Source organism: Cricetulus griseus, chromosome 3, assembly GCF_003668045.3.
Source record: "Cricetulus griseus strain 17A/GY chromosome 3, alternate assembly CriGri-PICRH-1.0, whole genome shotgun sequence".
NCBI lineage: Eukaryota > Metazoa > Chordata > Mammalia > Rodentia > Cricetidae > Cricetulus > Cricetulus griseus.
In genome coordinates this window covers 47711808-47855986 of record NC_048596.1, presented here as the reverse complement: position 1 = coordinate 47855986, position 144179 = coordinate 47711808, and the positions used below count along the sequence as shown (strand labels likewise).

Below are 144179 nucleotides of genomic sequence, written 5' to 3'. Positions count from 1 at the left end.
CTGACCCACATTCAGAGGGTCTAGTTTGGTGCCATGCAAATTCCCCAACTGCCAGTCCATAGTCCATAAGCTCCCACTAGCTTGGGTCAGCTGTCTCTGTGGTTTTCCCCATCATGCCTTTGACCACCTTGTTTATATGATCCCTCCTCCCTCTCTTCACGAGAACTCCAGGAGTTCAGGCCAGGGCTTGGCTGTGGGTCACTGCACCTGCTTCCATCAGTTACTGGATGTAGATTCTATGATGACAATTGGGTTACTCATTAATCTTTTTAAAGGGGAAGGCCCATTTAGACACCCTTTCCACTATTTCTAGGAGTCTCTTTTATCTTATTTTTTAAATTTTAAAACAATCTTTTCTCATTTTACATACCAAACCCAATTCCCACTCCCTCCCCTCCGACTGCTCTCCCCACCTTCCCCCTACCCCATCCAGATCCACTCCTCAGAGAGGGTAAGGCTTCCAGTGAGGAGTCAACAAAGTCTGGCACATTACTTTGAGGCAGTACCAAGGCCCTTCTCCCTATATCTAGGCTGAGCAAGGTATCCCTCCAAAAAGAATGGGCCCCAAAAAGCCCGTTCAAGCACTAGGAATAAATCCTGGTCCCACTGCCGGTGGCTCCACAGACTGCCCAAGCCACACAATTATAACCTACATTCAGAGGGCCGAGTTTGGTTCTATGCAGGTTTTCCCACTGTCAGTCCAGATCAGTGAGCTCCCACTACCTCAGGTCAGATGTTTCTGTGGGTATTCCCAAAATGGTCTTCACCTCTTTGCTCATATTATCACTCCTCCCTTTCTTCACCTGGACTCTGGGAGCTCAGTCCAGTGCTTAGTGGATCTCTGGATCTGCTTCCATCAATTGCTGGATAAAGGTTCTATGATGATAATTCAGGTAGTCATCGATCAAATTAAAAGGGAAGATCAGTTCAGGAACCCTCTCCATTAATGTTTAGAGTCTTAGCTGGGGTCATCCTTGTGGATACCTGGGAATTTCCTTAGTGCCAGGATTCTCACGAGCCCCATCATGACTCCCTCAATCAAGATATCTCTTTCCTGCTCTCCCTCTCTGTCCTTCCTGTATCTTGACCATCCCATTCCCTCATGAGGTCCTCCACACTCCACTTCCTCTTTCTGTTTTCCCTTCTCCACTGCCCATGCTCTCACTTTTTTTTCAGGAGATCTTGTCTATTTCCCCCTCACAGGGGGAACCAGGTGCATCTCTCTAAGAGTTTTCCTTGTTACATACCTTCTCTGGGGTTGTGGACTATAGACTGGTTATTCTTTGCTTTATACCTAATATCCACTAATGAGTGAGTACATACTGTGTCCTTATGAGACTCAGTTACCTCACTCAGGATGGTTTTTTCTAGTTCCATCCATTTGCCTGAAATTTTCATGATGTCATTGTTTTTCACCAGTGAGTAGTACTCCATTGTATAACTGTATCACATTTTCTTTATCCATTCTTTGGTTGAGGTGTATCTAGATTGTTTCCAGGTTCTGACTATTATGAGTAATGCTACTATGAACACAGTGAGCAAATGTCCTTGTGATGTAAGTGTGTACCCCTTGGGTATATGCCTAAGAGTGGTATTGCTGGGTCTTGAGGTATATTGAGTTCCAATTTTCTGAGAAACTGCCATACTGATTTCCAAAGTGACTGTACAAGTTTGCAAGCCCACCAGTAATACAGGTGTGTTCCCCTTATTCAACTTCCTCTCCAGTATAAGCAGTCATTAGAGATTTTGATCTTCACCATTCTGATAGGTGTGAGATAGTATCTCAGAGTCATGTTGATTTGCATTCCTCTAATGACTAAGGACGGTGAGCATTTACTTAAATGTCTTTTGGCCATTTGAGATTACACTGTTGAGAGTTTTCTGTTTAGATTTGTATCTCATTTTTTAATTGAATTATTTGGTATTTTGGTGTCTAGTTTCTTGAATTCTTTTTGTACGTTGGAGAGTAACCCTCTGTCAGATGTGGGGTTGGTGAAAATCTTTTCCCATTCTGTTGGATGCTATTTGTCTTATTGATTGTTTCCCGTGCCTTACAGAAGCTTCTCAGTTTCAGGAAGTTCCGTTTATTGATTGTTTCTCTCAGAATCAGTGCTACTGGTGTTATATTTAGGAAGTGGTCTTCTATGTCTATTCTTTCAGGGCTACTTCCCCCCTTTCTCTTTTATCGGGTTCAGTGTAATTATGTCTTTGATTCATTTGGACTTGAGTTTTGTGCATGGGGATAAATATGGATCTATTTGCATTTTCTACATGTTGATGTTCACTTTTTCATCACCATTTGTTGTTTTCCATTGTACAATTTTGGCTTCTTTGTTAAGAATCAGGTGTTCATAGGTTTGTAGACTAATATCAGGATCTTCAATTTGATTCCTTTGTTCCACCAGACTGCTTTTATGCCCATACTAAGCTGTTTTTATTGCTGTGGCTTTATAGTAGAGCTTGAAATCAGGGATGGTAATGCATCCAGAAGTGCGTTTATTATATAGAATTGTTTTATCTATTCTGGGTTCTGTGCTTTTCCATATGAAGTTGAGTATTGTTCTTTTGAGGTCTGTGAAGAGTTGTGTTGGGATTTCGATGGGGATTGGACTGAATCTGTAGATTGCTTTTGGTAAGATTGCCATTTTACTATGTTTATCCTGTCTATCCAAGAGCATGGGAGATCTTTTTATTTTCTGATAACTTCTTTAATTTCTTTCTTCAAAAACTTAAAGTTCTTGTTGTACAGGTATTTCATTTGTTTGGTTAGAGTTACCCCAAGATGTTTTTATGCTATTTTTGGTTATTATAAAGGGTGATGTTTCTCTGATTTCTTTCTGAGCCCATTCATCATTTGTATATAGAAGGGCTACTGAATTTTTGAATTAATCTCATACAATGTATTTTGAACTTAACCATTTCCTACTGCCTTCTTCCAATTTACTGGGGAAGAACCCCCCTGTCTATCGCCTGACTTTCTGTCCAGTTTAAAATTATTACTGATCCACTCTTGAGTCCAATTATTGCTGAATGGGTGTGTGGACATCCACTGAAGCATGAGATACTATCAGTTTCCACATTTCCAAACAGAAACTATTCCTGTCCCTTAGTAGCCTTTAAATGCCAATAGCTCATCAGTCAGGATTCGTCCCCAAGAGACCATTCCCCCATCCATGTTAAAATGTTAAAAAGATTTTAAACTTTTCAAATTCACAGCTGTTCTTGCCATGAACAAAATAGAGTTTAGTAAATAAAGCCAGAAATAAAGTATGAGCATCACATCTGCTATGCTTTCTATGCAGTTCAGTGGGACAAGAGAAAGAAATAAACAGAAACGGACAAAGGGAAATAACTTACACACACACACACACACACACACACACACACACACACACACTTGTCATTGATCATAAAGAAGACAAGTAATACTCTTCAAATTAATAGTAGTAGTAGCAACTACTGGACCTAGTATGTTAGAACACTAAATTCATAACATGTAGGGCCAATTATCTAAGAATGAATAGTATTTGATTAGACAAGAAATGTTTTAAATCTTTTAATATAATTTATTCACAATATCACCCAAAGAATGAAATAAGTATAAATGTAAGAAAATATAAAATTGGGAGACCCTATGCCTAAACAAAGTCCACACTGGCTGCCAGAATGCAGGTAGGCTGCCTGCCCACAGACCCCATGCTCACACCACAGGCCTAGTCAACCTTCACCCCAGTCCCCTATTAGAATTACACATGATTTCTTAATGGAGTCCCTAAAAGCCAGAAGGGCCTGGAGAGATGTCCTGCAGACTCGAAGTGACAACAGATGCCAGCCCAGACTACAATACCTCACAAAACTTTCAACCATCATAAAGGAGGGAGAAAATAAGGTATCAAAAGATAAAGCCAAATTTAAACAGTATCTTTACACAAATCCAGACCTGCAGAAGGCATCAGAAGGAAAACTCAAACTCAAGGAGATTAACTACACCCATGAAAACACAGGAAATTAGTAATCTAATACCAGCAAAAGCAAAATAAGAGAAACACACACACACACACACACACACACACACACACACACACACACACACACACTGCCACCACCACCACTAACAATTAAAAACAGCAATAAATCATTGATACTTCTCAATATCAATAAATTCAATTTCCCAATAAAAAGTCACAGCCTAAGAGAATAAATGCAAAACTGGATCCATTCTTCAGCTGCATACAAGAAACACACCTCAAGGTCAAAGATAGACAAGACCTCAGAGTAAATAGTGAGAAAAAAGATTTTCCAGGCAAAAGAACCTAAGAAACAAGCTGGTGTATCCATTTTAATTTCCAATAATAATAACTTCAAACGAAAACTAATCAAAAGAGACAGGGAAGATACTTCATACTCATCAAAGAAGAAATCCAACAAGACCATGTTTCAACTCTTAAAGTCTATGCTCCAAAATGCAAGGACACCTGTGTTTGTGAATGAAGCATTACTAAAGCTTAAATCACACATTGAAACTCACAAACTGATAGTGGGAGACTTTCATACCCCACTTTTACCAAAGGATAGTCAAAAACTAAGCAGAGAAATACTGGAGCTAACAGACGTAATAAACTAAATGAAAAGAATACACCTTTTCAACACCACAGGGAACCTTCTCCAAAACTAACCACATACTCGGTCACAAAGCAAGTCTCAAAAGATGCAAGAAAATTGAAATAACCCCTGCGTCTGATGGATTTCATCAATAACAGAAACAACAGAAATCCTACAAAACTGTGGAAACTCTCTTATAAACAACTCTCTACTAAAGGAAAACTGCATCAAGACACAAACGAGGAAATTAAAAACTTTCTAGAACTCAGTGAAAATGAGTACAAAACATTCCCAAATGTATGGAGGACAATGAAAATTGCCAAAGGAGGAAATTTCATAGCATTAAGTGCCTACATTTAAAAAATAGGAGAGATCTAGAAATGTAACAGCACACCTGAAACCTTTAGAATAAAAGAAATAACCAAATCCAAGTGAAATAGATGGCAGAAAATAATCAAGGCTGCAATCCATAAAGGAGAAACAAAGAGAATAATGCAAAGAATCAATGAAACTATGAGTTGTATCTTTGAGAATATAAACAATACAAAAAATTCTGATCCAAAGTAACCTAAACCCACACATAGAATATCAGAATTAACAAAATCAGAAATAAAATGGGAGACATAACAACAGACACCAAGGAAAACCAGAGAATAATTAGATCACTTTTAAAAACTGTACTCCACAAAATTGAAAAATCTAAAAGAAGTGTAAAATTTTCTCCATAGATACCACTTAGCAAAATTAAATAAAGATCAGATAAACAATTTAAATAGACCTATAACTCCCAAGGAAATAAAAGTTATTTAAAGTCTCCCAACCAAAGAAAAGAAAAGCCCAGGGTGAGATGGTTTTTAGCACAGAATATAGCAAGAAGAGCTAATGCCCATACTCCTCAAATTATTTTCACACAATATAAACAAAAGGAACATTGGCAAGTGCATTTTATGAGGCCACCATCACCCTAATATCCAAACCACACAAAGATCCAAAAGAAAGAGAATTACAGACTAATTTTTTATGAACATAGATGCAAAAATACTTTTAAAAATACAAACAAAATCTAAGAACACAACAAAAAGATCATCCATCATGTCCAATAAGGTTCATCCCAGAGATGCATGGTCCATTCTACATATGAAAACTAATCAATGTAATCCACAATATAAACAAAATGACAGTATAAAATAATCACATGATCATTTCATTAGATGCCCCCCTAGAAAAAAAGCCTTTGAAAAAATTCAACACCACTTCATAATGAAAGTTTTGAAGAGAGTAGGGAAATGAGAAATATACCCTAACATAATAAAGGCAATTTACAACAAGCTTATAGCTAATGTCAAATTAAATGGAGAGAAACTCAAAGCAATTCCAGTAAAATCAGGAACAAGATGAGGTTGTCCATACTCTCTATATACATTCAATATAATACTTGAATTTCTAGCTAGAGCAATAGATAACAGATGGAGATTAAGGGGAATACAAATTGGAACGGAAGAAGTCAAAGTATCATTATTCACAGATAATATGATTGTATACATAAGCAACCCAAAAATTCTACAAGAGAACTTCTACAGCTGATACATACCTTCAGCAGCAAAGTGGCTGAATATGACCATAAAATCATATTACCTAAAAAGAAGATATGAGGAAAAGCTTGTGTAGAGTCAGATCCTACTGCTTAGCATTGCTGTTGTCTGAATGTTTGTGTCTCCACAAAGGTCCTATGTTTGAGGCCTCACCAATATGATACATAATAGAAGGAGCTGAGGTCCCATGGGAGGTGATTGTGTCTCCTTTTCAGATGTTATGAATGCTTTCATAGGTTAAGCTCCAGAAAGCAAGCCTACTCTTTCATCCCAAGAAGGCACAGCTAGAGGGTTATTTAACAAATAAAAAGCAGAGTTGCAAAGGATAAAAAACATACCAGTGTCTTCATCATAAACTTCCCAGACCTGAGAGAAATAAATTCCTGAAGATTATCAACCTGTGACTCCTGATTCTTAGAGGCTTTCTGGATATGCTGTGTAAAGTATCTTCCCACTCCTGACTTGCTATTGTTGTTACTCTTTTTCATCTAAGGTATCAGAAGAGATGCTCTACTTACAGGGTTCTCAGATGCTTCAGCTTCTGGAGAACTCCCTGAGGAAGCACCTTCCTGAGTCCTTAAAGGTGAGAGTAGAACATTGTCTAACTGAGGACCACACCTTGCTGTGACTGAGGGAGGATGGAGGTCAAGACTCACTAAGCACTGACATCATGCATTTCTCTTACCCTATGCTTATGCTACCAGAGTAGAAATAAATCTTTTTACTTATTTTAAATATTTGCCCAATATTTAAAAAGCAAATTGCTGCTCCCTCTGATTAAACCCATGTCCCTGTTTACTTCAAAAGGTACTTCACAAATTTGGTGAGAACCAAATAAGAACTTGAAAGTTGGAGATATAGGTCAATAATAGTCTTTATCTAGCCCATGAAAGGCCCTAGTTTTAATTGTCAGTATGGAAAAAAGACTTTTCCTGATTCTTAAATAACAAATCACTGTTTAGTTGAAATCATGTTAGATATTAAGTTATATAGATTCTTACTTATTTAAAATTTGCTTTAGTTGTGTCCCTGACATGGCTTCATCAGGGGAAGGTTTTTTAAAGTATAAAATAAATTAAAATGTGTATAATCAGATTCCTTTTGTAACATATATTATTTCAATGGAATAAGATTTAATGTACAAGAATTACCAGTTTTCTTTTTAAGTATCACATAACTTATTATGGGATTTTCTGTGAACTATGATTTGACCTATAACATTTTCTCAGAAGAGATGAAGTAAAGTTGTCTGTCATAAAACATACAAATGATGCAGAAACCAAATTTTAATAAATTGGTGTGGAACTCACTGCATAATCCCAGGCAGCCCTTGAATTTTCAACCTGACTGCCTCAGCCTGTTAGCTGAGATATCAGACATGTATCACTAAGCCTGACTAAATCTTAGAGGAGAAACAATGGTCCACACATATCAACAGCCAGATGATGCAGATCTAAGAATGGCATAGTGTAGATCTTAAAGCAGCAATCACAAACATGCTCCCAGGAATAGTAAAGAAAGCATTTGCAATGAATGGGAAAACATTCTGGAATGTCTCAGCTTCATAAGATTTGTTCAGTGCATGAAAAGACAGAAATTCATGAAAAAATTCTATTAGATTCTACATCAGGGGAGGTCATGAGTTTACTCATAAATTGCATCATTCTTTACATTTTGTTTTATTAATGTTTAAAAGATATTGTTGTTAGAATAAGCAACTAGACACAAAGAACCATTTTAAAGATTCATTTATTACATCTTTCCAACAAAATTTTGTAATTACATAATAATTCGTAGTGTTCTAGTCAAATATGTTGTAGTCTTTATCTCTTTGTAATGTGATGACATTCCTATTGTTTTGAAATATTTAGGCTTATGGCACTGTCTTCCACATGAATAAGGGAAACCCATTCAAGGTCAAGGCTCTGGTGGACAAGTGGCCTGATTTTAATACTGTTGTTATTCGACCCCAGGAGGAGGTAAGTTGCAATACAAAGTAAATATACCTGTATCTCCACATATGTTGCATTCCTAGCATATGTCTGGCTGTATGCTAGATGCCACAGCCTACTCCCTTCCTAAGAAATAGAAATGAAGTGTAATAGTTTCAACCAATGCACTGCCTGAAGGATAACATATAAAAGTCCATAAAATTACAGAGTGAGCAAGAAAGGAACTACACAAAAGTATAGTAATAACCCAAGGAGAATGTTAACTAAAGGTGCAGATCATACACTTTTATCCTCATCCATGCCTTTATTTTGCTTGGCAGCACTGGCTGATTTCAATTCCAAGCATACTTTATCACTTCATTATTTCTTATATCTTGTTTGTTGGATTTAGAGGCAAGTGGTGGAAAGTCGTATCAATTTAAGATTATGTGGAGACATAAAGCATAGCTTGATCTTTTGTTATAAACATTAAAACATTTTCTGAGGGCTGGAGAGATGGCTCAGTGGTTAAGAGCAGTTGCTGTTCTTGCAGAGGACCAGGATTTAGTTCCAGGCACCCATGTGGTGGCCACCAACTGTCAGTATCCCCAGTTATATGAAATCTGACATCTTCCTCTAATGTCTGAAGGCATTGCACACATGTGTGACACATACGTATATGCAAGCAAAATATTCATGCACATAAAATAAGAATAAGTAATTCTTTATAGAAAAAGACATTTCCTAAGCTAGGTTTGTATTTGTAACAAGTTAGTTCTTAGTTCCATTGTCAACTATTATCTGAGGGCAAAACAAATTTCTTGTCTTAAAAATCATTGAACTTGAAATAATCCAATTGATCTCACTCTATCACAACTTTTCATTGTAATATTGGCTTCCCATTGAGGGGGCCTCTGCCTTTATATCAGTTATCTACAGCAAAGTCAACAAAGGAGGTAGACAAAAAAATGAAGGCCTATAGGTAGTTGATGAAACAGGCAGAGAATTGGAGTTTAGTCATGATTCCAAGTGGAAAAATTTTGCCAACATGAACTTTGAAGTTGTCTTAAATATTGTATAAGGCATAGCAAGAAAATCAATAGTTGGATCTATAATATCATTATGCATTATACAATATATTAGTTAATATTTCATTAAAATTAGAGGAATAAATGTATTCAGATTATAAATTAATGGCTGTCATATTTCTGTAAACATGTGTGTGTGTGTGTGTGTGTGTGTGTGTGTGTGTGTGTGTGCTCATTGTTTGCTTCTGGAGGTTGCCATTTAGTTAATAATAATAAATGACTTTTGAAGGACTGTCTAGTTCATTAGATTTATCATTGGCTCCCTATGTGTATATTCTGATTCTGTTTTCATTATAGACTTTAACACCAGGGCATTCATAGCCCAGAGGAAGGAGTATTCTTTTAGCTAAATATTTTGCTTTTAGTTTGTTATTTTGAGTCTTCTAAATGGATTTTATAATGCTGTGCTTACTCTTGAGTTGGGGTAATGTCTTTCAGGGTGCTTTTACATTGAATTGTGTCATGGCTTTTTCCCTTGATTTCACATTGTAAATAATTACAAGATAAATGCACAAGAAGCATTACTTCTAATATTGTAAAATCTCACAATGTAACTGGATACCAATATAATCAAATACCACAACACCCACACTCTTGTTTATTCTTTCTTTCTAAAACAGGACATGACAGATGACCTTGACCACTACACCAACACTTATCTAATATATTCCAAGGATCCTGTGAACTGTCAGAAGTTCCTTGGCTCATCAGAAGTCATTAACTGGAAACAGCATTTACAGATTCAAAGTAAGAGAACTGGGAAGTGTTGGGGGGCTGTTGTTACACAAGGTGGAAGTCACTGTTCCTTTTGAACAAGTACTTTACATCCCACACAAAATGACAATTATTTTTTTATGGGTAGGAAATTTGGCTCAGCTAGGTGGCTCTGCTGGTCGCAACTAGTTTCACACATATGGGCTCAGTCACCTGGAGGGTTGCAGGTGGGCTAGCAGGAATAGGTTCATCATGATCCCAAGTCTGGTATTTCAGAATAACACTGTGCCAACTCTGAACTACAGGAATGGAAGTAGATTGGGTGACATGTGAATGTCACAGGATCAGGAACAGTAAGTGAAAGTCAACTTCAGTGCATTCTTTGAAACAAGTTTACTAGATCACCCTCTTTCCCATGAGCCTAAACAAGGTTTACCAGCAAACCAAATCCAAGTCATGATGAAGGAAGTCATTTTAGTGAAATAGAAAGAAACTGAGAACCTAATGGTAACAATTTAATGGATCAAGTACATAGAAATTGTCCATTCAATGTCAGTTACCATGCTTCTAACTCATCTTCTTTGTTAGCTATAACTACTCCAAAGTAATCTGGCTTTGTGATACTATCCAAACTTAGATTTAAAAAACATGGAAGGGATATAATCTCTATCATATTAATCCTGTCATGACTCAATACAATACTTGATGATTCTATGTTCATATTTCCTTTGATTCCACTGGACAGCTTTTCCTAAATGCTAAGATAAAAATTGGTATATCATTTGCTTCCTCATTTTCTCCATCAAGGTTCACAGTCAAGCCTGGACAAAGTGATAGAACATCTTGCAGACATTAATTTGGGCAACGTCAAGCATACACAATGCTTTCTCTATATGGTATTTGACACAGCAAAGAAACTGCTTCCTTCTTTGGTGGATTCCAAGAACTTAGTACAGAGCAGTGACAAGCCCAAACCTATGTAAGTGTTTGAGAAGAGATTCTGCACCTTTTACTCTCTTACTAATGACTTACCTCCTGTGTTAGATTTCCAAAGTGGTCACTAAATGCCACCTTAAAACACAGAGCTAAAATCAAAGCACATGTGGTCTATCATTGGCTTGGAGTCTAGGTAAAAATCAAGATTTGATCAGGGCTGTATTGAATTGGAATCCACAGTCCAGAATTCCTTCTGATGTCTTCCAACACCCAGTGCCATTCCAGGATGACCTTGGCTTTGGGATACATTACCTACTCACAGAAACACTTTCACATGACCTTCTTTGTCATCTGTGTCTTTTCCTCTTTTGTTTGTTGTGAGGACACTTATCAACAGATTTGGGACCCACCAAATAATTGGGATGAGTTTATATTGAAGTCCTAAATTTGTATATTCAAAGATTCCTTTTCTAAGCAAGATGATCTGCATAAAGGGCTGGCAAGTTGGCTCCGCAGCTAAAGGTGCTTGCTGGCAACTCTGATTACCTGACTTAAACCCTGCGACCTACCTGATGAAGAAGAGAACCAACTCCAAAAACTTGTTCTCTTATTTTCACACAAGACCATATAACATCCAAATACATAAATGAGTAAATAAATAAATAAATAAATAAATAAGTAAATAAATAAATAAATTTGGTTGTGAGCCTAGCCTTTAACGGCTGATCCATAAGCTAGTAAACAAGGAAGACCCTCAGAGAGACATACATGGTCCCCTAAGAAAGGGAAAGGGTCAAGATTCCCTGAGCAAATTGGGAGCAAGGGAAGGGGTGGAGGGAGCTACAAGAATGAGAAGGGAAGAAGAGGAAGGATGCAGAGGTCATGAGGGAGCAGAAAGTTTGAGCCAGGGGAAGAATAGAAGAAAGGATATGTGATAGGTAGGGTTTTAGTTGGAGGGGGTGGTGGGGGAGGATAGGAGGGAGAAGGTAACTGGGATTGTCATGTAAAATAATCTTGTTTCTAATTCAAATAATAAAAGTATTTCAAAAATAAATAAGTGCAATTAAAATTTCATTGTTTATACCAGTTGAATGTGGGTTACTGATAAACTGCCATGCCCCCACTGCCTCTGCTAGCATTTGCTCTGGTAACTGTACCACAACAAATATTCTGCAGAGTAGCTGTCTAACCACAATAAACGTTAAGTAAGGATCATGTCTCTCTCCCACTCCCAAAATTTCAGTACTTCCTGAAGTACATTTAAATATTTCTGAACTTCACAATCCTCTAGGAGGAATTTTCATCTACTCTCATGCCTTATTTTTTATCTTGTTTATTCCCTCCTAAACTTCTAGTCTTTGTTAAAAAGCATTACAAGTTCATATTAGAAACATGAACTGTCTTGTAGACATGAGCCTAAAATCAGAGGTTGAGTCATTCTTTCAAACAAAGTTCTCTAATGGAGGTAACTAAAGAGCAACAAAGTTGATTCTATAGGCTGAGAAAAGCTAAAATAACACAAAAAAAATTTTCAATGTTATTTCCTATGTAAAATAAGAAATGAAGATAACATTGGAATTTGACAGACTGGTTCACTTCAGGTTACTTCAAGTTAATTATTTTGGTAGGGCTTAAAGCAAAGAGAACCTCATTCATATTCTCTGTTTTGATAGCTCTCTCTTGCTCTCTCCTCTGTCTCTCAGAATGTCAATTAACAATCTATTATTTCTTTGGTGACATGAAGCATCTATGTGAATTATTTCAAGATGTTTCTTGTGTTGAAGCTAAATGCAGAGGTTAATGTACAATGATGCTATGCCATGGCTTTACTACCATTTCTATTTGACCTTCATGAGATCAGGCCTTTATATTATCTCCTCTCTGTCAAAGCATCTCTCTCTTAAGCAGACCAGTCTTTACACTGACAACTTTCCTTGTTATCCAGATCTGCTCACAAGTTGCCTCATCAGAGTCCTAGGGAAAACACCTCAATAAAAGTCACCCCTGCACAGCACTCAGGTTTATTTTACTCAGAGTACTCCTGAGTATTTGAAACTAAGTAATTTATGATACAGACTTGATGTTTGACTCAAGGAAATAAGGAAAACCCTGCATGAGCTCGGATTGTCAGTAGCTGTCATACAGTGGGTTTTAAACAAATTCGTATTCTGTGAATCCTCCCCATAAAACAACGGGAATAATAAAAATATTCTAATAAAAGCATTTTAATAAGTCTCACATTGTTCCCATTTTTGTTTAATGTAATGCTGAGTAGAACCAAAGGCTGGCAGTCACTATGTGATTTGAGGATGTTCAATCTTACAACCCTCTGTGAAGTATTCTACCTGGAAGAATTCTGTTCTCTATGTATACTACACGACAACCTGGAGAGCACTCTTATCTAGAAGCTCCTCAGAAGTTTGTCCTGCTATGAGCTAGAGGACAGCCTACTCTCTTGACAGAAATCAGAATCCAGAATAGTTTGCTCAACACATGGATGACAGAACCTGTAACTGGAGTTGAAGTAGAGTGCTTAGCTCCTCCTCCATAGGCCTTTCCAAAATGACCATTGAAGCCTCCTCACACCACTGCATGTGTCTTCAGAAATCAGGACCCTGTGACACGGTCCAACTTCCTTCCACATCACTGCCCTTGTTTGCATTTGACTTTATCTTTTGTGCACCACAGTGCCTAACCCCCACAAGATACGAAATTCTACGATTCTGAACTGTGGCTTTTCTGCTTGTACATTTGTTTTAGAAAGCTTGCTAATGTCGGCAAAACTGTTTACTTTCTCATAAAATAAGACTGATAATATTTGAACTGACTGAAAGATCATATTTGAGCTCTCTAACTGCAAAGATAATGGTCACAGGCAAATAAACTGGAAATGTTACCTGGAGCGTTTTTTCCTGTTAGGCACTGAATCTGAGCCCCCATCACACTGCCTTGTTACACTACAGGGCAAGTTGCTTTTTAGCCCTGCTCACTAGATGGGGAAATACAAAAGGTGAGAGTAATTACTCAGACTCATGCACACCTTGTTGATAGGAACACAGGTAGTCTAGCTACAGAGAATACAATCTTAGATATTCTACTTTTTGCCTCTTAGGGCAATGTAGGGGTAAGAAATAAAATTGTTCATAGCCTATGTGATTAAGGACTGAACTTTCCTGTTTTTCTCCACAGTAACAAAGAGGTGTTCAAATTCACCTCCCTGGATGTCACCCACGCTGCATTGGTGAACAGCGTCTGGCATTTTGGTGGCAACGAGAGAAGTCAGAAGTTCATTGAGCGCTGTATCCACACCTTCCCCAGCTTCTGTATTGTGGGGCCTGAGGGGATCCCCGTGTCCTGGTGCCTGATGGACCACACTGGAGAACTGAGAATGGGAGGCACCTTGCCTCAGTACCGGCGCCAGGGTCTCATTTACCATATTTCTCACCACCAGATTCACACTCTAGGAAATCTTGACATCCCCCTGTATGTACATGTGGATAAATCTAACTTGACCATGCAGAGAGTAGCCGCCATGCTGGCTCATGTCCGCATGCCCTGTAACTGGAACCAGTGGAACTATGTGCCTCTATAAGGCTGGGAAAGAGTGATGAGGGGACCATGTTTGTAGATGGAGACATGACTGAGTGAACAGAGAGAAGTACCAATTGTCATTAGGTGAGTGGGTGTTTCTAGAATGCAGGGGTACATCATGAACTCTACACAGTTTCTCTGTCCTCCGCATTGCTCATGTATGTAACTCCATTTCCTCTTCACGCAAAAGGTCACCTTCTCCTGTTCCAATTCTGTTAAGACACCTCCTTCTCAGGATCCCTCTAACACAGTGACCCTTAACCTTTCTAATTCTGTGACCCTTTAATACACTTCCTCATGTAGTGGAGACCCACAACAGTAAAATTATTTTGTTGCTACTTCAAAACTGTAATTTTTCTACTGTTATGAATCATAATGTATATTTCTGAGTTTTCTGATGGTCTTAAGTGGCTTTTGTGAAAGGGTCTTTCAACTCCAAAATGAGTCACAATCCACAGGTTGAGAACATCTCTCTAACACATTTAGCTGAATTATATTCTTTTCCATTGTGCTTTGCTGGCTTTTGATCCATGCCCATTAGCCAGTAGGCTTGCTTTGTGCCCTGCCCTGCTACACACACACACACACACACACACACACACACACCTACCTACCTCTTCTGCCTACCTACCTCTTCTGGCTTTCTGTAGTTTTTTTTTTTTTCTTTTATTGGCTGGAGAAGTAGCTTGTCCTCTAAAATGGTTTATTCAAAATCATTCTCCTCCAGGTCACTCCCTCATTGTTATGTAAAAACTACTACACATTCACACATAGATATACAATGTGTGTGGTGTAATTGTAAAATTATTAGGAAAGAAACTAGGGATCACCAAGTGCAGGCCCTAGCAACCAAGCCTGGTAACCTGAGTTGGGTTCCTAGGACCCACATTGTGGAAGGAGAGCACCAATTCCATCAAGTTGTCCTTCAACCACCATAACTATGCTGTGACATGTACACTCACAAATAAACAAATGTGATTTTTAAAAAGGAATAGTTTTGTGTATTTTTCATTGATTCTTTTAAATATTAGTTCCCACACCAGGAAAGAGAAATTAGCATTGTTGGCTGAGTTTTGTTCCTTCATTCTAATATTTATATTTAATGAACCTATTCTTTATTTGTGAAAGCTTAAATGCACTGTAGGGAGAGGAGGCAACAACAACACTCAAATCCGGAAAATGGATGTCTATTATGTAGGAGAGAGGAAGAAGGAGAAGGTGGGTGAGGAATGGGAAGAGAAGAAGACTGGAGTCTGAGGAAAGGGGAGGAGAGAGAGATCTTAGGTTTTAGAAAGACCATCTCTTCAGTTGAGAGGATAAATGTTGTATTTGCAATATTATTGGCTTATTCAAACAAAATTTCCTGAACATGTTGCCAGCAACAACCATCTAAAGCTCCCACAGCAGACAACCCTCTCTCAGGTTCTCCAACCCAGCCCTCAAAGCCTTCAGTTGCTAGTCATGTGTCTCCAAGCAGTTGTTAGAGTTGTTTTCCCCACCTCAAGTTTCCTGGAAATGATAGAATATTTACTCTCTTTTTCTTTTGATTCAATATAGATTATTATTCTTTTTAAATTATTTTTTTATTTAAATTAAAACCAGTCTTATTTTACATACCAATCCCAGTTCCCTTTCCCTCCCTTCCTTCCATTTCCCCTCCCATACCCCCATCCCACCCCACATCCACTCCCATAGGGGATCACCAAAGTCTGTCACATCATTTGGGGCAGGACCTAGGCCCTCCCCTGTGTGTCTAGGCTGAGAGAGTATCCCTCCACAGAGAAAGGGCTCCAAAAGCCCATTCATGCACTAGGGATGAATACTGGTTCCACTGCCAGTGGCCCCATAGACTACCCAAGCCCTACAACTGACACCCACATTCAGGGGCCTGGTTCAGTCTTATGGTGGTTCCTCAGCTGTCAGGTTGGGGCCTTGAGCTCACACTTGCTCAGGTCAGCTGTTTCTGTGGGTTTTTCTCACCATGATCTTGATCCCTTTGCTCATCACTCCTCCCTCTCTACAACTGGATTCCGGGAGTTCAGTTCAGTGCTTAGCTGTGGATCTCTGCTTCTGCTTCCATCAGCTACTAGATGAAGGCTCCATGGTGGCATTTAAGGTAGTCATCAGTCTCATTATAGGGGAAGAGCATAGTAGCCTCTCCACTATTGCTTAGATTCTTATTTGGGGTCATCCTTGTGGATTTCTGGAGATTTCCTTAGTGCCAGGTTTCTAGTTAAGCCCACAAAGGCTCCCTCTATTAAGGTAGCTCTTTCCTTGCTCACCTTATCTGTTCTTCTCCCAACTCGACCCAGATTTCATACCTAAAATCCAAATGATGGCTCACAAACATCTATGACTTCAACTACATGTAGTCTGATGCCCTCTTCTAGGCTGTGCAGATACCTGCATGTGTATTGCACACACACACACACACACACACACACACACACACACACACTATAAACTTAAAGAAATAAAATTTAAATGTAAACATAATCAATTCAGAGAATCTAAAGACAGAGAAGGTCTTCCAAACTTTTTAAATTTTAATTAATTTATTTTACATCCTGACCACAGATGTAAAATCAATTTGCAATCTTAGTTTCTTAAATACTTAAATATACACCAAACTATATTTGTGAACTTTATTTTCACTTTAATTTTAAAAAGTCTCTCTTAGTAATAGAATCATCCAAAATAGCAAATTCTAAATTGCAAATGTAGATCTAGAGAAAGCGTCACCCACTCCCTCACCTTCTTTCCATCTGAACCCCCAATCCACTCCTCCTCATTAGCTCAGAAAGGGGCAGCCCTCTTCTGTGTGTCAGCAAAGCACAAGCAAAGCCTATCAAGCAGCCATAAGACCAACCACCTACCCTTGTATTTATGCTGGGCAAGGCCATACAAAATGAGGAATGGGTTCCCAAGAGCCAGTCAAAGCACACGGGACAGATCCTGCTCTCATTACCAGGAGTCCCACAAATAGATCAAGTTACACAACTGTCTCGTATATGCAGAGAGCTTAGGTCAGTCTTGTGCAGACTCCCTGGCTGTTGGTTCTGACTATGTGAGGTCCCATTAGTCAGACAAGCCATTTCTGTGAGTTTTCCTGATCCCCCTCCCCCTTGGCTCTTGCAATCCCTCCCCTCTCCTCAGGCATACTTCCCAAGGTCTGCCCAATGTTGGGCTGTGGGTCTCTGAATCTGCCTCCATCAGTCTCTGGATGAAGACTTTCCAGTGATAACTGGAGTAGTCACCAATCCGATCACAGAGGATGGCCAGTTCACGCTATGCATTCACTGCTACCAGGAGTCTTTAGAAATCAATACAGTGGTTGCTTAGGAAATTGGGGAAAGATCTACCTCAAGACCCAATGATACCACTCTTGGGCATGTACCCAAAGGATGCTCAATCATATAACAAGGGCATTTGCTCAACTATTTTTATAGCAGCTTTATTTGTTTTTTTTCTTAAAGTGATTTATTTTTCTTTTCTTTTCTCCATTTTGTTATTTATATTAGAAACAAGATTGTTTTACAAGTGAATCACAGTTCCCTTTCTCTCCCCTCCTCCCCTGTCCCCCAGTAACACCCTACCTGTCCCATACCAATTCGGCTCCCCAGGGAGAGTGAGGTCTTCCATGGGGAGTCTTCAGAGTTTGTCATATCCTTTGGGATAGGGCTTAGGCCCTCCCCTTGTGTATCTAGGCTCCCAAAGTCAATTACTATGCTAGGGATAAGTACTGATCTACTACGAGAGGCCCCATAGATTTCCGAGGCCTCCACAATGACATCCACATTTATGGGCTCTGGATCAGTTCCATGCTGATTTCCCAGTGATCAGTTTGGGGGCCAAAAGCTCCCCCTTGTTCAGGTCAGCTGTTCCTGTGGGTTTCACCAGCCTTGTCTTGACCCCTTTGCTCATCACTCCGCCTTCTCTGCAACTGGATTCCAGTTCAGTTCAGTGTTTAGCTGTGGCTGCCTGCTTCTACTTCCATCTTGCCTAGCAGCTTTGTTTGTAATAGCTAGTAGAACCAGGAAACATACTAGATGCCTCATAACCAAAGAATGGATAAAGAAAACATGGTACATTTTCTCAGCTGTCAAAAACATTAACATGAGGAAATTTGAAGGCAAATGGATGGAACTAGAAAAAAGTCATCCTGCGTGAGGGAACCCAGACCCAGAAAGACAAACATCATATGTACTCACTCAAAAGTGGATATTAGCTCTAAAATAAAGGATAACCAACCTACAATCCACAGCCCCAAATAGGCTAAGTATGAGGGCTCAAGGGTACACACATAGATTTACCTGAGGAAGGAAAATAGAGGAGATCTCTTGGGTAAGCTAGGGGGAGGTGGGGATGGGAACGTAAGGGATCAGGTGGGGGAAGGCAGAATGGGCAAGTACTGAGAGAGATGACTAGAAAATAGGGCTCTACAGGGTTGGGTAGAAGCCTGATGCAAGGGAAATACCCATGAGTCTACAATGATGCCTCATCTTAGACTCTTCCAAACTTTTATAAATATCTAGAAATAACATAAAGTTAAAAGTCTAAATCAGTTACCTCATTGTACATTACTAGTTAAATCTGAGAGAATCACCTTCTTTTTTACTATTCTTTTTTTATATTAGTTCAAATTAGGAACAAGCTTGTTTCACAAGTCAATCCCTTCTTCCTCTCCCTCCCTTTTCCCCTACCCCTTCCCCCATGCCCTCAACCTACATCCCACCCCATCCACCCTCCACTCCCCAGGCAGGGTAGGGCCCCTGAGGCCCCTGACAGGGGCTCCCCAAATTCCACCACATCATCCTGGGCCGTACCTAGGCCCTCCCCCATGTGTCCAGGCCGAGAGTGCATCCCTTCATGTGGGATGGGCTCTCAAAATCCCTTCTTACACCAGGGAAAAATACTAATCCACTACCAGGGGGCCCCTGGAGTGCAGAGGCCTCCTCATGACATCCATGTTCAGGGGTCTGGATCAGTCCTGTACTGGCCTCCCAAACAGCAGTCTGGGGTCCATGTGCTGCCCCTTGTACAGGCCAGCTGTTTCATGGGTTTCACCAGCCTGGTATCGGCCCATTTGATCTTCATTCCTCCCTCTCAGCAACTAAGTTCCAAAGTTCAGTTCAGTGTATATCTGTGGGTGTCTGCCTCTGCTTCCATCAGCCACTGGATGAGGGCTCTAGGATGGCATAAAAGGTAGTCATCAGTCTCATTATAGGGGAAGGGAATTTAGGTTCTCCTCTCCACAATTGCCTAGATTGTCAGTTCGTGTCATCCAGTAGGTCTCTGGAAATCTCCCTAGTACCAGATCTCTCCTTGGACCTATAATGGCTCACTCTAATATGGTATCTCTCCTCCTGCTCTCCTCTATTCTTCCCCCAACTCAATATTTCTGCTCCTCCATTTCCTCCTCTCCTCTCCTCTTCTCCTCCTCTCATTCTGACAGCTCCCTCTCCCCTACCCTCATGCTCCCAATTAGCTCAGGAGTTCCTGCCCCTTCCAATTTGTTGGGTCCATGCATTTTTTCCTTGGAGTCCTTGTTTCCTATTTTCATTGGTGAAGAGGATTGTAGGCTGGTAATCCTTTGCTCTATATCTAAAATTCATATATCAGTGAGTACATACCATGTTTGTCTTTTTGTGACTGGGTTACCTCACTCAGGATGGTTTCTTCTAGTCCCATCCATTTGCCTGCGAATTTCAAGATTCCATTGCTTTTTTCTGCTGAGTAGTACTCCATTGTATAATGTACCACATTTTCTCTATCCATTCTTTAGTTGAGGGGCATCTAGGTTGCTTCCAGGTTCTGGCTATTACAAACAATGCTGCTATGAACATGGTTGAACATATGTCCTTCTTGTATGAGCGTGCATTATTTGGGTATATACCCAAGAGAAGAATTGCTGGATCTTGAGGTATACTGATTCCCATTTTTCTGAGAAACTGCCATACTGATTTCCAAAGTGGTCTTACAAGTTTGCACTCCCACCAGCAATGGAGGAGTGTTCCTTTTTCTCCACATTCTCTCCAACATCGATTGTCATTTGTGATTTTGACTTTAGCCATTCTGACAGGTGTGAGGTGGTATCTCAGAGTTGTTTTGAGTTGCATTTCTCTGATGGGCAAGGATTTTGAGCACTTTCTTAAGTGTCTTTCAGCCATTTCCGATTCCTCTGTTGAGAACTCTCTAGTTCTGCACCCCACTTTTTAATTTCATTGTTTGATGTTTTGGTGGCTAGCTTCTTGAGTTCATTGTATATTTTGGAAATCATCCCTCTGTCAGATGTGGAGTTGGTGAAGATCTTTTCCCATTCTGTGGGCTGTCATTTTGTCTTGCTGACTGTGTCCTTTTCCTTGCAGAAGCTTCTCAGTTTCAGGAGATCCCATTTACTAATTGCAGATCTCAATGTCTGTGCTACTGGTGTAATGTTCAAGAAGTGGTCTCCTGTGCCAATTCGTTCAAGGGTATCTCCCACTTTCTCTTCTGCCCTTTTTGAGAACTGAGAAATGTTTATAGCAACATACAGGGCATCAGGGGTGAATGTGTGTTGAAGTCTGAAGTCTAAATCAGATACCTCATTGTACATTACTAGTTAAATCTGAGAGAATTAACTTCTAATAGTACAAATTACACCACAAGTTATAGACATATAGAACATCAAACATGCTGAACTTCCTTTATTAGAAAAATTTTACCATATATATTGATCCTTTAAATATATATTAGTTCTATTTTAATATATTTTTATTAATTCTTTGAGTATTTCATATAAGGGTATTTTAATCATATTCACCACTACTTTACCCTGTATCAGCTTCTGGATCTTCTCTTTTCTGTCTCACTCTCCTCAACTTCATATCTTCTTTTACCCTTTTAAAAATAAGTTACCAAGTCAAATTTGTGATGACCATATCCTCATAGGTGTGGGGCCATCCACTGGAGTATGGTCAAAACTAGATGTCCCTCCCCTAACTGTTAATGGATCCTCAGTTTAAAATGGAGGCTTGCAAATCCTTTCCTGTCCCCATGCTACAATGCTGACTGGTTTGATCTTACAAAGGTCTTGTCATGGCTGCTGTGAGTTCAAGAGAGCAGTTTATTTGTCATGTCCTGAAGATGCTGTTTTACTCCAGTATTTCCTGTTCTAACTACTTTTCCCTACATTCTGTGATTGCTTCTGGGTCTTTGTGTTGGGGGCATACTATAGATGTCCCATCTGTCTCTAGGCAGTAACTTTATTCTCTGCAGTTTGAATTGTTATGAACTGCTGCATTAACCATTGTTCAATGCACAAAGAAACTTCTCTGATAAGATCTGAGAGCTGTACTGATTCTATGTTTCATAAGAGACAAAGAAAGCATATTTGAGATAGATATTACCATCACCTGTTAGTTATCATGCTCTTGATATTAGATGTATAAAAAACAGACAAGACTTGAACTTGTAATTTTCAAAATACATAATTTTTATTTTCATTTGACTTTGTCTTACTTACTTTTCTATTGCTGTGATATTTCTTGCACCATAACCAAGGCAACTTATAATTGGCTTAGAGTTTTAGAGGGTTAGAGTTCATGATGGCAAAGCAAAGGCATAGAAGCAGAATAGCTAGAACAACAGCAGAAAGCTCATATCATTTTCTACAAATAGGAGGCATAGAGGAAGAAACACACTGGGAATGGCAGGTGTCTCCTGAAACAACCAAGCCTGCGCCCTTTGACACACCTCCTCCAAAAAGGCCACACCTTCTAATCTTTCTGAAACAGTTCCAATAACTGATAGCCAAGTATTCAATATATGAGCCTCTAGAGAACATTTTCATTCAGATCACAAAGTTGTGTATTCATGGTATATGGTCCTGGGCTATGAGGGCATTTTCACACAAACATATAATGTACTTTTGAGTGTATTCCACACCCTACTCTCCTCACATACCTTTCCCATCCTTCACCCCTTCTGTTAGCAAACCCTGTGTTACACGTGTGTGTGTGTGTGTGTGTGTGTGTGTGTGTGTGTGTGTGTGTGTGTCCAGAAATGAGAAGAAATATGTGGTATTTGTCTTGATTGGTTTACTATGATTATTTCAAGTTGCATCACTAACTTCACCTTTATGGCTTTATGGAAGTCCATTGTGTATTTAAACCACATTTCTTTAACCTTTCTTCCACTGTAACAAGCACCTACGTTTATTCCATAACTGTCTGCAAACAGCAACTACAGTAAACATTGGATGGCAGTTGTTTCTGTCCTGTGTTAACTTGAACTTCTTTGGGTAACTATATAGGAGTGGTAAAGCCTGGTTATAAGGCAGTTCTTTTTTGGTTTTTTGGGGAGCCTTCATGGTGGCTGGACTAGTTTATATTGAAGCCAGCAATATATGCACCCGAATTTGTAATTTGTTTTCTTGATGGTTGTCATTCTGAAAGCAATGGGAAAGAATTTTCAGATAGTTTTAATTTGTGATACTCTGATGATTAGGAGTTTGGTCATTTTTTCACAAGTGTACTATCCATATTCATTTCATTAGACCATGTGTTAATTGTGCCATTGATCTATTGTGATTTTACTAAGTTTTTCATGTATTTTAAGTGCTAATCTCCTTTCAGGTAGACAGCTAGCACAGCCTGTAGCTCACTCTTCACTTGACATTATTTCCTTTGGTGCATAAGTGCTTTTGAATTTACTAAAGTCTCAGTTGTCAATTTGTTTCTTTCCTTTCTCATTTAAATTTATCTTTCTGTGTGCATGTGGCGGGGCAGGGGCACATATGCCACAATGGAGATCGGAGGATGCCCTCCAGGTATTGGTCTTTGCAGAAGTTCTTGTTTCAGGCAGGTTCTCTTCGCTTTCCATTGAGTACATCGGCTAGCTGCCTCACAAGTTTCTGTGGACTCTTCTGCCTTCACTTCTTATCTTCTTGTAGTAGTACAGGGATTACAGAACCATGTCCTACCACATCTGGCTTTAGGTAGGTTCTGGATATTGAGTTCACACTTAACAGCAAATGCTTCATTCATCGAGCGTCTCACCGCCTGCCTTTTTCCTTTTCATGGACAGACAAATAACAGTATTTTTCTGTTACAAGTATTACATAGTGTTATCACACATTTAAAGTTACACCTGGCCCTCATCAAGGTCCTCCATAAATATCATCTGTTGCCACAGGTCTTTCCCCAAGCTAGAGGCAGAACTAATCCTGCCTCCAAACCCAAAGCTGATACTTTTAAGGGTGGAGATGGGTTAGGGTTAAACAACTGCAAGCTAATCAGCATGAACTTCAGAATCCACCTACTAGCTGCAGTCTGCTTGTGAGATACCCTGGCAAGCTCTGGGGTCGTGCAGAGCATCTTACTTGTGCCAGTTACTTAAAGAAGTGTTAATAAACCAGAGTTGCAGATTCTTCTGCAAGATGAAGTTCAGTGTCAGTATATGCATTTGTACGCGCATATACATGTGTGTATACATGTGAATGCTGCATGCATGTGTGTGCGTGTGGCAGAAAAGAAGAAGGGGGCTCACTGAGAGGAAAGAGAACCAACCAGAAGAAGGATAGAGAACAATAGAGGATATGGAGGTGTGAATAGGAGCAAACTACAATGATATACTTGGATGAAAATGACAGAGAAACCTATGATTCTTCCTAAACACATTAACATTTCCTTTAAAAAAAAGAATAAGACAGGAAAGGGAGATATCTCATTAGGCAAAGATCTTGCCAGTTGAGTATGAGAACCTGAGTTTGAGTCCACAGCACCCATTTAAAGCCAAATACTATAGCAGCCACCTCTGATTTCTGCCTTCCTATGGCAAGATAGAATGGAGACAGGAACATCCCTGGCATATACAGCAGTGAACAAGAGTCCATTTCAAACAAGATAAAAAGCAAGAACCAACATCCAAGGCTGTCTTCTGATCACACTCAAGCAGTGTTTATACAGATACTCATAAACACATATACATACACAACATAACACAACACAACACAACACAACACACACACTCACACACACTCACACACACATACAAAAAGTTAAATCAAGCCCTTTACATCTGGCCTATTGTCTGCTTGAGACTTGAGCAAAAATTAGAATGAAAGCACTTAACCTCCTGGTTCCTTGTTTTGAGAAACTCACCATGTTATCAGATCAGGAGAGAAAGGTTCCATGGAACTTTATCTCAAAAGCATCCCTTGACAGCCTTACAGAGCACACACTGTCATGACATAGAGCACACATCATGTGTTTGGAAGCAAGCTGATATAGAAGAAGGTCCAGAAATAGCCACAGCACACCATAGAGCTAATTCAAGGACTTTGTTAGGACTTCACCAGTGGTGAGAGGGAAACATTGCCCTTCATAAATATGTATTAAAGGGTCCTTGTGAGTGGAATTTACATAGGGATCCACAAAGAATCAGAACTATTAACAGAGCTATCTAAATGGCATCAAAGGGGAACAGCTCATAAGTTTAATTAAGAAGTTTCCTTTCTGCTCTCTCAACATGGACAAATGGGGGGAGGGCCTAGGCCCTGCCCTGGATGATATGACAGACTTTGAGGATTCCCCATGGAGGGCCTCACCCTCCCTGGGGCACAGAGTGGGGATGGGGTGGGGAACTGGTGGGGATGGGGAAGGAGGGGAGGGAGAAGGAGCTGGGATTGACATGTGAAGCATGCTTGTTTCTAATTTAAATAAAAATAATTATAAAAATAATAGCACAGGCTCGGGTTGTAAAAACCAAAAAAAAAAGAAGTTTCATTTCTTCTTTTATTAAGATGAAATGAGACAGAACCACAAGAACACACTAGTTCCATTCTTATCTAAAGAAAGCAAATACTTAAACACCATTTTTCATCCTGAGGTAAATTCCTGTAACCACTAAAATATCTCCAGTTTGCATCATCAAAGAGTAAATTTCATCGCTAAAGGAGGAGTTGCCTTCTGCAGAGACAGTTGCTATTTTACCTCAAAGTTTTCATTCATTCCTTCAGTCATTCTCTGCCAGTGAGTGTTGGGGGAGCTTATTCTGGGTAGGTTTTAATAAGTTGGAGTTAGTCATTGTCTTCAAGCATTGTACTAGATTGAATCTCCAGGCAATGCTGCTGCTGAACCAGTTTTTCTTTGAAATAAGGAAAATTGATAGGAAAGTTCTAACCAGAAACCAGTGATGGCATCAGACCTGCAGAGCCATTGAAGTGTCTGACTAAAGAGTATTAGAATTCACACATGTTTAGTATATGAGAACGTTCCAGACACCACAAAGAAGAACAGATGGAAACAAGCAAAGACAGAAGTAGGAATGTGTGGTATTTTCAGCTACATATTTATATGTTATGTATCCATCCATCCACCTATCTATTATTCATCTATATATGCTGTTTATTTTAAATTTATGCTGTGGAATCCTGAGGAACAGACAGGGAGGACAAAATGAAAGAAGAATAAAGGTGCTTTCTGGTAGAAAGACTTACACTACTAAAAGAAAAAAAAACTTTAAAATGCTTAATCTTCCTCAAACACTTATGTGGTAACCAGCAAAGTGAACATTATTCTACATGATAGAAACTGGAGCTCAGATGCAGGAACGTGCCCTCCGAGATCACACATGCACTAAGCCTTTGACTCAGTTTTGGGAGATGCAAATTTTGGTATTCTTTCATTACAGTTGCTCTTCCTGAGAATATTGGGTTTTTGTCCCATAGGCTTGCAGTACAATTCAAATGAAATTGTAAAATATGTTTCTACATCAAGTCAGTTGAAGTCAAGAACACACACTGTCTTGGCAATAGGATGGCAGAGACACTAAAGAATTTTCTTTCTCCATGTTAAAGTCAGAGAATTTAGCTTTCAGAAGTAGCTAATTTGCGAGTTGAATAACATACATGTCCAATCTTCTTTTTACAGTGTAGGCGACACGACACAGTTCCATCTGGCTATAAGGTAGAAAACTTTCTGTGAAGTGTATTATAAATTCTTATAGAGATGTGCATTTAAAAATGAGAAATTTGGACTGGGGATTCGGGTCACTTGCCTAGCATGCATTGGGTCTTCAATGCCAACTCTAGCAAAATATAATATAAATTAAAAGCTGAGAAATCTTCTATGAATGAATTAGGGGTAGGTAATTCAGTGACTTATTTGAATATCATTCTTTTTTTCTTATGAAGGAAAATGTTTAATTGTGGCTTGCTTACAGTCAGAGGGTCAGTCCATTATCATCACGGGATATGATGATGATACATGGCACACAGGATGACACCATGCTGGAAAAGTAGCTGAGAGTCCTACATCTTGCATTCTTGAGTTTTGAAAATTCAAAAATTCAAAAGCACTTTCTGTGGCTATGTTTTTTATGTTAAAATAAAGGTGGTTTTTTGTTGTTGTTGTTGCTTTTTTGTGAGACGGGGTTTCATTATGTTGACCTTGAGCTCTGAGAGATGCGGCTGTCTCTGCCTCTCAAGTGCTGGGATTAAAGCACTGGTCTACCATGCCTGTCTAAAACAGTTTGAAAATGAATAAACTAAAGAATATGAAGTTGTAGAGAGGAGAATGGCCATTTACCTAAGTTCAACACAAAGTGAAAATTTTTTCACCTGGCCAGATTACAAAAGTCCAAAAGTCCAAAAGTCCAAAAGGATGGGCAGATCCTTGCAAGCTGTACCAAGCCAGCAGAGGGCAGCAGTCGTAGCCAAGTCCTATAGCAGGAATGGATGTTTCCTGGGATAAATTCCCAGTGACTTTGTTGTATATTGCCTTTATTATGTTCAGGTATGTTCCTGCTATCCTTGATCTCTCCATGACCTTTATCATGAAAGGATGTTGGATTTTGTCAAAGGCTTTTTCAGCATCAAATGAGATGATCATGTGAGTTTTCTTTCTCACTTTGTTTATATGGTGGATTACATTGATGTATTTTCATATGTTGAACCATCCCTGCATCCCTGGGAGGATGCCTACTTGATCATGGTGGATGATTTCTCTGATGTGTTCCTGGATTCTATTCGTCAGTATTTTATTGACTATTTTTGCATCAATGTTCATGAGGGAGTTTGATCTGTAGTTCTCTATCTTAGTTGTTTCTTTGTGTGGTTTGGCTACCAAGGTAATTGTAGCCTCATAAAAAGAGTTTGGTATTGATCCTTCTGCTTCTATTGTATGGAAAAATTTGAGGAGTATTGATATTAGCTCTTCTTTGAATTTCTGGTAGAATTCTGCACTGAAACCATCTTGCCCTAGGCTTTTTTTGGTTGGGAGACTTTTCATGACTGCTTCTATTTCCTTTAAGGTTATAGGTCTGTTTAAGTTGCTTATCTGTTCTTGATTCAATTTTGGTAAGTGATATCTGTCCAGAATATTGTCCATTTCCTTTAAATTTTCCAACCTTGTGGAATACACGTTTTCGAAGTACAACCTGATGATTCTCTGGATTTCCCCAATGTCTGTTGTTAGGTCCCCCCTTCATTTCTGATTTTGTTAATATGAACACCTGATGTTTTACAAAGAAGCTAAAACTATATAATGGAAAAAAAGAAAGCATCTTCAAAATATGATGCTGGCATAACTGGATGTGGACATGTAGAAGATTGAAGATAGATATCTATAGCCATGCAAAAAACTTAAGTCCAAATGGATCAAGGCCCTCAACATAAATCCAGCCATACTGAACCTCTTAGAAGAGAAAGTGGGAGGTACCCTAGAATGAACTGGCATAAGAGACCACTTCTTGAACATAATGCTGATAGCACAAACACTGAGATTAACAATTAATAAATGGGACCTACTGAAACTGAGAAGCTTCCGTAAGGCAGAAGACACAGTCAACAAGACAAAATGGCAGCCCACAGAATGGGAAGAGATCTTTACCAACCCCACATTTGACAGAGGGCTGATCTCCAAAATTTGCAAAGAACTCAAGAAGCTAGTTACCAAAACACCAAATAATTTGATTAAAAAGTGGAGTACAGAACTAAACAGAAAATTCTCAATAGAGGAATCAAAATGGCTGAAAGACACTTAAGAAAGTGCTCAATATCCTTAGGCATTAGGGAAATGTAAATCAAAACAACTCTGAGATATCATCTTACACCAGTTAGAATGGCTAAAACCAATAACACCAAAGACAGTTCATGCTGGAGAGGATGATAAAGGGGAGTGCTTCTCCATTGCTGGTGGGAGGGCAAACTTATACAGCCACTTTGGAAATCAGTATGGCGTTTTCTCCGGAAAATGAAAACCAGTCTACCTCAAGATCCAGCAATTCTACTCTTAGGCATATACCCAAAAGATGCACATTCATACAATAGGGACATCTGTTCAACTATGTTCATAGGAGCATTATTTGTAGTAATATCCAGAACTTGGAAGCAACCTAGTTGCCCCTCAACTGAAGAATGGATAGAAAAAATGTGGTACATTTACACAATGGAGTATTAATCAGATGAAAAAACAATGGAATCTTGAAATTTTCAGGCAAATGGATAGAACTAGAAGAAACCATCCTGAGTGAGGTAACCCAGTCACAGAAAAACAGACATGGTATGTACTAACTCACATATGGGTAATAGGCATAGAGTAAAGGATTACCAGCCTACAGTCCACACCTCCAGAGAAGGAAACAAGGAGGACCATAAGAAAGACATGCATGATCCCCCAGTGAAACAAAAAAGACAAAAACCCCTTAACAAATTGGGAGCATGTGGGGAGGGGGGAGGGAGGAAGGAGTAAGAGGAGGCAGGGAAAAGTACATGAGGGATCAGGGATTGAGTGGGGAGAGGAATAGAGGAGAGCAAGAAATGAGACACATCAATAGAGGGAGCCACTACAGGTTTAAAGAGAAATCTGGCACTAGGGAAATGTACAGAGATCCACAAGGATGACCCCAACTAGGAATCTAAGCAATAGTGGAGAGGCTACCTTAAATGCTCTTCCCCTATAATGAGAATGATGAATATCTTAAATGCCATCCTAGAGCCTTCATCCAGTAGCTGATGGAAGCAGAAGCAGAGATCCACAGCTAAGCACTCAGCTCAACTCCTGGAATCCAGTTTCAGAGGAGGAGGAGTGACCAACAAAGGAGTCAAAACCACACTGGGAAAACCTGCAGAAACAGCTGACCTGTGAAAGTAGGAACTCCTGGACTGCAGTCTGACAGCTGGGGAACCAACATGGGACCAAACCAGGCCCCCTGAACAGCCTTCATTCAGTAGCTGATGGAAGCAGAAACAGGCACCCACAGCTAAGCACTGAGTCATACTCCTGGAATCCAGTTGTAGAGAGGGAGGAAGAATGAGCAAAGCAATCAAGACCTTGCCAGAGAAACTTACAGAACCAGCTGATCTGACCTAGTGAGAGCACATGGACCCCAGTCATAAAGCTGGGGAACCAGCATTGGACTGAACCAAATGTGGGTGCCAGTTAGGACTTGGCAGGCTATGGGACCTCTAACCCTGGAACCAATATTTATCCCTAGTGTACAAATGGACGTTGGGAGCCCATTCCCTATGGAGGGATACTATTTCAAACCCAGATACACGGAGGAGGGCCTAGGCCCTCCCCTAAATGATGACAGACTTTGATGATACCCCACGGATGGCCTCACCCTCCCTTGGTAGTGGATGAGGGGTGGATTGGGAGGTTTGTTAGGGGGCATTGGAGGATGGGAGGGAGAGGGGTGGGATTGATATGTAAAATGGTTGTTTCTAAATAAAAAAGAAAAGAAAAAAGTTCCAAGTGACTTTAGTATAAACATTGCCTATCTTCTATTATAACTCAACCTTTGGGAAACTATGACCTCAAGACATTGGTGGCTCCTTCACTTGAAAATGAGAAAATGGCCTTGAAGAGGGGACTACCTCCCCAAACAAGGGTCTTAAAGTGAAGTCTGTAAGAAATAAATCTATCTTTCCTTCCTTGTTTCAGGGATCGCTAGCAAGGACTGCAAACACACAAGGGATGCAAATGATAATTTTGATCATAAATCATTGTTTTTGGAGTAGAAAATAACAAGCAAAAATTCTAACTAGAAACTCCTAAAATTGTAATTCAGCATCACTGTTCCCCACTTGTGCCCACCAAACTTCCTTATTCTCAGTAAGAACTGAATAGAGATAATTACCAAACACACTAGGAAATGAATGGATCAAAATAAAGTAAAATAAGGGCTCTTACCCAGGTGGTGGTGGTGCATGTCTTTAATCATAGCACTCAGAAGGCAGAGGCAGGTGGATATCTGCGAGCTTAGGCCAACCTGGTTTACAACGCTACACAGGAAAACCCTGTCTCAAAAAATAAAGAAGGGGGGGTCTTTTAGCTCCATTTTACTTTTCACATACATAATTTTGCACAGCTAATATTCAGCTATTACATAAAAAATGTAAAATTCTTATGCCATATATATTATGAGAAAGATTTTATTGAACTAAAATGTTGAGAAACAGAGAGAATGTAAGTATTAGAGGATGTGACGTGTCTGCTGCACACATGAACTCACAACAACTGTGATTACCTGCAAAAAGACGTGCCCAAGACCAGCAGTTGAAATCCCAGCACTGACATGGCAGGGGTTCATGAAGCTCCATCCTAGCTAAGGATTTATTGGCAATTGACTGGCTGCTTGGGGAGGGAAGAGTCAGTTTTCCTTGGAGGGTGGCCACTGCAAGGTTGTCCATGATCCCAAAGGATGGCTCCACACTCTGTGCATCTGAAGGCAGTACTAGTTAGACTCAGTGAAACACGCATGCATAGTCTCCCTCTGTCTCTCTGTCTCTCTGTCTCTCTGTCTCTCTGTCTCTGTCTCTGTCTCTGTCTCTGTCTCTCTCTCTCTCTCTCTCTCTCTCTTTCTCTCCCTGTATCTCTCTGTCTCCCTCTCTCCCCCCTCCCATTTGCTTGCTCTCTTGCTCTAACTCTTTTTCTGCCACCTATTGCTTGTGGATAAGATATGAGATCTCAGATATGAGATACCTTACCTGCCTGTGCATCACCATGCTTCCTACCATGATGTTTGTCTTAGTTCGGTGTTTCTAGGGAAACCATGGTCATGGCAACTCTTGTAAAGGAAAACATTTAATTAGGATGGCTTACATTTTCAGAACTTTGAGTTCATTGTCATCATGGTGTAACATGGTGGTATGCAGGCAGACATGGTCCTGGAGAAGGAGCCCAGTGTCCTACATCTTGACCTGCAGGCAGCAGGAAGTGGTCTGAACTAGGCATAGCTTGAGCATAGGAAACTTTAAATGCCGCCCCCACAGTGACACACTTCTTCCAACAAGGCCACACCTCCTAATAGTGCCATTCTCTGTGAGCTTATGGGGGCCAATTACATTCAAACTGCCACAATGCTCATGGACTCATACCCTCTGATACTTGTAAGCAACCCCCACCAGTTAAATGCTTCCTTTTATTAATTGCCTTGGTCATGGTGTTGCTTCACCACAGTGCACTGTTTCTTTTTTTAGTTAATCTTTTTCCAAAGCTTCTGTCCTAGTTACTGTTCTATTGCTGTGATGAGATAGCATGACCAAGGAAACTCTAATAAAAGAAGATATGTAATTGTGACTTGTTACAGTTTTAGAGGTTTAGTACATGGTGATAGGCAGGCAGGAATGTGGCTGAGATCTTACATCCTGACCTGCAGACAGTAAGCAGAGAGAGACTGGGCCTGTCATGGGGTTTGAAATGTCACAGCCCAGCTTCAGTGCATACCTTCTCCAAGGTCATATCTACCCCAACAAGGCCACCCCTTCCTAACACTTCCCACTGTTCAACTAACTGGAGACTAACCCTTCAAGCATACGAGCCTGTTGAGGACATTCTCATTCAAACCCCCACAGCTTCCATCATTCTCTTTGGCCACCGAATCTTGATGACTCCAAAGTCTTTATACACATTTCATTCACATATTTTAGAAAGGTTCTAGTTTGTTTTTAAAAATTCAGTGTCAGACTTTAAACAGTGATCAGGTAAGCCACCTTCTTTTCTTGTCTCTTGCTCTGTGTGATAACAAAATGTCACTCTGCCTTGAATGTCTCATGAATAAACTGATTAGGAATAAGGTCAAGGATAAAGCAAGAACTCAGCTATATCCTTTACCCAGGCATGATTCAGCCCTTTGCACTCGCACCTGCCGACTGTTGTTGGCACCTATTGACTGGACTGCAGCACTGTGGAGTTTTGCCCAATTGAGGATGTAGGTCTCAATGGTTTCCTTAGTCTGTCTCCTTCTAAGTGCTAGAACACTCCCTTCATGCCTGACCCTCCAGTTGCCCATCTCTTTCAGAGTCACCACAGATTGTCATCCCGTGGTTGCTCTTGCAGTTTCAATACATGAAGTGTGAGAACTTTGTCTATAGATGTTACCAGGACAGGTTGCAGCTCTTGGAGCTCTAATCCTCAGTAAATCTTGCAGAAGGAAATACAACCAGAACAAAGAGTGAAGCAAGAGTGTTCTCAGGGCTCTGCCAAGGTCTCTGCTGAATTCTTGGAATATCCTGACTGAGAAGAATGTATTTATTTACTGAGAAGTTTGTCCATACCAGAGAGTTTGTGCCAACAATATGATTTCTGGTTGAGATGTGATTTCCATCACCTAAGACTTGAACATAGGGTGGAGCTGAAACTGGTGACTGAGGAACTTTTAGCAGTATGTTCCTCCTAAGTCTCTGTGAGTGACTCCAATAGAAACTCTTGGTCTAGTTTCCAGTGAGATTCTCTGCCCAAATACAGTTCCTATGTGTTGTCCAGGACTCACAGTAGGATAATGAAGCACTGGCTGTGTGACATCCCTGGGAGAACAGAACTGGCTCTTGTCTGTGTACCTTTGTTCTTTTGTTGATTTTAATTCCCTGTGTCCTTGCACTGTAATCACCATGGTTAAGACGTCTGTTCTGAGCTCTGTGAATTCTCACAGGGAACTCTCAAACCTGAGATTGTTACTGGGGATTCCTGACATAATACTTCTTTATAGTTTAGTTCAGATCCTCATCTGCTTTTGAATGTAGACTTTGGAATTTTGCCCTGTAGTTCAGAATCCCACTCCTGTCATTCACTGGCTGATCATGAAAAAACACCTTCATTGTGTGGTGGTGGTGCTGCAGTTAAATTGTCTATTTAGTGGGCATCATTGCTCTTATTCTCATAATTTAAAGTGTTTGGTATCTTACCCACAGCGCCTCAAACTTTTTTTTGCCTAATTACAATTATTGTCACAAATAAATACTCCTTTTACTTTCCTGGTTTTAAATATCTTTCAAACAATCTGAAATTGATGGTTACTTTTACTCTCATGAAAATTCTTTTCATATATATCTTCAATATATATTCAACTTTAAATATAATTTACTTTATTTATTCTTCAGTATTTTGCATCAGTTTCTAATTTCAAGATTGCCCTACATTATGTAATTATTATCTTGACTATCGATCTTTTATTTCTATGTTACTGACCTCTACAATAGTTAATAGTACTCTCCAGTAGGCTAGACCTGCTTGCCACAGCACCCAAGAATCAGCCTATTTCTGCCTCCCCTGTACTGGGATTTGAAATGCTCATCATCATGCCTAGTGTTTTTACATGGGTTCTGGGGATGGAATGAAATCTAGCAGGTTTCTTATTTTCCTGTCTCAATGCTGTCAACTCTAAAATGAGAAAAATAGGGCCTCTGTCATCTCATGATTATAAAGATTAATTTGTGTTCCACCATAAATATGTGGCAGTATTTCACGAGTAATAGGAAATGGTTAAATAGTAATTACTATCAGTGTACTAATTATAATACATGGTGATTAGATAATCTTCAATTACCTGAAACCCTGTCAGATGAAAATAAAGAGGTAAATATTTTCACTATGTCTCTGTATTACATTTCTGTGGTGTGAAAAACACCTTGCCCAAAGGTAACCTAAGGAAGAGCGGGATTATTTTGGCTTATTATTCCAGAGGGTTAAAGGCCATCATGGCAGGATGGCATGGAAGCAAATGGTTGAAAAAGGAAGCTGGATGATCACATTTTATCTTCAAACCTGAAGCAAAGAGAAGAGGAAATAGAGCCAGGCTATACCCACAAAGCTCACTCTAGTGACATACTTTCTCGTGCAAAGCTCCACCTCCTAAACATTCCTTAACCTTCTCCAGAAGCACAAAAAAACAGGCAGCCAAGTATGCAAATACTTGAGCTGAAGGAGACATTTCTCCTTCAAACCACCACAAGCTCCAAAAATTCTACCAGGACAGTAGGTTGTCATGGAGACTTGTTTCTACTTACCATGATTAGTTTTCCTTTGAAGACAGAGTTTTCTGTACCCGAGATGTTCAAACAGGTACCACCCATGCTGTGCCTAGTCTCCAGTCCTAGCATCCTGAGAGTCTCAATTTATTCAAGAATGCTTTGTTGCCCTGTTCCTGTGTTCTGATGTGCCTTATCCATTGGGCTGCTACAAGTCTCAGCATCCCAAGTGCTGGGATTACAATCATGAGACACCACAAAGTTTATCCTTTGAGTTTTCATGAAAGGCTCTCCAAGAGAGGGTTTTTTAATTTTTTACTTGAATTAGAAAGATTATTTTACACGTCAATCCTAGTTTCCCCTCCCTCCCCTCCTCCCCTGCCCACTCCCCCAACTAACACCTTACCTATCCTGCTTTCCAGGGAGAGTGAGGCCTTCCATGGGGGTCTTCAGAGTCTGTCATATCCTTTGGCATAGGGCCTAGGCCCACCGCCTTGTGTCTAGGCTTAGGGAGTATCCCTCCATGTGGGATGAGCTCCCAAAGTCCATTCCTATGCTAGGGATAAGTACTGATCCACTGCAAGGAGCCACATAGATTTCCAAGGGCTCACTGACACCCACATTCAGGGGGTCTGGATCAGTCCCATGATGGCTTCCCAGCTATCATTCTGGGGACCAAGAGCTCCCCCTTGTTCAGGTCAGCTGTTTCTGTGGGTTTCACCAGCGTGGTCTGGACTCCTTTGCTCATCAGTCCTTCTCTGCAACTGGATTCCAGTTCAGTTCAAGGTTTAGCTGTGGGTGTCTGCTTCTACTTCCACCAGCTGCTGGATGAAGGCTATAGGATGGCATATAAGGTAGTCATCAATCTCATTATCAGGGGAGGGCATTTAAGGAAGCCTCTCCACTGTTGCTTAGATTGTTAGTTGGTGTCATCTTTGTAGCTCTCCAGACATTTTCCTAGTGCCTGATTTCTCTTTAAACCTATAATGTCTCCCTCTATTATAGCATCTTATCTTGCTCTCTTCTGTTCTTCCCCCAACTCAACCTCCCTGTCCCATCATGTCCTCCACACCCCTCCTCATTTCCCCTTCTCATTCTCCTAGTTCCCTCTTCCTTCTCCCCATGCTTCCAATTTGCTCAGGAGATCTTGTCCCTTTTCCCTTCTCCAGGGGACCATGCATGTCTCTCCAAGAGAGGTTTCTTGCGGTACTACACAGGCTGGCTGGGGAGCAGCTGGAGTCTGTGCACTGACTGCAGCCCTCACATCAGCCTTGTCTAATGGGGAGGTATTACAGTGTACCACACCTAACTTGAGAGTTTCTTTCTTGTAGAGCGATTCCCAGACAAAGGAACATTCAATTGAAGGAAGAGCTTGAATGGTCAAAGCTCTTTCACAGGCAGCCAAATTGCCCTTCCTGGGGACTTTCCCCAGAGAATGAAGTTTTCCTGCTCCTTCCCTATTCTTTAATTAGCTCAAGGTATGAAACACCAGACCATACGTCAAATATGCCCATGCAGCAGGTGTCAGAAGGAACTGAAGAGGCACAGAGATGCCATCACTTGGAATAGTAAAGTTATATTTGATAAAATTCAAAGTGTGAGATGTCCTCGCTTTAATCACAAAGACCAGGAAGTGTTGAGAGGAAGCACTCTGACCATCATCCTCTATGCAAAACTAATGGATTTTGATGGTAAAACAGCTGACAACGGGATGTCTCTCTGCTTTTTAAAGTATCTGGAGAAGGGGTTGGAGAAGTGGCTCAACAGTTGAGAGCACTTGCTGCTCTTCCAGTGGACCCAGGTTCAGTTCCCAGAACCCACATCAGGCATTCACAACTGCTTGAAACTCCAGCTCCAGGGGCTCTAATGCCTTCTTCCTATGATCTCAACGGGCAATCCTCTACACACAGACACACACACAGACACACAGACACAGACACACACACACACACACAGAGAGAGAGAGAGAGAGAGAGAGAGAGAGAGAGAGAGAGAGAGAGAGACCCCCCACACACACCCAAACACAAATCTAATTAACCAAGCAAACAAACAAAATCCCCTTCCATGAGAAAGGAGTGTCTTAGGCTGATAACTTCATTGGTGCTGCCATCTGCTGGAGGATGAAGCCGACAGTGGGGCGGAACAAACCCCCAAAATAAAGTGAACTGCCCACCCCCAGAGGAATCTTTTCTCCTCAGGGCCTCAGTGTTTTCTAAAACTGTCAGTAAGTATGGATAATAACCTAGTTTTTTCTTTAAATGTGCCATAAGCCAAGAAGATTTAATGGCTTCCCCTCAGTTTTTACTCAGTTTTACACTCCTGGATGTCTTTTATATTAAAGGATCTCCTGGAGCTAAAGGTACAGGCAGTTGTCAACCACCTGATCTAAGTAGACTAAAGTCAGGTCTTTTGGAAGAAAAGGAAGCACTGCTAGCCACTGAGCCTTCTCTCCAGCCTCTCCACCTCTATCTCTACTACCCGAGTAGTCACACTAGTATAGATAGTATTCATAGTTCTCTATACCACACATTTGATTAACAGAAATTTTACATCACTAATTCTGATCCTCAACAGCAACAACAATAACAACAAAGGATTTCTAAGAGCCCTCCCTGTATTAGTTACTTTTCTAATGCTGTGATAAAACACTGTGACCAGGGCAGCCTATAGAAGGAAGAGTTTTATTTGGGGCTTATAGTTCCATGAGGAGTAAGAGTCCATCACCATCATGGCAGCAATGGCAGCAGACAGGCAGTAGCTACTGGAGCTGGAAGCTGAGAGTTGACATCTCCTTTCATGAAGAGGAAGCAGAAAGGGCAAACTCAAAATAGCACAAGTCTTTGTCCTCTTAAAACCCACCTACAGTGACATACTTCCTCAAGCAAGGCCATACCTACTAAGCCTCCCCAGATACTGGCTGGGGACCGAGTATTCAATTACTCGGGCTATGGAGGACATCTCATCCAGACTAGCCCAAGTCTATTTGCCAAAAATATATATTGAGTTCATAGAACGTTTACCAGGAGGCCAGGAAATGATAGGTTTCCCCTTGGGAGACTTAAGCAGGGAATAAACTAAGCTATTCCTGCTTCTAGCTGTGGTATGGGAAGGTAGTGGGGTAGTGTAACAATCTAAGTATCTGGTGCTGCACAGTAGACCATGACAAAATTTGGTGGGCTGGGGTCTAAGAGTATAACTGACTGTAAAGCATATATTTAGCATGTGCAAGGCCTTGGGTCATGTGCAAAGGTCCTAGGTAAAATCCTCATAGCATAAAAAAACAGACAAGCAAGCAAAAGCTGATAGTTCTGTGGTCTAACTCAATTCACCTGGATAGCATTTCTGAGCCATGGTGTTAGCTAGGAGCTCACCTGGGTCCAGATGTCCAATGGCTCTTACATGTTGAATACCTGTGGGAAAAAAGCATGAGGGCTGAGATGAGCTGGACATGGGTAGAGCTGAAACTTTTTCTGTAAACAGTCTGTGATCTCTTCCTCTTCCTAAATAGCTGGATGGCTCAAGTTCCCAGAAGTGGAAGCTTCCAGGTTGTTTCAGGTGTAGACATGGCTTCAAGTCTACCATATTGAATTAATTAAAGTGAATCGTAGGACCAGAGCAGATTCACTGTGGGAGGAGGGTTCAAGGGGATATTCAGATGGAAAGGATGACTAAGGGAGTACTGCTTTGGAGGCCAGTGAGGGTCCGTAGAGACTAGTCAGTGGTTAAGAGCACATACCACTCTTCCAAAAGAATTAGATTCCCAAGATCTACACGAGGTAGCTAATAATCACCGGTAACTCCAGTTCTAGGTGATCCAATGACTGTGGCCTCTGTGGACACTGGCACATGTGTGCATATATGGATAATAAAAAATAATTTAAAAATCGAAAAGGTGTCTAGCTGTTGATGGAAGAACAGAGCATAATAACCTCAAATTAGATATCTATATCTCCCTCTCTCTCCAAGGCTCAGGGAACATCATGGTATTGGGGGCAGAAGGATTATAAGTCAAAGATCAGGGGAATGTTGCAAAATTGTGCCATCTAGATACAACAGAGTCATTGTACTCATGAATTCACAACAGTGATGGTTGCTTGCATAAGATCAGCAAAAGATCAAGTCAGTCAACATTCCTGTGTAGGTGGGGGAAGGAAATCACAAGGCCCACCCCCAGCTCAGAGCTATTGACAGCTGATGGCTGCTGGGGAAGGGAGACTTGGTTTTCTTGAAGGTTGCTCATGCCCCAGTGCATTTCACTATACCATGCCCATAACTGTACTGTGTGTGTGTGTGTGTGTGTGTGTGTGTGTGTGTGTGTGTGTGTGTGTGAGAGAGAGAGAGAGAGAGAGAGAGAGAGAGAGAGGATAAAATTGGTGGAGTCATGAGGGATCTGAGGAAAATTAGAAAGGGGGGTGTGGGATTGATATGACATATATCATTGATATATATATATATATATATATATATCATTCTCAATGAATAGTTTAAATAAAATTTTAAAGAGAATAGAGCATAAAGCATGGGTAAAAGCACAAAGCTGATAAACATGTAAGAGGTTCGTTTTAAGCGTCAGGTTTGTAAAAACTAAATAAATGATGGATCTGAAGTGAGCATGTGCTCAGATCACCTGGGACCTTGACCATTAGGCCCAGCAACTTGGCCTATCTTCACCCACTATCTCTCAGAGCTAATTGTGGACAGTGACTAGGGGCTACCAAATGCCATTTCCCCAAATATCATGAATATAAATATTGAAGACAGAATATCTTACCAGGGATTTGATAAGGTCTCAGCACACAGGATGTGAAATTATGTGGAACTGAAAACTTCTTTAAGGCAATTCTGTCACGAGAGCAAAGGAAGGTTTTGCTGTGATTGTGAAACAGAACACCACAGTCTAAGGCTGGAGGTAAAACAAGGTAAGTGTATTCACATATTCTTAGGGCAAAAACTGTCTTTGGGGGCTTTCCACTGAAGACTTGATGGATATTTTGGGAACTTCCTATGACAAGTATCAAGACATTGGTCTGGGTGAGAGTCTTTTGCAATAGTGAAGTTATGCTTGATAAAAGAAAGTGTTTTAGATGTGCCAACTTAATTACAAAGGCCAGAGGGCAAGGGCAGAGAGAGGAAAAGATAAGGGAAGTTAATCAACAAGTCTGCTCCACATTCCTGAATGTGTGTTGAAACCTTGACTCAAACTGCAGAGTCAAACCCCTGCTACCAATCAGTTACAATGATTTTTCTAGATGAAAGCACCAAGGACCTCAGAAGGAACAAACACCAACTAACTCAGAAGCAATAAGTCTTTGGGGGAACTGTGCTGCCCTGATGCTTTTCCAGGCCTTCTGTGTCATATATATTTCTGACTAAAGCCAATGTATATTCAGTGTAAACGATTTGCCCTACACTTTCCCAAGTGCTTCCCAAAGCTCTTAGATCCAGTGGACTCAGTCCCAATTTCCCACAAGGTTTGGTAAAGGTCGTTACAGGCCATTCCTTTTCTGAAAAAAATATCTATAATACCTCAATAAACACTTTTAATTTCACGATTCTCTTTGCCTCAGGAGTTAACTAGGCTGCTGATGACAACAGACCTTTAATAGCATGTGAATGCGACATGGAGAGTGACTTCTGAAGCCTGAGCTCTTTGGGGTGTGATTACTTTGAATGTCACAATTCATTTTTTGAAAGTTCAGTTCAGGAAAGCTTGATAAACTGGTATGAAAGGCTTAAGTTTTGATCAAGGCCATCAGCAAGGACCCAGGGCAGGTTTTTGTTCTGAGGGTGCCAAGATTCCTAGTGTCCTTCAGGGGGCTGGGACACTGGCTGAGAGGTTACAATAACCCTCCGGGAAAAATATAATGCTGATATGAAATGTGATCTTTTTGCACATTTATATATTTTTAAATTAAATTTATTCATTTACTTTACATCCTAATGGCAGTTTCCCCTCCTCTTCTCCTATTCCTTTCCCTTCCCTCTCCTTCACCCCATCCCCCAATTCATTCTTCCTCTGCCTCTGTTCAGAAAGGGACAGGCCTCCCATGGGTATCAACAAGACATGGCATATCTAGTTGACTAGGACTAAGCTCCTTTTCTTGTATTAAGACTGGGCAAGGAAACCCAGTATGAGGAATAGGTTCCTAAAAGCCAGCCAAAGTATTAGGGACAGCCCCTGCCCCCATTACTAGGGATCCCACAAGCAGAACAAGCTACACAAGTGTCACATATATGTAGAGGGTCTAGGTTGGTCCCATACAGGCTCCCTGGTTGTTGGTTCAGACTCTGTGAGTGCGTATGAGCCCAGGTTAGTTGATTCTGTGGGTCTTCTTGTGATGTCCTTGACCCCTCCATAATCTTTCCTCCCTCTCTTGAGCAGGATTCCCTGAGCTCAGTCCAATGCTTGACTGGGGTTCCATGCATCTGTTTCTATCAGTTACTGATGACAACTGGGGTACCCACCAATACCCTGCATCTCCCATAGGCAGAACACACTGTAAGTCAAAGGTTGTGTAGTTGGGCTGATGTCCCAGTCCCTCCACTCAAAGTCCCGCTGGGTGAAAGGAGACAGCCAGTTCAGGTTACATATGCATCATTGTTAGGAGTCTTACCTGGGGTCATCTTTGTAGATTTCTGGGGGTTTCCTTGCACCAGGTTTCTCTTTGACCCTGAAATGCCCCCTTCCAGTCTTCTCTTTCAGTACTCTCCCCCACTTCTGCCTCCCAACCTGACCCCTCGTGTTCCCATTTCCACCTGCCCCACTCCACCCAGGAGATCTCTTCTATTTCCCCTTTCCCAGGAGATCCATGAATCCCTCCCCCCTCTGCTTTGGGCCTCCTTGTTACTAAGCCTCTCTTCTGGATCAATGGATTATAGCATGGTTATTATTTACTTTGCAGCTAATATTCACCATGTTTGACTTCCTGGGTGTGGGTTACCTCACTCAGGTAGACTTTTTTTCTTAGTTCTATCTACTTCAAATTTCCTGATGACATTTTGTTTGACAGCTGAATAATCAATACCCCCTTGTGCAAATGTACCACATTTTCTTTATCCATTCTTCAGTTGAGGGGCATCTATGTTGTTTCCAGGTTCTGGCTAATATGAATAAAGCTCCTATGAGCATAGTTGAGCAAGTGTCCTTATGGTAAAGCATCCTTTGGGTATATATCCAAAAGTGATATCACTGGGTCTTGGGGTAAATCAATTCCCAGTTTTCTGAGAAATCACCAGATTGATTTCCAGAGTGGCTGTATATAGTGGGAAATTACCAATACGGAGTCAGGTAGAAATATAAGGGTATTTAATAGGGAAAAGCCTTACTTACAGAGCAACCTAGCCAGCCGGCATGGTAGTGGTCTGTACAGCAAGAAGCAAAGAGAAACCGAAAGCGCAAACACTATGTCACTTTGACCACGCCCTCACAAGCGTGGTCAGGCACACCTGTAGCCAGCCCCTAAGAAGGCGTGGCTACAGGTTCCCCTACAGCTGTACAAGTTTATACTCCCACCAGCTGTGGTGGAGTGTTCCCCTTGCTCCACATCCATTGTGATTTTGTGACCAGACATGCTGGTCAGGGTTCTCCATTGACTCTTTCCCAACTCTCTCACTTTGATGACTTAGGGTCTTCTTAAAGCTAAACCACAGAAAATATCTGTATCCAATCAGATGAGGTGACATGAGGGCTAATGATATGTTTTATGTTTAAATTACTGTGCCTAAGGGATCTATAAGACAAAAATGCCTCTAACTTCTAAGTCCTATTTGCCCAAGGACAGAAAACTTTCTGGAATGCTGAGGGCTGCTGTTTATGTAAGATAACAAGCCAAGTGTTTTTGCTTCTGTAAACAAGTTTGGTTGCCTCAACTGCATAGGATGTGTGCTTGATCACACATAAAGCAGGAGGCACATAGGCAAGAAGTAAGTCAGGATGTATGCTTGCCCTTGATTGGACAAAGGTGAGAAGTATGTAGCCTTGCGGATTTTGCCTTTGTAAGCTCCTAACTAACGTAATTTGCTTCCCTACTCTAGGAATCCCCAGTATAGACCTGCCCAGTGTTTAATAAAGCTTGAATAAAATTTGGCTCAAAAATTGTGGTGGTCGTGTGTGTGTGTGTGTGTGTGTGTGTGTGTGTGTGTGTGTGTGTGAATGTGAAGCACTTTACCAACTGAATTATCTCATTGGCCTCCACAAGTAGGCACCCTTGTGGAGAATTATTGCAAGAAATATCAGGAGAATGCAAGAAACAGGATTCCCTGGTGCTTTCAGAAGGAAGAGAAGTGACTTGATAATTTTTAAATGCCATATTTTTAATCAGCACCTAACAATTATATATACTTAATACCCACAGTACTGTGTGATAATTCCTTTCATTTATACAATGTGCGCTGATCATATCTGCATAATTTACCTATCACCTCAGATACAGATCATTTCTTTGTGCACTCTTTGCTAGATATTCTGAAACAGCCAGTTAATTATTGTCAGTCATATTTTTTTCAATGTCTTCTTTGGTTTAGGCAGTTTTTTCCTATATATGGTATGCTGTATGTGGGGATGAACCCAGAAGGAAGAGGAGTCATGGAGATGCTAACTCAAAGCCTCCTTCACCTAGAATTGAGGGTAAGAAAGACCTCAAAATCCCAACTTCGGAGTCCAGTAGTAACCTTTGACAGTGAACTATTAGCTTGCCAGACTAAAAGTCCCTCAAATACCTCAATTTATCTGACCCTTAACTGGTATAATTCTGGTTAAATTATTCTTTGATATCTTCCTCTTCCTCACATGGACAGGTGTCTAGAAAAAAAAGAGGGCAAGGAGGTTGTCACTTTTACAGGGTCTCAAAGCCACCAAGCTCAGAGCTAAATAAACAAAGCCCCAATTCAGCAGAATTCTTCCAAACTCTCCCTTTCAACTCCTTCCTTTTTAATGTCTTCTCTTCTCCTTTTCCAAACACCAAAATAATCTGTAAAACATATAGTCAATGAATAACATTGTGTTTCTACTAAAGGAAGTGTCTTTCTTTCTTGTGACATTTGTTCTAGTTTCCTTTCTGGTGCTATAATAAACACTCCAAACAAAAGCAAACTGGGGTAGGCAAGAATTTATTTGGCTTTTATTTTTCAGGCCACAGTCCATCCACTGAGGGGAATCATGGCAGGAACTTGAAGCAGAAACCATGTAGAAACACTGCTTGTTAGCTCTCTCTGTGTGTCTCATGCTCTGCAAGCTTCCATACACACCCAGGACCACATGCCTAGGGAATGGTACTGCCTACAGTGATCTGCCCTCCAATAACAACCATCAACACAATCCCTCACTCACATGCCTACAGGCCAATTTCATGAAGATAATTACCAATTTGAGACTTTTTTTCAGATGATTTTAGGCTGTGTCAAGTTGGCCTTTAATGCTAACTAGGAGAGTATTATTTAAAACCATGATACATTATTCTTATTCTTATACTGGTTCTTATTTAGAGATGTGTAGAATACAAACTGAGCCCCCACAAATAGGGCAAATATAGATCCAGTAACTAACCTGAGGAAGGCCATTTGCAGCCTTTCTTAGTCCTGATTGATTGGACTTGCAATTTGCATGAGGTTAAATAGTTTCACTATTTTTCATGCTCATCTGCAGTGCTAATCACCAGCATTTGTGTTCCTTGTGGATCTTAGTAACAATGTGGATAGCCAGAGGGGACTTGTGGGGAAGAAATATGCAAGGTGGACTAAAGTATAAGTACAGTTAAGGTTCAGAGACACAGGGACAGCTCAGCCTTGCTGTGTTGTCTCCTCATATGCTCTGTCTATACTCATTTCTTTCTCTGGGAGACATTTACTTGTGGGTAAAAAATTGTATGGCCTAGTTCAATGTTTTGCCAAATGGCATATGTATTGTGAGTCTAGCTGTATGCCTGCATTCATGGATTATATACCACCTTCAGGTTTTCTCTGGGGAACACAGCTAGGTTCAGTGGATCTTTTCATCTTATATAACTCCGTTGCTCTTTTTAATTTCCCATAATAAGCATTTGTCATTTTTTAACGTTAACAGCTAAAAAGTCCTGTTTGGTCCTTTAAAAAGGAAATCATACTTCTAAGTTAAGGTCACCCAGGGCCTCAGCATCCAACTCCAAAGGCTGTGCAGCCTGAACATTTCTAACACTGATCAGAACAATTGGGGGATATGAGCTCTGGGCACCAATTGACCCTCCTAATCTCTCAGCCCCAGTACTTGCTGCCCCAGGGCTGGTAAGAAAACATCCTCACAGTTTTCTTTGCCTTCCTATTGTTTTTTTTTCCAAATCATCAAATGCAAAACTGCTAATTAGCCCAAAGTATGTTTATTTTCTTTCATAGGCATGGTTGAGAAATGCCCATTAACTTGACCTAGGTCCTGGGAGAGTGCTAATAGCAAAACGACGTTGCATGGGCTTATGATGACGAGGTGCTTGTGCCTGGTGCTCAGCTAGGAAGTGGCAAAGCAACATTGATTCCTTGTCCTTGGCATGGGAAGGAACTCCAAGAGCGAAAACAGCTTTGTCATTTCCCCAAATAACAGCTTCTCTGCAGCAAACAACCAATTCCAAGTTACTGTGGCATGAGTCATTCAGACTTCTAATAAAGCTAGATTTTGAAAGGAACCGCTGGAGTAGAAGAGCACTACACTCTGGACAACCTAAGATCAAATCCAGGTCTTGGTCAAGTCACTCGGCTCACCTCTCTGAGATGTTAGCATCTGTGCCATACACTGTGATGATAGTCCACACCCAATTGCTCCAGCAGGAAGAGGGGTGCATTGTTCTTAGTATGAGGGATGTAGGCCTAGGGAAGACATTTAGGAGGATAGGACAGTTCACTTGATGCAATAACAAGGCCCAGGTTCCAGCTCACTACCTCTAGAGGTAAAGGGCAGAAGCAGTAACTTGACAGTGAGCCTCTCCCTAAACACAGTGGTTAGGAAAGATTCTTGCTCCAAGCACCCGGATGCAGCCATATTTTATCAGCAGTATCCCATACGCTTGGAGATGGCTAATGTTGATTGTCAGTTTTACAGAATCTAGAATCATCTGGGAGACAGACTTTTGGGCTTATCTGTGGGGCATCTCTAGACGGAATTAATTGAGGTGGGGAAACTGACCCTTACCTGGTAGGGGTACCAGTCCATGAGCTGGGGGTTCCCAGCCTAAATAGGAAAGAAAATGTAAGCTGAACACTAGTGTTCATTGCTCCCTGTTTGATGACTACGGGTGCAGTGAGACCATCCCCTCCACTAGGACTGTCATGACTTCCCTACCATGATGGACTATACCCTAAAACTTGAGCCAGAATAAACCCATCTTTCCTTTCTTCATTTTTTTTTCCTGAGGTATTTTGTCATAGTTACAGAAAAGGTAACCAATGCATGTCCTTTCCATGAACCCTGTTTAAAACGCAAGTGCCCCAGGCAGCAGGGAGAAATGTCAAGTACAGATCAGAGTGGAAACTGTGCATTGGCATCAAATGAAAGTGGTTGCAAATACCAGCACTGCTGTGTTCCGTGACCTTGGCACTCTACTTGGCCTCTCTAGATGTAAAAGATGGACAGTAGGGAATATGGTGGTATTGTAGAGCATCTAGCTCATGAGGCTCATTTGGGAATGGTTTGTCTCAGGGAAAAAAGAAGTCCCTGTAAAGTTTCAGAAAGGATAGTACAAGGGAAAATCTTGTATTTGGGCTCTGTTGTGAGGAAGCTAGGGCTTATGGTATACAATAAATCTCAATCCTTGGTTGTGTTGAGCCTGCTTGAAATAGTCTACACTGCCAATGAACCAGGTTTCTAGAGCATGGCACAGTTGCCACACATTTGTTGGCACTGCCCTTTACCTGACTTAGTTCTATACTGTATGCTGAAAGTCCACAGGGAAATCCACGTGGAATAAGGGTGACATCCCAGGCTCCGTGTGTCACAGGCTGGCCTAACAGGGAGAAGAGGAACTCAGCTTTCCAAATCCAGAAGTAAGCTTGTTCCTGGCTGTACACAGTGCCAGTTCCCTCCTGAGCCTCACATTTACAGGCTTTAGTGGTAGGATGCTACCTTAAGCATGAGACGAGAGTCAAGGAGCTAAAATACTAGGTGCTTGGTAAATGAGAATATTTTTCTTGTTATAGGGCTGAGTTCAGAGGGCCCTTGGGGTGTGTGCTTTTCACCATCTTTCCCTGGTACAATCCAAAGCCTGGAATCTGTCCAGGTTTCATTCTTGCATGCTTCTGATAAGAGTTGTCCTTGCTATTCTTCCCACTGGGGTGCAACCTGGGAGGGGACTGCTCATGACAAGGAGCCTGCTTCCAGCTGAGTCAATACCCCGAGGCTGGGCATATTTTAAGTCACAGGTGATGGACTTCCCCCTTTGGCAGCCCTAATTCGAAGCAGGAGCTGGGAAGCAGCTGCAAAAGGGAAGCCTATGCCTTGCTCCTCTGTAATTCCTGGTGCTCGGTGGGCACCACAAGATGGGGAAAATCCTGGCTTCCCAAGTGCAAATACAGAACTCACAGATGCTAGGGTTGTACAATCTGTGCAACATGGAAGCTCATCATTGAGATGACTTGAAGTGCTTCAGCATGGAGAATGGCAAGTATCATATCCAAGCTATATATACACATAATACATCAAGGGGGAAAACCCTAAACCTCTATGTGAAGCACTCGGATCGCTAACTTAGCTACATCCATGCATAGTTTCCAACAAAGCAGGGCTCCCATTCCAGCTTCAGTAGGGTTAGCTGTCCATGGCAGTGAGCCTCAGGCATCATGTCATAGAAGTGGCAGTGAGGCTCCAACAACCAGTGAGTGCCATCAACTCTCTCTCTCTCTCTCTCTCTCTCTCTCTCTCTCTCTCTCTCTCTGTGTGTGTGTGTGTGTGTGTCACAGAGAGGAGAGAGAGAGAGAGAGAGAGAGAGAGAGAGAGAGAGAGAGAGAGAGAGAGAATGTAAAATGTATTTCAAACTATAGATGCAGTGAAACATTTGAAAGTAAATTTTTGGTGGATGCTCCATGACACCCAGTGAGGGTATAACTTCGCACCCCTCTTTCTTACCCTCGGTCATCATTGGAGATATTTTCCCTTGGAGATTCTGCTTAGCTCAAACAAGCTACAGCAAATTGCCTCCTCTAATTCCAATCAGAAATCTTTGGGTAGGTAGTTCACTTTTGAATATTCTTAGAACATAGGTTTCATCATATTCCATAAGCCCTAACTTACAGCAGAGCACATAGGACTTTTTTCAAATGGGCCCAGAAATTGTTTAGAGCAACAAAAGTTTAGAATCAATTCCTGAAACATACAAAGAAATCCTGGTGGCTGGTGGCTGGTGGCTGGTGGCTGGTGGCCTAGAAGCATCTTACACAGGGATGATAAGAACTCCCTAATCCAGGTGAGCCCATGAGGGCCTTTCATGTCATAATGTTTCAACCACTATAGCTACAAATTGGAATATATTGGAGATGTTTCCTCATGACAAATGATACAAATCCTGAGTCTTAAGAGGAAGGGAAAAATTGAAATCTAGGCAATGCAGTGACATTTATTATCATTTGTACTTTGACTCTGATGCACTTTGTAACTGTCACCGAGGGCTGGATGACTGGAAGCGCTCCTGAATTGCCTCCTTGACTGTTTTCTAAAACCTGGTCACTACACCTTACAGACACTTGCTCTAATAAAATTCCAATTAATCTTCACAAACCCTAAAGTAAGTAGCTACAGCAATACCTATCTCATCGATAAGAAAACCAAGACTCTTGTCCTGCCTCAATTTGGTGTGCCTGCTTTGTTGATGCTCGTGAGAGGTGCTCCTTTCTGAATAGAGATGGAGAAGTGGAATGGGGGGTTGGGGGAGAGGATGGGAGGAGAGAAGGGAGGGGAAACTGCAGTCCATATGTAAAATAAATGAAAAAAACATTTAATTAATAAAAAAAGAGAAAACCAAGACTCAGAGCAGTTAACTGACTTATACAAAGTCACATGATAAGTTAGAAATTATTTGACTCAATTAGCAATGTTAGTAATTCAATAGTAATAATAATTTGTAGTGCTTACTAAGTTTTCCTAATTTCCCTTACGAAAAGTATCCCTTCTAATTCTTTTTTTAAAGACAACTTCAGATGCTAGAGAAGTGGCTCAGTGGTTAAGAGCACTTGTTGCTGTAGCAGAAGATTCAGATTTGGTTCCCAGCACCCACATGGCAGTTAACAGCCATCTGTAATTTCAGATCCAGGGGTTCCGAGACCCTCTTCTAGACTTTTTAGACACTGCAATATATGCAAGGAAAACACCACACAGATTTTTTTAAAAAATCTTAAAAATAAACACAACCCTTAGAGATAGTTTTACTTGGGCACTAAAATATCTTTATTTTACCAGGGAAGAACTGGAGCCTCAGAAAAGGAAAGGAGCTTTTAAGAAATGCTGTAGCTTCTTCTCCCCTCCTCTTCTCCCCTCCTCTTTCTCCTACCTCAGTTCCCTGACCCTCCTCTCCCCTCCCTCGAGCGTCCAATTTGTTCAGGAGCTCTTGTCACTTTCCCCTTCTCCAGGGGACCCTGTATGTCTCTCTTAGGTTCATCCTTGCTTCTCTGGAGGTGTGAATTGTAGACAGGTAATCATTTGCTCTATGTCTAATATCCATATATGAGTGAGTACATATCATGTTTGTCTTTCTGTGACTGGGTTACTTCACTCAGGATGGTTTCTTCTAGTTCCATCCATTTGCCTGAGAATTTCAAGATTCCATTATTTTTTTTTCTGCTGAGTAGTGCTCCATTGTGTAAATGTACCACATTTTCTCTATTCATTCTTCAGTTGAAGGCCATCTAGGTTGCTTCTAGGTTTTGGATATTACAAATAATGCTGCTATGATCATAGTTGAACAGATGTCCTTGTTGTATGAATGTGCATTCTTTGGGTATATGCCTAAGAGTGGAATTGATGGATCTTGAGGTAGACTGGTTCCCATTTTCCTGAGAAACTGCCATACTGATTTCCAAAGTGGCTGTGCAAGTTTGCACTCCCACCAGCAATGGAGGAGTGGATCAGGAAGACTGAGTCAGGGGAAGAATAGAGGAGAGCAAGAGATGAGATACCCTAATAGAGGGAGCCATTATAGGTTTAAAGAGAAATCTGGCACTAAGGAAATATACATACAGAGATCCACAAGGATGACCCTAACTAGGAACCTAAGCAATAGCAGAGAGGCTACCTTAAATGCCTGTCCCCTATAATGAGAATGATGACTACCTTAAATGCCATCCTAGAGCCTTCATCCAGTAGCTGATGGAAGTAGAAGCAGAGATCCACAGCTAAGCACTGAGCCAAACATGAAACTAATTTAAGAATGGGACCCAGAGCAAAACCCAGACTCCGGCTGAAGTTCCAGTATGACTGCTGCCTAGCTGTGTCTGTGTGCAAACTGTCTCACTTCTTTTGAGAATCAATCCCATATCTCAAGTAGGTGCCTAGGTTGAATGCACAATGTCCTTTCAAGGTCTGTTCACTGAAGACTTGGTCCCCTGGGAAGTGCTACTGAGGGCTGACAGAAACTTTTTTTTTAATTTTAGATTTTTTATTTAATGTGTATGGGCATTTTGCCAGCATGTGTGTATTATACTACATGTAGGCCTAGTGCCTCTCTAGGCCAGAAAGGGTGCTGGAACCCCTGAAACTGGAGTTAAAGGTGGCTGTTAGCTGCCATGGGTCCTGGGAACAAAACCTGCGACTTTTGCAAGAGCAGCCAGTGTTCTTAACCCCTGGCCCAATGAAGTAAGTTTTTAAGGCAATTATAGGTGAAAGTTAACATTGGCATATATGTTGGAAAAAGTCATGCTGTAGTGCTGAAAGTTTGGGAGCCCCTAAATTACATGTAAAATAAGTCAACAAGGTTGGAAGTTCAAAAATGAAATCCCAATGCAAAGAACTTTTGTGAGTGCCTGGCTTGGGGAGTTGAGTGCAGAGACAATAAGAAAGAAGGGAGGGACGCCTTTATTTGAAATAAATCCTCCATGTATTTCTCCCTATCCTTTTCTTCTTCTTTTCATCCCTTCTTTTCTTGTATTAATTCTTCTTCCTAAAGATCACCATTTATTATGTGCCAAAGAGAAAAAGCATGGAGGCATAAATTATATTAAAAAAAATCTTTGTGAGCTTGGAGTAGGCAAAGGTTTCTGGGTATGATATCAAAATAACCTGTTGAAAAGCAGATGAATAAATTAGATTATATCAAAATTAAAAATGGAAGAAAGAAGATGATAACAAGTCTGTGAAGTACAATATTCATGTAAAACGTGGACTAGCCAGTGGCTCAAAGTACAGAGGCCTGTTTTTGCAGCAAGGTTTCATTGGAAATAGCATCTGCATTTGCTTATTATTTATAACTGCTTTTGTGGGACAATAAGCGAGTTGGATAGTTGCAACAGAATCCCTATAGCTCATTGGTCTAAAATACTTACATTCTACCTTTAAAAATGTTGTTTGCTAACCCCTAATAGAGAGCACCTGTCCCAGATGTACTGATCCCTTTATCATGATAGTAACCCAATCGTAGAGTAGGCATACCACATGCACCATGATCCAATTCCCTCTAGCCTAGAGCAGCTTCCCCCTAGAATCTAGATCCTCCAACTTATTCCATGATGTTTTACAGAAGTCATTATCTGTGGAAAATACTGGGAAGCACTGGCATGAAAGCACGTTTTCCATTATATACTGACTTTGTCACTTCCTGTACCTGACTGCTCTTTCATTTGGATAGCATTTGGTGAATTCTTTCCAGAATTATTCCTTTTTCCCCCCTCCATGCCTATGGTCACTGTTCTGAGTTAAGCCATCAACTTTTGCTTTTCCATGATTTTGCCCTCACAAACCCATCTGTCCACAGCAACCTGAAGCTAATTTTAACAATATAAATTCCATTATCTTCCGACTTAAAACTTTCCAATGATTACTTGTAAATATTACCTGGGAAATGCATGGATTCAAAGTAATATTTATTGGCTTGCTGCAGATGAACCTTGGGACACCTCGGTATGGAAATGCTAAAGGTATTTGCTGTAGGACTCAGACTTATGCTAGTTAATTTAGGGGAGGATTCAATAAAGTATGGTTTGTTTTTTTTTCTGGATTTGGCATCATCAGAAACAAACAGTGATCCCACCACTAGGTATCTAGACACTGTTTTAGGTAGGAATTTTTGCTCTTTGCTATCTAGAAAGAATAGTAACCAAGCAGGGTTAATCACACACCAACTTTAGAATCATATGTATGTTTGTTTGTGCTCATCACTTTCCTTTCCATCATAACCTTGTCACTAGTGAGGGAAATGAATTCAAGTGCTGATGGCTAGAATGTAGCTTGTGGCCACCACAATACTCTGGGATGATTACAAGCTTAGCTGAGGTGCACAGCTCAGTGAGCAGAGACAATGTAAACAACCTCCAAGAATTATAACCTCAAACTGAGTTACCCCAAGACATCAATAACAGAACAAAACAGTCCACTTCCTACTTTTGTCAACACACAGACACAAAGAAGCTCATGGTACTACCTATAAAGTATCACCTCATAAAATTGCATACACACATATTTGTTGTTTCTTGCATATTAAGTTTTCTTTGACTGCACCTCAAAACCACTGCACAAGCTCAAGCAACCATTTTAAAGGTCTTCCTTTTGGGGGGCAGTTTTATAGAGATTCACCTGTTGCCCTGGTTTCTTGTGGTCTTTGGGGTTGACTTGGTGTTCAGCACAGGAACATCCACCAGCTTGATATATGGGATTTTCACAGTTGGACGCGCGCACACAAAGATGGGCTTAGTGCTTGTTTAAAGATGTGACAGCGCAGGACATTTATGTGGTAGGTCATCAGGATGAGTGAGGGTGGTTGTCAACACCTGGCCTCAAACTCATGATCCTTCTCTTTTAGCCTCTGAAGTTTGGGGATTATAAGCATGTATCAACATACCCAGTTCTTCGCCACCTCTTGTAAGACAGTATTGACACTCATTCTAGCACCAATGCTCTCTTTGTCTTGGATAGTGGGTTGTGGGTGAAGTCTGACCTTGAAGGCACTTAAATTTCTGTCTTCATGTGATGGTAGCTACCCTACTTCCTGATAGTGTCCAATTAGAGCAAATCTCTGCTCTGCTTAGACTCTACTCCATTGGCCAATCACAGCCTAAAATGTCTGTTGAGGTTTTTACCATGCTCTTCCTGAAATATTCACAGTTCCTCTTGGAAAACCTTCCCCTCAACACAGCTGCTTAGCAGCATTGTGTTTCTCCTGGCCTCTGGCTGAAAGACCTTGTCCTTGGCATTCCTCCTCTGCTCTGTTGGCTTCAGCCCCATCAAACTTTCATTTCCTTGAAGACAAGAAGCTCTGTCTTTCCTGCCGTGGGGATTTGCATTTAATAGCATCTTTACTCAGATCTACTCATGGCTAATTCAGATCTCAGGGAACTGCAACTGAAAATGAAGGTAGAGTAAAGTAGCAAAGCTTTCTTGAAGATGGTGAAGAATGTTAGACACAAATCATTTAATATGGCCAGAAAGCAGATCATGTCTATTTTACATAACCCGATGTTTGTTGCTGAAGTTGTTTACCAACAAAATACTGTAAAAAGAAAATGCAATCTCCCAGTTATAATTCCACTTTCCTTCCCTGTGGGGTCTGCATTGACTAGGAAAGTTCATGTGATCCTCACATCTGTAGAAGGAATGAAGTCCTAGAGGACTGTCCTTCGTGGATTCTTCCTCTTTGCTTTTGTGGCCACTACTCTCAGTAACTCCTACTTTTTCTACACAATTCTTACCAATATCTTACCATTCTATGTTGCTTGTCTTCACTCACTAGAATACAAACTTCAGAAGTAAAGAGCTATGCTGTGTTCGTCTCTATGTCCTGGTAGCTCCAATATTCCCATGTCTTACTTTGAGCACCAAACAGCACATTTTGAGTTAATTTTTCTGCCTCCCGCTGTGTTCAGCTCCAGGGCAGACACAGCTGCCTTGGATACTTTCTGGATCAAAGAGTTGATGCTAGCACTCTTCACCTTCAAGACTTTCATAGATTCTTTTCCAAGGTGTCATCATTTCCCTCCCTCAGTTTCATTCTCTTTGAAACTCCCAGGAAGCCCTGAGATTCAGCCACACTGAATGGGTCACAGACAAGCCTTCCAGTAGCCAAGCCCTGACAAGTGCCACTGCATCTAACTGAGGTGCTCCTGCCTGCCTCTCCCTCCTATTATTTCCTAAGGGCAAAGTCCTCATCGTCCTTCAATGCCCAACTTCCAGGGTACCCAGCTTCTAAAGCGTGTTTTCTGTGTTTTCACAGTTCTGGGATATCCATATGAATGACTAAGCACACCCAAATTCTTCATGATTGTATTCTTGCTATCATTTCCAAGGGAAGATGAGTGTTTCAAATACGATCAATGATCAACTGTATGCCTCCACTGTTTCCTCTGTAAAAACAAGGATCTTTCGATGTATCTTACGTACTCCTGAAGAGGAATACACGAGATAATGCATGGAAAGCAATTGGACAATACCTGGCATAGAGTAAACATCACATACACTTATCTTTATTATTCACTCCTGCATCAGCAGGGACCAATATAGTCTTGTCAAAATGCATTGCTGTTAAAATTGGCTGAACTTTGGCAGGCAACTTCTAAAAGTTGAACTTTAGAGCTTAGTTTGAAAATAATGGCATTATTCTGGTGACCTTTCAAGTTATTTATATACCCTCAACCCTAATGCTAGCCTGAGTTTTGGGAACAGGAATTGGTTTGGTAGCTGTTAAGCAAGAGAAATATCTTAACTCTTATCCTAGCCTTATGACATAAAGATCATAAAAATCTACATTTGATTGGGAAACACCTTTCTTGAAATACTTTTTAAAGTCTTCTTTGGGTGGGTGCCTTCAGTCCTGGGAAGGACTTTAGAATGTATTCTACATCTCCCATCATGTCAGAGAGGGATGGGATTATAGGACCATTAAATTCCAATAGAGTTTGTGGTTGAGGAGTAAAAAGCATCTGTTTTATGAGTGACTAAAGCTATGAAGGGTCCCAAGTACTGGAATCCTTGAGTTTCAAAGGAGTTAAGAGTTCTAGAGCTTCAAAGGATTATTAAGAGAGAGGTACAGGAGCTCAAGAGGCTGAGTGTAACATAAAGAAGATGAGACAGACAGCTGATGCCTTCCAAAAGCTGGTCTAATGGAGAGGCCAGGGTGTGCAAAGGGGTGTGTGTGTGTGTGTGTGTGTGTGTGTGTGTGTGTGTGTGTGTGTGTGGTGTGCAGACTTATACTGCAGTTCTTATTCTCTTTGGAGCTGGGATATTGGGACAGATTTTGGAATGTCTGTGATTCCCTCACACTAGGTGCCTAATAAAGGGACCGGAGGACTAAATAGTTTTGAGTTCCTTCCTGTATTAAGAGGAGGGTGTGGGTATAAGAGAGATGAGTCTAAATGCATGCTTTAACACATCTTGGGTGGCGCCTAGGTTTGCATGTTTCCTTGGCTCCCCAGTCTAGAGCCTGCCAGGTGTCTCCAGGGCCTGTCTGACTATATTACAGGAAAAGCCATCTTCTGTGAACAGTGAACAGCCTGTGTCTCAAACTCTACAAAGATGTAGGATTTCTGGGGGGTTGGGGGGGGGATGAGGTTGAGTTGTTATTTTGGAGCCTAAAGTCAACAAGGTGAAAACTAGGTTATGACCCCACCATGTCCATCCTGGGAAGAAAATGATGTTCTCTGAGATATTTAGAGCACACCCCAGTCCAAAGTGTAACTTGAATCTAAGCTACTTGAGTTATTAAACACACTTAAGTTCACAAGCCATTTACAAGTACATACAGATAATTTGTCTGAACTGTATAACAACCTGTGAGGTCAGGTATTTGTCATCTTTTCCATTTCATAAGTGAGGAGCTCAGAGAAAGTGACTTGTCCCAGGATGGGAACTTAACTTGGCTTTGTTACCCTTTGGGACAAGTTGGTACTGGCTTTGTCCAAGGAAAGTGAACTGTAGAGGTGGAGGGTGGATTTCAGAATTGGATCATCTTGGTCACCAGGTATCTCAAAGTTTTGAGACTAGAATTAAAACTTTAGTATTGTCATATGCTAGAGGAATGAACTTGAACAAATTAATGCCCATTGTCATTCCCCTCATCTGTGAAAGTAGATTACTATCTCAAAGGATTAAAATATCACGAAAGAGTGTCAAGCTGTCTCATATGCTAAGTAAATGCATTGTTCTTTCCTACTACCTCAACATGCAGACAGAAATACATACTCAGCAATTTTATTTTCACCTATGTGGTTTGTCACAACTTAATTTCTACCTCTAAAATAACTAGAAACAGACTCTTCAAAGATCCTTCTCAGCCAAAGGGCTGGCTGGGAATAAAATATTTGAAATTAAACCAAATCTTCATTTACGACCTAGGCGATTGAACTACATATTGAGAAGGTTGCAGGAGCATTAAGCCTGGTAATGTAGGGGCACTCAGCCTTTTGCAGGCTGCCTGCCCCTGGGACTTTTGCCCAGTGGCCTGGCATCATGGAGATTTACCCAGCATGCTTGATTGAGCCTGGCCTTGGCTGAGAGGATTACATTTCATCCAGTGTTGAAATCACTTGAAATTCCCCTTGTTCATCCAAAGACACAGAAATAAAAGAAGCAACTTGTGGTCTTGCTGAGAAGAGAACTCTATTGTTAGCCATTGTAGCATCTCTTATTTTCTATGTGCCCAAAATAGATTGATCCAAGAAACAATCTTTTGTTAAGAATCTCAAGCACATGGATATTTATTTTAAACACCAAACATTTCATTTTTTTTCTTTTTATCAGTGATATTTAGAATTCTGTAAAAGGTTTTGTGCTGAGATCGTTTTTACTCCCTTTTACTTTTGAATGCACTAGCATTCAGACGGTTCATTTTAGACCATGAAGCTTGAAGTTGAGGTCAAACCATCTCTTTAGAGTTCCATTCCCAAACCACATTATATCACACACACCACAATCAATTGAAATCTCAACTCAACCCCTACTATTCCTCATTTTGGTGGAGGCCTGCTTTCTATGTTGCTAACCTTTAATAAAAGCCAAAAATTTTGAGCTGATGCTCTGGTACACAGTGAGGGAGGACCCAAGGGGGCACGATCAGAAATCACTTGAAACTACTTTTTAGATTTTTTTCCCTCTGGCCAGAGGTCACAACAGTGCCATCCTTTCGAGTTTCATCTACAGCAGCCTGAAGTAAGGCAGTACCAGGGATGACTTTATACTCTGCATGTTTAACTCAGTGATCCCTTCCCTCAATTCCGAGTATCTTAAAGCTGATTCTTTTCCATGCTTGGCCTCACATTTGTGCTAATTTAGAAGTCTTTCAAATCATCATCTTAAGGATAATTTGTCAGGCTTCATCCATACAAATCAGGGAAACAATCTCCCTCCTTAGAGAGTTTTTTTTTTTTTTTTTTTGTGTGTGTGTGTGTGTGTGTGTGTGTGTGTGTGTGTGTGTAGAATCTGTTTTTAAAACAATGTAAAGGTTAAAGGTGAGGAACTGAATTTGTTTATGGTTTTCTAGGGATTCTATCCATGGACAGGACTTTGAAATAAGGGAATAAAATCTAAAGAAAAATCTCACTGAACTTGTGAATCCTTAAAAACTATACCCTTCCAAATGCTGGGACTGGAGTTCCCTGTAAAGTGTTCGCTTATTATGTGAGGCACTGGATTTCATGTCCCAAGCTGAAACCAACTCCCACCCCCCAAGCCCAGCCAAGATCCTTGGTGCCATGCAAGAATCAAACAACAAACTATGTTCACAAAACTTTTACCTGTATTAAGATACTTCTAGGGCATTGGCACTTGTCAACCCTTTATTCAATCTTACACATTTCTGGTAAACAATGATGTGGTCAATACATTCATCTCTCACATGGGTTTATATTTGTGTTATATGGCTAAATACCCATTTAAACTTTTATTCCTGCTTACCTCTTGAGACAGTCTATGTAATCCTAGAGCTGGACCAGGGTGATTTTGAACTCCCAAGTCTTCCCGTTTCTGCTTCCAGAGTGAGTGCTTTGATTAAAGGTGTGCACTACCATGCTCAGCTCCTCCTCCCTCCTTTTAAAATTAATTTATGTTGTGTGTGTGGCACATGTGAGTCTGCATGCATGCTCAGGTCAGAGAGGGGTGCCAAAAGTGTCTTCATCGATTATTGTCTTGTCTTGAAACGGTGTCACAGAGCACTGTTTTGGCAAGGCCAGTGAGCTCCCATGATCCACTCTACCTCTGTTCTCTAATGCTGGTGTTACAGTACACACAGTCACACTCAGCTTTTACATGTTTTTTGGTATTCAAACTCTTGTCCTCATCTTTGCAGGACAAACACTCTTACCCATGAAGACATCTCCCCATTCACTCTTCTAGGCCCTTTTTTCTGAAGGTTTTACACACTGCTGTGAGGCATACTCACTCTAAGTTTCTTCTTGGGGTATGCATGTATACATTCTTCTTACTATATATATAGTCCAAGCTACTCTCTAACTCCTAATCCTTCAGCTTCCTGAATGCCGGATGCTATCATGCACCACCAAGTTTCTTGAAGATGAATCTGATAACATAGTAGGGGAGGGCACTCAAGAGACTATTGCTGTGAGCTACAGGACTGGCACATTTTCCTCAATATTTGTACTGTCTCTGGGCCGCTTTCCACTTGACACACACACACACACACACACACACACACACGCATACTCATGCGCGCGCGCGCGCACACACACATATATATTCTTTCATATGCACTGCTTTCTGAAAATCCTGCCATGTATCTGTCATGTCTGTGAGACACAGAAACCCTAGAAGAGGGGTCACTCATGACGCAAATTGTTCATAATCTTGTTATTCCCCATAATTAAATTTTAGACACTTTTCTTCTTTAACCATGAACCTTGTTAATATATACTTTATTAAATGGAAAATGCTGCTGACAAACAGAACTTAATAGCACAAATGAAATAAGCCCTTCTAAACATGAAAAATTATCTATACCGAAATCATTAATAGAATAAAATAGGCCTTTTATGATGCTTGGTCCAGATGTTTACTATTGTATAATTTGTTTTCATGAGCCAACTCTTGTATTTTTTTCAGTCTATTCTATAATGTACTTCACCAACCCAGGCAGTACATTTATTTGTAGCTTTAATTGATCTTTCAATTTTGTACAATCTCACCCTAATTTTGGTCTTTATTTTATACATAAGGAACTGTATTTTTACAAATGCATAGTAGAAAGCAGGGTCTCATTTCCCCCGAGCTACTACAGTGATTGGCTGAATCCTGTCCCGTACCTGATTAGAGTTCTAGCCTGTATGGAACCCCTTATAGAAGAGGGTACAAGACCGTGCATTTATAAAGCAAGATGTCATCATTAGACTTGGGTTCCCAACTCAAGGTCTCTCAAATTTAACTGAAGATAAGCAAAAAACAAATGAAACTAACAAATTGTTGGATTCACAATGCACCATTAATGCACAGGCCTCACTGCAAATGAGGATGTCTGTTTCCTAGTCTTCTATGCTGTGTGGCTCTCACAAGAACATTAAAAGCAGAGAATTACTGTGTTAAGAATCTCTGGCATTCTCAGTGGGGACCAAGTAGACTTCATCCTCCCCTCATGACTAAGCGCAGAGAATGTAAGGTGATGGAGCTCTATGACACTTTAACCTGAGCATTCCATCCTCTGCGATTACCTAGTTATAGCACCAATATAACTCATCTGCTCACTTGCTATAAAGAGTCATTAACTCAATATTCAAGTACATTAGTCAACACTAACCCAGTCTGCTATTGCATATCCTTTAGCTTCCAACTATGGAAGTAGAGTGGGCCCATTTTTTTTCCCCCCAAATGGAATCTGAAGATGTATAGTTGCTGTTCTTTCCCAGGTGTGAGCAACAAATACTTGTGGATGGCAGTCTGCTGTTGACTTCTGAGGATGTGTAACAAGGGCTGCTTTTCAGTGCTAGGGACAGATTACAAGAACCATCTTCTAACCCTCTGAGACAAAGATGTCAAGTTATATATAAAGTATATAAAAGGGATGGCACACTCATTGCCTCAGCACAGCAATGCTATTTTTATGGTAGTTTGGCGCTAGTCTAGGACTTCTATTGTTTAGTCAGTCTTTGCCGAAGTCAATCAGAACTAGTTACACTTTCTCTTCTGCCTGTAAGGCTGTTAAATGCCTAGAAAGGTCACTTAGCATCAGGAACATTAAAGCACAAAGGTGGGAGGTTAGTGCTCTTGTTTCTACTCTACTATACCATCAATACAAACAAAAACATATGCACACATATGCATATACCCAGAATAACCCTGTATATCCACCTTTTCATATGTGGGTCAACCCTACTTGATGAAAATGGCTGTGGCTTAAGGTTTTCAAAAATTGATTCTGAGAAAATGAAGCCTCGGGGAAGTACCTATTTCACCAGAACAAAAGAGAGAGAAGGGGTAGCTGCTACATTTGCTTATCCTTGGCCCCATAATGGCTCTCATGCGCTGAGATTCCCATCTGATGAGAAGAAATGACACGGAGGTCATGGATAGACCTCACGGTCCACTGTGAAAGCTCTTGAAGGACCTTCAGGCCCCAAAGCTTCTTCTCAAAAAGGCCACCATCTCCAACAGTGACAGGCATCCCATCAACCTCATTCTCTGGGATCTTCTGCTCCATAAGGACCATTAACTCCTCTAGCTGGTAGGCAAAGGCAGAAACTTGGAGCAGAAGAGTATGTATTGCCTGATGGAAGTCACCTTCAGTTGGGGTGAAATGTACTCTCTGGTCTTCTAAAAGCTTGGTTAACATCCCATGGAAGGTACGATAAGCCTGGAGGTTCTCTTGGAGTCTCTCTGCCTCAGTCATCTCACTCCAACGATCAGTGCTTGCCACTGGCACACCAGCCACAGAGTCCAGGTTGATATTTTTATTCAGGCCCTGATGCTTCACCTGGCCAAGGATATAGCAAAACATGATATGCTCCGCATCATCTCAATTCCTTTCTTCAATCATAAATAAAATCTCTCTTACTTCTATAGTCAATGATTCAAGTTGTAAAGAAAATGTCTAGAATGGAAACCCTTCATTTGGTGAGCCATGATCCTACAACACTACCTGAATTTTCCTATCCCTAATGTCCACTCTCAAGGTGAGATTGATCCTTTAGAATACAACAGAAACTGGCTTTAAAAGGGTAATTAAATATTAGTCTTATGTATGGTAAGGCTTTTCAAAAGTTATCAATTCTTAGAGAACATAAATTTGTAATTTTATCTGAGGCCTGGAATATTATCAAATCAGGCCTTTAGATAGAGGTACTTCATGAGAAAACAAGCCCAGAACTAGAATGGTTAACTTGACATTTTCACAAGACTCGAGTGAATCTTCTAGGGAATCTTTTTGATAAATCTATTCAGTTACAGGTATACTTCTGATGTAGAAAACTAAAATGTAGGTAGCTTATACTGCACAGAGGGAAACTATACATTTCTCTAAAATTCCATAAAGTGCTTCCTAATCCTGAAAGCCCTTTATTTCTAAAGCTCAAAAATTCTATGAAGGACCAAAATATAGGAAGCCTACTGTCTATCCTGTTAAGATTCAGAAAAAAGGCAATCAAATAATGTATCTTCTCATTCAAGGAAAGTCCTGTCTCTTAAACAGCCTAGAAGACATTAAGGTTCTCAAGGGAGAGGCCATGCCAAATTACAGGTGTTTATTGAATGACCATTAAGACTAGATAATTGGTTATGGGGTCGGAACATGACGGTTAAATGTTGGGTTAGAAGAGTTGAAAACAGACAACAGCAAAATAGACAACTTACGTAAGATTCCATAAGAGCAGTCAGGTCTGAACGAATCTTCCTTGCTAGCCAGATAGAACGGCTACAGAGGTCCCGGCGGTGAAGGGTCAGAGGTGACTGCTCAGCGAAAGCCATCCCCTAAATCAACTGTCCCAGGAAACAAGTGAGCTGGTTTGCTTCTGTCTTCACTGGGCCAAATAAGAAATGTGACTCCCACAGACTAAATCCACTGGGCATTCTCTAATGGGATTGTGCACCCCCATCCCCACCCCCTGCCTGACTCAGAGGTGGCAGCAAATTCCTGGCTGTGGATTTTTGAGCCTGTGGAATCAAAGGGCCCTTTTTAATCAGTCTTTTTTTCCGTAGTGTCTGCCTCCATCTCTCTCCTCCACTCAGTTCTTAGCACTTGTTTTTATGTCATTGTTTTGCTTTTGTACTTAGCAACAAGGTCACTATCACACTAATCCTCATGACACCCACCCCTGCCTAATGTAGTGTTATTTACACATATAATTTATTATTTTATTCTGCTTTTTACATTCTAAATTTTTTAGTATGGCAAAATGTATTGAGTTAGGTGCCATTTATCAAATGGGTCAGATACTATTTTATAGCATTTAAACTTCATTTGATTCTTAAAACTAATTTGGGGCTAAAGATTAGTATTCTTTGGGTGCAAATAATAATTTTCTCATTTGATATAAGAAACTTTCATCAAAAAAGGTAATCCAATAAACTAGAGTTTTGTTTCTGCTCTGGTCATTGGGTACATTCACCGCCCCCCCACCCCTTTTACGATTTCTTTGTGTAGTTCCTGTTTTGTGAGAGACAAAGACTATATGATATGATACAAGTCCTTGGTAGCATCTTTCCATCCCCATTCTTCACAAGGTTAATTTAAACTTGTTTAGAAATTAGGTAAAGGAGCATCTCTAATCTCAATCATGGTGCCTTCCTAGTAGCTACAGGATGTGGAAGGCACTGTTTAGGCCTGTTCTCTCCCAAAGGAAACACCCAACTCTAACTTAGTAACATTTCTCAGGCAGTCTTACTCAAGTGACAACACGCTTCTTTTTCTTCCCAGTCCCAGTCATACTCCATGCTAAACAAGAGAATGAACAGGCTTTGAAATGAGGACAAAAGAGTTAAAAGGTGCTTACAGATCTGTCATTCTATTGTACTGCACTCAGTGGGTGATGCTAATTGGCTAAAGTTTCAAAGTTTCATCCTCAAACGGGTCTGTGACCGTCCCTATTTCACATCAGATGTTGCCAAGAAGTTCAAACACTTGTCATCTAAGGAGCAAATTGACATCGGCAAACAATAAATGAAGAAAGACTGCCATTGAACTTTTACCAAGGTTACACTATGCTTTCTTTCTTAAAATTAGAACTTGACACAGGTATTAAAAGTTTGTCAAGAAGCACTGATGTTAAATGCAACCAAGGTTCTGTCATCAGAGTAAAATGTATTTCCTACTATCTTTTAACATCCCCAAGTAAGCAACTGAAACAACATTTGGAGTCTGCCAAACAGAGCTACAAGGCATCTCAGCATTAGAACCGCTACCCAACTCTCAACAAAGAGCAACTAGCAGCATACAAAAGCTTACCCTGGGGGCATCTGTTTTCTTCATTTAGCAGCATCAACTGTTTTACTCTCGGATGACTAACTCAGTACAACCAAGACCGACCAGTTGCTTCCAGGAAGACAACTTTTATTTTTCTTCTTTACATACTTATTTTGAATATGATTAACTAGATTAAGAGGAAACAAGATTTTAAAAGCAAAGTATCCCTTTTATTATAATTTTTTTTTTTTTTACATAACTTTTAAACCTAGATCAAGTAACCACCTATCTCTCATCACAGGAAAAGGGTCCTGCACATTTCAACAGGCAAAAGAGATTTCAGGAAATATAACTGCCCCATTACAATATTCTGATTTTCTTGTGTATATGGAAAATTGGAAGAAAGACAGGAGCAAAACTGGTCTGCTGCGAGGCTATAAGACCTCACTTAGGTTGGTGGCAGAGTTCACATTCTTCCTCCAAACAGGTGTGAGGGAGGTCCAAGTGCTCTATGACAATGTATTCCGTGCTCATCCCCAGGACTCCCAGCCAGTGTCTGACTAAACCCTGTGAAATGTGTTACGGTTATGCAAAATACACCAGCAACCCAAGCAAGGAGTATGCATAACTCCCAGAAATACCGAATAATTATCACAACTATATCCATAAAATTTAGGATTGCCAATTGATATTGGAGGGATGACTAGTTATTTAAAAGATAGTAAGAGCATGAAATATCTACCAACTTTTAAGATTAAAAGGACTCCTTAAAGGACAATTAAATGAGTGGCATGGGAAGAAAGGAAAGAAATGGGAATGGTGCTTAGTTTACTCATATACTTTTACTATGCTAGCACTTGTTCTCCCAAGAAAAAATGTAAAGTTCATGAAAACTATCTTAAAATTTATTGCAAACTGCTACAATAATTTATTGTCATCAATGGTAGCTATGAAGATGACCCAGCTCCCTTACACATGCTCCCCCAAATGAGAGGCCAGGAAGTTTCTAATTATTATATCTAGTTGCTTTCATGGGGAGGGGAGTGAGGTACAGAAAAGAACATATTTTTCCCCATTCCAGAAAGAAGAGATGTTTACAATGCAGTTTGCTTTTCTGTGGGTGGCTGTATTTGATGAGTAACCATTCTAAGTAAAATTTATGGAGACAGTCTAAATGTGAAAAACAAAGGGTAAGTGTAGGACACAAACATTAGTTACAGAAACAGTATCACATAGAGCAACTTTGTTGCAGTCCCATTTATAATTACTCTTACAGTATTTTCAAATCTGTGTACCAATGTACCAAAGTAAACTGCAAACAGTGGGGCAGGAAAGCCTGTCTTTATGCCTTCTCTCCCCTCACCATGGGAGGGATGGCAAAGTCTGCAACACTAGAGGAAACAATAATGTGTTTAAGATTGTTCCTGTAGGTGTCTTCCTCCCTCCTCCTGGCATCCCAACCAGTGACACTGGTGGGTGTACAGTAAGCGTCTTTCAGAGATGACATTTTTTGGGGGAGAAAAATTAAGCAGAGAAAATTTGATAAACTCCATAGTTTTAGTGTTTGTGAAAAACAAGCTGTTCCTTATTTTGTTCTCAATCAGACTCTTATTTTTCCCAACAGTCATCATGTATTTCTGACAACAACTGGCCAGGTCTTCAATGGCAGATTCTGAAGCACATAGGGAGGAGCTGCACTTCTAATTCTCAAAAAAAAATGAGCTGAATTAGGGTTTTAGTCTTCTGAGAGGTAAAAGCATATAAAAACACGATCTGTGTCTCCCAATGACAGAAATAAACAATTCACAATGCATTAAAATCCCTACTCCAAGGAAAATAGATAATTTGGGGAAAGCCAAAGACATTATCACACAGATTTTCACCTTTGCTTTTGTCTTTTCTAAAGGGGAAACAAGTCAGTTTTCTCTTAACCAAAACTCTAGGACTCTTCAATTTTATTCCTTCATGAATGACAGGGTCTGGTCTCCTACTAATGGAGAGCTGGAATGGCCAATGACAAAACCAAAATCAAAACAAGGGGCCAGAGTTAGGTCAGTAGGGAGATAAATGTAAAGAAATGGTGAGGACAAAAAGAGAAAATAAATTCACAGAAGAAAAAAATCTTTTATGTGTGATTCAGACCTTGAACAACAACATTCCTCATCCCTTCAAATCCTTGTATCTCAAAGAGCACACTAGTCACCATAAACCTATCAGCCTTCCCTAAGGCTTGCAAAAAAGCACTAGGCTACTGTAGTGATTCTGTTAGTGCTGAGGACCAGCTTTCTTTAAAGGCCACTGGAAAACTATGATTTTAGAGGCTGGCTGTGCTTCTTTAACTCTAAGCCTTGCCTTCAAAGTACCTCTTGTAGGAAGGATCCCATGTCAGAATAATCTACTCTCCCAGCCCCACAAAACATAGCAACAAAGACCCTCCCCCCAAAAAATCAGACTTTCCATTAATAAATAAGGAATCTCAGGTTCCAAAACACAAAAACACACATGTTCAAAGTGCAAATTTCTGCCATTAGCCTGGGACTTTTCTCACTGACATAGAGCCCCATTTTACAGCCAAAAAGACTGTTCATAGGGCAGTCCCCTCTCTTGGGAGCCTGCTTCCAAGCAAGTGAGCACCATTAAGAGCCATATGGAGGTTTGGGAGGGGGACTGAGGTGCTGGGATCCACTGAAGGGGAAGGGAGGTGGTCCCCATGTATCATCCTTCCTTCCCCAAACCCAGTGAGTAATGGAAGAGGGGTGAGAGATGTGTGCTGTTTTAACAGCATCCTGCTAAGGGGCCCTAAAGTGCCAAGTCAAATTGCCAGCCTCTGGAAAATAGAATTATATATAATATTTGAGGATAAGTGTTGGTTGTTGCAGTGGGGAGAAGCCAGAGCCACAGGGCAGCAGTAGAGGAGAAAGTATTTAGATGATAGTAATATACTATTATGAGTTAAAAGCTGATCCAGAGAATATCAGAGTTACAGGTTGGGAAAAGGAGATCTGCTGATGAGCAGGAAGTCTACTGCTGATGGCTGGAACCAAGTACGCTGCTGCTTTTTCAATGACCTTTCTGGTAAAGGCAACATCAATGTTTTAAGGATGAGGGAGGGAACTTCAGGGGAAGGGGACAGAGATAGAGAGATAGAGATACAGATAGATAGAGATAGACAGTATGTGTGTGTGCTGTGATCCACAATGCAAAGAGCAGGCCCTTCAGTTATTTTACTAGATTTTAAATGCTTTGAATTTTTTTTTTGTCCTTTTTATCTTTTAAATACAAAGTCTGCACTGTCCCAGTGCCCAAAGTCTTCCTTTGCACTAAGGTCCAGTAGAGTCTGAATCTTCAATCAGAACCTCTGTGGTAGCACCGAGTATATCCGAGTTCATGACCAGCCCTTCAGTGCCCCCACTGCTGCCGCTTCCCACAAAGATCTTCCCGTCAGCCATAAGGCTCACCCGTTCTGTCCCACTGCAGTATGACTTCGACATCCCTTCAGCTTCTAGCAGTAGACACTCTCCAGATGTTGAATTTCCCAAGGGCTCAGGAAGAAGAGGAAGCCCCTGAGCATCTGCAGGTTGTGTCAGGGGCTCTGGGTTAGTGCCCAAGATATCTGTGCTGGTGATGAGGGCGCCTGCATTGGCTGCCAGAGCTTCTGCAATCAGCACCTCAGGGTGGCTCTTTGCTTTGTGTGCTACTACACTGTCCTTCTTCTCAAATTTTTTGCCACAGATATTGCAAGAAAATTGGTAGAAGGAGTCTGCATCATGTTTCTTCATGTGCCAATTAAGGGATGCCTTTTGTCGACAAGTAAATCCGCAGATCTCACATCTAAAGGAAATCCAAAGGAAATGAACGATCAAGCAGAGAATTCTTAAATAAGGGCCAGGTAAGAACTGAAACTTTATATATACACAAATACATAGGCAGCACAAACTGGATTCCATGGGTGGAATGGGAAGTGGTTAAGGCAGAATAAATTCTCAAACTAATAAAAATATATTTATAAAGAACAGCAAAACAAAGGAAAAAATCCCCAATTATTAGTCTTTAATTTAATAAAAGTAAAAACAGCAGTGACAACTGGAATGTTTATAAAGGACAACAGGCCTCCAAGTGAGATAAATGCACTCCTACCCAGATATTCACCAATTATAAATACTCACTGTAATGGCTTCTCGCCCGTGTGAATCATCCTGTGTACTGCCAGATTGTGGGAACTCTTGAAGGCCCGAGCACAATATTCACAGATATAATCCCTCTGATCTAAGGAGAAAAATAATGTGGTTAATGTTCCATTAAGACACCTGCTAAGTATTTTCTGCAGTTTGCAGGTGAGCGAGTCTTCTAGCAGATTGTCTCCAGCACATAACACCCTCTGCAAAAGAGCAAATATTTCGAGCAAGCTAAATTTAACAACAAAAAATATTCTTTTGATTTTATTTTTCATCCATGTATTCAGTAGAATAAAAATCAGCTTAAAAATTATAATTCTAGAAGCCAGTGCTACTCTAATACTCAAGCTAGGTAGACACATACACAAAAATAGAACTATAGGTCAATATCCCTCATACATAGATGCAAAAATCAGTAAAATACTTGCAAACTGAATAGACATATCAAAAAGATAACCCACCATGATCAAGTTGGTTTTCATCCCAGAGATGCAGGGATGATTCAATATATGTGAGTAAACAAATCATATAAATGGGCTTAAGGTAAAACAACACAAGATCATCTCAGTAGACAAATGAAGTCTTTGACAAAATCCAAAATGCTTTTATGATAAAAATCTGGAAGTGAGGGTTTGGAAAGAACACACCTGAAAGCAATAAGGTTATTATATAAGAAAACAGTGAACATTCTCTTAAAACCAGCAGTTCCCAACCTGAGAGCGGCAACTCTTTTTGGGGGTTGAATGACCTTTTCACAAGGGTTGCATACCAGATCATATATCCTGCAATCTGATATTTACATTATGATTCATAACAGTAGCAAAATTTCAGTTATAAAGCAGCAGTGAAAATACTTTTTTCATTGTTGGGGGTCACCACAACATGAAAACTGTATTTTTAAGGGTAGCAGCATTAGCAAGGTTGAGAACCACTGTCTTAAATAGAGAAAAAGAAATAAAAACAAATCCCATCAAAACCAGGAAGTAGCACAAAAAGATTTTGAAAGGCAGAGGGTCAAGACAACTACTGTGAGACAGTCTAAAAAACCAGAGGACACTGGAGGTGGGTGGGTCTGGCAGGAGTTCAAGGGAGGAATAGGAGTTGATTACAATCAAGATAATGTTGTTATGAAATTCCCTAAGAATAAAAGTATCTTTTAGAGGTCCCAGCTTAGAATGAACATCTCACAAGTACATGTGCACATAACTATAGCCACCTGATATTTGAAGAAGACACTCGGCTATCTAATACTATATAAACTTAGCCCAAGCTAGAGTTTTTTTGAAAGAGGAACCTCAACTGAGCCCCAGGAGATTGGCCTGTGGTACTTCAGGCCATGATTGATGTTGTAGGGCCTAGTTCACTGTGGTTGGTGCCACCCATGGGCAGGAAGTTCTGGGGTTAGCCAGTAAACAATGTTCTTCAATGGCATCTTCTTTAGTTCCTGCCCTGACTTCCTGTGATGCGGAAGTATAAGCAAAATAAATCCTATCCTCCTGAAGGTGCTTTGGGCCATGGTGTTTATTACAGCAATAATAATTTTTAATTATACAACAATTACATTATATTTGACTATAAAATTTAGAAATAAAAGGATCCCAAGCACAAACACTAGAAACAAGACAGAATCATTATGAAATGGTGCTGGGAAAATGAGATATCTATTGAAATCAGACCCACATATAACACCATGCACAAAAATTAACTTCAAATGAATCAAAGACCTAAGTATGAATCATGAAATACTGAAATTGCTAGGAAAAACAAAACAAAACAAAACAAAAAAACAACACAAGATATAGATGTAGGAAAGTCTTTCTGAATAGAACTCTATTTGCTCAGGAATTAAAACAACTGATAAGTGGGCTCTCTTAGCATTTTATTGCTGTGAAAGACACCATGACCATGGCAACTCTTATAAAGGAAAACATTTAATTGGGACTGCCTTACAGTTCAGAGGTTTAATTTGTTATTGCCAAGGCAGGAAACATGGTGGCATGCAGGTAGATGTGGTGTGAGAGGTAGCTCAAAGGTTTACATCTGGCAGTAGGAAGACAATGATCCACTCTGCCTGGCTTGAACTTCTGATACCTCAAGCCTATCCCCAGTGACACACTTCCTCCAACAGTAGCACACCTACTCCAATAAGGCTCTACCTCCCAAAAGTGCTAGTCTCTAAGACCCCATGGGGCTATTTTCACTCAAACTATCACAGGGCTCTCATAAAAATCAAAGCTTCTGTACAGCTAATAAAACAACTGAGGGAAGAAGAATCCTATGGAACAGGTAAGGACCTATGCCTTCTATACATTTTACAGAGGATTAATATTTAGAATATATACCTAACACACAAAAAAACAAAGAATCAAGATAAGTATCAATTTGAAAAATGCGCTATAGATCTGCAGTTACAAAACAAGAAATAAAAGTGACCAAGAAATATCATAAAGTGTACATACTCAGCAATTAGAGAAATATAAATAAAAACAATTCCATCCATCTTATCCCTGCCAGAATGACTAACAAAACAACTGACAATAAATGCTAAATGGAGGAAAAAAAAAAAACCCTCACCCACTGTCGTTGGGATTGCAAACTGATGCAGATACTTTGAAAATTAATGTGGAAAATCCTCAAAAAGCTAAAAATAAATCTACCAAATGGCCCAGCTATTCCACTCTAACATAGCCCAAAGGACTTGACATCCTACCCTACAGGTACTTACTTGCTCAGTCATGTTTACTGCTATTCTAGAGTAGCTAGGAAATGGAAACAAACTAAATGTCTTTCAACTGATGAATGAGTAGTAATGAAAATGTGGTACATATTTGCAAATAAATTGATTGGACTAGAAAATACATTGAGTGGGGTGACCCAGATTCATAAAGACAAAAATTCTCTATCACTTGTGGTTCCTAGCTCCAAATCTTGAGATGTTAGTGTATAAACTGGAGTAACCCAGGCTAGTCCCAGCACTTAGGAGGCAGAGTCATTCAGATTTCTTCTATGAAACTAACCTGGTCTATATAGTGAATTCCAGGTCAGCTAGGGCTACATAGTTAACCTTGCCTCAAACCAAACCCACCCACCCAAACCAAAAATCTAGGTACAAATAAGGAAACCAGAACCTCAATCCCAGTTTGTACCAACATTCCAAATATTGAACAAATTGCTTAGGATTTTGTGGTGGTTTGAATGAGAATGGCACCAATAAGCTCACATATTTGAATGTCTGTTTCCCAACTGGTGAACTATTTAGGAAAGATTAGGAGATGTGGCCTTGCTGGAAAAGACTCGATGAGGGTGAGCTTTGAGGTTTCAAAAACCCAAGCCAGGAACAGCCTCTTGGCCTGCAACTCTTGTATCAGATGCGAGCTCTCAGCTACTTCCCCAGCACCATGCCTGCCTGCTACCATGTTCCCAGCCACAATAATGGACTAACTCTGACCTTGTAAGCAAGCTCACAAATTATATGCTTTTCTTTAATAAGAGTTGCAATGACCATGTTGTCTCCTCACAGCAACAGAACAGTAATTAAGATAGACATTAAGTGCATTTTCCATGGGATTTATTCTTTAAAATATCCATTACAGATTATAGAAGATGTTAACACACACACACACACACACACACACACACACACACACACACACACACACACACACACACACAAATCTAACATGTAAAAAAAATCCAAATAAAAAACAATATGGCTTTCTACTGGAAAAAGTTGATTCATATCTAACACAGTAAAAACCGTACCATTTCTGGTTGAATGATAGCCAGATATTTCAAAAAAATGTAAATGCCATTTGTATTTCTTTATCTTATTTGCCACCCTGCATCTTCTGCACCATTCAAGTATTTCCTCATTCCATTCTAACTCCCTTCCTCACATCAAGTTTCATAGGACTTAACGAATCTAGCATCGTTTAGAATCAATGACATAAAGGATCATTGTACTGTTTCTACTACTTGGTCAGGGAGCCAAAGGACAAAGATATGTTGAATAATTTGTTTAATAACCACTGCATTTTTTATTCAATTTAAAACCATTTGGTGCAATCACAGTAAAAACATGTAGGTTAAGTCAATAACAATTACCTACTTTCATTCCCAAGTAGCTTTAACATGTGAACCAGCAAGATACAGTAAGTGGCTCATTCAGAAAGCTGAGGGATGAGCTATGTTTTTCCTCAAATTTGAACACACGTAGCAATCACCTTGGAGATACTAATGAATATGTTGATTCATCACATATGAGAGAATGCTAGAAAAAACCCAAATGGTGCCAATGGCTATTCTGTGTTGCACAATATAGTTCTATAGGATCAACATCACTCTGATGTCCCTCTTAAAGTCTTCTTGACAGCCAGCTCCGAATATTTCAGTTTCCCTGGAGCACAGAAAATGTGTAGGGCACCCACTTGATAAATTACATTTACAAAGGGTGTGTGTGTCTGCATATACTAACTTCCAAGGGAAAAGATAACATTCTGAAATTATATTAACCAAATATAAATATTTGAACCAGAATACATTAAAAAATTTCTCATAGTAGATTTGTGATATTTACCTAAAATATTCGAAACTGGCTGTCAGGAAGATTTTCAGTGAGACAAAAACAGTACAGAGGGAGAACAAAAAAAGTATAACATGTATTTAGGGAACAAAACAGCATGTTTTTCTTTTTTAATTTTTCTCAATTGATACAGTATGAAGAAATGATGCACAAGTTTTGTGGGAACTCATTCAGCCAATAATAGTCTTTGAGGTACCAGCCGCTTTTGAGCAGGGTCTCAGATGCTACGTGTGGACTGGGAAGCAAGCTGCTTCTTGGGTGGTGGTCACAGATGGATCACAGTGCCTCTGGGCAGAAGATCCCAGCGGATCTCTACTTTGTTGTTTGTGGGTGATCCCCAATAAATAAATACCTGACTTCCCTTTATTCCGGGCTCTTGTGGACTCTTATTACAATCATCCATTACAATATGGTGACCATTGGCCAGAACACTAAAGGCCCCAAAGTGGCAAACTGCCCCAAGCAGGGGCCCTACCTATCCCACCAGCACCTCAGAGCTCTCAGAAAAGGGCAGAAAAGTCCAGCCCCTGCAAAGGCTCGCTGGATCAAGTGGACCATACCTGACTCCCTCCTGTGTTGGTAGGCAGCTGGAACTTGCCCTAGTGGCTTGTGCACTTGGTGAATGCTTGTCCCCTTTGCTCAATGCCCCATCCTACCTGCATCCACACCTGAAACGGACTCAGTCTACCTTCCTGCCTCCACCTGACTCCAGGGGCCGGTACCTCAAAGACTATTGGCTGAATATTCGAGTTCCCATAACACACAAGAGTTCATAGACTGGTAGTTTGCAAATGTCTACTATGTTGCAAGTTCTATATAATATTTAGAAACACATGTTAGCTCATATCTTTATTAAGTTGGTCTGTCATATTGGTACCTATAATTTATAGTTAAGGAAAAGTGAAAAGTAACTTACTTAAGTGAGAGTATGTACATCATTATCAGGAGGGACATATTTTTTCAAGGGGAACTTTTAGTCTTACTGTCCAAGACTGAGGAGAGAATATATGTAATTATCAAGTGTGAGATATATCCATTTAATATTATGTAATATTAACAGGCAACTCAAATTATGTTGAAAGCAGAATTTCATTAAAATTGTCAGTGGCTGTAAAGGAATAGAATTTGAGCCTATTCTGTAATACATATTAGTCAGCTTCTGTTTTTGAGTTGTTTCTATAGGAATTAACAAACAAGTCCAGTGACCAGCTTTTATGATCTTCACAAATATAATCATCTTGAGCTATTTAATAGAAAAAATAAACCAACCCCCCTTTACTTTTTTAGGCTTTCTCATTATGTTCATTCTACTTTTATTCTCTAATAGCTACTACCAAGTTTCTATCTTTGCTGATAAATATCTACCTGAAGCAGAATTGGCAAATTGCTTAATTCTTCTAAACTTCTGGGTTCTTGGGCATAAAATACAGATTAGTGGTATTGAGTAGACAGATTAGCATAGCTATATGTTAAGTTCACAGCTAGCATAGAACATATGCTTAGTAAAAGAGCAATACTGCCAGGAAAAAAAATTCTTAGAAGTCAAACAGTAAAAGTTCTAAAGCTCTAGCTGATCATACCCTGTAATATTCATTTTGTTAAAAAAGTAAATTATTTAGTTTTACACGTGTATGGTGTATATGAAGGATTGAAACTGAAGTTCTGTCTTTTGAGAGCTCTTTCCACTTCATTCTTTGAGGCAGGATTGCTCACAGAACCCAGAGTGCATTGATTCCTGCTAGTCAGTCAGACTGCCCTAGAGAAACTATTTCCCAAGTGCTAAGATTATAGGAAGCCACCTGCCTGGCTTTTACATGGGTCCTAGAATATCTGATCTCTGGTCCTCATGCTTGTGGGGCAAGCACTTTATAACAACAACACAGTTATTTCAAGACTAGAAAAAGCAATGAGCACCAATCCCAATACCTCTATGGTACTGGGAAACTATGGTAGAACTGGTGGTAGTATGAGGCCAGCCTGGTCTCCACAGTGAGTTGCAGGACAGCCAAGACTTCTTAATGAAACCTCATACTTCCTCTATCTTTAGCTTTTACAACAGGCTCTATCTACATAGTCCAGTCTGGCCTGCAACTCAGGCTTTAGTTTTCCCAGTGATGGGATTACAGATGTATGTGACCAAGTCCAACTCAAAAATGGCACATTTAAACTTTTATGTTTATAACTTTTATTTTCCTAACTTTTTTTCATGCTTGTCGATTAGGTCCTTTTAAGAAGACCTGTACTAGAAAAATCTTGATTCATTACCAGACTACTTGCCCAAACTGCAGTTCTCTTGGCTACATGATAAACCTTTTAACTTAGATATGTACCTGTATGATGTTTGGCATGTCGCAGAAGTTGTTTCTGGAGCCTGAAGAGTCGTCCACAGGAGGGATGGGGACATACATATTTTTTTTTCAGCAAATGCTGGTATTTAATGTGGTGCTAAAATAGCAAAAGGAAAGTGAAAAGTAAGTAAGATTTCTCAACATTCTTTTTTTTTTTCCTAAATCAAAAAAAGTTAAGGAAAACTAGAGTAAAATGGTAAAGAACACGGGGTATGAAATAGACCTGAATCCAATCTGCACTTGTCACTCACTAGCAATGTGATCTGAGACACAGTTAAACATTTCAAGTTCTAGTTTTCATTTGTAAAATAGAAACATAATAAATGTTATACCAAATGGCACATGCCAAAAACCAAAAAACAGTAGCTATACTTACTGTAACAGAACCATACTCCACAGTAAGATCTTAGTTTTATACTTACTGCTAAAGACTAACAGGTATTTCCTAAGCAGCATTTCACTATTTCAATTCCCTGTTTCTTCCAGACTTATACATATACCCAGAAACACAGCCAACTAAATATCTATTCACTTAAGGAAAAACTTAGAAGACCAAAAATTAAAAAATCACTTTTGGACTATCTCAAAGAAATTGCTGGTTTGAATGCTATATTCATTTTATCCTAATATGTAAGTTAAAATTTATTATTATGTGTCTTGTGTATTGTTACAACGATCTGTTAAAGCAGAATTCTTCACACTGTTTTGGGGCATATTGTAACACTGTAAAAACTCAAGAAAAGTCCTGTACTTGGTTGGGCTTGGGAGTTTTAGTTCTTCATTAGTATTTCTTTAATAGAATGAACTAAGGTTTAATTGTATCCGCCAAGGTTCCTGTGTTGAAAACTTAAGTCCTTAATGCAAAAATGCTGAGATATGTTTACGTGTTCTTTCCTCACAAATGGATTAAAGTTGTTAACAGAGTGAACTCAGATCCCCGTTTTCTCCTCATGCTTCCTTCTTGTCCTTCAGCCTTATACTCGGCGATGAAGTAAGAAGAGCCCCCAGATGCTGGTACCACATTCTTAAGACTTCTAAGGGATTCAGAATCAAAAGCCAACACATTTGTTCTTTAAATTACTAGTTTCAGATATACTGTTAAAGAAGTACAAGTGGAGTAAAGACGATTTATGCAATTTTATACTTAGGAATATTTTTCTTCAGATTTTATGTCAGTGTTTACAATTAGCACACAAATTGACATCTTAGGAGACAAGCAATGGACACTGCATGAAAGACTGCAATGTGTGACATCTTCACTGACCTGCAAATAGCGAGGGTGAGCAAGAACAGTCCCACATCCTTCCATCTCACAACGGACGTATTGGATTGGAGGTTTTTTTCTATTACCAAAATGTCAGAAAAAGTTAGCAAGAGAAGTGGTATTCTATATATAGTGTGATAATACGTGTCTTAAATAAATTAATATACCTATAGTTATACATAGGTTTCATAAAATTTGTACTCAATTAATCAAACTGCAAATGTTTGATAATCTAAAAACAGCATGAATAAGGTAGCAAGCCACAAAAAGGTAAAAAGTACTGAAGGTTTATTTCAGATGAATCAGCACCCTGCAATGATAAAAACACACCATCTGTGCATCATAAACACTAAGGAAATCACATTTCTGAAATTTTCAATAAGCCACATCTCCTTTGCTTATGAAAGCTAAAGTAATCAAACATTTATCAAAGACCTAAGTTATAAAAAACAGGAGTAGAAATGTCTCACCTCCTTTTGGGCAATCGTGGACTTTTGTCATCTTTTCTCCTTCTCCCTCTCCTATAATTTAAGAAAGAGTAGTTATCTAAATATTCTAGATAGAAGGTTATATAGATAAGGATGGCTGAAGCACATTCTAGAGGCCAAAGAACAGATGGCAGACACAGGGCACAACCAGTAACACAGACAGACACATAAAACAAAAACAAAGGCATCTGGCCACTAAGCTAGATTTACTCTGAGGTAATTCCACTCAATTTATTCTTTATCTTTGAGTAGCAAACTAGGCATTACTATGTAATATCTGCCTAAATTTTAATGTTATTACTTGAAGACTAGTTGTAGTAAGAGTTTATCATCTAAATGCAACTAATTAAAAATAACAATCAAGAAGCTAATAAAACATCCTTATTTCTGCAACAAAGTTTGTGCCACACAGACAGATTTTACAGAATCAAGGCTTCTGCATCATTTAACTATTTGTTAGTTTTTGAGGACAAATTTTTTTCTGGCTTTCCTATTCCCTCTGTATCCCTATAGATACGGTCTTCTGCTCATTTGGACTTACTAATATATTGCTTTGCAGTAATACAAAACCAACACCAAAACAACTTTTCAAGTTTCTGAGAAGTTTCTCCAAAGAAACTCTAAGTTGCTTAACATCAGCATTTTACACACTCATATATCTTTTTCTTGTGTTTGGGTTTTTTATTTGAGAGGACTCATTATGAAACCCTGGCTTGGCTGGAATTAGCTATGAAGATTAGGTTGGCTTTACACAGAGGCTTGTCTCTGCCTCCCAAATGCTAGATTAAATGCATCTGGCCCCAGGCCTGAATGAATGTGTGTGTGTGTGTGTGTGTGTGTGTGTGTGTGTGTGTGTGTGTGTGTGTGTGTGTGTGTGTGTGTGCGCGCGCGCGCGCGTGTCTGTCTGTCTGTCTGTCCGTGCCGGTGAATGCACTCCCATATAACTTGAAGTCTGTCTACCAGTGGTTTTAAAAGGAAGGTTTCCACTTTAACAGTATCCGCCTACTCACTTCCTAGGAGGCTCCTCATCTTCCCTAATTTCATTCTCTTCTTCTTTCACCTCTACTTCTACTTCCACTTTAATCTCTTTCTTTTCTTTCTCTTCTTTCACCTTCCCTGATTTTCTCCGTGGCTTTGGGGTTTCCCTGAAAACAGAGAAACATTTTCAACACAAACATTCTAAGACTTCATAAAACATAGTGTTATGACACCAGGTTCAGGGTTAGGGTTTATCGTTATCTCATTATTCTGAAGCTGTGATTCTCAGCGTACAAACCACAACTTCTTATCAACTGCCCACATCCCCACCCCACAGCAAGGATGTATAAATATTATGCCCATGGGTGAATACTGCTTTACACTGGCTAATTTTATGCCAACTTGACACAAGCCAGAGTCATCTGAAAGGAGAATCACAACTAAGAAAATGCTTCTATAAGACTGGGCTGTAGGCCAGCCTGGAGGGCGGTTTTCTTAAACAGTGATCCATGGGGGAGAACCCAGCTCACTGAGGATGTGACCAACCTTGGTGGAGTCTGTAAGAAGCAGGCTGAGGTAGCCATGATGAATAAGGCAGGAAGCAACGCCCCACCATGGCCTCTGTATCAGCACCTGTCCCAGGTTCTCCCTGTTTGAGTTTCTGCCCTGACTTCCTTCGGTGATGGTCAATAGGTCGTGTGGAAAATAAGCCAATATAGACCTTTTTCCTCCCCAATTTGCTTTTAGTCATCATTGGTCATCATAGCAACAGACCAAAACATACAAAAATCAAATCTCACTATAGTTGTAAAGAGAAATAAGATATTGAGCGAACAAATTCTAAACATTCCAGAAAACCTTATTAAAACATGCACACATCTACTAAATAGTACAGTCAATATTAAAGGTCATTAGACCAAAGAGAGCTATATGAGAGAATAAAATATTATAGTTGCAAAACAATCACTTGTTTAAAATTGCGCTTATATAATCTTGCAACAAAAATATATTCAGTGTATGTATTCCTATATATTTTCTACTAGCATGTACAGTAAAATTTCAAACATGCCTTTCAAGATGGGGCTTGTAGGTCTCATCTCTTGGGTCATCTTTGAATGGTATTTCTTCTTCACTGATTAACATCTCTTCTTCCTCCTCCTCTTCCTCATCACTACTACAAGTAAGCAAACATGATAAATTCTGGTTCCAAGGACTGTTTAATAGGACTGAACTAGAATACTTAGACACAATCACAAATTCATATTACCCAAAATTTCCATCCTTATGATCTGATTGTACTACATCCTAAGCTCCTTTATTATAAGCTATACTTAGAACTCAGACTACACAAATAAGATACAACATTTTAAGTAAAAATGAGAAATAATTACCCAATGGCAAGAAGAGTTAGACAACTGACTTTGTAATTCTATGTCTGATAATGTGTTATTTCATGAAAGACTTAACCAACACTAAATTACCAAAGTATGATGAAAGACACTGGCAAGACACTTATATTTCTGGGTCCAACGCAGAATAAGTTCACCCAGAGAAGATACTTAAGACATGCTTTTGGAACTAGGAAACTAAGTTTTAGTTTTATGGTCCTTTTAAAATCAAATGTGGAATATTAAGTGTAATATTAAAAATCAAGTTAATTTAACAGCTCAAAATTCCAAATAAAGTCGCAGTCATTTAATGAGTAATCAAAGATTTTTGAAATAAATTTTATACCTAATGCCACCGGGAGACTGATGTTCTTCTGGAACGTCTAGAAAATTAAACCAAAATTTATTGAGAAACATGAAATATTTTCTCTTCATAGCTAAAGATTAAGTGATCACTGTAACTGTATGAAGTAGTTCTTTAAATAGAGACTATCTACAGCATATCTGAAACAAATCCTATCTACATTACTACCTGCTTGAAAATTAGAAACATTTAGGTAAATGCTCAACATTACATTTAAGATTAAAGAACCAATTAGGTAATGGAGTAACCATACTGAATTTGCATCGTACCATAATCAAGCTGATCTGTAATTGGTTCTGACTTGCAGACGAGTTGCAACGAACCAGTCTTGGACCTAGAGCTCCGAGTATTCTCAGTGTCTCGAAGGCGAGAGATAGATGTCCTGCTACTACTGCGCCAGCCGCGGCTAGGTCTAGTTGCAGAAATGGAAACTTCCTGAGGGAGGACAGAATCATCTTCTTTCTCTTCCTTGGGATCTGTTGAAAACACAATTTAAGTTTTCAGTTAACCAATAAATAGCACCCCCCAAAGATGTTCATTGAAATAATAAAAACAAGCAAGAGGACACTGAAATAAAATGGACTTTTTTTTGGGCCTTGTGGTGGTTTGAATAGGAATGGCCTCATAGGCTTGTTTATTTGAATGTTATGTTTGCATGCTGTGGTACTATTAGTATGTCCTTGTTGGGGTTTGTATGTCACTGGTGGGTGGACTTTGGGGTTTCAAATGCTTAAAGCTAGACGCAGTATCTCTCTGCCTGTAGATCTGGATGTAGAGCTCTCAGTCACTTCCAGTACCATGTATGCCGGCATGCTATCACCCCTGTTGCCATAACAACAATGGACTCCTCTGAACCTGTAAGCAAGTCCCAAGTAAATGCTTTCCTTTAGGAGAGTTGCCGTGGTCATGGTGTTTCATCACAGCAATAGTAACTCTAAGTAAGACAAGTGTGGCAGGTAGAGTTTTTTTGATGAATATTTATAGAGTTATCATTTGTTGGAAATGTTGTTAGTGAAGTAGAGTAAATTAAACATCTGTAGAAGAATAGATTGATTAGGGCTGTGATTGCTATTAGTGTAGCTAGGAAATAGTTGTTGTTCTTTAATATTTCTATAATAATAATAAAAATAATAATGATAAAAATAATAATAAGTTTTTGGGTAAAAATCTGTATAGAAGAAGGATCATGAATTAAGGCCGGTGAGATCATAAAAAACAAAAACAAAGGCAATTGCCCACCAGAACTGAATGGTCTGAACCTACTGCTGAAGACACCACACACTGGCTGCAGGACAAACATCAAGCTGGAAATGAATTCGATGCTTTTCCTCCTGCTGACTCAATTTTACAGTGCTGAAAGGTACTATGCACACTGCTGGGAAAGTCTCATCCAGTTGTAAACCCTGCATTCTACAATACTGATCTACAGTACTGCCAGGCAAGATGTATCCACTTACACGCTCAACCTATTACTGTTGTTTTCCTAACCAGACATGTCATACTGCTTTTATTTATGTTACATCTAGTGATCAGAGCTTCTACAGCCTTGATTAGACAAGCTTCTTTTTGCAGTGAGCAGTAGGTTAATATAGAGACCCTTAACTGATCAAAGTGCTGAGAATATATGACTATTGAGCACTGTCCAGGACATCTATATCATCCAGTTCAAGGCTCAGGGAAGGGTGGAAGGAATATAAGAATCAGATATGGGAAATTGTGCTGTAAAATGCTATGTCCTGAATCTGATATGGTTGCTACACTCATAAAAATCCACAGTGACTGCAGTTATCTGCCCAAGACTGGGGTCTTCAACATTAGGTCTCACCTGTCCATAAGGAGGCAGTTATTGCTTGCTGGGAGGGGACAGCCATACTGCCCTGTGACATAGCAACTCTATAAGTTGCCCTTGTACCAATGCTCATGCAAGCAACCCTAACTAAAAGTATGGTACACATGTATGTATACACACACAGCCCCCATACTAAAGGAACACTTATCCTAATATTGCTACTCTATGTAAAATACATTTCATTGCCAAATAGTACTTTATTTACTCAAAATGCATGTAAAATAGACCCAAGAAATTGACTCATGGAATTCTAACCATTAGCTCTAAGTTAAATTAAGAAAGTGGTCTCAGAAAGAAAACCAGAATTAGGGGAGGCAAAAGGAATGACAGTTCTAGATACTTCAATAACTGTAATGTTGCAAAGAATTTAACAGGATTGTCCTACAGGAATGCCCTTCCTGTAGTTGCTCAATTTTACTTAGATCACACCATGTATTTAAATTCATCTATACAATCATGGTTAAGTCTAGTTCCAGTATTATTTTATTTCAGGCTCTGTGGGACACTGTATACAGGTGTAAAAAACTTTTTATATTTTCCTCTATTTTCTCACATTTTTAGGTTGAATGAAGTGAGGTGGGTTATCCCCTCATTGAAGACACATCACTGAAGACTTTAGCAATAACATAAGTATTCAGAGTGCATATAGCTAGTAAATAAATGTAGTTTCTATTTAGAAGTGAACGTACTTAAGACAGGAGGACATTCTTTTAATAATTTCACATGTGAAAGCCTTTCTAAAAATAATGTAAAACTTAAGGTAACATCAGACTGCATAACCATAAAATATAGCAAAAGTGAAACAGTAGCAAAGTCTATTTAATAACAGCCCAAAAGAAAACGACACCTCAGAAAAAATATGGCTTTCAATTCAAACATACAAACAACAAAAAACTCAATTCATTTATAATGTCAGCATAGCAGTGCATGCTTTACCTATCATTCTGATAATTACACAAATATACGACAACAGACTGTATGATCATGGCAAGGCTTCTGGAAAACAGGCACTTGAACACACAGATGTCAGGGTATTAGTAAATCCAATTCTATTAGACTGTAAGGCGTAAGAGTAATCTTTGTAGATAGTGCTTTGTATTCTTGGCCCAATGGTTGCAAGAGTCTGCATTTTGGTAGCATTAAGTCTCCTACTGAAATGTCTTCCCATTTGTGGCTCTAAGCCTCAAGAATCCCAAATACAAAAACCTAGGCTCAGAACTTAGTAGTCAATTCTAGCAAATATTAAAAAAAAAACCATAAAAACCTCCAGATGTTCTCAAACTTTCAAAGATATTAAATAGAACACTTCCCAATCATATTATGATGCCAACATTACTTTAACACCAAACTGGGGGGGGGGGGATGACACCAAACAAATCCCTACATACCAATTAAGATTCCTTATAAAGCAAATGCATATTTATAAGAGAATCAATATATATTTTTATATTCAAAATGAAACAAAATATGCATCAGTAGAATAAAAAAAAAACATTTCAGGAGATATAGATAAACCGACAAAAGAGAACATAGTCTCTTAAGGCCACAATCAACACTGCACTCAGTGGCAAAAACAAGTCTTCCACCTAAGCAGAAAGTCATGGATGACCTCTTCTTTACTTCTATTTAACATTCTACTAGAAATTCAAGCCTCAACAATTAGGGAAGGGAAAAGAAAGAAAAGCAAAGGTGGCACCTTAGCTGGGGCTGAGGCTGGGGGTGGGGGTTCGGGTGGGTGTAGCACTCTTTTATTACCTGAAGATTAAATGACCTTATATTCATACAGATCGATTGATTGGTATCTCCCTTGTAATAAATTCAGAAAGGTATATAATAAAGATCAATAAACATAATTCTGTCTTACATACTTTACTAAATGAACAATCCCCAACGGAAATTCAGAAAGTGGTTCCCTTTTAAAAACAAGAATTAAAAAGTATTGCTAAGAGGATCATCTTCCCAAAACAGATGTACAAATTTAATGTATCTATAAAAATCTAGATTCTGTTAACCTGATTCTAAAATTCATATGAAAATCCTAGAGTCTGAAAGTAGCCAAAGCTATGTAGGACAAGAACAAACTAGGAAGACTTTTTCAGAACTCCAAAGCCAATTAAAAGTTAAAGGAACCACTGTGTGGTACTGACTGGCAAAATACTAAACATAATAAGCCATTAAACTGAATTGAGACTTTAGATATAAACCAACACACACACACACACACACATATAAACCACACACACACACACACACACACACACACACACACACACACACACACACACACACACACACCTGCTTTTCAATAAGGTTGTAAAACTGCTGGATGTGGGAATGGGCATTTTCGTGAACAAATGTTAATGGGAAAACAGTATTTACATACAAAGAAGGAAGCTAGATTCCTAGCTCTTAAAAATTAAAATTAATTCAAAACAATCATATACACAAAATTTAAGAGCTAACACTTAAAACCCAAAGCAATAACCAAAAACACATGCAAAGATACTCAGCATCAGTCATTTATGAAAAGCAAATCAATAGCCTGATACCATAATTTCATACTGACTAGGACAGGATGCTTATAAAGAGTGTTGGAGAGAATTCAGAGAAACTGGAACCCTTGTACAATGCAAACAGTCCTAAAACTGGGTAGGAAAACAGAAGATTCACAACACATCAACAACAAATTACATGTGATTCAACGGCTCCTAGTTCACTTTATGATTTGAATGTAATGGGTCTCCCCCAAGGCTCAGATACTCAAAACTAAGTCTTTCAATTTCAATAGCTTCAGTGCTGAGCCTTCAGAAGTAATAGACTCAAAGAGGTCTAACTTCAGTGGATTAATGAATTCATGGCTTAGTGGACTGTTAGGAAGTGGGCCTTGCCCCTGGCTGCTATAAAGCAACATTCCTTCATTGTAGTAACAAAACAGTAGTCTACGGAATAGGAAAAGATTTTTATCAACTGCACATCCCACAGAGGACTAATATCCAAATATACAAAGAACTCAATAAACTTGATCCAAAAAACTGGTTACAGATCTAAACACAGAATTCTCAAGGGGAAACTTAAATGGTTAAGAAACAAATGTTCAACATCCTTAACCATCAGGGAAATGTAAATCAAAACTACCTTGAGATTACATTTTACAACATCAGAATGGCTAACTAAGATCAGTAACACTAGTTACACCTCATATTTGCAAGGATATGAAATAAGAGGAACACTCATACATCGCTGGTGGGAGTGTAAATTTGTACAATCACTATGGAAAGCAGCATGTTAATTTCTTAGAAAACTGTGATCAATCTACCTCCTCAAGATCCAGCCATAACCCTTTGGCATATATGCATATACCCAAGGGACATTGCATCCTACCATAAGGACACTTATTCAACTATGTTCATTTCTGCTCTATTCATAACAGTCAGAAAGTGGAAATAACCTAGATGTTTCTCAAGAGAAGAACAGATAAAGAAAATGTACATTTCCATAATGGAATATTACTCAACTGTTAAAAAGTACATCATGAAATTTGTAGGGGATGGAACTAGAAAAAAATGTGTTCATTTATATGTGGATATCAGCTGTTAATAAATGATAACCAAGCTACAATCCATAGATCCAGAGTGGAATTGGGGTAAGAGCGGGTAATGGGAATGGGAGGATCAGGTGGGGAGGGGGAAGAGAGACGGGCTGAGGAAAGGAACGCAGGGAGAGACAGCTAGATGTGAGTGGTATGGAAATTTAGTGCAGTAGAAACTTCCGAAAATACATGATGGCAATCCTAATGAAGTTTCTAAATAATGAAGGAGATGGAATCCCAACTAACCATTTCTTGTCACCAAATTAAGCTTCCACTACTGGGAACTGCACTGTGGGTGAAGGGGGTCCCTTGGAAATCCCCAAACAACCCAGTCTGTTGACAACAGATTGCTCTCCTTATACTGACAGCAAGGCCCTGATACTGAAGACAACTCCCACATTACCTCATTGAGCATGGAGATCATGAACTGGTACCTACATAGAACCTTCACTCCTCCCCTATGTTCTAGTGTGTTTGGAATGGGAAGGTACTCTGCAGGCTACCAATACCAAAAGAGAAATGTATACAGCAATGGTATCTTGCCTGCCTGCAAAATTATGCTAGGATAGTGGTGGCACAAGTCTTGTGAGAATAATCAATCAATGTCTTTTTGACTTAAAGCCCAATGTGTGAGACAGAACCCACATCCAATACTGCCAATGTTTGGGTGACCAAGAACCTGAGACTAGACAGTCCAATGACCTAGGGTAAAACCAATCACTATTGGTCTTAAAAAAAAAAAAGTAACAAAATAATTCCTAATGATATTTTGTTATACTCATAGGTCAGTGCCTTAAGGATTCAGCCATCCTCAGAGAAGTCTCCTCCTACAGCATATAGGAACAAAAACAGAGACACACACAGCCAGACAATACACAGAGAGACAGATCTTGGGATACACAGCTCTAAATGGGATGTCTCCATCAAATGTCCCCTCAGAGCTCAGGGAATCCCAAGGAAGAAGAGACAGAAAGAATTAGGAACTAGAAAGGGGATGGAGGGAGTATACCAGGAGAACAAGGCCCTCCTAAATCAACTGAACAAAGGTTGTATGAATTCACAGGGACTGAAGCAGTAAGCACAGGCCTGACATGGATAGGCAACCAGGTCACCTTCATATATATATTATTATAGCTTTCAGATTAGAATTTTTATGGAACTCCTGACTGTGTGAATGAGTGGGTCTCTGATTCTTGTGACTTCTTTCAAGAGGCTCTTTTCCTTCTTTTGGTTTGCCTTGTGCAATTTCTATCTAATGGTTTTCATTTTATTTTATTGTTATCTCTTAGAAGTCTGTTCTTTTCTAATGAGAGACAGAAAGGGAATGGATATGGATAGTGTTCTGGTGGAAGCTTCACCCAGCCCCTGGTACCTACATACCCACCAAAGAGTCTGGGATGTCCTGGTGGAAGCTTCACCCCACCCCTTGGCATCCATATACCCAATGAATATGAGACGTCCCAAGGCCCCTCCCCTCTCTCTCTTCAAATCCTGCTGCATCTCAGAAAGCCCACCAAATGATAACCCTCACCCAGATGCTTAAGACCCCCACAGGGTATTTAAACTGTCCCCCAGAAAACAAACTGAGTTTTTGGTCTCTCTTTTCCATCTCATCTCTTGGGGGATGGAAAATCATCCGGGAATGTTGTATCTATTAAACATGGGCTTTTTCTAATTCGGTTTAATTTGGTCCGATTTGGACTGCTGCATTGGCAGACAGGCTTATCGGAGTGCAGAAACTTTTCAGATAGGAGGGGAGGTGAGGAGGTAGGGAAGAACTGGCAGTAAAGGAAGGGGAACCGTAATCAGGATTTATTGTATGAGGAAAGAATCTTTTTAATAACAGAAAAACTAATTAATTGTGCCTCACTGTAGGCCCAGAAACATAGACCAAATGGCAATGGATGCAAACCTTTGAAACAAGGAGCCAAAATAAATATTTCCTTTTTGTAAATTGTTTTCTCAGGAATTTTATCTTAGCAGACAAGTCACATGTCAAAGTGTGAAAACAGGGATTTAATCAAACAAATGCTTTTATAGAAATGGTATAGTATCACAATTCATGATGGCCAAAATGTGTAAATAACCAAGTATCTATCAACAAAAGGTTGTGCATCCAAATTATGAGTTATTTTTGTGTCTACTGATCAAATACATGGCCAACACAAGGGAGAAAAATTTATCTTTGCTCAATTTCAGCTCATTAAGGCGGGAAGATGTGGCAATAGATACATGAGGCAGATTCCACATCTTAGCATGGATTGAAGACACAGAAATTGCAGCCAGGGATAAGCTTAACTTTTTGAGGCCTGCTCCCAGTAACCTAATTATACTAGTCAGGCCTCATCCCCTCAGCCTTCAAGAGTGTGAGAAGTGGAGGACCAAACACTGAAAACATGATTCTTAAAAAAGTATACTATGCCATAGACACCAGACAGAAAAGAAAAGTCACACATTATATGACTACGTTTATATGAAATATCCAGAAAAGGAAAATTTAGAGATAGAAAGTAGGAATTACTATTTAGGGTAAGGGATGGAGTCAGGGTAGGGAAGAGGAGGAATAATTACTCTTAAATGGTATAGTGATCCTCTTTGGTGGTAATGGATACATCTGGATTTTAGGTAGCAGTCCTTGGTTGTACAATACTATAGTATGGTCTTACAATACTAATATATGGTCTTAGTCAGTGTTGTTCTATTGCTGTGAAGAGATGGCCACAACAAAGGCAACTCTTTTAAAAGAAAGCATTTGATTGGGGCTTGCTTACATTCTGAGATTTATTTAGTCCATTAGTGTTATAGTGAGAACCATGGAGGCATGTAGGCAGACATGGTGCTAGAAATGTGGCTGAGAGTTCTACTCATCAGGATCAGCAGGGCAGCAGGAAGGCCCACCTACCCTCAGTCACATACTTCCTCCAACTAAGTCAGACCTATTCCAACAAGGCTACAGGTCCTAATCCTTTCAAATAGCACCACTCCCTTTGAGTCTGCTGGGGCCATTTTCATTCAAAATATCACATACATTGGCACAGAACTGCATGCTTTAATTGTTTTGTTAAGCAATTCCCACTCCATTCACAAAGAGAACAGATTTGACAACAGGATACACACATTACCAAAAACAATCACAAGGAGACAGGAAAAGAGCCATGTTTCATCTTATTCAAAGATGATGGGGGGGAGGAAGCCAGAATAGCTAAGGTGAAAGAAGACAATGGGACAAGTGTAGTTAGTTTTATGAAGCAATCCAAGATATTGACACTAGCAACAGGAATATTTTTTCTAATTCTCCTAAGAAGCAAGATGAAGCTAAATAAAATTCCAGGAATTGCAGTCATTTGACCATGAAGAAATATATTAGATGAGGCATCACAATATTTGGTTCTCTGACTTTCAGGTTACCCATTTATCTCAGGGTTAGAAAAGTTAAATATAGCTAATATCTGGTTCTTAGGTGAAACAGGATGTGTTTAATTAGGGTTAGAAGCTGGTGTAAAAGTCTTTTTAGATCTTAACTGTGTTTTATAGAGAACTATCAATCCTCAAAAACCTACCTAGTGATAGCAATTATTTTTCCTGTTTCTCTAAATATAGTTCATATACCCTGCCAAGTAATCATTTTTCCTGTCTTTACAGTCCAAGGAGAGGACTTCCTTATGCTCACACATTAAGTTTTGGAGCTCACAAGGGAAGAGTACACTAAAGTCCAAATACATCCTTCCTACTATAGGTATCTAACCTGAGAAAAGAGGAATGAACATGAGAGGTCAATGTAAACTTCCTTTGGATTTGATAATTTACAACTAAACAAGGGCCAAGATCCAATCTAAATAATGCAATGAGTTAAAAAGACCCATAAGAAAAATTACCCTGCCAAAGCTGACTTAATCTGAAGGTATACATGATATTTATGTTTCAAAACAGAATGGGAAGAACTTTTTTCTGTGAACAAAACCAGGAGAAAAGGTCACATAAGAAATTAAATAACCCATAGTCTTGTCCAGGTTCACTTATTCTTTTCCTACCCCTGCCCCCTCCTTAGGCTAGGTTTTATGTAACCCAGGCCAGCGTGAAATTATTTGTAGTTGAGGAGGTCCATGTCTGATCCTCGTGTTCCCACTTCTTGAGTGCTGAGATTTGGGGGAGCAACACCATAATACAGGGACCTGGGAACAGAACTCTGCAAAGGTGTCCAGTATGCAAGACAAGCTACCAACTCAGCTGCATCCCCAAATAGATAGGTCTCTTATTTTAAGTAAACTAGACTCTATTCATGTATGTATGTTAACACTTAAATTAGAATCTTATCTTCTAGTTATCTCTATTTACTACTATTCAGTACAGAAATGTAAACAGAAGAGTATAAATTTAATAAACTTACACATGTTTTAGGTAATATTAAAGTTTAGGACAACTACAAAAGCCTAATCAACATACAGCCTTTGACTTTCACAATACCAACATTATTAGTTTTGTTCCTTAAAAAGCACCAAAAGACTGGTTTTGCTTTCTCTTTAAAAGCAGCTCTTATATTTGTGTTTATTAACTTAATGGACTCTTTATCTGACAATTAGCTCAATGCTTAATAGATACCCCTGGACTCCAAAGGATAAAGAAGTAATAAGTAACAGCTGGATGGCAGAATAGCAGAAATCAAGACGGTATATAAATATCCCAAAGAAAGTTAAAAAGCCAGTTCAAAATCACTTCAGAAGAAATGACAAACTGCCATCACATCAAGAAGCTCCTGGCGAGATTTTTGATTTTACCCTAATAATTATGAAATGAATTCAAGTAGGTAAGTGGCATGACCAGATCTCCGCCCCCGTCCCCCTTACTTTTTTTTTCTTTGAGACAGGGTATCATGTAGTCCAGCTGGCTTGAACTCTCTATATGGCTAAGGCCAATCTAAACTGATTTTCCTGCTTCTGCCTCTCAAATGCTGGATTATAAGTGTGCCACCACACCCGGCTTCAGATCTGCAGTGTTTACACAGAAGCAGGGCTTGATGGTACTCTTATAATCCTAACACTAAGGAGGTTAAGGCAGAATGATCCTACAAATTTGAGGTCAGCTTAGGTGACATAGGAAGACCCTATTTCAAAAAAAGATGACGCAGTGACCTAGGTTTAGGGACACTGGGGGTGGGGGTGGGGTAGAAAGGAAAAATGGGAAACACATATGCTCTTATTTCATTGTGTACTTTATGAAATTCTCAATAAGGGAATTATTATTATTTTTTTAAATAACAGAATCAGGAGACATGCAATGAAATAGGCCATAAAGAACAGCTTCTGAAAGGGCATTAACACTGGAGATGTAAAAATTCTGCAAAGGTTTCCTATGATGGTAATTTCTAGTGATATATTATACTGTAAATGTAACATGACTGAAATATCACTTTTATAGTGGTACTTTCCCTGTTACAAAGCTACCTAAAGGTTGTCATGTAATGATGCTTGTTTAAGTCATTTAAAACAAAGTAGCCACATGCAAGAGAACTGTAACTAGGCAACAGCTGATATACATATCAGACAGCCATTTCAGAAAAATAAATCATTTTAAGACACTATATTTATTGTGGTTTCTTATGCAATTCAGTAAAACAATTTACATTTCCTTATGTTTCAGTGCCTTCACTTTTAAATGAAAGGTCAGGGGAAACAAGCTCTAAAATTATATCCAACTCACTGATATAGTCTTCAAGTTTCAAGAGGTTAGATGGAATTAAAAAGTTATCAGAATTAAGCAAAGTTTTAGAGTGCTCAGGAGGCTTCCTGTTCAACAGAATACACACACACACACACACACACACACACACACACACACACACACACACACACTTTCAACTTGCTTTGAAACCACTAAAATGACTGTGAAGGAATAAAAATGACTTAATCACAAAGTCAAAAGAACACACAAAAAACCAGTACAGCCACATTTCAACATTTTATAATACTAACTGTAGACAGTGATAAAAGACTCTGAAGGTCAAATGAAGCAGTGAGGCAAATAAGAAACATATTACGCATTTAAATCATTCCAGAAAGGTTCAATATTGGAGTTACAATGACATTTCTCAAAGTGAAGGTGTAGGGGAAGAATACAAAAGTTTTCTAAGTAGTTTGACATTGGTCTGGTTAAGTACATGCCTATAACCCCAGCATCAGGGAGCCTAAAAAAGGGAGGATTTAGTTTTATTTTTAGGTCTGCCTGGGCAAAAACAGAAAAGATTCTATATCAAAAAAAGTGCTGTTCATAGAGATCCCATGCTACCATGTGTTTTATTATTTACAAGAAATAAAACAAAGCTCATCACCCAATCCCAGTTAGCAAGATATAAAAAAATTTCTCTTTAAAAACAATGAACTGTTCAATGGAAAAGCCATATCTACATTATTTATTTTTTATATTAAGACAGGGTCTAAAACCATGTAGTGCAAGTTGGCTTCAAACCAAGATTCTCATGCCTGCTAGAAATTACTAAATGCTACTACTAGGCTTGCATCAAACTCCTACTTTCAAAAGGTTCTTGGCCCACATTATTAATGAGAGAAAATAAAGACCAAGTCATCCACACACTTCTACTTTGCATTTTCACATTATACTAGAACAGTAATGTGAGAGCCCTGTCTTTTGAATACCACTGAAAAAAATCTTTAAGAATAGATAGTAATTGTCTTTGTATGCTAATGAATAGACTAGGGCCTAGTAGTTTATGGGTAGCTTTAGGACAGTGAACACTAAGATTATGGCATGATGAACATCTGTCACTTTTCTCCCTCACCTACAGTGAGGGAGCTGGGGCTTAAGTTAGCTACCCACTAACAGCCAGTGATTAAATCAATCATACCACTTAGTGAAGCTTTCAGGAACATCACCCCTCTCAACCCCACTCCAAGAACTGGATGAGCAAACACAGGTTCCTGGAGGGTGGTCACCAAGACAGGGTTGTCCTATACATCTATAACCTTTATAATTTCCTTTATATCCTAGTTGTTTCTCCAAGTTCTATGAGTCACTCTAGCTAGCCCAATGAAGAGAATATAGAAATATTTTAGTGTTGGTAGGAATGACTAGCAGAAAAACCAAGAACATGAGATTGGCATTGGAGGTGGTGAACAATTCTGTGGGAGCAATCTGTGAGATGGGATGCTACCCCCATATAGGCAGTACTGGAACTGGGTGTCAAAATGAATTCAACTACAGCAGTGGTTCTCAATCTGTGAGTTGTGACCCCTTTGGGGGATGGATGGGAGTTGACTAACCCTTTCAAAGGGGTCCACCTATAAGATATCATGAATATTACATATTTACATTATGATTCCTAACAGTAGTAATTATAGTTATGAAGTAGCAATGAAAATAATTTTATTTTTGGGGGTTACCATATGTGGAACCGATTAAAGGGTCACAGCATTAGGAAGGCTGAGAACCACTGAACTAGAAGAACCCCAGCTAGTGTCTTATACAGAAAAAGACCAGCTGCTTGGCATACAAAAAGAACAAATCTCTACATAAACCTGTGTTGTTTATCCTTTATTTTGAGAATTTAAGATTTGTTGGTCCTACATTGTCAGAACCAGAAATTTGTGGAAAGTTAAGAAAAGACAAAAACAACACTCACCCAAAACAAACAAACAAAAACCTTTGTTCACACAATTCTGGAGACAGGCAAGTCTATATAAAGATGCCAGTCCTGCCATCATGTACAGGGGGATCACATGGCAAGAACAAAAAGATGGAAGCAACCGAGAGCTTAGAAAGCCATAGGTATTTTAAGTCATCCCAGTGATCACCAACATATCCAGTCAAGAACAGAAGTTTCATGGTTAGTTAATTCTTAGTATTAATATGCTTGTGTTGTAGTGCATAGCTGTCAGCTTGAACATCAATCTCAATCAGTTGAAACACTTTAAGTTTTGAGAAGGGATTCAATCGCAAGGCTATCAGAAACATCAAATTTCCAGCCTACAATTTAGATTAAAAAGTCTAAAACCAACAACTAACTTAATTTCTACCTTGCTGGTTTGATCCTGGGTTTCTCAAATTTTTAACTGACAAGTAATTATATTTAGTGGTGTAGCAAATGCTTCTAATTTAACCTTGTCTCAGCACCTACTTCAAATGCATACTTAGCATTATAGTAACATTCAACCATGAATCTTGAGGTTTTTTGTTTTTGTTTTTTGTTTTGTCTATTTGTTTATTTTTAGAGACAGGGTTTCCCTGTGTGACCCTGGTTGTTCTGGAACTCACTGTATAGACCAGGCTGGCCTTAAACTCAGATCTACCTGCCTGCACCTCCCAAGTGCTGGGATTAAAGAAGTGCAGCACCACTGCCCAGACAATTTCCAGTTTTTAATTCCACATGCAAAATTCGTTAAGAGTGTAGCCACAGATAAAATCCCCAGAGATGTCTCGGAAAGCCTGCAATCCTATGAACTTCCAGGTCACTCCTGCTCCTAATCCTCAACAGTTCCTGTTTGTTGCTCACTCTCCCTTACTATGCTAACCTTGTTTACCTAAAGCACTACCCACCCTCCAGGGTCTAAAAACTCCTTCAAAGTGTGGTTTTCTACAGGTAAGACATAAGAGGAAGCAAATCCACTCTGCAAGGAACACATGCAGGTGGATCCTTGGTTGCTGCTCTTTTGTCCCAGCCTTTGGTGATTGCCAGCTAAGCTGGAGAAACTTGAAAGTTATACACAAAGCATGAACAAAATGTGTTTTATATTATAAAGCTCCAATTAAGCTAACTAATGTAACTGCCAGTTTACTAATTTACCATTTTTGTGTGAGTATTAAAAATGACTTTAACAATCCTAAAATGTCTATTACATCATTACTTACTATACTAAAGTGCAGTACAATAAAGCACTGAAATGTACGCCTGCAGTCTAAGCAAAACTTGTACCCAATCATCAACAGATTGTTTCCCCCAAATTCTTAGCTTCTAGCAACTATTCTACCACTTATATACAACTCATGAGAGGTCAGGCAGTGGTGGCACATGCCTGTAATTCCAGCACTCGGGAGACAGAGGCAGATGGTTATCTGTGAGTTCAAGGCCACCCCCTGGCTAAAGGAGAGTGACAGAGTCTAAATGAGAAACAGAGCTCCCACCTTTGATACCAGCAATTTGGGATCCCACGCCTTTAATCCCAGCACTAGAGAGGAATATAAGACTGGAGGGGACACGAGCAGTCTAAGCAGTCTAAGATTTGGTGGAGACAGATGCAGTCAGATTTAATCTGAGACAGTATCACTCACACCTTTCAATCTGAAGTAGAGGTTAGAACTAATGCCTGAGCTAGTGGCTGGCCACTTTGATTTTCTGATCTTCGGCTTTAATCCCAATCTCTCTTTCTCTGGGTTTTTTTATTCGTGCCACACTCGTGTAACATTAAAGTAATACAGCAGCATTTGTCTTTTTATGCCTGGCCAATTTCAAGTAATGTTCTCTACTTCTATCTGTAAAGAATTTCCTTTTTGCTAACAGCTATGGGGTATTAAATTACATAACATACATACTTTTTGATGTTCTTGTTTGCTGGAGACAAGGTTTTACTTTGTAGCTCAGGCTAGTCTAGAATTTGTGGCAATGCTTTAAGCCATCTGAATGCTGGGATTTACAAATATGAGCCATATGCACATCTATAAACATTAAACAATAAAACCCCTACAACAGTTATAATGACAAACTCACAATGAAATTATCAATTCAAACTTATAACTAGTATCAAAACAAATGGTTCAGTGTTAGTGATGATCTAGAAAAAAAGGATACCACACTATCAATGGATGTAAATTAGCAAGCTAATCTGAAAAATGGTAAGGAGGTTTCTTTTTTCTTTTCTTTTTTGGTTTCCCTGTGGCTAAGTTTAAAAAAGTAGAGTGGCTTTTAAGTTATAACCCATTACTGAGTTTCTAAATTCAAAGACATTGTATTTTCCAAATCTGCTTCTTATGCCATCTAAACAGATTCTAAATCTTCCAGTAGGGCCTACTACACAAATCACCTTCGAATGGAAAGCACTGAATAATCAGGCTGAACTGTAGTGCCCTTTTAATTAGACTACAAGACAGAGCTTTTCATACGTGGAAAGGAAGAATCTTACCTTTATCACTTGCTATTTTTTCTATGCACCTGAAAGAAATTAAGAGTCAAATGTTAAATTCTGTGAATTTCCTTAAAACACAAGTATTTATTTTATTCACTTCTAGAATAATACAGAAAGCATCTACAATATGCTGTTCAAAGCAAAGCCTAATTTTCAGCTGCAGTAGAAATACCCTATCTGTACTATACTATGGCACTGTATCTGAGGAAGTCAAATTTTTTATATTGATTAATGTAAACTTAAAGAGTGGCTACAGAATATCATCTAAAATTGTTCTTAATCATTAAAAAAACACAAGGAAAATGTTGCTAATTCTATTAAAAGTGGTTATGCAAGAAAACAAATGTCCTTATTTTATTTATGTACAGTAAATAAGACTAAAATGACAACATATGAGCCAGGCGTTGGTGGTGTACACCTTTAATCCCAGCACTCGGGAGGCAGAGGCAAGTGGAACTCTGTGAGTTCGAGACCAGCATGGTCTCCAGAGCAAATGCCAGGACAGGCTCAAAAGCTACATAGAGAAAGCTGGCAGGTCTCGAAAAACCAAAAGGAAAAAAAAAGAGTCAACATGAGGTGTGCTCTAAAACACTTCTGTCTAAAAAGGGGACAGGGAGGCAGATGTAGCAAGGGTGGTAAGATGTCAGTTAACTCTCATCTCACTGATAAATATTGAGGTTTTGCTACACAACTATCTCTGCTATGTATTTACTGAACAATTTTACTAACAAAATTTATTGAATTTTAATAGCTCCTAAAATTGGTTACTAAATCCAATAAAAATTTCTAAAAAGGCAATATATACACATTCCAAATAAATATTACTTATACTTTACAAATTAAATGCAAGTAAAAAGCTCAAACGTTATAAGCCTGACTTAAAATACAAATCCATTCCCATGATTTTAATTTGGAATAACTTCTATCGAAAGTAACTGGAGATACAGTATTGTGAATTCCATACCCCTTCCCTAAACCCAGAAGTAAACTGGCTTCCTATTTCTGTCATAAAGATACACATATATCTAGCAGCATAAAGATTGCAAATAAACTCAATGCAATTAAAGGATGTTTTGTGAAAGAACAGCTGTCATCTTTTATGACTCATTTTTAAACGCTCAGTAACTATAATGACTCGACTTTAGTTCTGTTACAAACTTGACAACTGGCAAGTAATTGTGAACCACCTTTACTTTAGTAAATGGAGCACTAAAAACACACCTGTTAGATATGTTTTTGAAATAGTTCAAAGTTTCTACCACATCCTGACTGCCTGCCCCCTAGGATCCTGACCACTTAGGAGTCCAGTGATGTGCAACTGAGGTCTTCTAGAAACAAAAAGCTTGTGTTTGTCTATTCAGAATATTCACCTCATCCATCCTTCTTACTATCCACAACCCTTCAAGCAAACACAGAAAAAAAAAAAAACCCAAAAGGTTTATTGCTATTTTAGTTTTGATAAAAAAACAAAAAACAAAACTCAAAAAACCCCTTCACAAAGAAGTCTGAACTCCATCTACCAGAGAGTAAAACAACCCTCCTTCACTTGTCATTCATCTGAACCAAAAGCCTTCCAAAAAAAAACTCTTCAAGGATTAGTTTGAGAAGGCTATGTAACAGCCACATTTTAAGTTTCAAGACTTATTTGCTAAAGAGTTTTAAAATCTGGAATGAACAGATATCCAATTTTATATATAAAGATATTTTGCCTCCTAGCCTACTCTTAACTTGATTTCACCGTTTTGCACATGGGTATTTTAATTTATTAAAAACAGAAAAGTCAGGCGGGGTGGTACATGCCTTTAATCAAAGCACTTGGGAGGCAGAGGCAACTGATACATCTGTCACTTGGAGGCACAGTATGGTGAATATACAAAGTTCCAGGCAAGGGCTACATAGTAAGACCTTGTCTTTAAAAAAAGACATAAAGAAACAGAAAAACCAAAACCCAACCAAACACTCTAAAAAAGAAGAAAAAACATATAAGAAACAATAAGTCAAAGGGAAAAAAAGTATATCCTTAACCTTCAAATTATACCACCACATGCTTCTTTAAGTACTTCCATAACTAAAATACAGAAAACAATGAGCTTAATTCTTAAATAACATGAACACAAGCTTTGTATAAATTGACTTTAAATCACTAACTACTAGCTATTTAGGTATTTGTGTACAATGAATCTAGTATTTAACTATGCCTTCCTCCTGAACATATTCACTGAAATTCATTTCCGGCATTAATATTTTGTATTCTTTTAATTCTCAAAAACTTGAATGTGAATAAGTTGTTACACAGTTAAGTTTATGAAAGTATAACCTATCATTCAGCTGTAAAGCTCCTGTCACAAACTCAAAACATCCATGATAGAGGATGCTGGTGACTCGCTTACTCAATCAAGTGAGCAGTACAAGGCAAGACATCAACTTTTCAGCTTGAACATCAAGTTCACGCTTTTTTCCACTATATAATTTGCCTTCCATTAACAACACAGTGAATATTCAGTGAATATGTTCAGGAGGAAGGCATAAAGTTAAATGCTAGATTCATTATACACAAATACCTAAATAGTTGATCCAAATCTATGTTTTTGATATTTTAAACAATTTTGTATATTTTGCTATTTCTTTCATTGAGGGAAACAAATACAGGTTAATAGCTAATTACATGGGATTCGTAGGTTTAAAAAATGCAGAGATATGGAAAATGAATGAAAAAGTAACTAGGGAGGGAAAGATTTAAAAAGATCAAATAATTAGTATAGATATTAAATTTCTCATCTCCTTTTTAAATTTTTATTTGGAAGAGACTAATCAAGGTCAGAATTCAGTACACTGACACTCAAAACTGCATGTCTCAAAGGATTAAACAGAAAAATGAGTTTCAAAATGTTTTGTCACAGAACATCTGTAAACCATGTACATAAGTTTCTTGAGTGTTAATCAACATTCGCTTCCTCAGCAAGGTCCTTGAAGACAAGGCCAGGACAAATTTAATTTTCTATTGCCTAGAGGAGTAACAATACTAGTCCCAGTTACTTTTCAAACAAGGAATGCAAAGGTGGAAATGTGTTGAGATTCTTCTGATTTGTAGGACACAGAGCAAGTGAAATGTGCAATAAAAATGGAAATTCATTTTAAGAATAACAAAGTTGTATAGTATTAAATACACGTGCAAGGGCAAGTCTGAAGGCAAAAGAAGGTATAGTACTATACTTTATAGTACTATATATACTATAGTACTCATATAGTAACTATAGTACTATATGAGAAGAAATATTAAGATTGCTTCTTCCCTTCCATAATGAATATTGTGATAAAAAAAAAACCAAGCAGGCAAGCAGTCATATTCATCCAAGATCAACTGTTTCCAAAATTACATTGTGGGATTTAAAATACTTGTTCATGTAAGATAACACAAAGCCATGCAGCTTTACAAAACTGACACAAAACCACCACTACAAAGTACTCCTGTCTCTGTTAGGCCATCAATACTCAAAACAGCCATTTGAATTTAGCATTTTGCTGTGTGAGACGCTGTGTAAAATGGTACCACAACGTATTTATTATACATAAACTCAAGTCATAGAGGTTAACTCCCCATATAACTGTGCACAGATGAAGAATCCGAGGTACACATAGGTTAAAGACTTTGCCTATGGAATTTATGTCCCAATTAAGATGAATGATTTACAGCTTTTCAAGTTAGTGAGTTAAATACATAACAGTTTAAGATTTTCCTAAGCACGTACACACAACAGTTACAACTCTCAATTCAGCATAAAAATTTGTAATCACAAATTTAATTTTGAAACAAAATGGCTTTTAAGTTTTAAAAATGCCCTAGGTCTAAGGTAAGAAAAGCCGCTGCACTGCTACTGGGAGGTTGCAGTTATCTGAAACTCGAAATCCTAGCCCTTCGATTTTCTGTCCCCCTTTCCCATTTGTAAATCAAATGACATACAGTTCTCAACAATGAACAGCTAATTTGATTAAAACGTGTAACTTTATTTTTAATTTAAGCATTACTCTATTGGGCAATTTAAAATATTTATGTTCCTGGCAATCTGTTAAGGGCCTCTATTAGTTCAAGGTAGTAATTCCTCTCAATCTGAGTACTACGTCAAAATACACGCATAAAGAAAAAGTACATACAATGTTTGGTAGGTAATAAGAACTACACGTCTAGTTTGGTCACGTAAAGTATAAGTGGCATAGTCACGTTTTCATCCTGACGGTAAAAAAATGAACGTGACGATTTAGGAGGACGAGGAAAAGGCTACCTCTTGAGTGGCTCGCGGGCTAGTTGATAAATAGGGTCGGGCAAAGACACTCTTCAGGGGTTATAGTACGGTGCTGTGGGCTTCCTCGCGGGGACCTGATCTGAGACTGGAAGCGACAGGCTGACAAAGGGGGCGCACAAGCCAGCCAGAGCGAGGGCTGAGCAGGCGGGAGGCGGAGGGCAAAGCAGCCTGCACAGGGTGACTTCGGGCGTGGGCTGGTGGCCGCAGGCTGCCGAGCCAGCCGCAGGAGCCCGGGGCCGCCAGCGGCGTGACATCTGGCGTGCCGAGCCGGCAGGGGGCAGAGCAAGCGGGGTGTCACGTGGAGCGGGTGCTACGGGAGCCGGGAGGGTAGTGAGGATCAGAGGGGGGTCTTCCCCAAAGCCTCAAAGACTGTTACTCACTGGAGTCGCGGACTCTTCTTGCCCTGAGCAGGAGACTGGGGCTTCGCGGCCGTGAGCTGCTGCCCGGGAGCGTCGGGAGGCCTGTTGCTGGGGCTGCTCCTCCGCCGGCGGGGATACTCGGCCTTCCTCCGGCGGGACACAGCGGCGGCGCGGCGGCGGCGGCGGCGGCCGCAGCGGCCCGGCCGCGGTCCCGACCTCCCCGCAGCACGCCGGCTGCTCGCGGTCCCTGCAGGCGCCGCCGCCGCCGCCGCCGCTGCTGCTGCCGCGCGGGCCGGAGCTCGTCCGAAGCCGCGTCGGCCGCCGCTGCCTGGCCCCTTTCCTGGTCCTGCTGCTCCGGGGATCGCGGCTCCTCCGTCTCCCCCGGCATCGGGGCTCGTCCGTCCCCCACCCCTGCTTCCCAGGTGGCGGAGGCGGCGGCGCCCGCGGCGCAGCTCCCCCCCGCCCCCCCTAGGCTCCCGGAGAGTCCGGCTCCCTCACTCCCGAGCACCTCTCTTCCCCCCCCGCCCCTCCGCCCGCTCCTAGGGCGCCCCCCCCGCCCCCTGCCACTCAAGCCTGCGACTGCCGGCGGTGCGCACGCGCGCACCCGCACAGACGCGCAGTGGCCCAATCGGGAAGGAGGGTCGGCCTCCCGGACCCGCCCCTCAAGGTCTCACACGCAGGAGCGCACTCGGTGCCCTCCCCCACCCCTTCTTTCAGCCAATCAGGAAACGGCTCCAAGGGAGAGCGCGAGGTTTCCTTCCCCGCGCACCCGTTCTCACCGTTAAACGGCCGCGTCTCGCGACAATCCCAAAGTGACCTTTTTTTTTTTTTTTTTAACCCCCCGGAGGAGTTCAGCTCAAGCTAGGGGCGGTGGGAGGGGCCGGGCTGGCGAGGGCGGTGGAGAGGACAAAACGCACCTTGACCAGCTTCGCGCGCATCTCAATCCTCCCCCCCGCCGGCTGCGCGCGCACCTGCCTCCCTGAGGCGCCACTGTTCCCTCAAGGGCTCTGACTAGCCTAACAAGTAGCCTGGACGTTACCCCGCTTCCACCCGGACCCCCGCCTTCCTGCTCCGGCCTTTCTGTCCCTAGCGCCGCCAGCTCTTGAGGGGAGAAGGGGGAAATTATTTGAGTTGCCGCTTCTCCTTTAAGAAAAAAAGGCCCCGTCCGTTGCCGGATGAAAGTCCCTGAAAAAATGGCGGCGATAGGCCAGAGGCGGGGTTAAGGGCACAGCGCGGGACAGTCCTGGTGCGCACGCGCACAGCTGAACCCAGCCAGCTGCACCCTGGGAAACGAAGTCCCATTTAGTCCGCTCCCAGGGAAAAGATGGGACGCTGGAGGCCGAGAGAAGTCTGGGAGATTTTGAGAGGTTCACCACGGGAAAGGTAGTTTTCTATCCACAGTCCGAGGTGACCCCCCAGAGAGGCACTGCTTCCGGGTTAGGCCGCGACGCCTGCGTACACCGGGCACGTATTTTGAGCCGATTCCCGGTTAGGGTTGCGTGAGAGAGTGAACTGCTTCACGCTGTTAAGTGTGAGTTCTTCCAAGTGCGCTCGTCATAGCCCCTGCTTCGGTCTGGTCACTTGACGCCTCCTCCGCGACCTGCTGTCATCCCTCCATCTTGGGTTGATGGTCTCACCCGCGAGGCCCTGGAGGTCGGGGACTCGTTCTGCTTCTGCCACTTCCATTTTAATAAAGCACGCAGGGAGGAATTGTCCAGTTATTTTTTAGTAGGATTGGGCATCCCGGGGCTGGCGTTGGCTGTGGTCCTTGAGCTGGAGGGAGGGTTAGCGTGACTCCTCTAGCAGCCTCTGAGGTTCTCCGCCCCGACGCTGCATGCCTTTGCGGTTTGTAGAGGTTTCTGCAGCACAGGAAGCACAGTCAGAATAGCAGCTTTTGGCTAGCGTGTGCAACTGAAGTTCCTGATGGGTAAAGGGGGGTGGGGGTGGGGATTTCCATTTGTTCAAGCCGCAGCTGGTCATTCTGCAGCCTCTGTGTTCCTTTCCCTGGTATACATTGTAGGCAGGTCTTTCCCTTTTATACATTGTTTGCATTCCTTAGTTTCCTTTTTACACATTGTAATCAGGGAACAATTTACAAGGAAGGGGACTCTTTACCCCTATCGATGGAAACATCCCCAGTTAAAGTCTGCCCAAGAGGATGGCGGTACAAGGTGTGGAGATGTGATTCTGAATTTTACATTAAACTGTAAATGTGCAGTGAAATTCATTTTTCTTTCCAGCGTTTGGCTCACTTGCCACCCAGATAAGGCAAATGCTTTATAGTCTCTATTGAAGCTTTGGCTCTTTCAAAGGACTAGTGTCATTTTCAGTTGTAAAAACCGACAGTGCCTGTGGGAACGATTTGTCAGTCTGTATTTACAATGCGCTCCTTTGGCACAGCACTGACATCCAATGGCTGCTTAAAGTAATACAGAAAGCGAGGTCTTAAAAGAGGTCTCAGTCCAGTTCTCTTCGCAGTTTTCTCAAGAACCAACATACTCATTTCTGCAGCGGTTGTGCCTGTTTGTATTTCTCACAGTGATGTATCCTATAGCCCTTAGTTATGTGTGTACAGTCTGTCATATGTTTTCACATAATCTTACTTTAATAAGACTTCTTTTAGTCTTTTCTCCTAAAAATTGAAAAATTGAAAAAAAGGAGGTCTTAGTGCAACATCTTATTCCTTTAAATAAGTGATCACTACAAAGTAGAAGAAAGAAAGATAACATACTGGAGTAAAACCAGATTATATACTAAGTAGCAAGGCTATCTCTTTACTTTGTTCTTTTAGCCAGTTACTATTCTTTGTGTCTGTGTCTCTACTGGTTAAACACCTGGACAAAACCCACCTTAATTGTAGTTCTTTACTTACTGACTTCTCAAGGTGGGCCTGTTATAAATGCTTTTTTTTCCTGTTGAGATGAACTAAGGCTTGGTGATAAGATAAAACATTGACCTAGCTCAGTTTTTGAAGAAATTATTACAAGGCAGTGTGAGTAATTCAGATTTTCATACCTAGTATCTTAAATTCTCTAGATTGATTCTTCCTTGGCCTGTAGATGTTTGCATTTTGAATAACTGTATAAACCAGTACTAGAGAATTCAAAAGTGAACTTATTCTATTCAACTTTCAAGAATTTAGAATCTGAGCCAGTGAGTTGCTCAGCAGACAAAGGCACTTTGCTGACAAGTCTGATGAGTTTGGTCTGTGGGACCCAGCTGGTAGGAGAGGCTTGACTCCCACAAATCATAGTGTCTACACACACACATTAGTACACATACACACACACACACACACACACACACACACACACACACACACACACTCATACGCATAAACTCACATGCACACAAATGTAATTTTAAAAAGTTTTAAACTACAGTTTTTTGGGGGAAATCAGGTCAGCATGACTTCTGAATAAGAAAATAGAGATAATGAAATGAAGTTGGTGCTGTTTAATCAGAAATTTTAAGGAAGGAGCCTATGCTTCCATGGACATCTGTGGGGCAAAAAAAAAAAAAAAAAAAAAAAAAAGAAGCCAAGAGTGGGCAGTGGGATGCTTAAACTTGGAAAACCTAAGCTCTTGTATGTGGTAGGAGTTTTAAATTTTGAGAAATCAACTTTCATCCTTTATAACCACTGGCCAATGTAGCATCAAAACCTCAGTCTTGCACAACCTGTCTTTCTCTGACAGCACTATTTAAAACAACTGAGCTACTAGAAAAGAAAAGAAAGAAATTCAAATCAAAAGTGAGGAAGTGCTAAGCAAATACAGGAACCAAAAAGGGTCATAGACGCTGCTTCGCACTGTCTCATTCAGTTCCGTTGTGGTCCCCTTCTTCACCACATGCCAAAGCAGTTCTTCACAATCGTCAGGACTAGAGCCTTCTGGGTGTAAGACAATGGAAGAGCTGGGTGAGTGAGGGGCTTTGGAAGATGCACTAAGGAAGTGCACACTTGGTTACTGTCCATCCCATGTGTGATGATAGTTTTGGCTGAACCGAGGAGAGTGCTGAGAGATTTTGTTTTTACTTCTGTCCCCAGTTCAAAAAAAGAGTGAGGCAGGAGGAACTATGATCGTTGGGGGAAACTCTAGGGTCCCTGTTTGCAGAGGCATAGTAGACAGAGCTAACCACACAGCAGACACCCGGAGAAGCACTTTTAGAAGGAAATGTAATTGAAAGTGGTTTTCCCCTTGGAGATCATAGGGTGGCTCCACAGCTAGGCGACTGTGGAACTAGGAGAAAAAATAAGGTTGGGAAAGGGCGAGGAAATAAAATGAAGGGAAGTGGGGAAGAAAGGAAAGAGAAAAGAAGAGAAAACAGGAGGGGGAATATAGGGGAAGGACAATGACATAACAGTGCAGGGTAGAGTCTGTAGAGGTTGCAGACAGGCCAGAAGGGTTTCATTCCTCTGTAGTTTACAGAGGCGTCATTAATGTAGTGGTTCTTTTTTTTTTTTTTTTTTTGGAGAAATCTTGAAGGAGCAGATAAGCTGGCCAGAAATACAGTCCTTACTTCCACTCTGAGGTCATGTAACCAACAGTGGAAGTGTCAACAGCTGCCATGCCCACAGAAATCACAGATTTCAAAGTTTTGGAGCTGTAAAGTCTGCCTCCTTGGGATTCATTTCATACACCTTGGCAACTTGATTTAATTATTTGTTTATTTATAGTATCCTCAACATCAAGTTACTAACTTTCACTCTGTTCTTAAGCTGTATTAATTCCACATTGCCTCTGTGTTTGTAGCTATGTGAAAACTGGCAGCAATAACAAAATACATAGCTTGTACATTGTCTTTAAAAAGAATTATTGGGCTTGTATTTTAAGGGCTGGAGAAACAGAGGAAGGAAGGAGAGAAATTAGTTACAGAAAAACAGAGGTTTTTTAATAAATGTTGAACTGTTTTGGCAAAAAAAATGTATTTTGATACTGTGGTAAAAGCTGTATTTTGGACTTTGGTGTAGAATCCAGATTTTTCTATATGATATTGGTTATTTACTCTTTGAGAATTTGATGCATGCATGTCCTGTGTGGGTATTGAAGAAATTTGCATTCTCCATGGAATTTTACTATTTTTTTCAGAGAGGATCTTATCTTGCTTTATCTTATGGATATTAATTTTTTTATTCAAATTTAGTTCAAAAAGTTAAAACATAACTAATATGGGGAGAACTTAAAATATATTGATCAGTTTAGTGTTTACAGCAACCTTCTGAAATAGGTATTTTTTTTTTCACTAAATAAAGACAAAATATGTTGTTCACTCTCAGGAGCTTCTGACACTAAGAGCAATTAAATGACAATGTTATAAGTTGTTTTTCTGTTAGAAGTATGTTTGTTCTGGTGGCCAATGGAGTAATAACATTTTTAAAAAATATGTATACTTTTATATTTTCTGAGTAGAATAGTTGTTAGGGAAATTTTGTTCTGAGATGTAGAAATTGTGCCGCTTTGAAAGCCCACTGTGCAGATTATCCAGGTTGCTACATGTCAAAGGACTGATGATGGCTTCACCTCAACTGTCTCTTCAGATTGTCACCATCTGTGTGTGTTGCCTGCCTGTAATCCCAGTGCTCTAGAGGTGGAAGCAGGAGGTTCTGAAGCTTAAGGTTATTTTTGGCTGTTAGAAAATTTGAGGCCTGCCTAGACTACCTAAGAGCCTGTCTCAAAAAAGCCAGATATGGGAGGCGGAAGCAGTCAAATCTCTATGAATCTGAGGCCAGACTATGTACATAGTAAGTTCTGGGATAGCTAGAGCTATACAGTCAGGCCCCATCTCAAAAAAACAAAATGAAAAAAAAAAAAGGCAGGGAGTATCGGCCAAGCACAATAGTTTACAACTGTGATCCCAGCACTAGGGAGGCTCGGTTGGAGAACTGCCCAGAGTCTGAGGCCAGGCTGGGCTGGAGCTTGTTCCAGGTTAGCCAGGACCCGAATGAAACCCTGCCTTAAAAAACAGCAACGGACCTACTAGCTACCCCCAAAGACTTGGAATGGAGTTTTCTTTTTACATCTGTAAAAATTGTATCAAGAATAGGCTGGCCCAGGTGGGCAAACGCTTCCTCTCTGCTGTACTGCTTTGGATGTCAGTAGCATATATTCACCCAGAACATTTACCTAAAGCATTGCAATTTAGGGATTCAATCATATTATAACCTATGGAGACCCACAAGAGACTTCACTTGCAGGTGAAGGTTGATACTTGATTTCCACAGGTCAAGGACTAGGAAGAACTGCAGTTTTCAGTCTAGTTTCACTCACCCCAGTAATCTTATATTTGTCACACTGAAATTAGTCATCTAATTTAAATTACAGAATCTTCGTGAAGCAAAAAGAGTAGCCTCAGGGTAGTGGTGAAATGTTCACTCATTGGAAATGGGAAGTGAAAGTCCTGTTAACTCAGCAGCAGAAAGGAGAGTTTTAATAGATTTATCAAGCTGATGCTTCTAAAGACTGCTTCATACCAGCGGAGGGCCTAGGTCCTGCCCCAAATGATGTGACAGACTTTGATGATCCCCCATGGGAGGCCTCACCTCACTGGGGCGTGGATGGGGGTGGGGTGGGTTGAGGAGTTAGTGGGGGGGCATGGGAGGATAGGAGAGAGATGAAATTGGGATTGGTATGTGAAATAAGATTGTTTTTAATTTAAATAAAATTTAACAACAACAAAAAGTTCGCTTCATACCTCTGCTGAATGCTGTACCATAGTCTTTAATATAAAAAATATGGATTCTATTGATGCAGAAAGGCCTCTGACTTCTGATTGGATCAAAGCTTAGAAAAGAGAATGTCTCGATTTTAACAGATGTAGAATAAAATATTGGGATTCTGAAATTCACAGTTGAGTCTGGCTAATAAAATTCGAGATAAAACTTTTGCTTTATTGTTTTTTTTTTTTGCTCTAAAGAAAACCCCTTTCATTGTAGAGAATTTAAAAATATACAAAAGTATAGAAAACATTTTAACAGAACCTAAGCCACAATCATCAGCTCCTGATAACCTTCCTTTATATTGTTTTCAAGAAACTTAAGATATTAAATTTCTTTCTTTTTAAAATAAAGATGCCAATCTTCCAGGGTGTTGTGGCTTCTCCATCAGAGAGCCCAGTCTAGCTTTATCTCAGTTTTTCTGTGCCTGTGTGTCCTAGTGTTTGTCCTTTCTTCATTCTTTAACACCCCAGATAGATCAATCCCAGAAGCTACATGGAGCAAAGCAATAACTATGTCACTTTTGTGAGATTTTATATAATTAAAGCCTTAAGTTTGGGGCCTGCACTTTCCCCTTTGCCTTTTGCCTTTGCAGTCTTCCTTCGTAGGCCTGTGTCTGCCTATTGGTAGCCTGTGTGCCTGTCTTTGTATGTGCTTGTGTGTACCAAGGTGTGCCTGGGTGCCTGCTCAGTGGACTCTGTGCCAGTCAACAAACTGAGTCTTTAGACATTACATTTCTTATCTGTAAAATATTGCAGCCTTAATATATAAGTATGTAATGTTTATAAAGACAACCACACTAACACTGTCATACCCAGAATAGCTAACAACCTTAATGGTGGCTCCTCAATGTCAAGAGATGACATTATCACAGCTAAAATTAACTGAAGTCACTTTAATGTTAATATTTTCAAATTTCTAAAATGCTAGTATTTAATATTATTGACTATATAGTGTTAAATATTCTTTAAAATATTTTATTAATTTATTATTTTGTCACCTGTCTTCTTATGCATATAAAACTCATGCTAAACACTGAATTCTGATTTGCCCAAGATGTATTTTTGTACTTGCCTTTAAGTTTTTGATGGTAAGTTCAGGAAAATCTCACAGAAATACTATCTTGACTGCTTTATTTTTTAATTAAAGTTATGACCTAAGTTGCAGGGTGTTGGTGGCTCACGCCTTTAATCCCAGAACTCGGGAGGCAGAGGCAGGCGGATCTCTGTGAGTTCGAGGCCAGCCTGGTCTCCAGAGCGAGTGCCAGGACAGCCTCCAAAGCTACACAGAGAAACCCTGTCTCGAAAAACCAAAAAAAAAAAAAAAAAAGTTATAATCTAAATTAAAATTAGTTACATGTCTCTTATTATTATATATTTGCCCTTATTTTTCTTTCTTTTTTTTTCTTGTCAGTTTATTTATTGAAGGACAGTCCGGCCTAAAGAGATTAGTCCAGTTCGGTTATTTCTGAAATGGTGTACTAAGGTCAAAACTTTGTGATATGGATGATTGAGAAAGTTCTACAGAAGATTTCTTTTGTAAAAACAAGCGATTAGATCTTCCTTATAATATTGAGAAATACTCAACCTTAATCTGGGGCATGTGGCTTAGTGGCGCATTAACATACTTTGGTAACATAATAAGTTCCTGGGTTCAGCATCGTAAAGAGGAAAAACAGTGGGGCTAAGACAGTTTTGAGCTGCTCCATGATGTCTCACCCATGTGAGACATTCCTCAAAAGGGGAGGCAGGAAGATTATGAGTTTTAGGCCAGCCTGGCTTACTTGGTAAATTTCAGGCCAAGTTGTTCTGTGGCAGCCTCTCTTAAGAACTGGACAGACCAATCCCAGTTCCCTCTAATTCCCATCCTCAAGATTGTTTTTAATTGAAATTAAAATTAATTTAAAAAACAGACAGACCAAAACCCTGTCCTCTCCTAGTATGAAATGCATGAACATGTTTGTTTTTTAATGATGTGATAAGTTCATTTTCTTTATTTGAGAATTTCAGAGATAGGCGGGTCCTTAGAAATCACACAATCTAATGCTTTGCAAGCTTATAAAAACTAACATATATTTTAAAAATTCACTGAAGTTCAAAAGAAGATACAAAATTATCTTGAATTACAATTTGAAAAATATTGTTCCATCCAGTTGCTTCATTATGTAGATGAAGAGAACATGCTGTGCTTAAGATGACTCAGACAATCTGGTGATGATGGCAATTCCAACTTACATGTTGGTGGGGCTCAGATAGCTCCCCTTGGAGCTCTGATGCTGTGATCAAGAGCCTGTTGGAGCTGCACTCTTTCTCCTGTATATGAAATGAGGACAGTGATGTCCTCTACCTAAAAGTGTAAGGACAACACTCTTCATACACTGTGATTGGTATGGGTTTATAATTTTCATTAATCATTATGATTAATGACATTATAACAAGAAGGTACTAGCAAAATGCTTGTGAAGTATATTGGCATTTTCCCAAGAAAACAGCAAATGAGGTCCAATTATTTGGATTGCTACATCTTGCTTGATTGTACAATATTTTTTTCAACTTCTTTTACTTTCTACATTCAAACTGACTAACAACAACAACAACAACAACAACAAACATTAATACTTGACAGTTTTTTTCTTGTTATATTATTGCACTAATCCTTCAGATATTAGACTAAAAAAGTCAGGATTAATGTTTTGCCTCCCTGCTGTGTGGGATGAATTGTATGAAAGAATAAAAAAAAGAATTTTGCTTCTTGGACTATTTTGAAAAACCTTATTTTTTCTAATATGAAGTACATGTGTTTTCTTCTGTGTGTGTGTGTGTGTGTGTGTGTGTGTGTTCTACCCAACTGGTTAAAAATCAATACCTAGAAGCCAAATTATAGGAAACCAGATTGTAGAGAGCCAATATAATGGAATACAACCATAGGAAATATCAAATGGACCATAATCTTCCCAGGCATATCCCAGGACATGCCACACTCCTGAAGTGTGAGGTATGGAGGGAGGTATTTGAAAATTGTTATCCAAAACAAGAAGAGAATATTTAAGAAGAAAATAACTCTGGAGACTCACAAAGTCTATATTAAGCTCCTTTTGTGTCCTGTGATATAGATGCCTTATTGGAGGAATTGGAACGCTCCACCCTCCAGGACAGTGATGAATATTCAAACCCAGTTTCTTGTCAGCCGGGTCAGCAATCCAAACAGGAGAGCAAGCTTCCCAAAACTCCAAAGACCTTGTCATCTCAGAGTCACACAAGTCCTTTGAAGGTAACATTTCATCTATTGCAGTGTTATAGACAACATTCGACTGTATTTCTGAAAATTGTTTCCCATATAAAATTATATTAAGGAGGCAACATATATTCAGGACAGAAAAAAAGTATCATTTCAACATTAAAAACAGTTGATTTTGGAAAGAGGAGACTTGAGGACATGACCATAGAGTATGCCTTTGAAACTCTCTTCTTCTGGCAGAATATTGCCTGGTTCATGCTGGCTACTGTGATGGTGCTCCCTGGCTACCAGAAGTGCCATGTTACAGTGTGACTGGAGTCATACCCAGTAAGAGCAGGGATAACCTCATCTTTTAGACTAGTCTTTTTGGGGTGACTGTACAACTGTTCCTTTGTTGGTCTTATTTTCGGCTGAATAGATTCAGGGAGTGATTGTTGAAATTCTTAGACTACAGCCATAGGATTCCTCATGTTTTCCCACACAGATAACTGCACTTGATTATCACAAAGCAGCCTCCTAGATGCCTGACTTAGGACAGATCATGGCAGTCTTCTGCTCTCACTCTCCCTGTGATTTCCCATCCCATTTGCAGTAGAAGGCACTGTGTTGGCGCTGATCTTTGTGGATGACCACATCTTTGTTTACCTGCAAGAGACCTGAGCTTTTGCTTATTTTCCCGACAGCTCATTGATTTCCTTTCATGTAATAGTTTCAATTGCTTTTGAAGTTTTATGATTAGTGTTTGCATTAATATAGCAATATGATTATGACTAACTCCAAAGGTGATTAAGAATGACTCTCCCCGATCTTGTTCAGACAAAACTTCAGTAACGTCATCCTGTCATGACAGTATTCAGAGAGATGACTATGAGGTGTAAGTGTGCAAACATGAGCTAACTCCTCCCATCTTAGGTGGTAGCAGAGGAAATATGCTGGCCACTTGGTATGCTGCCAGTCACAGCCTGCTATGTGTGGGCCATGTGATGCATATCTGGAACATCTGGGGTCAGTAAGTGACAAGGAAATCATACTCAGTGACATAAAGATGGTGTTCAAGAAATAGAATTTAGTATTCTTGTCATCACAAATACTATATTGTGAATGTTATGAAAGCATTCTGTACTTGTAATTGTAAATTTCCAAGTGTTTTATTTTTCATAGTACTCAAGACATCTTAATATTATTAACCTTTTGTCAGTTGGATTAAAGCAAAACAGAAACAAAATCTTGAGGTTTTATTTTCTCGAAGGCGTTATAAGGACTGTGTTAATGTGCATAAGACTTCTTTTGATGTTTTCTAGTCACCAGTGGGAATGAGGAGAGGTATCACTGTCCCCCTGAAAATTAGGAGACAAAAAAGGTGAAGAAGAACTAGCATGTACTTTCGATTTAAGACTTCAATCAGAAGCATATTCTGAAGAACAGTACATGCACAGCTGCAGGAAATGTGTTTGCAGATCACTGTGAAATACGCGTTTCCACTTCTAGAAAACCACTCGTGGAAACATTTTTTGCTCATTTTCAATTCCACATTTCCATCTGCTTATAACTAAAGTGGAAGGAGTAGATTCTCTTTGAGAACCATCAAATAATGCCAGTCTTAAATCACTGCCATCAGAGGTGTCAATTAGAACATATCAACCTCTTTTATTTGTTTGTCACCCAATATACAGCATCAAAATAAAACCTCCTGGAAGTTAATTTTCCTGTTATAAATGAAACAAGCAACATTAGTAATGCCAGCACAGTGAGTTGGAGAAGTATTGAAGATAGCAAAATTTTCCTGTAAGAGTAAGAGAACAGACTGTTAGTGGAACACAGCATCATGGTAACGTGTTCTTACCAACTTAAATCCAGCAGAGCAGAAATGAATTTGGAGCTGGTTGTAAATTGCACAGAATCCTTGACTTCATAAAAACAAACAGCAGCATTCTGCCCATCAAAACTCAAATTATCAAGACTGGCAAATGTCATGCTAGTCATTTTTTTTCCTTAGGAGTGACATGAAATACAATCTAAGCACAGTTATACTGATTTTCTCTATGTGTTGGCTCTTATTCTCTAGGTTTTGGAAATGTCCCACCATCTTCTCATAAAGCTTAGGTTGCACTGTGTGCAAAATCAGCTGGAGAGCTGTAATCAAATCACTCAACCAATATAGAATGAAAAAGTGCTTCTTAACAATCTGAAATCATATACAATTGAGTTTAACAAAAGGAAGCAGCTCCATTTTTATCTCCCAGAAAAAACCAAGAGATTAGAGCTCATGTAGCTCAATTGCTTAATTTGAAAATGTGCTTCTAAAAAATCTTGACTTTGATGGATTTATTTTATTTTATGTTATTTGATACATTTATAAACCAAAATGTAATAAAATTATGGAAGTCAATGATTTTGCTCTTACCCATCCCTTACAAAATATGTTAAAAGAATCACAAACAGACAACTACAAAGTTTGGGCTTATGAGAATGTTAATGGAGAAAGAGTGAATGGATTGGCTAAGAGAAGACACATGGGAATAGTGTCTTGGACAAAGAGGAAGGCGGAAGGCCTGGGGGCCAGCGAGAATACACGAGAGGTTAATGGGATGGACAGAAAACAAATATTGCATTTTATGTTATATATCTTTTATGTATTCTATATATGATATAAGGACAAAACAGAGACTTGTGGAGTGGAATTAACCAGAGGGAGGGTGAAGGGGACCAAGGAGGGTGGTGGGAAGGCAAAAACAATTAAAGTACATTAATATACATGTATGAAAATGCCCTACTGAAGCCCATTATTTTGTGCAGTAAGAAAATAATTAAAGGAAGATATTTTCCTGAATGTATTTCCATATCTTAGTAGAGAAACCAGAATTGAGAATATGTTTCACAGGGCAGAATGTGCCCTGAGTGTTCAGGTTTGTCAGCATAGAGATCACATCTCCTACTAAAAGCACTATGCCCTAGAGAGGAGCCCAAGTAAAAGATAACATCAATCTCAGATCTCCTAACCATAACATGCAGCTTTGGAGAACATTACAAATTAAAAAAGTGGCAGTATTATATATATTTAAAAATCAGCATTTTAAAGGAAAATTCCTAAATCAAAATGTTAGAACCAGGAATTACCAAGTTAGTGATTAAAGTATGTGACTATATGTTTTGGTTAATTGTTTTCTTATGCTGTTTTAAATGTTTAAGTAATAAAAAAAACACTTAATGAATTTCCCATCATGTGTATGGCTATATGATGTTTTAAGTTATTTTGGGGAAATCTGTAGAAAATAAGTCCCTCCAGGCATGGTGACTTGTATTTGTTATCCCAGCATATTCAGGAGGACGGAACTTCAAGACTAGCTTCAGCTACATAAGTTTGATGCTGGCCTGGGCTACAGGAGACACTGACTCAAAAAAAAAAATAAGGAAAAGAGATTTTGAGCACAATTATTGTTATTTCTATTGGGATTATTTCGAGACATTTGCCATGTAACTCAGGCTGGCCTCAAATCTTGCCTCTGCTTCTCAAGTGCTGTGGTTAAAGGCATGAAGGCCTGAGCCACCACACCCTGACCATGATTAGGGTTATTTTATAGGCCCACAAATACAACACAACCAAGTTTTTTGGCTAGTAATATGTACCTCATTAGGGAACTGTAGTGCATATATTTGTAATACCAATGCTGATGAGTAGGAGACGGGAGCTCGAGTTCTGTAGTAGGTTACACAATCTCTCTCTCCCCCTCTATCACACTCTAAAAATTTTTAAATGTAGAGATTAAATACCATGAATTAATTCCAACCCCCCTTTTCCTTTAAGTATCTCACTTTGAGCTGAGTAAATGTATGAGTACCAGCTGCAAATCTAGCCCCTCTCCCTGCTTCACTGCACAGGCCACACAGGCCTCCTTGTTGCTCAACAGTCCTTCCCACTCATTCTTTGCACACAGTTCACATTACCCTGATACCTGATTGCTTACTTCATGTAAGTCATTGCTCAAGTGTCGTCTACTTAGTGGGTTTTCCCTATCAGTGCACTTATAACTGTTACTATCTCCACAACTCTTGTTTTCTACTCCTTGATTAACTCCTTGATTACTTCTTGCAAATAGAATGTAAACTCTGGAGTGTTCTGTTTTTGTTAAGTTGGGTCTCAAGTAACCTAGGCTGACTTGGAGCTCACTGTGTAGGGAAGGATGAGTTTGAATTCTTGATTCTGCATCCAGCTCCCAAATGCTGGCATAACAGGATTGCACCACCACACCACGTTTATACAGTGCTTGGATTAGACTCCAGGACCTCAGGGATTCTAGGCAAACACTCCACTAACTGAACTACATCTTCATTCCCCAGACTATTTGGTTTTAGTGCGATTGTTTTATGTTGTGGTTTGGGTATAACATCCTAAGATCTGGAACATATCAGTTAGTCAGCAGATATCTGTTGAGTGAATAAATAGATGAATTGCTGTCCAGCCATAACTTTTCATAAGGAAAGTTTGAGCAATAGCCTTCCCCTAGGCACCATTGTGTTTAAAGGGCTTTCCCCAAGTCACCATATTGTTTCTGTGCTTCCTAACTGAGGATGATACAACTCTTCATATCTTTGTTTTTAAAGCAGGGAGGGTAGTACTTTCTCTGTTTAGAATTTGGCTTTTCACTGCATGATGGGAGGTAATTCTGCCTTTGGAAAGAATTAAGCAATATACTAGTTATTTATTGCTTATTATTGCTATATGCTTTGAGACAAGGTCTTAATGTTGTGCCCAGCCTAAAATCATATTCATGCTTCTTTTCCCTCAGCCTCCCAAGTAGCTTGGATGACAGGAGTGTACTACCATGCCATTCTGGTTTTCCCCTTTGGAAGCTGGAACCCCCCCCTCCATCTCCATGTTGATAAGCACCACCATTCTAATACAGATGTCATTCTTTGCTCTTTTCTGTCACTTCTGTCTCAGGTACAGCTCGTGTATACGACCAATATCCAGGATCCCAATGTCTACAGGTAAGTTTTGGTTTCTAATAAATAATTTCAAAATTTAAGGTTATCAGGTAATTATTAATATTTGCAATAATTTCTTTTTTTAAATATTGTTATTGGACTTCCTCCATAGTATGTCCTTCCCATAGCCTTTGAACACAGGCAAAACCCTCTGAAGCTGACTTGGCAGCCTCTCAAGGTATCTTTCCTCCAGACAGGTGTCCAGGCTGGGGTGGGGGGAGGTAGTCTCTACATTTTCTTTACCACCTGAAAATCATAAAACGTTCCAGAGCTAGCACAGATGTTTTGGCACTTAAGTTCCAGGTATCATGCAACAGAGAAAACACACCTGAGTAAACTTAAGCAAGGGTCCAACAATGTCAATGCTAGGACCAGGGCTGCGTGAAGACAACAAGGGCCCATCAAAGACAAATGAGTGTATACTTATACTTTCTAGGTCTGCTTGAAGTTTATTTAGGTGGTGGAAGGGTGTCTCTTTAGTAAAAGTTATACATGGAATAGATTCACTTGTTAAATCATTTGTCTTGGTCAAAGAGAATCTGTAGTCTAAAACAGACAGGAAACAGAAAAAGGCCACCTCTTTGGTTTCTGTCTTTAATCATACTGTCATTAAAACAAATTAGGTTCTTTTTTAAGGGTTTGTGCTGGAACAGAGTGCTCCACCGCACTATCTGGTCTCAGAATCACAGCACACAGAGCACACACGGGAGGCTAACACAGGGAAAGGACTTGAGGTACATGAAGTCATTTAAAAACTTCCCAGTGGAGATCACTTTCTACTGTGGTGGGAGTGAAGCTGGTTTAATAATACACAATACCTATTTATTCCAGATTCAGGAAGTGGTAGGTGAACATTTCTCCATTGTCCTCACCCTCCTGTTGTCGTTAAAAAACAAACAATAAGAAAACAGTGTTCGCATTCAAGAGGCCTCAGCAAATGTGTTTTCTTAAGATGTCAATAGAAATACATGTGAATACTCAAACATGTAACATGAAAACCAGTGCAAGCCCCAGACATTTTCCAGTATATCTGGAATTGGTTGGATTTTCCAGACTCCAGGACAGTTGGCTGTCATGAACTGTGACCAACAAGAAGTGCTGGAGAGACTGGTAGATGCAGCAGCGTAGGAAAATGTAGGGCACTTGCCCTGGTCCTGGTCCTTGACTTTCCAGTGTTTTATCAGCAGCTGCATCTCTGTCAGCTGAGCATGACTATCTGCTGTCGTTCCAGCACACTGAACAGAGGCCCTGGTCTCTGATGACAATGTCATGCATGTTGTCTTTTTAGCTTAGGGGTGATGGCGATGACTTGCTGCTGTGGGTTTCTGGTAGTCTCAGTGTCTTCCATTTTGCTTTTTAGCTCTCTCACTATCTGTGTAATTGATTCTGTACATTAATTGCATTTTTTTTTACTCAAACTTGCTTATATTATCTGGACTTGAATGTGTTTTACTGGTATATTATTCACTTCCAAGCCATACTTAAAGTGGATATATGTGTGGGAGGATGATATAAAATCCATCCATAACTATGTGGGACTTTTTATAAATTTCCTAGGTGATTGTAATTCTGAGCTATGAACAGTAGCATGCCAACACAGAACGCTACACTCAGAAGCTAGATTCCCACATCTGTTTTCACCATATACTCTGAGTTGCATAAGTGAGCTGCGCATTGCTCCCAGTAAACCTTGAAAGTGTGCTTAGCAGCAACTGTGACTGCAGCACTGAGATGTTTCTAACCACTGTACATCGATAGCAATATGGCAGTAGTTCGTAAGCATATCTATTACATGAGCAAAAATAGCAGTTCTGGTAGTGTGGAAGAACAGCCACAGAATATAACAGGATTAAACAAAGGAAAACTCGGCACAATGAAGCCCCTTTGTTGGGAAGTGTACATTCAGTACATTCTTTCAACTATGTGTGTGTTGTGATCTGTATTATTACAATCTCCAAGTCACAAAGTAGCTTGTGGCTCATGACGTAACAAAGCACTTTTGCTACGATTAAAAGGCAGAAACAGATCAGGTGTCTCTAATGTGAGGGTTCTCTCTTTTCAAGAATATGTCCTATAATGGGTCTTTAATTTGTAATCATCAACTCTTTAAGTTTTCATTTTCCATGTAGAACAGTATAATGCTGAGTCAGCCAATGCTAGAGAATCTTGACAATGGTCCCTTCTCTTTATATGCTGTACATGGACTCTAGTTTAAAAGAGTGTGGGCATTTCTTTGAACATGAACACATTTTCTACAACTGTGAGGTTAGGAGGCTTTATGAATAAGCAGGCCCAGATAAAAAGCTACATTTGGAGCTGTGGCGATACCTCAGCTGGTAATATTATTTGAAATGTTTTTACTCTTTGGCTCTTTTGGAGGGGCCCACCACCAGCTCCCAAATAAATCACACAGAGTCTTATTATTACTTAGGAATGCCCTGCCTTAGCTTAGCTTGTTTCTTGCCAGCTTTTCTTATCTTTAGATTACCCATCTACTTTTTCCCTCTGGGCTTTTATCTTTTTTGCTTCTGTATATCTTACTTCCCTTCTTACTCCATGGCTGGCTGGGTGACTGGTTGGCTGGGTGGCAGATCCCTGATGGCCTCCTCTGCTTGTTCTCTCATTACTCCTGTTTTCCTTGTTTCTCCTATTTATACTCTTTGTCTGCCAGCCCTGCCTATCCTTGCTCCTGCCTCACTATTGGCTGTTCAGCTCTTTATTATGACCACCAGGCATTTTAGACAGACACAGTAATACAGCTACACAAAGTTAAACAAATGCAGCACATTAAAGTCACACATATTAAAATAATATTCGCTAACAGGTAAAGTGCCTGCCATGCAAGCACAAGACTAGAACTTGAGCCCCAGAAGCTGTGGAAGGGGATTTTTCACATTGCTCTGGGCCTTGCTTCATAAATTTAACAACATATTTTAGAATTACTTCTTAATTTACCCAAGTCTGTAAGTACATTTTTAAGCAATTGCATGCTATTCTGTAAATTGGATGAATCATAATTCATTTGCTTAGTTTACTTTTTATTTGCTCAAGAATCCTGTATTGTGATGAACTTCTTTCATTATACACCTCTCTTGCTATGTATGTATATTTGTACACACACATCCCTAAATTTTCTTTTTTTTGTCTTTGAATTGATTTTAAATTTGCATATGTATTTGTTACTTTTCTGCTGCTATGATAACATACTATAACCAAGGCAAATTATGGAAGAAAGAATTCGTTTGGGCTTACAGTTCTGGGAGGAGAGAAAAGTCTCTCATGACAGTGAGGCATGGCAGTAGGCAGCAAGCATGGTGGCAAGAGGAGGAAGCTGGGAGATCAAAACTCAAACACAAATACAAAGCAAAGATAGCAAACTGGACAGCCAGGCTATAAACTCTCAAAGCTTGCTCTTAGTGTTGTAATTTCTTCTCCAAGCTGAACCTCCCAACAATCTCTTCCAACAGTATCACTAAGTAGGGACCCAGTTCAAATGGGGAGCACTTCTCATTCAAACCACCACAGCATGCAAAGTTAGTGGGTTTCATTATGGTATTTTCATAATGACATGCTTTGTTCTAATCTGCCCCTGCCTCATTTCCCTTTCAAGTATTTCTGTCTTCCTCTCTGGCTATTTCATTTCCTCTCCCCAAATAGTCCTAGTTTATGTTTCAGTTTTTCTGTAGGATGCAGATTTAAAAGTAAAGTTGCTCTAGAGGGTATTTATATTTGAACTGTTGATAGGTTCTATCTTGAAAAGGGTTTTAGAAATCTGTATAACACCTACAGTGTGTGCGTGTGTGTGTGTGCGTGCGTGTGTGTGTGTGTGCGTGCGTGTGTGTGTGTGTGTGTGTGTGCGTGTGCGTGTGTGTGTGCGTGTGTGCGTGTGTGTGTGTGTGTGTGTGTGTGCGTGTGCGTGTGCGCGTGCGCGTGCGCGTGTGCGTGTGCGTGTGCGTGTGTGCGTGTGCGTGTGCGTGTGCGTGTGCGTGTGCGTGTGTGTGTGTGTGTGTATGCATGCATATAATCTTGACTTGAGTAACTGTATATTAACAAGTTTTTAAAATTGTGATTAGTTGGTAAAAATTCATTTCTACCTTAACTTGTTTGTTTAAAGATTGATGGGATCAAACATATTTTATATGTCAGTGTGAAACATAACTCTCACTTAAAAGGAGATGTGAGATAGTTTATTCTGAAGCCCAATATGAGTGGCCATGGCCTGTGACCACAGATTTAGGTTATCCCAAGTTCCATGTTACAGCACAGTAAAACTTAGGTCAAGTTTTTATAGTAAAAGAACAAGGAAAGTCATAAATCAAGAAATGCTCAAACATATTAGCAGAAACATTAAGGAGGAGGGTTGAAACCTCCGTTGTAGGTGGCAGTGCTAATCTGATGGTATTCTTACTCTTGTGGTGGTGGATATTAAGATTTTATCTGTTAGTCACAGGATATTATGTGGACAAGGAATGACTATTTATGAGCCTAAATATAGTCCCAAATAAATTTCAATTAGGCTCTAGACCTGCAACATTCCAACTTCTCTACAATTGTTGAAGTTCAAATCAGTTAACCAGCCTTGAAGATTTGGTTGAAGGCACAATTTCCTTTTGGAACTTGTAGCAGGAGTTCTAATTGGTCTTAATAATAAAACCCTGGAGTCAGATATTAGGGGGTAGAAGCTGAAAGACCAGAGAGGCAGAGCAGCCAGCCACTAGAGCTCTTACCTCTACGAAATCCTCAGACTGAAAACAGATTTTCTGTCTCCTCCTGCCTATATTCCTCTCTCTGCCCAGCCTTCTCACTTCCTGTCTGTCTGTACAGACCTTCAGACCTCTATGGTTAGCTAGCGGCTAGCTCTGCCTTCTGATATTCAAGGAAAGCTTTATTTGTTAGAGTATAAACACGATATCACCACAGGAACTTCTACTCATATCTACAACAATAAACCTTTAAGTTTATCTTTCCTTTTTATTTTATTTATTTATTGTTTTTAATTTCATTTTACATTACAACCAAAGTTCTCCCTCCCACATGTCCTCCTGCCCTCTTCACCTCTCCCCAAGCTTATGCCTCTTCCACTCCTTCCAAAGGGTTAAGTCCCCCATGGGGGTCAACAATGCCTGACACATTAAATTGAGGCAGGACCAAGCCTCTCCTCCCTGCATTAAGGCTGAGCATAGGTAACAAGGTGGGAGGGCAGTAAAATTTATCTTTCTTAAACCCGATTTTAAAATGTAGTTCATGTTTTCAGTGGTTTGTTTTTTTAATTTACAGAAGATTTACAAACATTTTGAATATGATTTAGCTGTAATAATTTTGTGAAATAGACTTTATTAATATTTTCTTTTTTTCATTCCAGAGGATTTTAAATCAATCTTTTCTTTATTTTTAAATGAATTCTTTATGTATATAGATATTTTGATACATTTTTGTATATGTAGTATCTGTATTCCTGGTGTACATGGAGGTCATAAGAGGACATTTGAGCCCTTGAAATTGGAGTTACAGGGAGTTGTAAGCTGCCTTGTAGGTTCTGAGAACCAAACCCAGGTCCTCTGCAAGAATAGTGAGTGCCCTTGACCTCTAAGCTATCTCCATAGTTCCCATCATTTTAGTTTTATTCCCTTGTTTAAAATGCCTTAATGGCTCTAAGACTTTAAAGTTATCCATTTCCTTCTAATATTTTAATATTTTAAAATATTTATATATTCAATTCCACTCACTTGTTCATGTATTTGATATGTTGAGTGAGTGCTAAATGTTTATTTTGTTCTACACAGATTTTTATTCATTGGGTCCATTAATTATATTTCTGACACTTTGAAATGTCTCACACAATATACTGGATCTTTACAGGTGTAGGGGTCAGCTTCTGGATATTTTAGTCTACTCTTTCATTCAGTTTGCTGTTACCATTGCACACATTTAATTAATGTTGTTTATAAGTGTTGCATGAGAACTGCTTGCTCCTCATTACCTTTATTTTATAAAACATTACCTATATTGGGACAACCTTTTTCTTCTGGAATTTTTTTTTGTTGTTATTTTTGAGATAGGGTCTGTATAACTTTGGCTGGTCTGGAACTCACAGAGATCTGCCTGCCTCTGCCTCTCAGTTGCAAGGATTACAGATGTGTGTCACGATGCCCAGCATTTTAAACATAATTTTTTTGGGGGAAATGTTCTAGCCTATAATTTTTTTTAATTTTAAATTTTTTATTAGTTCAAATTCAGAACAAGCTTGCTTCACATGCCAATCCCTTCTCCCTCCTCCCCCCAACCCTCCCCCAACCCCCACCTGCCCCTACCCCATCTACCCTCCACTCCCCAGGCAGGGTAGGGCCCTCAACAGGGCTCCCCAAAGTCCACCACATCATCCTGGGCTGGGCCTAGGCCCTCCCCCATGTGTCCAGACCAAGAGTGCATCCCCTCATGTGGGATGGGATGGGCTCTCAAAGTCCCTTCTTACACCAGGAAAAAATACTAATCCACTACCAGAGGCCCCCTAGAGTGCAGAGGTCATCATTGACATCCATGATCAGGGGTCTGATTCAGTCCTGTGATAGCCTCCCAGACAGCAGTCTGGGGTCGATGTACTCACCCTTGTTCAGGCCAGCTGATTCTGTGGGTTTCACCAGCCTGGTACCGACCCCTTTGATCTTCATTCCTCCCTCTCTGCAACTAGGTTCCAGAGTTCAGGTCAGTGTATATCTGTGGGTGTCTGCCTCTGCTTCCATCAGCCACTGCATGAGGGCTCTAGGATGGGATAAAAAGTAGTCATCAGTCTCATTATAGGGGAAGGGAATTTAGGTTATCCTCTCCACCATTGCCTCGATTGTCAGTTCTTGTCATCCTTGTAGATCCCTGGAAATCTCCCTAGTGCCAGATCTCTCCTCAGACCTATAATGGCTCCCTCTGATTTGGTATCTCTCCTCCTGCTCTCCTCTATTCTTCCCCCAACTCAACATTTATGCTCCTTCATTTCCTCCTCTCCCCGCCTCTCCTCCTCCTCTCATTCTGGCAGCTCCCTGTCCCCTACCCTCATGCTCTCATCGTGACTACACCAACCTGCAGAACACTGAAGTTTACATTGCTTCTTTCACTTCTCTACACTTTTGCCAGAATTTGCCTCATACTGTGATGGGTATAATGTGGTATCTCATATTAATATGGGTTTGCATTTTCCTGGTAATTAATGAGCTTGAGCATCTTTTTGTATGCCCAATGACTGTTAGTCATTTTTAGAGGAATGTTTATTCAGGTTACTTGGTTAACTTTAAAACTTTTTATTATGTATGACTTAAAATTTAAAAAAAATTCTCTTAAAATACAGCCTATGGCTTTAAAGCTCTGTTCTAAGGTTTCTTGGACTGTAGTAATTGGAGACATGTCCAGCACTTTTCTTCATACTCCCAAGGGCAAACAGCTATTATCTATCTATCTATCTATCTATCTATCTATCTATCTATCTATCAATCATCTATTTAGGTGGCCAAGAGGAAACAGATACATAATGCAGAGAGTCCTTATTCAACAATTTATAATGGCAGCTATTTTTAAAATACTTGCTGTCTCTGGTTTTTAGATTCTTATAAGTCAATAGGTAAAATTGTATCCTCTGATGCTTTATGTGTGACTTAATATTTATTTGATTTTTCATATGTTAGTATAACTTTTTTTCTTCTGTCTTTAGTGAGGTCCAAGAGCCAAAAGAATCAGTACCACCTCCTAAAACCTCAGCAGCTGCTCAGCTGGATGAGCTCATGGCCCACCTGAGTGAAATGCAGGCCAAGGTGGGTGCAGTATGGAGAATAAAGTCTCTGGGTTCCAGAGAGGCACCAGTTAGATTGGTAGCGGTCAGTCCTTCATCCCCAGCTTGGGAATTCTAAGGTGGTGTTCATTTTCCTAGATTATATTTAAGTCAGTGGAAAAACTCATTTGGATGTGAAAGATAGCGTGGTATAGGCCTTGATCTGGAGGAGACCAGGGTGTTCTTGATATAGCCAGTCATAAAATCTGCAATGAATAAAAGGCTTGTGATTTTCCAAAATGAGTGGAGCAAACTCTAGGGATTTTGATAGGCCAAGTGGATTTTATCAGAGCAGTTGTGTTGATGGGGTTTAGGATGGACACTGAAGAATAGGAGAGGTCTGGACACATAATGATAAGAGTTGAAGAGATCCCTGAGGGCAAAGGCTGCACTGAAGGCATGATGATACAGAAGGTCTATTAAGGACACATGCCTGAGCTGGACAGAGGCCAGTGGGCAGGCTGAGGCAGGGAGCAAGGAAGGCCAAAGTAGGAAGGATGAGTTCTGAGACCATACTGAGATAACATTTGCCCTTTTTTTTCTTGTCTGTAGAGTGAAAAGGGCAAACTCATGGGTCCTGGCAGAGAGTAGCAACCAGATAAGGAGTCTTAAGCATTTATCAAGGGCACAGATCTAGAATTCTTAATACAGAGAATCCAATCTTTTAAAATCTGGTTGGAAGTTAAGATGTATAGCCATGAAATCAGTATGATATGCTTAAGGGAGACTGTTAAAATATGTATGGTATAGGAGGGCAGGTACTGTATCAGTATGAGATTCCCAATATCCCACATAGTACTTATCACACAGTGAGCAAGTAACACATAGTTGTTGGAGGGACAAAACAAGATTCTCTGATGGCTAATACTGTATAACTAGCTAGCCTCTGCACTAAAGTTGAGTGAATTGACTTGTGTTGCATATTTGATGATGCTAGAAAAGCAATCTTATTAGGACATTTTTGCAGTGTTTTCTTGTTAAGGTGTGTCTTTGTGTATTTAAATTTTAACTTAAAGTGTATGTGTTTTAAAACTAAAAAAATACATATACATTGCACAAAATCAAAAGTACAAGATTGTTTACAGTAAGCTGTTTCCATATCATTTGTCCTGGATTGTCTCATTCTGCCCCCTGCAGGTCATCAGAATATACTGCATTTTGCATATGTGTCTGGAAGTATTTTGGAATATGCAAGCAAATAGACATAGATGTGGAGAATATATTTATATTTTCACTTAGTTATTTTCAAATGTAAAATTAGTAACGTTTTGGTACCTCTGGACATTAATCCTTTGGACAGGTACTTCTCAAACACTAACTTCCATTATATAAAGGGGAGGAAAGAAATCTGTTTGAGAATCAATTTTTTGAATGGAAATGAGCATAATGGGTGAGAGTATAATAGGCAGTGAAGGTCGAATAACTAGAGACCTGAAGGCAGATATTAGCAGAAACACCCAGGAGAATGTTGGGAACCTGCCTGCTTCAATAAGAATGCTTTTTAAACTGTGACACAGAAAACGAGATTGGGAAGACAAAGTGAGGGTAATGGGTGTGAAACTGTGAAGATATGTTTGATGATAAAATAATTTGATGGGGTTAAAGGGAGGGAGAGGGAGAGGGAGAGGGAGAGGGGAATTACATGTGAAACAAGCCTGTTCCCTAACTTGAATTAATAATAATAAAAAGAGAGAAAAAAATAATTTGATGGGTAGGCAGTGGAGAACCATTGTATCTACCTGATCAGATAAACATTAGGTAGGTAGATGGTCTCAACAGGCCATGAAGGAAAGGACATGAAATGATGAGGGAAAAAAATTAGGCTGTGTGTCTGTGTAAAACTGACTTGAGTGATTTATAATAATAAGTTTGGATCTATTTTTGAATAAATGCAATCTCACTACCTTCTCACTTAACACTGGTTTAAACATGATACAAATCATTACAAAGTATTGTAATCTGCTTCGCTCATTCTCTGATCTGTCGCCCTTCAGTCACACTTATCACCTTACTATACAAATCAAACTTTTGCCATAAAGGTCCTAGGTGACTTTTGATTTTCTCCTCACACTCTCCGGTATGTCCAATCTTAGTGCTTTGGTTTTGGCTCTGTTGATCTTTTAACTTTTCTTCCAGTGTGCCAAATGGTTTCATCCCTTGAACCTTCTTTCTCTGTTGGAATGACCATCTCAGTAATGTCAGTATTTTTGGATCCTTGAGTTCATATGTTCAAGTATTTCTTCTTCAGAGGCATTTTCTTCTAAATCAGTTCCTGCTCACCATACCACCCTCCATCACAACTATCTCTTATATAACATACAACTTTTCTTTATCTGACATGAAACATTTGTCAGATTTGTTGATTACCTGCCACTAATAGAATGAAAATTTCATGAGACAAGAGACTCGGTATGCTTGTATACTGCTTCATAACAAGTTCCTAGAATACTGTCTGTGACAAATTAGGTGCTTGGCAATTAATAAATGACTAAAAGGAAGAGATGACTAATTTTCACCTGGGGTCACTATAAGAGCTATAAAGATTATAATCTTCATACACTCAGTTATTTTTGGCACACAGAAGATTTGTAAATAAATGACAAATTATCAGATTTCATTTTGTTCAAAGAATTTATACTGAAATGGAAATAAGTGTTTTCTTTGTGCTCATGTTTTCTTTGTGTCTCCAGTTCCTTGAAGGAAGATTAGGTGATGACAAGATCAGCTGTCATAGATGAAGGGATAGGTTGTATAGCAAATGCCAAAATGAATAAAGGTGCCACAGGCTGATTTCTGTTTATGGTTCTTTCCTTGTCCAAGGTTTCAGTGACAGCAGATGCCAACAAGAAACACTTACCAGACAAGCAAGACCACAAGGCATCATTGGACTCAATGCTTGGGGGTTTGGAACAGGAACTGCAAGATCTTGGGATTGCCACGGTGCCCAAGGGCCACTGTGCTTCCTGCCAGAAGCCAATTGCTGGGAAGGTGGGGTGATCTAGGATGTTGATCCAATAAGTCTCCTTCTCTCTGTCTCTCTGTGTCTCTCTGTCTCTGTCTCTGTCTCTCTCTCTCTCTCTCTCTCTCTGTGTATGTGTGTGTCCAAGAATGGTTCTTTTTCTTTGTATTCTAAGATAATTTAGTAATTGCTAACAACTTCTGACTGCTTATAGCATTCTGGAACCCGAGCTAAGTGTTCTGTGAGTATTCCTGCATTTAGTAGTTGAATCAACCTTTTAAGGAGGTTTTATTATCATGTCTTTTGCAAAAACAAGAAAATCAAGAGCTCAGAGACATTGGCTGGCAAGACCAAGGTCTGGTAAGAAAGAAGCAAAGAGAACATTTAAGTTCAGGACTGTCTAACATCTGTGTTTGAATTCCTAATCATTTTTTTTTCACTGCTATTACTGAGGTGACTTTTCTCACTGCTCCCTCTCTTCAGACATTTCTGGACTTGAATTTATTCATTTCAATTCCATCTAAATGTAACTTTAAACAGAGATACTGAGACTTGCTCTGAATCATTATCACAAAATCCACAGCACAGGGCTTTCCAACTGGACTCTGGAAGGTTGAGAGGTGTAAAATCTTCTTGGCTTCTTGATTGGTCAGGATAGTACATTCCTTTTACTATCCTTGAAGTGTGGTCTCAATGGCCTTAGTGTAACCTAGGTCTGGGCCTTGTTATTGGATAACTCAGAAGGTGCTGTCTACATGGAAGGAAGCATGCAGAGTGCCCTCTGGAGGTGCACTCTGCTTCACTGCCATGTCAGGCTCTGTGATATCCCCAGGTGATCCATGCTCTGGGCCAATCCTGGCACCCAGAGCACTTCATCTGCACTCACTGCAAGGAGGAGATTGGCTCCAGTCCCTTCTTTGAGCGGAGTGGCTTGGCCTACTGTTCCAATGACTACCACCACCTGTTCTCTCCACGCTGTGCCTACTGTGCGGCTCCCATCATGGATGTGAGTAACTTCCCACCCTGCCAGCTTTCACGAAGTGTCTGATCACTTGCTAAGAACACTGGGCATGTTTTACAACTCGGAAGCCTTCTAATACCTTTCCATGTGTCCTGTTTCCAGAAAGTTCTGACAGCAATGAACCAGACATGGCACCCAGAGCACTTTTTCTGCTCTCACTGTGGAGAGGTGTTTGGTGCAGAAGGTAAGAGGGGATACTACAAACAACCCTAGGCTGAGAGATGGGAAGGCCAGCAGCACTGCTCCTTGGGGACTGGTCTCTGCTGGGTTTCAGTTCTCAGCACTGCCACCTACAAGCCAACTTCATGCCTCCGTGTCATCTCTCTACCCTTCCCTAACATTACTACTTTTAAATTGATTTTTTTTTTAAAGAAGTGAAAATCCATCATTTAAAGCCAGATTGTGTCCTCAGGAGATGGCTTGGTAGGTGGTACACTTGCTGCACAAATATGAAAAGACCTGAGTTTGAATCCCTAGAATCTGCTTAAAAGCTAGGCCTGGTAGCACAAGTTTGTGACACCGGTGTTCCTACCAGAGATGTGAGGCAGAGAGAGGAGAATCCTTAGAAGCCCGCAGGCCAGCTAGCCTAATGTGCACAATGCAAACAGAAGAGACTGTCTCAAACTTGGGAAAAAAGGACTACCATCAGAGGTTGTCATGACCTCTATACATGAATCATGGTATTTATGCATGCTTATACTCACACAAACGTGAGAACACACATACTACGCCCTCTGCCACACAAATAGTTCCTATTAAAGTTATGAATCATTTTTTCGTTTGAATTAAAATTTGAATTGTTTTATTCTAGTTTAATTTTCACTATACTTACTGCTAATTTACCTGATAGAACCATGAAATCCTAATCAAAACAGTCAGCTGAATCTGCTAATAAGTCTGCTCCATTTTATTCTATTGGTGATCTGGCAAGAGAGGTCAACCCTCCTCCTCCAACCTGAAATGCTTTTTCCCTGCTAAGTAACAGTCATTCTGGTCTTTCTTCCTAAAGTTCTCCTGGCATCTGCTGTTACTGCCTTTCTCTTTAGATCCTCTGTTTCCTCTTTTCTTCTTACTTTGAGTGTATTTCATACTCAGGTAATGTGCATCCTGATAAGTATAATTTCCTCTCTAATCTCCCATCTGCCTTGTTTTACCTCCTCCAGCCTCCTTCTCATAAGCACCCTTTCCACACAGACGACTTTTTGTTGCTATTTTGTTTGATTGTTGAGACCCACTGAGTTTAACCAGGTGGGAGGGCGTCAATGGAAGAGAAGCTGTCAAATTGCCAGCTTTTCTTAATTTGCCTTGTGCCCTCCCAGTGGAGAGCTTGACTCATTTCTTAGGTATGCTAGAGCACCCAGAAAGTCAACTAAAATAGTTTCAAATAGTTCCTGCATTTTGTGACAGTGTAGGACATCAGACCTTCCAATGGCTTTTCACACTCTGGGCCAGTCCTGTCTAAACCTGAGGAGTACTTTTCATTCAGTTCCCGGGAAATCTCATGCTGAGGACCCCAGCAGTGAAAGCGGATATCCCTTTCAGCTTTAGTTCCCAAGTTAGATGCCACCACTCCTGTAACTGATATTATAAAAAATAAACAAATAAACAAAGCAACAACCACCAGAACCCCTTACTGATACTGCATAGTGGCATCTCTTCCACCTTTCTCTTTTGTTTGTAATTCTTTCATAATTTAGATAATTCCTTACATGTTTTTATTCTGTCACTGCCTTTGAGTTGCCTCAACATAGAATTTGATAGCAATTATATTTAATATACAGTGGGAACTGTTTGCACTCATAATTCTTAAGACTACATTCAGCTTCCATAATTGAGAGGTTTTCTTTCTTTTTTATTTTCATGTTTTCTACTACCCCAATTTTTCTTGCATTTTTATTTTGTCTGTGAATGTGAGCATGCCATGATGTACATGTGGAGGCCAGAAGACAAAATGTGCAAGTCAGTTCTCTTCTTTTGACACATGGTTCCCATTGATTGAACATAGGTCCTCAGGCTTGGCAGTAAGCCCCTCTGCCCACTGAACCATCTCACCAGCCCTGTTTTATCTTTTCTATGTGACCCATTTGTAACAGTTTGCAAGGATTTATTTTTCTGAATAGTCTTGCATCTTTTTATTGTTCCTTTTGTTTTCAGAGCAGCAGAGTGGCATGCAGCTGGCTTCAGGGTTTCTATGTAGGTGATGATGACTCCCTGCACTTCCTAGGTGCACACATGCATGTGGGCACTGGAGGGAAACTATATATAACATTGTGTGTGTGTGTGTTTGTGTGTGTGTGTGTGTGTGTGTGTGTGTGTGTGTATGTGAGATAAAGCCTGAAGATTGCCAAGTAGGATTGGCTGTCTGTTGAGCCTCAAGATACCAACTGTCTGTCTTTCCAGTTCTGGATTATAAATGTGTGTCACTATTCCTGGTTTACTTATTTGTTTGCTTGCTTGCTTGCCTGTTTATTTGTTTGGTGGGTTCTATCTGGAGATCTAACTCAGTTCCTTGTCTTGTGTTTACAAGGCAAGCACGTTATTGATAGAGACATCTGCCCTAAAGTAAAACTAGAAGGTTGAAGGGATGGAATTTGAATTCAGGTCTTATTTCTGTAAGTTCCACACCACACTTTTGCTAACATATTCTAACTGCTCTTTGACCTAGACTCAATTCTCCTATTGATAGATGTCCTTACTTTCTCAGTACCAACTTGTACTTTTCTGTGCAGTAGAGCCAGATGCAGTAGCACTGACCTAATGTACTAACGAAGTTCTTTGTAGTGATTTGCCTGTGCGCTGGAGCTTGTTCAATGCACTTAATAAATCAGTGAGTCTTTCATGTCTACATTGCACTTTAGTTAGGCAACATTTTTATTGAGTAAATCTAAATCACACTGAAATGTATCATATTTGCCTGTATCAGTAGCAATAGAAATATGAAAATTAATTAGAATAAATTAATAAGTAGCCATTAAATGAACAGTGCCGGTTGCAGAATGCTTTTCTTTCTTTTTCTTAAGATTTATTTATTTATTTATTTATTTATTTATTATGTATACAGTGTTCTGCCTACATGTATACCTCCTGAAGGCCAGAGAGGGCACTGGATCTCATTATAGATGGTTGTGAGCCACCATGTGATTACTGGGAATTGAACTCAGGACCTCTGGAATAGCAGGCAGTGCTCTTATCCTCTGAGCCATTTCTCCAGCCCAACAGAATGCTTTTCTCCAAGCATAACAGCCAATCTCTCCATGTGGGCAGGGGTGGCTACTTGCATAAGACCCTAATCGGGCTTGTTGGCTGTAGGTATTCCTTCCTAGAAAAGGCTTAGGAAGGTCACTTCCTGGCCAGCTGAATGTGATTTGGCTCTAGTGGTAAATGGCCTCATGCTCTCGAGAGGTGCTAGAAAAACATTTTGTGTGTCAGGTTAGTGGAAGAGGAAACTCCATCTATGCAGCTATAGGGAAGCTGATATCCATGTTCAGAGATACTTCCTGGTGGTGTGGCTTCTTTGGGGTTATGCATTCTCTATAAAAGTAGTGAACTCAATGACTCCCTAAGTTGGACTTTGGTGGAATCATACTTTCATTTATCATTGAGGACCTATAAGGAGAGGGTGGAGAGCACTGTCCATTGATAATTGTGATATAGAAATTGCCTGGAAACAGGTAAGGGCAGATAAGAAGAACAGCCATAGTTACATACAAAAAATGTTCATCTGTTGGGTTGACTGGAAAGCATATCTAGTTTCATTGTTCTTGAGTTGGGTTCCTCCTAACCATTGGGTGATTTGAAATAAGCATGAAATTACACTGAAAACATATATTAATAGAGGCACATGGCAATGGACCCATTTATTAGCTAGAGCCTCCTTTTGAGTTATAGTTCCATTCTTTTTCCTGGCTTTCCTATAAATGGGTCTCCTGCTGTATGGTCAGTCCATTAATTAGATAGCATCCTGACTTTTATCCAGGATACACACACACACGCAGAGTTTCAATAATAACAGTTAAACCATGGAACCTCCTGGGAAATTAAATTCATCTGCATTCTTCTTCAATTCAGAGAATCCCTCTTTAAGGCTCAAGTTTCTAAATGCATTGGTCCTTAGCATTTTTTCCTAGGGGACTATGTCTTTGGTGCTACCCATCTTTCTTTTTAATTGTTCATTATCCCAGCTATGCAGGTGCTCTTTAATTTCCCCAGTGGCTAACAGTCACACTGGAGTGAAAACACTCTTCCTCTCTCTGTGGTAACTTTTAATTGTCAGTGTCTCTCATTCATTCTCTTGAGGTAATTGGCCCCAGAGAGAGCCTTTGGGACAGTAATGCTAAAACTTTACCAATTTATTGAGTTACTAAGTATGGGGACATTATATCGAGTTTGGAGGACTGCTTTGATTCCCCTCTTGAGACTCACCCAAGTTGAAATGGAGGATGTTACTCCCCTACTGTCTCACTCTGGAGACCAACTGCTCTGTAGATTCCTAAATGGGGTTCATACCTAGGTTAGGCAGCATGCCTTGCAGCTTTCTTAAGAAATACCAACTTACATCACTTGGGAGCATGCTAAAAAATGCAGAATCTCCAGTACCATTCCAGATATACTCAATAAAAACAGGGCGGGGGAGGTGTACAGGAAGGACCTAGGAATATACATTTTAACAAATTCTCAGGTGAGTGAAGCTTGCTGAAGTTAAAAAGAATACTGTTTTACACAAAAGCAAGAAAGATGCCTGCCCGTGGGTGGTTTTTTTTCCCTTAAATGGGGGTGGGGGTTGACAGTCACTTCTTTAAACAGACTCTAGAAATTTTTGAATGGGTCAGAAAAGAAAAGGAAAGAAAATTAAAGCAAGAGGAATAACACAGAACAGGTATAAAATTACCAATTTGGATTCTTAGATCCATGGGCCTTTAAATTTTGCCAACTCCTGCTTTTTTTTAGAGAAGGCATAACTGAGTGAAGCAAACTACATCTAGCAGTGACAAGAACTAAAGGCAAAAAGAGCACCTATGTGATTTGGGTCATTCCCCCTGATGTCCTATTACACTTTTGTGATCCGGCTGCTATGATTTCTAGACTGTTTCTTGAGTAGGCAGCTTGAGCAGTCCACTAAATATACTTTGTTGCATACCACCACTAGGCCAATGAGGCACAGGGTGGGTTCTCATGTTTACACAGTTTTGGTTAGGATATTCAGACTTAGTTGACATATCACTTCCCATGGGAAGATCAAGTTAGGGGTGGGATGTGAATTTTATCTCCTCCACTGACTAGTTTGCAATGGATAGCTTATCAAAGATAATTTCTATTTAGTGTTATTGCATTTTAAAATATTTTAATTATTGGGATAATTACAGCAAGACCAATGGTATCTAGTTTCTCTCAGAGCTAATGTTCAGTGAGGGAAGGTAGACTACAACCATGATTTAAGATAAAGTTAAGTGCTATAAAGACAATGAAGACAGATGAATTGACAAACAAGGACTGGGTTTATGCCTCTGAGAAGATGACCATTTGAGATGACTCACAGTTATATCAACGTCAGGAACAGAACTTCAGGCCAAGGGAACACTTTGTATCAAGGTGTTAAGGAGAAATAGCCTGTAATACTTAGGCTGTGATCCAGGTTCAATGCTGAAAGATGCCTGCATTATCTCCTTTTTGAACATGGGAATCCTAAAGTTGGGAGAGGTGACAATAATGGCCTTATGTCTTCTTCTAATGTAGCTTTAAAAGACTCAAAGACTGCAGCTATGAATCTTTGATTTTATCTTTTCAGGCTTTCATGAGAAGGACAACAAGCCATATTGCCGAAAAGATTTCTTAGCCATGTTCTCACCTAAGTGTGGTGGCTGCAACCGCCCAGTGTTGGAAAACTACCTTTCAGCCATGAACACTGTCTGGCACCCGGAGTGCTTTGTGTGTGGGGTTTGTATACTGAGTCACCTTCACTTTTAGGGAAAATCAAAGAGTATTCTTCCCCAAAAGAACTAGCTGCTACTTAGTGAGATGGTTTCTAGTCCAAGGTGAGGAATCCATGTTAGTTTTATTTACTTATTTTTTAAAAGAAAAATAGCACACAGCACCCATTGTGGGCATTTGCTGGTCTGTTTTGCAAATGTATAAATCTAGATTTTGTTTGTCAAGGACCTGTGATAAATCCTACAACTGGCAGGCAACTGGCAAGGATTTTGAAGATGAGAGTTTTATCTGGTGGCATTATCCCTTGACATGCATTTCTCTTGTCTGCATTCACTCAATCCACAGGACTGCTTCTGCAGCTTTTCTTCTGGCTCCTTCTTTGAACTGGATGGCCGTCCATTCTGTGAACTCCATTACCATCACCGGCAAGGGACCCTCTGCCATGGCTGTGGGCAGCCCATCACTGGCCGCTGCATCAGTGCCATGGGGCACAAGTTTCACCCTGAGCACTTTGTGTGTGCTTTCTGCCTGACACAACTGTCAAAAGGCATCTTCAGAGAACAGAACAACAAGACCTACTGTCAACTCTGCTTTAATAAGCTCTTTTCACAGTAGTTCCCTTTGATCCACAACTACTACTTGTTGCCTGTAAAACTGAGACCAAGGCAGGGACGAGTACACTTGCTTTCCCTGACCTTCACTCAGTGGGCTAATAGAGTCAAAGAATGAGCAAATAAGGAAATTTATGTATGTTTCTAGACCTATAGTCTTAATTTTGAAGATACTTCTTATTTTTTTAATTGTGCATTTGCATTTATATTTAGATCATGGTATCAAGACCCTCTGAAAATATATTTCTCATATGCACAATTCATGCCACCATTGGTTTTCTCTTTCTCACATTTTACCTCTACTGATGCCCCACTCAGATCTTCAGCTGTGTGCCCCAGAGTCTGACTCTTTTCTCTTAGGAGTCATGACACTACTCATAAGCCCTGAGTGCCTTCCCTCAATGCATTTTGCCATTTTAAGAGGAAGTATATTCTAACTGACATTTGTGATGAATAAAGCATCTTGTGGCTTTGGTGACTCACTGTTATACTTATGTCATAGATAAACTTTTTGCTTCCTATACTGTAGAGAACCAGATACTATTTGCAGCTAAATTTACACCCCTTTTCTTCTTTCCTGGCATACAACAGAGACACCCCATTTTAAATCAGAAGAAACTAAAAGAGGGGACCTATTGTTTGTAATACTTCTCTTTAATTTGGGCCTTTAGATATTTTATATTTCAAACTTAAATCTTTGAATCATTACAAGGTAGCTAGACTTTAAAACTTTGTCTTCACTTTATCTAAAAAGATCTGGTTGTCCATTAAATACCTTACAAATGCATTTCAAAAATGAAAAATGAAGGATGTGTCTCCTTCAAGCTCAAAACTGTCTCATGGAGACAAATGACAAATGTCCATGCATAACTTCTCCAAGGAAAGGTGTTACAAAAGATTTGTCATAGTCCTTTAGTTGAACAGGAAAGCTAAGCCACAAACAATTAGAAATTGTTCTTTCAAAACACTTTACGTCAATTTATAGAAAAATTTGCAAGTTGCTGAGAAATCTGATTTTCTTATATCCTATTGGTTTGTTTATAAAGTAGGCTGTATATAGAACCATGCTTCTATAAGTGAAGCACTCATTAGGGGTGGTATGCTTTATTTTCTTACCATAATCAGAATTATATGATTGTTTTATTATAGCAAATACGTTTAAGTTTTTTTTGAATCCTAAATTCTGAGATTACAGGCAAAACCCCCTTCATTGGAAGTTGCCCCCCACCAAAAATTAAGAATGAATGTGTTATTTTAAGGTTGGTATGAGAATACTACTTTTTAGAGAATTAAAATGGATTAGGTGATTCTTGCCAAGACAGTTAATTCTATTAAATAGGAACTTATGTGGGAGATCATAGAGACATGGTGCCATCCAGCTTTCTGTCCTGTTTGGCTGGCTGAACATATATGCACAACACACTTTCAGCTTCTTGGTGTCTTTTTCATGGTTTCCACTGATGAAACCATAGCAGGAGTGAATAAGGCAGTGTTCACAGCCATTTGGGCAGTTTGACAAAGTGAACTTGAGGTTTCAGTACACAAGAAAAAAATGTTCAGGTGCTGAGTGCTTTTGTTTTTGTTTGAAGAACTGACTGTTTTGAGATCTTTTACAACCTAAATATTTAATAATTCAAAAAATGTCAGAACTCACAAGCATGCAGTTAAAAATGAAAGCATCCTCCTCTCATAGTACAGGTGCTTATATTTACTCTGGAAGAGATGCAGCCTTTCAACAGGAAAATGACCTTCAGATTAAGAATACTCTCTTTAAGCAACCCCCCCCCATACCAGATGCTCATTATTTAAACTGACCACATAACTCCCTTTTCCTGGTGTTCAAGACATAAAACCCTTCTCCCAGGCAAGACTTTTTCATCCTTGGCTATATGTGTACAGAGAAAAATTTATCTTAGACTCAGAGCCTTGCTGTTGAGGTGGAGTTCCCACCTGGCCCACTATTCTGTGAAATACTGAGTTCTCCGGGATAATACTTGACAGACATAGTTGCTTTTCCTTACAAGTTTAGTCATGCAATCCTCTCATGGTATGTGACATCTGTCAGATCTGTGTGTTCCTGTGTTTATTACTTGTATGGGGAAAAGAAGTGCCTTTTATTTTCTAGCTCTTAAAAAACTCCAATGAACCATCCTAACTAGACTAGAATAGGTCATGCGTGTTCCTATTAGTGAATATGAATGTATCTATATTGCTGGGGGAATGGATTGTACAGTCTGGCATAAGACAAACTGGAGTCTTTCACAAAACAGAGACCAGATGGATTAAGAGTTCTGAAACCACACAGGCTTTATGAAGGTTATGGGAACACTTAAAACCTGCATGTTATTGAAAAGTGAACATTTTAAAGATCTTAGTTTCATAAGTTTTCCAAGAAAGCAAGTAGGTGTTGCTTGTTCCTTCAGAACATATCTGAAACTTCAAAGTTCAAAATCAGAGGGAGGCTAGGAAATATGGTATCTTGAGAAACACATGGCAGAGGTACTTTTAGTTACATAACATTAAGAAGCACTGGGAAGATAGCTCATTGCTTCCAACTCGGCCATAAGGACCCGAGTTTCATCCTAGAATCCATATGAAAAGCCAGGTGTGCTGATGTACATTTGTAACTCTGGTGTTGGGAAATAATGGTGGTCAGTGGATTTCTGGAACTCAAAGGATAGCTAGCATAACTCAATGGGTAAGAGACCATCTTGAAAAATAACACACAGGAACAGACACACAACCTGTACATACACACACCTGCCCCCCACGGCCCATACAAAAGAAACACCAAAGACAGATTTAATCCAGGAATGTGAGACAAAAATCTAGTGGAAATAAAGATGAGAAAACTGCATAGCATCCTCAACGCTCTGGTTTCAATCCCCAGAACTACAAAAAAACAAACAAACAAAAAAAAAACAAAACAAACACCTATTTTCAGATGAGGAGTGACTTCTTTTGAAGATAAGTTGCAAGCAGGTCATCAGTAAGGGCAGTAGTGACACTCATTAAAATACAAGACTGGAAAAGCCTTTGTCTGCCCCCAAGATGCACAAAGTGGGCACTAGAGAGAACTTGCCCCCAGGGCAGCAGCTAAGTGCTGGGACCCCAGACCGCAAAGGGACCTGGAAATCTACTGAGATTCACAGGACTGATACATCTTGGAGGAGAGACAGTGCTGGATTTATACTTTCCACACAACTTAGAGTATTTCTGGTGGACAGAAAGGACCCAAACCTACTCTGTAAGAAATGAGACAGTTTGTTTGCAAGGGTTCCTGCCCCAGATAGGATAAGCACATAGTGCCTAAATTACTATTGTGTGGGAAGATAGACCCTGCGATCAGGATTCTGGAAAGTTGCATAGATTTTTCTTGCATCTCAATGAAGTAAAATCTATCTTCCCTCCTATCTTAGACACCACTGAATCTTTTTTAATTTTTAAAATTTAAATTAGAAAATTATATTATTCTCACAGCTAGCATTTCAAACAGATGGGAACTCTTCTTTCCTAGGAAATCCTGTGCCATGGGGACACTACGTCAAATGTCTATCCTGAGCAAATCCTCAGTAGAAGAGAAGAGTAATTAATTTAGATTGTCAACTTGGCTGAATTAAGAGACACCAAGGGTTTCCTTTGAGGGCTCTGCCAGAGGAAATTAATTGAGGGAGTGGCCCACACTAAATGTAGGGCTCACTATTCCTTGGGCTAGAGTCTTGGAATGACGGGGAAAGTAGATGGAGAGCACTGGTTGAGAACATGCATTCCTCTTTCCCTGTTCCCTGATCTACCCACATATAAACAAGCAGCTTCATTCTCCTGCTGCCATGTCTTCACCATTAAGATGGAATGAACCTTCAAACCATGAACCCAAAACAGGGCCTGCTTCCCTGTAAGCTGCTTCTTGTCAAGTATTTAATCACAAACAGCAAAGAGAATAACTCAAATGCAGTGCCATTACTGTTCAGACTTGAGACTGGTCCATTCTGAGAACAGAAGATGAAGTCAACCCTCCCTAAACTACATGTGCCAAAGTGGAAGACATGGTTCCTTATGGAGAAATTAAACTCAAAATTTGGGTCAAGGAAAGAAAGGAAAAAACCCTTTACTTCCACTTGATTTCCCATCTCTATTTTCAATTATATCAGTTTCTTTTCCTTATCACAACAGTCCAAATGCATTATAGTCTAAAATCAAATAAGTTTAAAGAGAGCAAAGCTGTCTTTTGATTTTGGTCTGTACATTATTGACAATATTTGTTTAGCATCTGTTATCTGAAATAGCCCAAATGGAATTTGATAGTTATATCAAGCAAAGATATTAATCCTATAATACAACATTTGTTAAGATTCAGTGGTGTCACGGGGAAGGGCCTAGGCCCTGCCCCAAAAGATGTGACAGACTTTGATGATCCCCCTTGGAAGACCTCACCCTTTCTAAGGAGCAGAAGAGGGATATGATGAGGGTCGGTGGGGGGCATGGGAGGATGGGAAGGAGAGGAAACTGGGATTGATATAAAAATAATATTAGACATTTGAAGTAGTGTCCCCATAGCACAGGATTTCCTAGGAAAGAAAAGTTCCCATCTGTTTGAAATGCTAGTTGTGAGAATAATATAACCTCATTGCTGCTATTATTGTTTAGGAGAAGCCTGCTCAAGAAAGAAGCTAACAAAGAAGAAAGTAGAATTGAATGATGGAGAGGTTTCTTCCACGTTTAAAACCTACCCAATTCTACCATATTAGCATCTTCACCTTAGACTGGGAAATCACATGAATGAATTCTTGTCTCCATTGAAACTTATTTGAGTTGATATTCTATTTCTTATTGGGTGTAAGGATCAGATATTCTGACTTTTAGTAGTTTAAATATAGCAAGGGAATGAATAAATAAAACAAACATGGCCAATATGTATACCCACTGACTACATACTGAATGTCTCCCTAAATAAAAATAATTTATGGCCACTGCTCTATGTTTCTTTACACTACAACAGTGAAACATTTTTTTATTTTAAGTATAAAGTGTGCTGTTCATTCTTCATATATGTGGAACAAAACTTGCTCCTTGTACAATTTGCCAGCAAAGTTGAGGAATGTGTGTCAATATTACTAAAGAGAAGGAGGTGCTTTCATCTTAAGAAATTCAAAGTGTCTTGGAAATCCTTGATACACATGCCTTTCCTAGTTCTCATGTGTGGAAAGATGTGTAATGATATTACCTCAATTTTGAATGTAAATGGTGAAAAATAGTTTTTAAAAATCTTCTTATGTAATTTTCAAACAAAAAGTTAGAAAATTAACTACTTCTTTATTTCAAACACAGCCACATTATGGGTTAGAGATGCATTGATGTTGTGAGGGGCATATACAATAAATATAACAGCCTTCTACTTAAATTAAGGTTTTTAAGAGATATGAAAAATATTTCTATTGATTCTAAGAGGTGATCTTAGGCACACCTGGATACTGAGTTGTGATGATTTCCATTATGTTCAATGACACTCTAGAAACTATAACATCCCCTCTCCAGGTGCTCTTTTACATATCAGATATAGGTTCCCACGTGGTACCTAGGCATTCCATGTTCTCTTCCAGTGTGTAGCCCTGTCGGTCTCTGACTACTCATCCACAACTTTTTAAGAACACACCAGATCTAGCTTGAGTCTCATAACTAGTGTTCTGGCCTACCCTGCCTGCTAATACAGAAAAAGCTCTAAAGTTCTCCTTACCTGCAACCACCTACAGGTCCCTTCTGTAGCCCTTCTAACCACTCCACTTGTGGTACCTAGATTTCCCACATTCACCTTCAGGTCTAACCCAGTGAATCTCCCTGACTAACCATCCACTCTTTCTCCACAACTCTCCAGATCTATTCTAGCTCCCACATAAAGTGCCCTGGCCTAGTCTGGCTTCTTGTGTTTGCACATGTAGAAGAATCAAAATAGATCCATACTTATCACTCTGCACAAAATTCAAGTCCAGATGGATCAAAGACCTCAACATAAAACAAGATACACCAAATTTGATAGAAGAGAAAGTGGGGAATAGCCTTGAACTTGTAAGACCAGGAAAAGACTTCCTGAAAAGAACACCATGAGCACAGATACTAAGATCAACAATAAATGAGACCTCATGAAACTGAGAAGCTTCTGCAAGACAAGGGACACAACCATTCAGACAAGGCAGCAGCCTACAGAATGGGAAAAGATTTTCACCAACTCCATTTCCAATAGACAGCTAATATCCAAAAATACATAAAGAACTCAAAAAAATAGATTTCAAGAAAAAACCCAATTGTAAAAATTGGGTAGATATCTAAATAGGGAATTCTCAATAAAGGAAACACAAGTAGCTGAGAAACAAAGAAATGTTCAACATCTCTAGCTAAAGTGAGGCATAATAAATGCCTACCACAGAGGAGTCAGAGCAAGTTTAATGAACAGTTGTTTTAATAGGAGAGTACTCACGCAACAGCGTCAGTCCCCTACAACCAGGCGAACCATGGAACAGAGAGAGCCGCATGCATGTAACCCTCATATTTAAGGTCTTGCTACATCACTCTACCCACACCCAAATGTGTGTGGTCTACATCACCTGTGCCAGCCTCCAAGAGGCTCTGGCTAGCATTTCCCCTACACCTTGCAATTGGGGAAATGGAAATCAAAGCCACTTTGAGATTTAATCTTACACCTGTGAGAATGGCCAAGATCAACAGTACAAATGGCAACTCAATGCTGGCAAGACTGTGAAGTTAGAGAAACACGCATCTATTGCTGGCAGGAGTGCAAACTCATGCAGCCACTGTGGAATAAGGGTGCCAGTTCCTCAGAAGGGTGGAATCGAGCTACCTCAAGATCTAGCTATTCCTCTCTTGGGCATATACTCAAAGAGGGTTCATCCTATCACCGAGATACTTGCTCAAGCATTCTCATTGCTGCTCTATTCATAACTGTCAGAATGTCTCTCAACAGAAGAATGTATAAAGAAAATGTCATTCATTTACACAGAGTATTAGACAGCCACTAAAAATGACTTCAAGAAATTTGCAGGGAAATAGATGGAACTAGTAAAACATCATTCTAAGTAAGGTGTCCCAGACCTAGAAAAACAAATATGGTATGTATTCACTTATATGTAGATACTACCTGTTACGTCAGTGATAACCAAGCTACAATCCATAGAACCCCAGAAATAAGTTATAAATAAGGGAGTAGAAGGAACAGATATATCTCATTAGGAAAGGGAAATAAATGCTATAGATGTGGATGGAAATAGGAGATGGCTAGAATGGGAGGATCAGGGGGAGAAGGAGTTGTGGGAGGGAATACAAGGAAATAAATTAAGGGATATTTGAGGGGCAGTACGAAATATATTTATTATATATATAAAATAAATGTTTTCACCAAATAATTAGGGAAACAGAATCTTAACTGGATATCTTGTGCCATCTAAGGAACCTTCCAGTAACAAGATTGGGTTCATCTAATTGAGTTCTTTGCCAAAGAGGCCTCATGGGAATTGCTAAATAACCCAGGCCATTCCAAGACTATAGATTGCCCTCCACAAGTTGATAGAAAATTTCAATTGCTGAAGACAATACCCATTAAACTCATTGAACATGGAAAAGTAAAGCTCTTGCCTACACAGAGCCTTTACCCCTATGTTCTAGCATCTTTGGTACAGGAACATACACTGCAGGCAATTAAAAGAGAAACAAATGCAAACACAGCCACAAAATCTACAATGGTGTACTGTCTGAAAAATAGGCCAATTTAATGGCACTAAGTTTGTGGGAGATTACACTTAAGGCCTGCTCTACAAGATAGAACCCATACCTGACACTTTGGTGACCAAGTTAGATAGCCCAGAGTCATAGGGTAGAACCTAATACAGCAGCAGCAGCAGCAACAACAAAACAACATAGTGTTTAAATTACTCCTAATGATAGTATGCTATATTTATAGATCAACGCTTTACTCAGTTATCATCAGAGAAGTTTCCTCTTACTGTAGATAGAGACAAATACAGACATACACAACCACACATCAGGCAGAGAGTGAGAGCTTTTGTAATACTCCACCCTAATGGGTGTTTCCATCAAATCCTTCCCCACAGGGTTTAGGTGTCCCCATGAAGAGGAGGCAGAAAGAGTCTAAGAGTCAGAGGGTATAGAAGACACTAGGAAAACTAGGTCTTCTAAATTAATGTGATCAATGCTCATGAACTCACAGATACTGAGTCAGTATGCACAGGACCTGCATGGGTCTGCATCAACTCCTCTGCAAATATATTATGGCTTCCAGTTTAGTGTTTTTATGGGATTCCTGAGTGTGTAAACAAGTGGGTATCTGATTCTTGTGCCTTGTCTTGAACTCTTTTCCTTCTGTTTGTTAGTTCTTGTCCAATTTCAATGTGTTTCTGTTTTATCTTATTATATTTTATTATCCCTTAGAAGCCCTAGTGAGAGACAAGAAAGTTACTGGGTTGGAGGGGGAGGGGAAATGGGGAAGAGCTGGGAAGAGTAGAGGGATGGGAAACCATAACAGGCTACATTATGAGAAAATAATCAATTTTCAATTAAAAAACAAACACACACAGGAAAGGAACATGAAGGAGATGTGTGATACCATGAAAAAATCAGACATTTGAATTATAGACATACATGAGGAAGAATAATCCAAGTCAAAAATACATAATACAGATAAAATACATAATAAAAGCCATAATAAAATACAGAAAACCACCGAGAACACACTAACATCAAAAACAACAATACAATGATCACAATTAACACACACATTTCAATATTAAAAGCAAATATCAATGGTCTCAATTCTCTAATCAAAAGACATGGGCTAACTGAATGGATCAAGAAACAAAATCCACCTATCTTTTGCCTAAACTAACACTTTTAGTTTTAAAGATAGACACTGCCTTATATTAAAAGGATGGGCAAAATTACTCCAATCAAATGGAAAAAGGAAGTGGACAAGCATTGTTATCCTAATATCTGGCAATACAGGCTTAAAAATAAAACTAAATGAAAGAGATAAAGAGGGTAATTTTGCTTTAATCAAGGGAATAGTTAACCAAAAAGACATTGCCATCTTCAACATATATATACCAAACTCTGGGTACCCGATTTCATAAAAATTCTATTATTGGATTTAAATACACAGATTAACATCGATCCATTAATGATAGATAATTTCAATACCCCACTGTCTCCAATAGACAGGTCATCTGGACAAAAAACAGAGTAACACTAGAAGTGTTTGACAGCAAGCATCTACTGGACTTAAAATATGTCAAAAGAATATTCTACCAAACACTGGTGAGTACACATTTTATACTGCAGCATACCACCATAGGACACAAAATTCAAAAGGTTTGAAATCATTCCTTATAGACTATCTGACAGCAATACGACAAAGCTTAAAATTGGCAAAAAAATTAGTAAATACTCAAACTCATGGAGATTAAATAACTTTTTCTTTTGTTTTTTTTTAATAAATTTTATTTAAATTAGAAACAATCTTATTTTACACATATCAATCCCAGCTTCCTCTTCCTCCCATCCATCCATGCGCCCCATACCATCTCCCATCCACTCCCCAGGGAGGGTAAGGCCTTCCATGAAGGAGAATCATCAAAATCTGTCAAGTCATTTGGGGAAGGGCCTAGGCCCTACCCCGTGTATCTAGGCTAAGGGCGAATCCCTCCATGGGAAATGGGCTCCCGAAGTCCATTCATGCACTAGGGATACATCCTGGTTCCACTGCCAGAGGCCTCATAGACTGCCCAGTGCTCCCAGCTGACATCCAAATTCCGGGGACCTGGTTTGGTTCTAACTTGATTCCACAGCTGTCAGACTAGGGACCATGAGTTCTCACTTGCTCAGGTCAGCCATTTCTGTGGGTTTTCCCAGCATGGTCTTGACCCCTTTGTTGGTCACCCCTACCTCTCTTAAACTAGATTCAAGAAGGAATTTTGGCTCAGTGCTTAGCTGTGGATATCTGCTTCTGCTTCCATCAGCTACTGGATGAAGGCTCTAAGATGGCATTTAAGGTAGTATATAAAGCAAACAGACAGACAACATCCAACTAAATGGAGAGAAACTCAATGTGGTTCCTCTAATATCAGGAACAAGACAAGGTTGTCCACTCTCTCCATATCTCTTCAATATTATACTTGAAGTTCTTGCTAGAGCAATAAGACAACAAAAGGAGATAAAGGGAATACAAACTGGAAAGGAAGAAGTCAAACTGTCACTATTTGTAGATGATAAGATAGTTTACATAGGTGACCCTAAGAATTCTACTAGGGAAATCCTACAGATGATAAACACTTTCAGCAAAGTGGTAGGATACAAGATTAACTAAAAAACGTCAGTATCCCTACTATATATAGATAATAAAGGGGCTGAGAAAGAAATCAGAGAAACATCATCCTTTACAATATCCACAAACAACATAAAATATCTTGGGGTAGCTCTAAGCAAACAGGTGAAAGACCTGTATGACAAAAAACATTGAATTATTAAAGAGAGAAATTAAAGAGGATACCAGAAAATGGAAAGATCTCCCATGCTCTTGGATAGATAAGATCAACATAGTAAAAATGGCAGTCTTACCAAAAGCAATCTACAGATTTAATGCAATCCCTATCAAAATCCCACAACAATTCTTCACAGACCTTGAAAGGACAATACTCAACTTTATATGGAACAACAAAAGACCCAGGATAGCCAAAGCAACCCTGTACAATAAAGCAACTTCTGGGAGGCATCAACATCCCTGACTTCAAGCTATACTATAGAGATATAGTAATGAAAACAGCTTGGTATTTGTGCTGGCATAACTGGATGTGGACATGTAGAAGATTGCAGATAGATCCATATCTATTGCCATGCACAAAACTTAAGTCCAAATGGATCAAAGACCTTAACATAAATCGAGCCACACTGAACCTCTTAGAAGATTAAGTGGGAAGTACCCTTGAATTAATTGGTACAGGAGACTACTTCCTGAACATAACATAGTAGTACAGACACTGATATCAACAATGAATAAATGGGACCTCCTGAAATTAGGAAGCTTCTGTAAGGCAAAGAACACAGTCAAAAAGATAAAACAACAGCCCACAGAGTAGGAAAAGATCTTCACCAACACCACATCTGACAGAGGGCCATCTCCAAAATTTACAAAGAACTCAAGAAGCTAGTCTCCAAAACACCAAATAATGCACTTAAAAAGTGGAGTTCAGAAGTAAATAGAGAATTCTCAATAGAGGAGTCTAAAATGGCTGATAGACACTTAAGAAAGTGCTCAACATCCTTAGCCATAAGGGAAATGCAAATCAAAACAACTCTGAGATACCATTTTATACCACCCAGAATGGCTAAAATAGAAAACACTAATGAGAGTTTATGTTGGAGAGGATGTAGAGAAACAGAATGCTTCTCCATTGATGGTGGGAGTGCAAACTTACACAGCCACTTTGGAAATCAGTTTGGCAGTTTCTTAGGAAAATGGGAACCAGTCTACCTCAAGATCCAGCAATTCCACTCTTAGGCATTTACCCAAAGGATGCACATTCATACAATAAGGACATCTATTCAACTATGTTCATAGCAGCATTATTTATAATAGCCAGAACCTGGAAGCAACCTAGATGCCCCTCAACTGAAGAATGGATAGAGAAAATGTGGTGCATTTACACAATGGAATACTACTCATTGGAGGAAAAAACAATGGAATCTTGAAATTTGCAGGCAAATGGATGGAACTAGAAGAAACCATCCTAAGTGAGATAACCCAGTCACAGAAAGACAAGCATGATATTACTCACTCTTATGTGGATATTACACATAGAGCAAAGTGTTACCAGCCTACAATCCACACCTCCAGAGAAGCTAGAAAACA

General features: G+C 39.8%; 4 protein-coding genes across 9 annotated transcripts; 2 read left to right on the top strand and 2 right to left on the bottom strand.

The window, feature by feature from the left end:
• Window positions 1-6699: 6699 nt before the first annotated feature.
• LOC100774147 (glycine N-acyltransferase-like protein Keg1) lies at window positions 6700-14455 on the top strand. Its single transcript, XM_035441471.1, has 5 exons — window positions 6700-6777; window positions 8066-8173; window positions 9834-9960; window positions 10735-10906; window positions 14053-14455. Exons 1-5 carry the CDS (start codon window positions 6700-6702, stop codon window positions 14453-14455), a joined length of 888 nt encoding a protein of 295 aa, XP_035297362.1.
• Window positions 14456-58677: 44222 nt separating this feature from the next.
• On the bottom strand, window positions 58678-63333 carry Cntf (ciliary neurotrophic factor). 2 transcript variants are annotated; one of them, XM_027406602.2, is made up of 3 exons: window positions 63211-63333; window positions 61620-61745; window positions 58678-60744 (listed from the first exon to the last, which is right to left on the bottom strand). In XM_027406602.2, exons 2-3 carry the CDS (start codon window positions 61731-61733, stop codon window positions 60256-60258), a joined length of 603 nt encoding a protein of 200 aa, XP_027262403.1. In that variant the 5' UTR covers window positions 61734-61745; window positions 63211-63333; the 3' UTR covers window positions 58678-60255. The 2 variants fall into 2 exon arrangements, with proteins under 2 accessions (XP_027262403.1, XP_027262402.1); XM_027406601.2 differs by lacking the exon at window positions 63211-63333 and adding an exon at window positions 62759-63150.
• A 733-nt stretch (window positions 63334-64066) lies between these two features.
• On the bottom strand, window positions 64067-99502 carry Zfp91 (ZFP91 zinc finger protein, atypical E3 ubiquitin ligase). The gene is given in 14 exon segments (XM_027406595.2): window positions 64067-66999; window positions 67335-67434; window positions 74256-74370; window positions 75538-75616; window positions 76008-76058; window positions 77036-77170; window positions 78073-78177; window positions 78738-78774; window positions 79025-79231; window positions 94321-94349; window positions 99005-99156; window positions 99159-99212; window positions 99214-99270; window positions 99273-99502. Coding segments are annotated over 14 exon segments (1731 nt in total). The 5' UTR covers window positions 99372-99502; the 3' UTR covers window positions 64067-66488.
• Window positions 99503-99597: 95 nt separating this feature from the next.
• On the top strand, window positions 99598-132738 carry Lpxn (leupaxin). Of its 5 annotated transcripts, none has more exons than XM_035441957.1 (9): window positions 99598-100366; window positions 108808-108954; window positions 119441-119451; window positions 121615-121714; window positions 124552-124719; window positions 125523-125696; window positions 125814-125895; window positions 131497-131645; window positions 131985-132738. In XM_035441957.1, exons 2-9 carry the CDS (start codon window positions 108808-108810, stop codon window positions 132252-132254), a joined length of 1101 nt encoding a protein of 366 aa, XP_035297848.1. In that variant the 5' UTR covers window positions 99598-100366; the 3' UTR covers window positions 132255-132738. The 5 variants fall into 5 exon arrangements, with proteins under 5 accessions (XP_035297848.1, XP_035297847.1, XP_027262399.1 ...); XM_027406598.2 differs by lacking the exon at window positions 119441-119451 and adding an exon at window positions 113875-113921 and having other exon boundaries at window positions 99607-100366; window positions 108808-108965; XM_027406600.2 differs by lacking the exons at window positions 99598-100366; window positions 119441-119451 and adding exons at window positions 100376-100514; window positions 113875-113921 and having other exon boundaries at window positions 108808-108965.
• Window positions 132739-144179: the final 11441 nt, after the last annotated feature.

Excerpts from the sequence above, each read along its gene's own strand:
- LOC100774147 (XM_035441471.1), top strand. The coding sequence starts at position 6,700 with ATGCTCTACTTACAGGGTTCTCAGATGCTTCAGCTTCTGGAGAACTCC. Across the intron at positions 8,174-9,833 it reads TTATTCGACCCCAGGAGGAG|GACATGACAGATGACCTTGA; the intron begins GTAAGTTGCAAT and ends TTTCTAAAACAG. Across the intron at positions 9,961-10,734 it reads ACAGCATTTACAGATTCAAA|GTTCACAGTCAAGCCTGGAC; the intron begins GTAAGAGAACTG and ends TTCTCCATCAAG.
- Cntf (XM_027406602.2), bottom strand. The coding sequence starts at position 61,733 with ATGGCTTTCGCTGAGCAGTCACCTCTGACCCTTCACCGCCGGGACCTC. Across the intron at positions 60,745-61,619 it reads CTGCTCTTATGGAATCTTAC|GTGAAGCATCAGGGCCTGAA; the intron begins GTAAGTTGTCTA and ends ATCCTTGGCCAG.
- Lpxn (XM_035441957.1), top strand. The coding sequence starts at position 108,808 with ATGCCTTATTGGAGGAATTGGAACGCTCCACCCTCCAGGACAGTGATG. Across the intron at positions 121,715-124,551 it reads TGAGTGAAATGCAGGCCAAG|GTTTCAGTGACAGCAGATGC; the intron begins GTGGGTGCAGTA and ends TCCTTGTCCAAG. Across the intron at positions 131,646-131,984 it reads CGGAGTGCTTTGTGTGTGGG|GACTGCTTCTGCAGCTTTTC; the intron begins GTTTGTATACTG and ends CTCAATCCACAG.